Here is a 110,000-nt window from a genome sequence, read left to right as displayed (position 1 = left end):
TCATATATTAATTTCCTAAGTTACCACGATGGTATCCGTAAATATCATGGTCGGGTGCAACCTATTCCTCGGGGGGCTTAGAATGATTTCAAATGGGTACATAGATAAAGAATTCAACACGATCCGCCAACACCTAATGCAACTGCTTTACCTACCATACATTATCGAGAAGGCTATAAATAAAGCGAATACAATATACTATAGAGGTCCCACTCCAAATAGACAAACAGACTTTAGCAATAAATTGAAAATTCCATACGATGAAAGCATTAAAAAAACCACAGATCACCTCTGGTCTAATAATCCTTTTATTTTCCATTATCCCAAATCCATCAGGAGTTCGCTCATTAATGTATACCCCTTTAACGCTGATTGGACGTATTTTACGTCGAGATAAATTGTCTGTCGGGTGTCGATTGGACGTATTTTACGTCGACATAGAAAAGTTTTTTAAAAATTCGTGGAAAAATACTTATAGGCCTACAGCCAAAAACTTTTGAATCACGCGCCTTGGGGGATGCTGGGAGTTCACGGGTCAAGGTGTTGTTTTGTTTACAATCGTTACGCAGGCGCGCAAGCGTGAATTTCTTTCTTATCGCACTAAAAAGTATCAGTGACACATCTCAGAAATTATTTCGTCACTTTGACATAATTTTTGCACCATTTTAAATTAGCCGTTACATGGAGTATTATATATGAAAATGTGCGCAATTTCATGTAAAATACAACAAAAAAATACTCATGATTGTAGCTTTTATCATTTTTGAAATATTTTCATATAAATAACGATAAGTGCCAAATTTTCAACCTTCGGTCAACTTTGACTCTACGAAATGGTCGAAAAACGCAATTGTAAGCTAAAACTCTTATATTTTAGTAATATTCAATCATTTAACTTCATTTTGCAACAAATTAGAAGTCTCTAGCACAATAATTCGATTTATGGTGAATTTATGAAAAAAACCTTTTTCCTTTCGTCCGCGCGGTAACTCTTCCGAAAAAATCATACGTGCGATTGTCGTAATGTTTGCACCATTTTAAATTAGCCGTTACATAAAGTTTTATACATGAAAATGTGCGCAATTTCATGTAGAATACAACAAAGAGTAATTGAAGGTTAAAGCTTTTCTCATTTTCGAAATATTTGCATATAAATCACGATACATAAAAAAAACACGTTTGGTCAACTTTGACTCTACCGAAATGGTCGAAAAACGCAATTGTAAGCTAAAACTTTTACAGTCTAGTAATATTCAGTCATTTATCTTCATTTTGAAACAAATTCGAAGTCTTTAGCACAATATTTAGATTTATGGTGAATTTAGAAAAAAAAACTTTCCTTCCCTCCACGCGCGGATTCTCCGCCGCAAATCTCCGAAATGCATACGTCGCATTCTCGGAATATTTGCTCTGTTTCATATTAGGCGTTTCATAGAGTTTTATATATGAAAATGTGCGCAGTTTCCTTTAAAATACAAAAAAAAATAATTGAAGGTTGTAGCTTTTCACATTTTCGAAATATTTGCATATAAAAAAATATATATAAAAAAAATCGACATTTGGTCAACTTTAACTCGTCCGAAATGGTCAAAAACTGCAATTTTAAGCTAAAACTCTTACAGTATAGTAATATTCAATCCTTTATCTTCATTTTGAAACAAATTGGAAGTCTCTAGAACAATATTTAGATTTATAGTGAATTTAAAAAAAACCCATTTTTTTACATCCACGCGTTACGAATTCATGCATCATTTTGTGATAATATTTTCTCTGTGTTGCTTTAATCGTTTTACAATGTGTTGTATACCAAAATGATTGCAATTTAGTGTACAATACAACGAAAAAAATTAACTCGTTAGCTTTAACCGTTTTGCTCACAGCACGATTTGAATACAATTATATATCAAATTTTGTTTTTGCACTATCATATATCGCATCATTTATATATGATGATGATATTTTTTTAATTTCTGATGGTTGCATACTAAACTTCAGGCAATGACAAAAAAAGGAGCCAAAAATGAACTCTTAATCTTGAAAACTAAGTGCGCTGGGATTTTTAAAAAAATATATTTTTTCCGCTTCGGCGCTCACTCCGGGACCCCCTCGGCATACGGGAGACAATTTTTATTATACCCTTTCGGCGTTTAAGGGATAGCTAAATAAAAGAGAAGAAGAAGCCAGGGTTTACAAGACACGTGTAGCAATTGTAATGAGATTTACGTTGGGGAAACCGGTAGATCCATCTCGCAAAGTTTAGCAGAACACAAAAGATCAGTGCAATATGCAACAGAGAACTCGGGCATTTTCTTACATATTAGGGACAAAGGCCATGCTTTTCAAAAGTAGCTGTCCGTACAAAAGGAAAATGCTGGAATCTGCTATCATCAATCAAACCAACAATATGAACCTGTCAGGAGGACACTGGAAATCGGATGACATCGACAAAGTAATCCTTAGGCTGCTCCTATAGCAGGTGTCCAAGAACATCCGACCACTGGACGAGTCGCCAGGCGGGAGTTAATGAGGCCAGAAATCACCATGGAATAGTTTAATTGCCACCCTCCCTGGGTCACCAACAGAGATTTACTGCAGCACTACATATGTTTTTGATATATACTCCTGTAAGACATCCTATGTCCATATTTTGCCAGTGATCAGGAGCACAGAAGAAAGTGCTCAAAATATATGGTTACAACGTTGAAACAGTGTTTTACGGGCCGTTCATCTTCATATTATACTGTTGTATTACTGTAAAAAGACATTCATATATATATATATATATATATATATATATATATATATATATATATACATATATATATATATATATATATATATATATATATGTATATAATATATTATATATATATATAATATATATTATATATGAATATTTATATATATAATATACTTATATATATATATATATATATATATGCTTAAAAAATCACTGTAGATGCACGTGACTTCATAAATAAGTGAATCCCACAGGAAAATGATAGTCAGAAATCCAAGCGCTTTCGTCTTTACTCAGACATTGTCAAGGAGTTAATGAAGTACAATTGGAGAGAAAGGTCTCAGGTACAAAACAAGATCAAGAATACCAGATGGTTAATTGTCAAAAGGGTAAAAATTAAAAGAGATAATCCAGGATTATCGGATATCACACGGTCACAAACCTAACCGAAATTACAAAGTACCTTTACAGTCCAAAACATGTAAAAACTGAATATATTAATTTTGTTGCTTATATTTATCTACAACTTTTTTCATAATGAAAGCATCAAGTTTAAATAAACCAAGACTTAAATTTAGAGCATTTCTATTATTTGACTTGATGAAACAAGATTCAATGATATTCCTTTTAACTGTGTCATTACATGGGATTAAGGCTCTTGCTTGACTCCAGTTAATAGGATGGTCTAAATCTCTCATATGTACGAATAATGCATTCGATATTTGCCCAGTTCTCACAGAATATTGATGTTGTTTGAGACGTTGTGAAAGATTTACTGGTTTGTCCGTAATAGACTTTATCACACTTTTTGCAAGGAATTTCATATATGCAGCCTGGAAGATCTTTAGGAGAATTTTTTATTATTAAACTCTTGACATTAATATTACTGAAAACAACATTTATGTTAAAAAGCTTTAAAATTCTAGGAATATCTAAAAACCTTTCATCATAGGGTAATTTTAGAATGTTATGCTTACTAAATTCAAGTTTGTCATTAGTTGAATAAAATGTTTTTCTAGCTCTTTTCCATGCCACATCTATGAAAGTCCTTGGGTATTCAAGTTTCAATGCAATATCATAAATAGTTTTAATTTCAGCGTCAATAAACTGCGGGCTACAGACACGTAAAGCCCTTAGGAACATCCCAGAAAAAACAGAGAATTTAAATGATACTGATACTTATACGAAACTGAGGTCTGACCCTACACAGACAGTGAACTCCCATTTTAATAAACAAATTAAATCCATTTTGAAGGGCTTTGACCATTTAATTAAACAGTTTACACCGCAATGCGCCTCCCTACCTTATATGTATGGTTTAGTCAAGACACATAAAATCAATAACCCTATCAGACCAATCATTAGTTCAGTGGGCTCAGTTACGTATAATTTATCTAAATGGCTTGTAAAAATTCTTACTCCTTTGGTAGGAAACAATTCTAACACGAATGTTAAAAACAATGTTGATTTTATAAACAAATTGAATAGTTTAAATTTGAATTTTGATTTTAATATGGTTAGTTTTGATGTTGTCCCTTTTTTTACAAAAGTGCCTGTTGATGACTTACTTGAATATTTGGAGGAGGAATTAGAACGTCATGACATTCCCTTAAGTGTAGCAAACCCCATTAGCCTCATAAGGTTATGTATCAAAGATAGTAAATTTTGTTTTAATGGGGAAATTTTTGTACAAAAGTTTGGCATGGCTATGGGTAATCCCTTATCTCCTGTCCTTAGCAATATTTACATGGAATTTTTTGAGACAAAACTCTTACCAAGAATTTTGCCCCAAAAAGTTATTTGGTTTAGTTATGTGGATGATATCTTCTGTATTTGGCCAGCTCACGAAAATCTCCAGGAATTCCGGGACCCACCGGGAGGGCCTCGCCCGCCCGCCCGCCCTGGGACAACCAGGCCGGCCCTCCGGCCCGGCCCCTCCGTCCCTCCCGGGACACCAGGAGGGCCTCCCGCCCGCCCGGGACCCCAACCCAGGGAGGGGCCTTCCCGCCCCGCCTACCCGCCCCGGTTTTTCCCTGGGGGGGACCCCCACAGGAGGGGGGCCTCGCCCGCCCGCCCGCCCGGGACACCAGGCGGGCCTCCCGGCCCCGCCCGTCCCGGGGGACCACCTGGACGGGCCTCCGGGCCACCCGCCCCGTCCCGGGACCACCTGGCGGGCCTTCCCGGCCCACCGTTCCTTCAGGCCCGGGACCATCCTGGTGCGGGCCTCAGCCCCCCTACCGCCGTCCCGGGACACCTCCCGGCCGGGGGGTGCCATCGCCCGCCGTCCGGCGCCCGCCCGTCCCGGGACACCGGCCCGGGCCCTCCCGCCCGCCCGGTCCCGACACCCTGGCGGGCCCCGCCCGCCCGTCCCGGGGACACCTTGGCGGGCCTCCCGCCCGCCCGGGTCCAGGCCCGGGACACTTGGCGGGCGAGGCCCGCCAGGTGTCCCGGGACACTTGGGCGGGCCTCCCTTCGGCCCCGCTCCCGTCCCGGGACACCAGGCGGGGCCTAGCCCGCCCGTTCCCGGGACACCTGGCGGGCCCTCGCCCAGCACCGTTCCCGGGACACCAGGCGGGCCTCAGCCCGCCCAGTTCCCCGGACACCCAGGCGGGCCTCGCCCGGCCCGTCCCAGGACACCAGGCGGGCCTCGCCCGCCGCCCGGTCCCGGGACACCAGGGCGGGCCCTCGCCCGGCCCGTCCCGGGGGACCACCAGGCGGGCCTCGCCCGCCCGACCACCCGGGAAAAACCCAGGCGAGGGCCTTCGCCCGCCCGCTCCACGGGACACCAGGCAGGCCTCGCCCGCCCGTCCCGGGACACCAGGCGGGCCTCGCCCGCCCGTTCCCGGGACCCGTGGCGGGTCTCGCCCGCCCGTTCCCGGGACCCGTGGCGGGCGTCGCCCGCCATCCCTAAAGAGAGTAACACCTCTGCTTAACCTTAGAACCAGAATATGCCACTGAATCCTTTCTATTCTCTAGGGGCTTCTCTATATCCTCTGCTTCTTCTCCTTGCATGCCTGAATCTTCTCTGAATCCTCTTGCTCTTATCCTGGCACTCCACAAATCTTCTCTGAATTCTCTCCTTCTTCTTCTGACGCTCTCTGAATCTTCTCTGAATCCTCTGTTTCTCCTGGAACTCCACCAATCTTCTCTGAATCCGCTGCTTCTCCTGGAACTCCACCAATCTTCTCTGAATCCTTTGCTACTCCTTCCACCCCACGATTCTTCTCTGAATCCTCTGCTTCTCCTGGCACTCCACCAATCTTCTTTGAATCCTTTACTTCTCCTGGCACTCCACCTATCTTCTCTGAATCCTTTGCTTCTCCTGACACTCCACCAATCTTCTCTGAATCTGCTGCTTTTCCTGACACTCCACGAATCTTCTCTGCTTCGATTTCTGGCACTCCACCACTCCTCTCATTTTCCTTTCCCTTTCAGGAATCAATAAAACTCTTACAAAACATTTTAGATTTTTTTCCCTCTAACTTTCATTTCCTTCAACGATTAACAAAGCAAACTTATTACATATAAACATCAAACCTTCCATATAGTAGAGTTCAAAACTTTCATGAAATACAAACCTTTAGTTTTCTCAAAGATAAAATAAAGTATTGCAGTTCACTCCTAAAATCCATTGCAAACTAAATTTAATTCTAACAGATGGATTTATGAAAGAAGTCCTTTAAATTCCAGTTAAACTCGAATTATGTAAATAACAAAATTTGCCGCAAAAAATTATTGTGTAAATGAAATTCGCAGTTTGTAAATAACCTTTATTGATTTAAATAAAAAAAACTTTCCATACAACAAACATTCTCCTCAATTTTTTTATATCTGATCCCTCTTCGCAAAGCCAGCTTAGACTTGGTCGCGCCATTCCTTGAAGATGGACAGCTGCTCCTTCATTTTCCACTTGTCCTTCTCCAGGCATCTGTAATTCCCCTGGAGGTTCTTGAGCTGGCAAACCTGGACACCGGTCTTCCTATCCAGCGACTTGAAGCGATGATTTCCTTCCTCTAGAAGGCACTTCAGCTCGTTTCTCTTCAGTTTCGCAACCTGAACTTCACAATGGAGTCCACACGTTTCCTTCGTGAGGTCTTCCACTTCCTTCTGCAGGAGCTGGAACCTGACCTCGGCGTCTTTCCTGTCGGATTAGCGGTTTTCGGTCGCGTCTTTTCGTTCCTGGACGAACCTCGCCATCCGCGCCGCTTCTTCGGTCTATATCTGCAGGTTCTTCTCCTTCTGTCGTAGCAGTTTCTCTTGCCTCTCAACCTGGCAGTTTGCCACTGGCAATTGCACTGTCGGTTCCCTTATCCTCTCACATAGGGCATCGTTTATCTGCCCAATTTCCTTTGTGTAATCCATCAACTGCTGATTTTCTTGTGTGTCTTGAGAATCATGTCTTCCAGCTGCTGTTTTTCCATCTTCACTTGATCGTTCTCCTTCAGAAACAACGTCTCACCTTCGAATAAGTGGGCCCTTTCTTGCTAGGCCTGTTGTTGCAACACCTCCTGAGTTACAATTTCTTCATTGTAGTCAAGCCTCTATTGCAGCTGAAAAATTATCCTGTCCAAGTTCACCTGCTGCTCTCTCTGGTACAGGATGGTGTCTCGCAAGGCCGAAATTCTCTCGTTCAATTCCATTTCTTTGGTCTGTTCACCTCCATCACCAGTGAATAGGCAGCCTATAAACAACATGACTATCCTTGCGTGTCTTAGACTTCTCTCCGTATTTCAAACAACATATAGACAACGTCACATAGCAGCTGCTGCCAAGGCCACATTTTCTTCAAACTGGAATACCCAGTTCATATACTCATATACTCTCCTCTATAGCTCTCGCTTTTTCCTTGATTTTCAATATTTCACAAGATATTTCGATTTATCAAAATATAACAGGAAACATTCTGAAAGATTTTTAATCATGCCTTGTTTCTAGGTGTTATATCTTTTTTTTGGTCTCTTATCGTCTTATCTTTTAAAATATATTTAGGGATTTTCCTTTATTTACATTTTTGTCTACAAGAAAAACAATACTAACTACATGCGGGCAATTGGAACTGAGCAAAAAATTACCATTTTTCTAAGCTACGTTTTGTTTTTATTGAATTTAACAAAATAACTAAAAGATATAATTCTAAATGAATTAGCCGAGACATCAAGAGAAATAATATATATTACATATAATAATCAACTACTCAACCATAATGATTTTCAAAAACTATAGGTAAGTTTTAAGATTTTGAATTTATATCATATGCATACAAAGAAAAGATAAAACAAAATTTAATTATACTAAATTTTGTCCTATATAAAAGTGAAAATCAGATACAAAGGAGTACAATTTTATTTGAGCATAACTTGATTCGTAAATTGAAATCCAACATAGAAATAAAGTAGAAAATCCTAACAACCCCATTTCTATATAAGGCGACGCATTTGGTGTGAAAGCACCCTTTGACCAAAAATTTAAATAATACTGTTTAATATGGATGATAATGACAACAATTAAATACTGTGCCTCTCAAAGATGTGTAACGAAGAAACTGTTACAATTTAAAAACAATTACAGAGTCAATAATGCCGTCAAATAATAAATACAACAATGAAAACGACATGACATGTAAGGTTAAGAAAATGTATTGCAGAAGCGTGCTTGATAAAGAAAAAAAAATATCTGCGTAAAACACGTTCCAGGGAAATCAAATACATAACCCACACTTCTGTTACATAACATAAACTGTAGATTCCATACCTGATCGTCTGTGTGAGGTCACAGATGCAGATGGAGGTTGGACATCCTACTCATTGTATATTATCACACTAATAATAATGATAAAATATTAACACTAGCTCACGTGTTTTTAGTTATGTTCCTTTTACTTGATTACCAGTTAATGCTAATGTTTTGGAAGATCATGCATATTTCAAAGGTTTAAAGTGAAAAGTAATGTTTATAGTATCTCAAAATTAAATGAAAAAAAAGTGATATTGGTTCAAAGTTATCTGCCAGAATGTCGGAAAAATTTGAAGGTTTTTTAGTTTAACATTTAGTCAAACTGAAATAAGCCTTAAATTTTGAATATAGAGGGCTTTGTAAATATCACTACTTTTATTTTGTTATTTTGAAATAAAGGGAATTACAAAGCGCGCTTCATTCCGAGAAAAGAAGGACCACAGATTAAGGTAATAAAGTTGAGACAGAATATGAGCACAGCAGTTGAGAAACTAAGCCTGGAATATTAAAAGGGGGTCCAAAAGGTAGAAGAAATAAGCCCTGATAGATTAGTGGAGCTAAAAGCTACAGCCTACGAATGGCCATATACTAGGCAACTTAATTCGCCAATGCAAAGGTAGAAGCTAGTGGTTCCTAACCCTCCCTAGGACAGGAAATGGTCAGGGAACGGCAGGACCACGGCAGTTGACTTCACAGGAGAGAAAAGTTAAATTCCTACAATAACATATTAACTCTTTTACACATTAGAATTAGCTATAACTACATCGGCAGTAGAAAACTACTTTGCTTCTTGAAACACAGAAATTGAGTTAAGTTATTTGCTATTACAATGCATCTTGAAAACAAGGATGAAAATATCCTTACGAAAGAAATACAGTTGATAATAATTGATAATAACTGATATTTTGCAACTGACCTGGTGCTAGGAAGAAAATAAGAACACGAGGCTTCTTCACGCCATAATCTAGAAAAGAACTTAATAAGTTAACTCTCTCTCTCTCTACTTATCTTTGTCTTGTTATATACTGTGGTTCTGTCTTTCTCTTTTTCCACCAAATATGAACCTGTTATATTGGTGAAAGTATCCTAATAATCCATGTTGTTTTAGTTACTAACATTTAGTAAATAAAGAAAATTATATATAGCCATAATTTTTTTGGGTTATTGCCCACATCGCCCGCCTTCTCTATGGAGGTTGGCCCAATCATGAATTGTATAAGTATATAGACATGTATCTGTGTGTATATGGTTGCTACCTCAATAAAGTAAGTGAACTGAAAATTTTGCTAATTTGCTGATATAGATGTTCTATATATATATATATAATATATATATATATATATATATATATATATATATATATATATATATATATGTATATATATATATATATATATATATATATATATATATATATATATATATATATATATATATAATATATATATATATATATATATATTTGTATGTGTGTGTGTGTGGTAGTAGTTGCTTCTACACACAGGCTAAGGTAACGTGACCGTTGTTTTGGAGCTGTAATTTGGGGAATAGCATTATATAATCAATCTTAGTTTGCTGAATTGTCATCTAAGTGGATTGATTATCTTAAAGGTATATAGTTTGGGAAAAAATTAAATTGATGTGTCCTTACTGTGTTTATTCTTAGCTAGGGGTTCTTATAAATTTTCCACCTTACTGTTTCTGGGCTCTTGGACTAATACAACTTATTTTCTTTGAAGGCACCTTGTCGCAATTACGAGTCTATTGGCACGAGGGAATTTTACTGAGTAATGAATTGTCACTATTCACTGTCTATTTCACACACCACACTTCTGCACTTTCCCTCACTTCTCTTCCTTCTTCTTCTCGGTTCTGCTACTGCGCCCCTCTCCTGTTCTGCACTCGTTCTCCCCTTTCTCCACTCTGTCTTTTTCTCTTCTCCCTTTCTCTCTCTCTGTCTGGCCTTTTTATTAGGATGATATCTTCTTAGCACGGCCTTTGGATTTTTGGATTTTGACTGGGTGTGGCATCTTCTGAAAGACTTCTTGTGTCTGAGTGGCTACAGACTTTATACAAAACCGCCTTCCTGTCAATTCTTCTATAGTGATTCATAGACTCTTCATTGGGAAACGCCTCTTGCTTGATGCCTTGGCTTCTTGGGGTGTGTACCTTTGGTAACCTCATAGGTTATTCATTTGAGACCCCTTTTTGGGCTGTCCTACGATCTGGCACCGCTGGTTTGATTCGTCAAGACTCTAGGCCTAGTCTTGGAAAGGGTGGAGTCAAGATTTTCACACGATCCACCTTTGAAACAAGGAAGCCTTGAGTTTCCCTCGGTTATATTAAACAGAAGGCCCTTGAAAAGGTCCAACCTTACATTAAATCTCCGACACTCCAAGTGTCACAAAATGTTGGGCGCGCCAGAGAAGTACTTAATCTTCGGAAATGAGGCTTACAGAGTTTTGGGAGATGCAAGCCAGATGCCTGACGGCTAAAAGACCTGGTCGTTTTGGTCGAGTAATGCGATCCTTTTCTTAAAAATATTATTCGTTCCTGTTCCCATTTTCGTGCCATTCTCTCAGTTCTTTATAAGTTAATGCCTTTTTGGAATAATTTCCTTAATTCTGTAACGACACTAACATATATATATATATATATATATATATATATATATATATATATATATATATATATATATATTATATATATTAGTGTCGTTACAGAATTAAGGAAATTATTCCAAAAAGGCATTAACTTATAAAGAACTGAGAGAATGGCACGAAAATGGGAAAAGGAACGAATAATATTTTTTAAGAAAAGGATCGCATTACTATATATCTATATATAATATATATATCTTTATATATATATACATACATATATAAATTATATATTATATAATATATATATTATATTATATATATATATATATACATACCTACATATATATATATATATAAATATATATTATTATGATATATATATTATATAATATACATACATTTTATATATATATATATATATATATTTATATATATATTATATATAGGATATATATATATATATATATATCAAATCAGGCATTGACTGAAGGAAACAGGCCAATCTACATAGTTTTTTTATTCCAACGTTTCGTAATAAAACTTTATTACATCTTTTGGAATCTGTCAATTTAATTGAAAATAATAATATTATAAAACAATCTTAAATTTACTTAAAAATTAAAAAAAATCAAAAAGACTAAAATTTACTAAAACATACAATTACAGAAAATTATTATTTAAAAGCTGGAACCGCCAACCAACCTTAAGTTAAGAGAGAGAAAGACTGAATGATAGGAGACAACAAAAAAGGAGACACGTTAAATAAGGTACAGTTGGATGGATGAGGTTTGGGTATTCAACTGGGGAACCAGCTGTTTAATGAGTAATGACTCTAAAATGGGTATAAGTTTCCGAACAGGAAGTAGGCTCTCCAACCCTGAATATTCAAATATCAGGAAACCATGCAAAAAATCTGCAAAACACATATCGAAAGAGAACGATTTTGCATTATAGGGCAAACACCAAACCCCAAGAATTACCACCCTTTTAGAGTCATTACTCATTAAGCAGCTGGTTCCCCAGTTGAATACCCAAACCTCCTCCATCCAACTGTACCTTAGTTAACGTGTCTCCTTTTTTGTTGTCTCCTATCATTCAGTCTTTCTCTCTCTTAACTTAAGGTTGGTTGGCGGTTCCAGCTTTTAAATAATAATTTTCTGTAATTGTATATTTTAGTAAATTTTAGTCTTTTGATTTTTTTAATTTTTAGTAAATTTAAGATTGTTTTATATTATTATTATTTTAATTTTTAGTAAATTTAAGATTGTTTTATATATTATTTTAATTAATTGACAGATTCCCAGAAGATGTAATAAATGTTATTACGAAACGTTGGAATAAAAAATAAAAAACTATGTAGATTGGCCTGTTTCCTTCAGTCAACGCCTGATTTGATGTATTCCTTGGTCGTCACCTGCCTGCCCCTTGGTTGTAAATATATATAATATATATATATATATATATATATATATATATATATATATATATATATACATATATGTATATATATAAAGGGGTGGCTTACTGCTTACAGAACACCACCGTTAACACTGTTGGTGAAAGTTTTGTAACGATCTCGTGGACAGTCATGTCAGTATATAAGATTTAATAATCTATAGGAAATGCTATTTCATAAATACTGAGTTCCTAAGCATTTTTAGTCTCCTATTTATTTCGCATATTTCCTTAAATGCACATTTTACACTCAAACCCAGTATCGTCAACAACAAAATGTTTACGACCACTCTCTTAATTGACGTTAATAGATTTTGGATACTTTACTCTATGCTCAAGAAAAATACCCCCTGCCCACTCTTTCCTTGGCCTGACGGCGCAACATCTATTGGATGCTCCGTTAGTTACTTGTTCAACTGCTTCGGGGTTTCATAGTCGCAGATTCGTGTTCACTCTGGATGAGCGGAGGGAACGAACTATTTTGCGTGACAGTACTTCGTAGATCAATCTATCTATCTTCCGGTGGTCTCGGTACAACAGTACTTACTGTATGAGTCGCGGCACACGAAACTTTAACTAATGTCCAGTGGTGGCCTGCCTGGCATATATTGTTGCCAGACGCACGATTATGGTTAACCTTTACCTTAAATAAATATGTAATGCAGAAGCTACAGTGCTGCAATTTGGTATGTTTCATAACTGGAAGGTAGCTGATCGGCAAAACAAATTTGCAGCCCTCTAGCCTGAGAACTCAAAATCTGAGGCGGACAGAAAAAAGTGCGGACGGACAGACAAGGGATGTTGCATGGACTGAATACTTTCTGTGTCTATCGAGTAAATATTCAGAAGAATTGTTGAATGTAGAGATGTTTTAAGACAAATCTGATTGATACAAGAGTGAAAGGGATAGAAAAACATCGAGGATGCTTATGGAAATGACTTAAGAATGTGAAGAGGGTAATTATAGGGCTGTTAGACTGAAAATATTTTGGAGCGCATGAGACTTCAAAGAATGGAATGGAATATAAAGTTTAGTGGTCAACGGCCAAGCACTGGGGCCTATGAGGTTATTTAGCGCTGGGAAGGAAATTGAGAGTAGAAAGGTTTGAAAGGTGTAACAGAAGCGCGCAGTTGCACTAAGAAATAATTATTGGGAGAGGGTGGTTAGCAAGATGGAAGAAAGATTATATGAATGGAGGTACAGTAAAAGGAATGAAAAGGGTTGCAGCTAGCGGCTGAAGGGACCCTGCAAAGAACCTTTAATAAAACCTACAGTACAACCCAGGAGGTAGACTGACGGTATTACCAGCCTACGGGAATGAGTCTTCAAGAGAGAATACATATTCGTGGTGTTAACTGTTTAATTAATTGAAACTAAAATATTAACAACTGAATGGAGTGAAAATGTGAGTCTCTTGATTGAAAATTATGCAGTGACATAATATACGCTTAACTGTTGATCAAGTCGTGGATTTTCACCAAGTACTCATAGATCAACTGAGAGATAAATTGGACTTTCCCATTGAATGGTGCTTCACCCCGTGTTAACCAGTGCTTTTTTTAACAGCCACATAATCAGAACTAACTTAAACTTACCTATCAAAGTATACCTTAAATCCTCTTCCACTTTTAACAACTTTCTGATAACACCACCAATACCAAGAAACAAGTGGCAGGGTGGGGGAAGAAGTATTCGTTTCCTCTTCAGCGCTCATTTCTGGATATCCTCCTAACAGGCCTCGTTTGGTTGTCATACAGGTCATAACAAGCACATGAATCCTTTATGGTCAATCAGGCAAGTTCAATATGTACAAGAATTTCCCTATGATAGGTCACTCAAGATTAAAGGAGAAGCAGTGCACATGTAACTGTTCATTTCTTTTATTACATATAAAAGATCCTGTTTCCATACACTGAATATTAGTCATGCTGTGATACAAAGTACAAAAAATAATATGAAAATAATAAGAAAATCTTCAAAATCAACCTGCAATTATCTGATGGAGGCATCATGGTAACAAGGCTTGACCATAGATACATGAAGAGAAGGAAAAGACTCAAACATTTGATATTCTTACCAAATAACTTAAGACCTAAATGAGAATTACAATCAGAAGTAGAAAATAGTTACCTAAACCTTCACCATGTAATAAGCCATTTAAAAATCAAAATCCCTGTGTAAGTACTGTTGACCTTAGGGAATAAAACTTCATGTAATTTCTAAAGAAAGACAGCTTTTCACTCACCTCACAAGCATCTTTCTTCTGTCAATGAAATGCCAAAACATCTTTTTTATTTCCAATTTGGACTAAGCACAACAATAATAAACATTAGTGGAATGAATTACCATTAACTCCCATGTTACTTTTTTAGCAGTTTCTCCCTCCCATTACTGTGACTAATGCTTCATTCTAGGTTACAGTACAGTTTATAGAAATGGGAATAAATGTAAAATCCATATATTTTCTTATTCATTTGCCTCATGGTATTACCCAAATGATAATAATATTTTTCTGAAATGAAATTCATCTGGCTGTCTTAAAATGTTACTTTAATTACTGAGTTAATGTCAAGGAACTTTGAGGATGGAAAAATATGGTAATAAAATAAAGCATAATCTCTAATACAGAAAACACTGACCATTAAAAATATAACTGGTAAACTATATGCAATATACCTTATACAAAATAAAGAATTACAGTATGTTAACCTGACTCAAGATGAGTCAATACTGCATTCAGTTCATTTGTTTTGCTAATGAAGAAATGAAAAAAATGGTACTCAACCATTTTGTAAAAGTTCCTAGAAAGCAATTTACACAGACTGCCTATTATTAGTGGATTTTGACAATTGCACTCTGGTAAAATTAATTCGCTAATAATAAAAAACAACATAGTAAAATTAGTCTCCTTTTTATACATGAAAAAACTCAAAAGTTAAGTCACTAATGACAATATTCCCTTCTGTTACCTTGAAAAAGTTGATGCTGAATACTTCTGCCACAGTAGTATGAGAATTACTTTCAAGGATCAGACCAATGGGGAATTTAAGTAAAATTTCCAAACCAACGGACAATAAAAATGGTTTTTAAAATGTCCAGCTTCTGGAAAGTTACATTAATACTTATTAAATCTCATTGAGATTATCTTCACCAGAGGAATAACATTTTGTCTTTAAGGAAGATGTAAATTTAATCAGACTGAAATACATACACAAAAAAAAATTATAATATCCTTACATGGGGAATTACCTAAAAGATAAAAATTACATTGCTTAATAAAAGATACTTGTAACAACAACACAGAAACCTATTTTGTCTTTCAAAACAATCCACATCTGGGCTACGAATGAAGTTCTTCATTACATACCATAAATGCTTCCATCAATAAGGTGCAGGCTACTGAAGTGATGAGAATACAAGATATAAGCTGGAAATGTCTACCTACAGGTACAATCTGACAAGGGTCAAGAGAACTTGAAACCCTACAAGAATAACCACAAGTTTTTAAATTACTAACATTATTATCACAAACACATGATTACAAAACTTCTAGTTTTTGCTTTTATAGTCACAGAATCAAAATTGGACTAGAAAGTGTTCAAGATTACTTTTTGACCAGATTGCTGTGGCAAAGGTAAGTAGAATCACAACAACACCGGTTACTCACATTTCTATGAATCTCATGCACTGCCATAAGGGATGAATGAACTTACATGGTGTATTAAAATCAATATTGACTAAGGAGAGATGTATCATCATAAACATTCTTTTACAATGATTTAACATATACCAAATGAAACTTACTGCTAATGAACGCTTCTTCGTCCTAAAAATATACAAATCCTAAATTCTATCGATATTCAAACTCATTCAATAGAACATTATCCCTGAATAATAAAACCGGGTTCTACACAGTAGCTTTTGTACTGTTTGATAAAAAAATAGATTATCTACGGAAATCACTTTTCAAAAGTACTGTGATGCCTTTAAAAGAAACAGCTGACCTTCTGTTATGCTATTACATCTGCAATTCATACAAAAATGTTGTTACATACTTTGTACTGGGAACAATACTAAGATTATAACAATACCTAGTTAGGATATACATTAGTGCTATGATACAGAGAGGGAAAGAGTGCAAGTTTACACTGAGTCAACTAAATGATGTAAATCACATAAATAATAATAATTGTTGTTGAGAAGCTTGATTTTACATCACACCAGCATTAACAAAATTCGAAAACAAGTCAATAATAAAACCTGGAAAAACAGATTCAGTTGCCAATATGTTAAATAATGTAGAGGGAAACATATGCATTCCATATCTAACTTTGCTAACCTTACAACACCCTACATGAAAAAAAGGGTACAAAAATAGTTAACATATGAAAGCATGCATTCATAAAAAGATTACAATACGTTTGACTGTCCGGCTGGTCTTACTCACAGAATGGAGTAAGCATTGACAAACTTATCCCTTTTCACTCTCCTTTTCATGCAGTATATATTAGATTTTCCTTCAATTTGCCTTCATACCTGCAAAACTGTTCAATACCAAATGATAAAAATATAAAAGCAGTAAAAATGTACTACAAGCATGGATTTGAAATCATGAGAAAAAGTTTATTATTCTACAGCACTACAACAAAAAACAAGATATCTACAAGATTTTCTGGCAATTATCTTAAGAAGAAACAAAAATAATTCAAGATGTGCTTTTGTCAGTTCTTCACATTTATTTATGTATATTTTGTTACGTAACCAAATAATAAAATCCTTTTACATTGCCCTTGTAAATTTTGAAAATCCTTTCCCTTGGAACTAAGAACACAGAAAAAGGAAACACTATCAAACTATTTTGTTTGTTGCTAATACCTGCAAATATTAATGCATGCGGAAAATTTTCAATTTCAACCCTTCTTGAGCTGATACTTCAATGTTTGCAGATAAATTGCTGTATTAAATTCCAAAGTTCCGAAGTTTTAGATATTCAACATACCTAACTAAAATCATGACTCATTGAATTTGGCTCAAGTGAAATAATGAATGACAACCCAAGTCACTTCTCTAAGACAACATGGCACTTTGTTCACTTATTCTGTTTATAAATACTGTACTGTAAATGTCTAACATTTGTGGAGTTTCACTATCAAAAATTAATGTGTATGAATCTTGATAAAAATAAATACCAGGTTCTCAAGCAAAAATCTTACTTTTAATAATTCCTGATATTCACCATATTTGATTCTCACATAACATGAAAGCAGAATCTAAATGGAATGCTAATTCTCAGGCAGTATGAGGTTCAAATTTAGACCCATAATGAGATATTCTTAAACAAACAACTACAACAATTTCCCAAATAACTGATACCAAATTGAAGATTAAATGAGCTGCGTACTTGAAGTCTCCTGCTCATGTAATGTGCTTAGAAGGGGAACTGACATTGACAGAAATGCTCTTTGTACTGAACACATTAAGAACTCAAGACAATGTTGTAAAGGCTATATAGAAGATAATGACATTATGAATACTATGATTCCAGATTTTCCTGAACTATCTACTAGGTAAAAAGTTCTTTACTATCCGTATGGCAACTGCAAAAAAAATATATATGTATATATGTATATATAAATAGTGTATATCTAATTCTTGGTTTGATAACCTACAAATTTCATGTCAAATGATGCTTAACACTTAATTACTGTAATATGGAAAGTATTCTGAAAGAAAAATAATATTTTCCTCAACAAAAACGGTTTAAAAAACATAAACAAAACTGTACAGATACAGAATGAAGATAGCAGATTATCTATATGTACAGAATTAAAAACTTATTGTGACCAATTTATTCTTCTTTTTACTTACATTGTAAGATTTTGTATCAATGATTTCTTACAAAAATTCCTTAGCTTTTAATCACTATATGGTTTATCAACTTTACTATAAAAAGACTGTCTCATCACCACACACTCGAGTCATTTTCTGAATGCTTGCAATGCCATGTCATCACTAACTGCTCTTTCAAACCCAAGCAGGATTAGAGGATAAAATTTTCTGATACTGTAAGTAAAAATGAGTATGAAATGTACGTTGGCTATTACAAATATTGTAAAATTAATTTTGGTTTACATTTATAATTCTCGAGTCAATAATAATACATTACAAAGCAAAATTTATAGTTTTTAATAATTATTTGTTTACTATGCTTTTCTTGGTTGTACCCAAAATTATTTACTTTTTTCATCATATAAGCAGAAAATTAACTTGTGACAGGTGTGATTGCTATGAATGAGGTAAAGTAGCAGGAACATTAAATATTTAAGTTGTAGTACTTACAGAGTATTATATATCCTTAAAAATGGAGTAAATGATGGCCTGGAATAAATGCCATGCTTAATCACTCTAAAATATTAAAAGAAAGTCAAAACAGATTTTGATAGTTCTAATACAAGTGCACCTGCTTTAACTAATATACAATACTGTAACTTGACATCTAGTTCAGATCCATTACAGCAGTATGAAATTTAGCAGGCAATGTCATGATCACATAACACACAAACCTAACTTTGCAGTTCACATGGGAGTTCTCTGAACAGTTTCTCATCCATCACAGTATCTCTTTCACTCACAAAAAAAAATTCTTGCACTTTATATTAGCTGCCTCACACTGTTTTGTACTCATTTTTCTAAACTATACAGGCAGTTAAAGATGTGTGTAATCAAAACAAGTGACAAATTCTTGAAACACATTAATAAAAATTTAAAGCTACAACATATAAAAATATAAAAAAGAATATTGAAAAATTAATAAAAACCCAAACCCCATTCTGTTTTAAATCTTTCTATCTGAAGGATATCATACACGCATCACTTTATAAGTGGCAATGAATGCCACTAAAGTCATAAAAGTAATCCCGAGGTCACACGTAGTGCCCCGAGGAAGCATTATGTCACACATATCTGTCAAGGTGCTGTTGGAAGTTGGTGAGGTACATGATGAGCTCATCAACAGAGGGTCTTTCTCTAGGAGCTGCAGTCCAGCAAAACGTCATTGCCTGAAAACTGTAAAAAGACATTTTTATATTAAAATAAGATTCTATGTATACTTACCAAGTAGTTACATAGCTATAGTTTCTATCCATTGGCAGCTAGAATTTTTGAAATTCACAGTAGTGCTATATTTGTTTTGGCTAGGTGATACCCCTCACCCACTACTGGGGGAGGGAGGAACCAACTCAGCTCAAACTTCAGTTGTTTATGCCCTACCATCCAGGGGATGGGAGGAGGGAGGGCTCTGATCATGTAACTTAGTAAGTATGTATACATAAAATCTTATTTTATCATAAAAATGTCATTTTTATGTATGCAACTTAACAAGTAGTTACATAGTTGAATCCCACATTGTTGTAGGTGGGACCCATGGATAGAAACATACATTCCATAAAAATACAGGCAGTCCCTGGTTATCGGCGGACTCGGTTAATGGTGATCCAGTTTTATGGCGCTTGTCTAACACCATATAATCATCTATTTATGGTGCCATAAAGACCAGGTTTCAGTTATCAGCACCTTAATAGTTATGGCACCATAACATACCTAACAGAGGCGGCATTAACTGGTTATTGGTGCAATTAACTGAAACTTTGCGCCATAAACGCCATAAATCGCCAAGTTTTGGCTAATGGGGGTTTTTGCTTCCCAGCACCCAGCCGAGAATGGAACCCCCACTGATAACTGGGGACTGCCTGTAATGAAAAGATGTGCATAGTACTAGCATTCATGAAAAGGCTTGTTGGTTCTTTACCTTTTAAGAGAGATATACATACGATTACAGCCTCTGGATAACACTCATATTAACTTGTAAGACGTGGAGGTTTAGTCAAGAGTCGTCCTCTACTTTAGTGAGATCCATGCAGCTAAGGAATCGTTCATGGCTAGCATGGTCAACAGAAAAATGACCCTGCCTGGGTCCAGTACCATAATCAACATACTTAAACCAGAGAAAATACATCACCTCCAAAAAATCAAAACTATACCCAACTAATAACACGACTAAAGGGTACTCCTAGTACATCAAAAGTACCCCCAGGCTTCCCTTAAAACTCAACATATTTATTCAAGGCAAAGAGACTAGATTAGGAAGGAACAAATTCCTATACACCCTTACCCAACAACGTGCCAGCAGCTAAATACGGACCCAGGATATTGCAATTGTCATAAACCATTTTGATTTCATGCAACACTGATTTGCCCTTTCAATATGTCGCTTGGATGATGGAATCTAAAGAGAGGTTATGTTTAAAGGAAAGCAACGTAGCCTCTGCTCTCATTTCCATGAGCTTTCACCTTCATTACATTAAAATCCAATTCTTTAACTTGAGAATGAGACTCCAAATAATATTCCTCAAGAAGAACGCCAGGGTGTTCTGAGACATAGGGCGAGATGGGTTCTTCATGGAACACCACAGGTGATCGACACTCGTGGGTGCTGTGGCGGCGATGGGCGCTCAGGCGTTCGTGGGAGCTGTGGCATCAATGGGCACTTGGGCACCAACATGTTCTCTTGTATTACCTGGGGCTTCAGAACGATAGGGTACTCCAATAGACACTCCTGCACCAGTATGTGCTCTTCAAGCATAGATACATCCTGCGCCATTGGGCACTCTTGAATTACAGGTGAAATAGGGGGTAAGACAACCTGTCCTTCTGTATAAGAAGGACAGGCTCACAGGTGTCTTGCACTTCTTAGCACTCGTGGGATGAACTGGAGAGGAGAGCACAGGAGGATAAAGCTCAGGTGCCAATGGACACTCCAAACCTTTCCTGTGTGCGACTTCCTTGACGAGGAACGAGATTTGTAGAGGAGGGAATCCTCTTACTACAGTATCCCTGTAAACAGTCATAATCTTGAGAAAGTCACTCTGGGGAGTGTAAAAAGCTGCAAGGAGGATGTTGATCCTCTTGAAGCACAATAGTCTTCTTAATGGGGACAGAAGGCGACACCTTACGGGCCCTCCTATTCAGTGGATGGGACTTGTCTACAAAGCACCACTGGCAACTGGGAGATGACTCATTGGAGTTGGATGCACTTGAGGAAGGATGCACTTAAGGAAAGATTTAACTCCTTAGTTACACCTTTCCAATGGTATTCTGTTGTGACCTACGAATTATCAACAGGACCACTTGAGGGGACAACTGATCATGAACAGACCCCACTGACCTCCCTTGAGCTACCAGTATGCCTCCTCCCAGGAACTGGGGAGTTTGCCAGGGATCTTTGCTTAGGAGAATCAGCAGGATGAACAGTCACCTCCACAATACTAGCTCTGGCACTTACTTCACCACTTACCTAATCCATCAAAGTTTTCACAGACACTCCTAACTTCTCCATCGCACTTCAAGAATGGCAACAGCATCAGGTTCAGTTGAACAGATGAGGGGGAAGGTTCAGGAGGCAACTAACATACATTTCCAGTAAACAAATCCTGTCTAACTACATGGTCCTTAGAGCTAGCCCTAGAAGTAGCTTTCCTCCTCTTATCTCTCTCTAACTCATTAATGTGGCTAGTTAAAGTTCTCCAAGCTTTACTGTCCCAATTGACACATTCCCCACAAGCCAGATCCGGTGAGCAAGTTTGACCCTTACAAACTGTACAAATTGAATGTGGATCGTAACAAGCTTCAAAAAGTCTTGTACAGCAGCCTTTGCTGCAATACCTAGTACCTTGAGAGCTAGTATCAGGTATGCCTGCTAACTACCTCAATCCTAAGGTAAGGACTAATCCAAAAGCACTACAATAGCTAAATGTTGCTGAAATGGCTATCAAAATGTTAGAGTACTTCAACAAAACTTCCAAGACATTAAGTAAAAGCAAAGCAATCCCAAAAATTTGGCTGCTGCTGTACAGCTGTTAACAGTACCAGCCGGCAGTAACAACTGAAGTACGTGCTAAGTTGGTTCCTCTCTCTCTCCATAATGGGTAAGGGGTATCACCTAGTTAAAACGAATATAGTGCTACCGGGGAATTTCAAAAATTGTAGCTGCCGATGGATAGAAACTATAGCTATGTTACTACTTAGTAAGTTGCAGACTTACTAAGTAAGTCTGCAGACTTAAAATAGACTGTTTGTAGTAACAAAAAACTTAGCTTTCTACTTCTACTTTTCAAATTTTATTTTAAAGTAAAGCAAACTGGACTGTAAATGCCTTTACAAGGTGTCTTCGATGGACAATGGAAAGATGACACCAACTTAATAGTAGCTGTTCTACATCAAGTTTACAACAAATTTATCCTGAACGAACATTAAATTTTCTTAACCTTACTGGACGGGTAAATATATCGATATGCAGCTCCTCAGGCCGGGTAAACTTTGAGGTCAGCCAACTTATGAAAAAATATCAACGGAAAGAGGAAGATGCATGTACATGGTGGAAAAAAAATAATCCTAAAAAATTTTCCCTACCTTTCACGAGAAGTTGAAAATGACTATTTACAACCCCTTGTAATAGACAATCGTAAATTTAAAAACTTATATATGTTTTTTTCTAATAAATAATTTGATTTTATTTTTTAAAATTATAATTACTGCTTGCACAATATCAAAACAGATAAGAAATAAAATCAGTAACAAATTCTTAGCATATTTATTGACAAATATTTACGTAAATTTAACGAGAACGAAGATTCAGTAACTTCTTTTTACTTTTACATGTTTTTTCTAATATTTCTTTGCACTTTTCTTTGAAAAATTACATTTACCACCGACATACTATCATAAAATGCAAGAATAAAAACCAACAGCATCCCCTTGGTATATCTAAGAGCAAATTTACCAAAAGATGTCATGTGAGACAGACTTAATACATTCCCCCTTGAAGTTACAAGAAGAACTGAAGTCCTGAGACACCCAATTCGTCGTTTTAACCAGTGTAAAACTGCCATTAAGTGAATTTATGGGCTATAGAAGTATTAGCACCTCTTTCCCAACTAATTCTTTCCAAATCGACGGCGCTTAATATTGTTTATCTACAGGATCAGTCCACCACCCCAAACCTGTTATTACTACTCTTGAGGACCAATCCGTCCATTAAGGGTTAATTTGTCACAAACAAGACTTTCTCTAGAGGTTATGACACCTAGATGACAAGCTAAAAGCTACTACAATGTATTCTTTTTAAAAAATTCTTTAGCCAATTTACTAACTCATATAACCAATATTTGATAATGCATGGGCAACAAAAACAATAGAATGGAATAATACAGCCAATAAAAGTATAACTTCAATACTTACAGTTCATCTGGGCAATTAATAGGTTGAGCAAGCCGAACACCTTGGCGAAGGACGGCCGAAATTTCAAATGGATCAATTTCACCATAAGGCTGCTGCCCAAGAGTCATTACTTCCCATAAGAGTACACCCCATGACCACTAAAACATGAAAGCAAAGTTGATATTAGCTGAAACAGTGGCTTGAGAACATTCTTAAATGCTGCACAGCAAATACCATAATTCAGAAAATAACATAAAAAAAACACTTAATAAAGGTCTGCCACTAACCAAGAAATTTTCAGTTTTCATAAAAACAATACAACAGACTGTAAAAAATACCATTTGGTTTCATAGGTATAAACCTTTAAACCTGTAACTTTATTAAGGTCATGCTGAGATAGCAATGCAGATTTTTACTCTTACAATGTGGTCCTTACAATGTGGTTTATCAAGATTTACAAGTAACAGTTCAAGGTTCTCTCATAGCTGCCACCAAAATATTTCTTCTCTAAGTAATAAAATTTGAAACAGATGGACAAAACCTCCCTAGTTAAAGCTACACATTTCAGTGTCCTTCTCTTTAACATGACAAACAAACCAACTAGTGTGGTAAGAGGAGAATAATATCAATTTTATGGTTTGTGCCCATGAAACATAAAAACTACCTTTAATCTTTTCAAGTGTGGATTCTACAAGTCTCTATGACAGAAAAATAACCATCGTAGGAAATCATCTTTATGCTTTTATTTACGCTTACCATAATAGGCATTACTTTACCACCATAGTATGATTAGCAGTTGTGCTCATAACTAAATACCTTCTAGAATTACTAAAGCCTAGGTATTATCAGCTTTTCAACACAGCCTGCTGATGTTCATCTACCACTGACCTAGGTATTACAGCTGTATGTAAGCCTACTAGTTGAATTACAGATGTAGGTCAAAATGAAAACAAATGAAGAATGCTGATTTTTTCGTGTACCCATTACCATAAAAAAATAATGAAGAGCTATTTAGGCATCTATGATCACGTCCCTATGTAAAACATAACAAGAACAAATTGACTATTTACAGTTTGCAGCTTTGAACAACTTTACATGTGTAAACAAATTTGAGGTAATGCAATCATCTCATAAACATCAACCTATGTGAGAACAAAACCAATATCTGTGTTAGCTGTAGGCTCTGAAGACTAGTTCTTTCACTCAAACAAACTAGTTCTAGAAAATCCCTTTTTCCAAGACAATGATACAGAAACAATCTGAAACATGCTGAGTGACATGAGCTTGTCACCTTCACAGGGAAATAAAGAATTGTTACTGTAAAAATCAGTCCATTTTCCTCTTCAACAAAGACTTAAAAGATACAATGCCAACTGTTATTTCCTGTATGTATTACCTTACTCTGGCAATTCCTTACCACAGTAACCATCATCCATCACTTCAAATGGGAATGCAACAAATATAAATAAAAAATTTTCAGTACAAGGCCCTGGATGCAGTTGGAAATTAAACTCTCTCACTAAAGCTATTTTTGTCTCTGCTCACTGTAATGTACAAAGTCAAAAGTGAATACACTAGCATAAAGTTGCTATGAAGCAGGAAGCTTTTCCACAGTTTACAAATACAAACATAATAAAAATTCAGTGTGATACTTCAAAGTGACAAATGCAAGTACACTTCTAAATCATTTGGTCTTGAACATAATGGTCTATAAAGGTGGAATTTTTACTCATTTTCATTTTTCAAAACTTGAAAGATCACCCCTCTGACACATAAGAACTACTTCTATATGTGCTATGAATAATCCTTTACATCTGTGTGAAAACGAGTTTAACCATGGGTGGCTTTCATATGGTTCCCTAAACCGGCACAAAATAAAGGAGTCACTCATCAATTCTCAGGTCCTTCAGTAGCCTATGAACTCATGAAAAACTAGTAGTAACAGGGTACTCAAGTATTTCTGAGGACCACCAGTAAAGAGAAAAGTATTTCTTAATTACCTGTGAGAAAAGTATTTCTTTATTACCTGTGCACTCCATCTGTGATGAAATGGAGGCAAAGGAATGACTGTAAATGTAAAGGAAACTGTTGCAAGAAGATATCACTTGGAGCTGATGCAGAGTGGGGAGACAGGGTTAAGCACGAGAAATCCTAACCTTTCCTAGAATGCCATGTCCTCACCTAAACAAACCTTTGTTTCATTTCCCAAACTAACTTATGATGCCATGCCATAACCTGGCTGGGGAGGGGAGAGCCAAGTAACTGAATATCCCAGTCTCACCTACTCTGCACACTAACCTATCATTTTATTCATGTAATTTTATGGTTAAACAATATAGATAGGGTGTATATATACAGTATGTGAGGTAATGAGCAATTTGCTGTCTTGTTCATGTTTTTACATTACGTCAGGGGCTGGTACTAAACGTGGTGGAAACCCTTAGCACACCATGTTTAGTACCAGGCCTACATGGATAAAAGTAAATAGCTAAACAAGACAATAAATTTCTCATTATCTCAGTACATTTCTCAATTTATCTCATCTGTATCAAGTTATATACTACATCCTTTTCTTTATTCCAAAAAATTTCTTTATCAAATATCTTCATGTGGCTGTCTTCTTTTTATTGACAAGACTGACTCTGATATATCACATTCAATATATGAACATACCACATCTGCAGCTGGAGTGAAGACTTTGTGTGTGAGACTCTCTAACGCAAGCCATTTTATGGGTCTATTTTCGTTGTCTCCAAGGCAGTGGTAGTCTGCTGGATAAAGATCTCGAGCAAGTGCACAGTCTGTCAACTTTACCGCTAAGTTATCATCAACACTGAAACAAAGATAATGAGAAAATGAAGAGGTATAAAATTTGCTTAAAAAGCATTAAAACAGGGTTCCTTATTTAAGTACTTGAATAAACTATTACAGCATTTGATGCAATGTCCTAAGAACATAATATTATATAAAATACTAAAAGGGAGGAGGTAATTTCTATTTCTATTAAATACTCATGGATGAAATCTCTTTTCTAAATTATTTGTGCTGCCCTTCTAATAAAATAAACAAACTGTGTCATCATCAATTCTCCTCTTACAACTTGAACTTTATTATTCATTATGTTGTTATACCAGACCACAAGCCAAAATTATCAAAATCCTCATAGGGTTGACCTATACCCTATTCAACCAAGAAAGTTTAATTTTCTTTCTGTAAATCCCAGACAGCTTACTTACACACAATTACGAGTTGCTACGTCTTTATGTAGAAGGAGGCGGGAGTGAAGATACGACAAAGCCTGTAGTACTTGAAGACCAACGCTTACTACTTCCTTTGTTACTAATGTGTGACAACCTTGCAGGAATCTGCAGAAAGCATGCAAGAAAATTTTATCAGTAACATAAAAAATCTTAATTTTCTTATAAATATGATATTGTTATGTTACAATAAAGTTTCATACATACTTACCTGGCAGATATATACATAGCTAAGACTCCGTCGTCCCCGACAGAAATTCAAATTTCGCGCCACTCGCTTACAGGTAGGTCAGGTGATCTACCGGCCTGCCCTGGGTGGCAGGACTAGGAACCATCCCCGTTTTCTATCATATTTTCTCTCTTCCACCTGTCTCCTGCGGGGAGGCTGGGTGGGCCTTTAATTGTATATATCTGCCAGGTAAGTATGTAGAAACTTTATTGTAACATAAACAATATCAGTTTCATACAATCAACTTACCTGTCAGATATATACATAGCTGATTGGCACCTTCGGTGGAGGGTAAGAGACAGCTTCTATATGGAATAGACAGGTAAACAACATATGTTGTAGGTATAAATAAAACCTTGGTTCCTACCTGATAGGTGGTAGACTTCGTGGGTGTTTGCCCAGTAGTCTGCATCACCTCAAGAAACTTTAGCGAGATATATGATCTATGGCCAAGAGTTCTTGTGGGTCTGCCGATGGGGTCTTATCCGCTTACTCGGCAGAGCCTAAAAAGGACTTTGTCAATGGGTGCTGATCCACTTATATGACAATACACCTTATGAAGGAGCACACAACCAATCCCGACCACCATGATCCTAACCATATGTTAGAACTAAGGATTGTCCGAGTTATCCCCGCCCAACTCGTCACAAAAACAACCGTAAACTCAAAACCACTACGCACACATACATAATTTTCAAAAAAAATTATACTCAACCGAATTGGATATGAACAAGAATTCGATTACTGAACAATCACAGACGGCCCGCCTTTACCTGTGCTAGCCTAAGTCCTCCATTGTTCGAAGAGACTCTCGACCATATCCAAAAAGAAGAAAAGTATATACATTTAAGGATTGGTGTCGGCTCCCGTACCCAGAATCGTATCCCCGCCGATACGAAAGGACCTAGAGAAAAACACTTCTCATATGTCACACGACGCACGCACGTCTTTCAAGTAATGAGATGCAAATAACTGAGTTGCATCTCCAAATGTCGTATCTATGGATGTTTTTAAGCGACATATTCTTCTGAAACGAGAGAGACGTCGCTATAGCTCTCACTTCATGAGCTTTTACTCTCAACAGTTGTAACTGTTCGTCAGGACAGGCCTTATGAGCGTCTGTAATGACGTTTCTTACAAGAATGCCAGCGCATTCTTGGACATCAGTCTTGTGGGGTCTTTTACCGCGCACCAAAGACCTTGTCTAGAGCCTCCCATTTGATGCTTTCTCTGAAGGTAGAACTTCAGAGCTCTAACAGGGCATAGAGACCTCTCTGCTTCTCTGCCTACGAGACTCGACATGCCTTTGACTTCGAATGACTTAGGCCAGGGATTCGTAGGATTCTCGTTTTTCGCTAAAAAAAACAGGGTCTTAAACGAGCAAATCGCCGAGTCTCCCTTGAATCCTACTTTATCCTGCAGAGCATGCAATTCACTAATTCTCTTTGCCGTAGCCTAAAGATAATAGGAATAGGCATTTTCGGGTAATGTCTCTAAACGATGCCCGATGAGGAGGTTCGAATCTTTCCGATGACAGATAACTTTAGGACCACGTCTAGGTTCCAGTTCGGAGGAGGTACTGGTTCCTTAGACTTGAAGTCTCAAAAGACCTTATGAGATCGTGGAGATCTTTATTTTTATCTGCCAGATCTAAACCTCTGTTCCTGAATACAGCCGAGAGCATACTTCTGTATCCCTTTATTGTGGATACGGCTAGATGAGATTTTTCTCTCAGGAATAGCAGGAAATCAGCAATTTCCGCTATAGAGGTAGTGGAGGAGGACAACTTCTTGGATCTACACCACCTTCTAAATACCTCCCACTTTGATTGGTTATACTTTCGTAGTGGAGGTTCTGCGTGCTCTCGCACGGAATCGCGCTTGCCACTTCGCGAGAAAAAGCCTCTCGCTCTGACAAGTCTTTCGATAGTCGAAAGGCAGTCAGAGCGAGAGCGGGGAGGTTTTGGTGGTACCCCTCTTGAAGTGTGGTTGTCTGAGAAGATCCATCCTTCTTGGTAGGGATCTTGGAAAATCTACGATCCACTCTACCACCTCCGTGAACCATTCCTGGCCGGCCAAAAGGGGGCTATTAACGTCATCCTCGTCTCTTTTGACGCCACAAACTTTCTAATTACTAACCCCAGGATTTTGAATGGGGGAAAAAGCATATACGTCTACTCGAGACCAATTTAGCAGGAAGGCGTCTACCATAAGAGCTCTTGGATCTTCCACGACCGAGCAAAAAACTGGGAGCCTTTTTGAAATGAATGTTGCGAAGAGATCCACATGAGGAGTTCCCCACAGAGACCAGAGATCGAGACACACTTCCTCGTGTAGTGTCCATTCTGTATGAAGGACCTGGTTTTCTCCTGCTGAGCCTGTCCGCCCTCACATTCCTTACTCCCTGTACGAACTTGTCAGCAGGGAGATGTTCCTGTGAGACGTCCAAAGTAATAGGTCTCCTCGTGAGCTCGTAAGGAACGAGGAGTGCGTCCCTCCCTGTTTCCGAATGTAGGCAAGTGCGGTGGTGTTGTCCACGTTTACTTGCACTACCTTGTTTGACACCAGAGGTTCTAGGCTCTTCAAGGCCAGATGTACGGCGAAGAGCTCTTTGCAGTTTATGTGCCAAGACACCTGTGCTGGTTCCCAGGTGCCTGACACTTCCTCTGAGCCTAATGTCGCTCCCCAACCTCTCTCCGACGCGTCGGAGAACAACACTAGGTCTGGGTTCTGTGTTCTTGAGAGATCCCTTTGTTCTCTTCCAGAGGGAGCAAACCACCACTGTAGGTGTGACTTTATCTCCACTGGAATGGGAAAAAACGTCCGACAGTTGTCCGGTTTTTCCAGCTCCAAGACCTCTTGAGGAAGAATTGAAGCGGACGTATATGAAGTCTTCCTAGAGGGAAGAATTGTTCTAGCGAGGAAAGCGTCCCCCCCAGAAGGCTCAACCATTCCCTCGCCGACGTCTGTTGCTTCTCTAAGAAGAGAGAGACTATCCGCAAAACCTTTTGCGATTCTCTCTTGCGAAGGAAAAACTCGAAAACCCCGAGAATCCATCCGAATCCCCAGATAGACTAGGTCTTGTCTGGGGGTCAGCTGAGACTTCTCGAGGTTCACAAGCAATCCCAACGCTTTGATTAAATCCAGAGTTAACTTTAGGTCCTCCAAGCACTGTCTCTCCTGATCTGGCCCTGATGAGCCAGTCGTCCAGATACATAGAGACATTCACTCCTTTGAGGTGAAGAAACTCGCCACATTCTTCATCAGGCTTGTGAAGACCTGAGGAGCTGTGGACAGGCCGAAACACAAGGCTCTGAACTGAAAGATCCTTCCCCCCTTCCCCCCGTCATGAAACGGAGGTACTTCTTCGATGAAGGGTGGATCGGGACGTGAAAGTAGGCGTCCTGGAGATCTAAAGACACCATCCAATCTCCCTGTCGTAATGACGCCATGACTGAAGCAGAAGTCTCCATGGAGAACTTCTCCTTCTGAACAAAATTTGTTCAGAGAGCTGACGTCCAGTACTGGTCTCCAGCCTCCCGAGGCTTTCGCCACCAGAAAAAGGCGATTGTAAAAACCCCGGGGAGTGTTGATCCCGTACCAATTCTATCGCTCTCTTGTCCACATTTGTTCCACCATCGATCGAAGAGTATCCCTCAGCACAGGATCCTTGTATTTGGCTGATAGTTCCCTTGGTATTGACGTTAGGGGAGGAGTGTTCAGGAAAGGGATACGATATCCCCTCCTTAAGATCGCCAAAGATGACGCTGTCTGCATTTATCAGTGTCCAGGCTTCCACAAATCCCAGGAGCCTGGCACCTACTGGTGCTTGGATGGAGAGAATCTTCATTTTCCCTTCTTAAAGGGACGAAAAGCAGATCTACCTCTCTTCTCTGGAGCCTTCCTCCTTGTGGAAGGTCTGGAGGTCGGACCACCTCGAAAGGGCTGCACCGTTGTACTGGGTCCTTTCTTGTCCGATGCAGCAACAGGTTTCTTCTTTCTTGCTGACTGCGTCAGCAGATCCTGAGTTGCCTTCTCAGTTAAAGAATGCGCAATGTCCTTTACTAACTGAGAAGGGAACAAAAAAGTCAGATAGAGGCGCATATAGAAGTGCTGCTCTCTGAGCATGTGAGACTGCCTTTGTTAAGAAGGCGCCATATACAGTCCTTTTCTTTAAAAGACCTGCCCCAAACAAAACAAAGATGAGATTTCAAAAGATCCATCCTGTACCGCCTTGTCAATACAAGACAATATGCATAACAGGGCTTCAGGTTCGATTCCTTCCGAATCATGGGCTTTCTTGGACATCACCCCAAGGGACCAATCTAAGAAGTTAAAAACTTCCAATACGAAAGAGTCCCTTGAGGAGATGATCCAGTTCCGAAATTCCCCACGTAATCCGTGCAGAATTGAGACTTTGACGCGTGAAGCATCACCAAAGTCGAAAAATCTGTTTCGGTTGTAGAAGGGAGAGCAATACCCATATTCTCTCCCGTCTGATACCAAATGCCTTTTCCCTCTTTTCCCACTAATCTTGCTGGAGGCATGCAGAAGACTGTCCTCACTAAGTCTTTCTTAGACTTCATCCATGAGTCTAAGGAATGTAATGCTCTCTTCATCGATATGGTGGGTTTCATTTTGAGAAAAGACGAAGGCTTCTTCGTCTTCTTAGCACTGGAAAAGAGCGAGCGCGAGAAGGAGGAGCGGCTAGGCGTCAACTCGTCTCCGTACTCCTCAAGAAGTAGGGTAGTCAACACCTTATAGTTAGACAGACCTTCTCTTCCACTATATTCGTCATCCGAGTTTCCTCTAACTCGGGATCTACATGAGGTCTCCGCTCTCCTTTCCGAACGTTCTTCTTCTTGAGGAGACAAACTCCTAATAGGAGAGGGGCTAAGGGAATGATAATCCTTCCTCTTTCCCGCTCTAATAGTCTTGGAAGGCGTCATAAGCTTCGGCTTCTCTAGAATTTTAGTTAAGACGCTTTCACGCTTACATGACGCTTCCCGTCGCCAAGCGTCATGGATGACGTCTTTTGCTGACGTCTCGATGACGCTCTCGCGCTTGGAAGACGCTCCGATCTCCAAAGGCGTCCTCCACTCTTGCGTCATAATATTGGACGGAGCGTCATGTCTATGACTCCGTTTTCCAATGACGCTTCGCGTCTAAAAGACGTCTTACGTCTCTCTGGCGTTACGAAACTCTCGTAAGCACCTGTTCTCGCTCTCGAACTAGACGCTTCTGTAAGACGTTTAGCCGTTTCCCGTCTGTATGACGCTTCTCGTTGAACAGGTGAGAGAGGACGAGGACTTCTTAATTGGAAGCGTCACGTCCTTCCGACGTGGCGTCTAAAACTCCCACTAGAGATGACAGTTGCTCTTGAACTGCCATAATGATCTTTCTTGACGCTTCTTCTCCCACGTCCAGTGCATGACGTCTTTCGTCATCACTCGGGGGAAAGAAGGAAAGGGTAAATCTTCCACTTCCGCGTACACTTCAGGTGACGCTGACGCCCCCTTCGCTTTCTTGCTAGAAGACGGAGCGTCATCTGAGAAACGCTCTGGACTAGAATCTATGTCAGGCTTCATATGACGCTTCAGCGGTCTCGACAAGTTCGATTCCTCCACCCTCGTTTAGGGGGTCGAGGAGAGGGAGAGGACGAGAAACACTCGCGAAGGACGCTTTTTCTATAGCGCCCTTGAGCCGCCTGCCACGCAAGCGAGCTAGCTGAAGGGACGTCTGACCGTTGGGGATTTCCCCACAACCTCCTTAAGGCTTTCGACTTTCCTTCTCCTCTGGGCTTGTGAGCTTGGAAGAGGCCTAGGCCTGGGAGCGTCGCAGGGACGATCAAACGCCCCCATCCACAACACTGGGAGAACTCACTTCACTGTAATGCTCACTTTCACTAGCCTTACCTTTGAAGTCAGCCATCTTGGACTTCATGTCTCTAATTGTAGCTTTCAGATTGGCGATTTCCGATGCCGAATCCGAAAAAGCACTCTGAGAATGAGATACATAGGGAGAATCTACATCAGTAGGATTAGAATTATCAGTGAAAGGCTCAATAGGCCTTGAACTCACACCTTTCAATCGTCTAATTCTATCCCTCTCTAACTTCTTCAAATAAGAAGTCAAAGTCTTCCACTCTTCTGCATTCAATCCCTCGCATTCCTTACAAGTATTAATAGCAGAACACTGAAACCCCCTACATTTACGGCATACAGTGTGAGGATCAACCGAAGCTTTCGGTATCCTCACCCTGCAGCCTACATTCACACACATTCTCACACTCACATTAGAATCAGACATACTGAGAAAAATCCAAAAGAGTTATTCCACAAAAACAGTCCACTCTAGCGAATGCCAAAACACGATCCAAATACGTCACCAAAAACCAAAAAAAACCGAAAAAAAAAAAACGAAAACTGATGATCAAAGGATGAAAAATGAATCTAAAGTCAGGAGGTAATAACAACAATGTTTGATACCACCGGCGACAGAGAAAATATGATAGAAAACGGGGATGGTTCCTAGTCCTGCCACCCAGGGCAGGCCGGTAGATCACCTGACCTACCTGTAGCGAGTGGCGCGAAATTTGAATTTCTGTCGGGGACGACGGAGTCTTAGCTATGTATATATCTGACAGGTAAGTTGATTGTATGAAAATCTTAAATCTTGGATAATGATTATGGGTCTCTAAATGCAAACCTATTATCATACTTATCCTAATATCCTAAAAAATGGGCCACATAATCTATTGCTTCAATAAAGAAAAATCTTGAGCAAGTATCTCCCATACTTAGTAAAAACTCCTTTGTTCATTTCATGAAATGCTAGAATTATACATTGCCAACACAATAAAACCTACCCACACCAATGTGCATGCATCTATATCCCTATGCCTCATTGGTCATGCCCAGTCCCCTTATGGCACCTCAGTTACTATTCATTACTTTGCAAGACTCAAAGGAATATGCACAATGTTGATCTATTTCACCTCACACTTTTGATGCTTCTACAAGTACACTCTGAGTTTTGCACTTATGGACAACTAATAAAAAATTTCATACTACAATACTATTTAACCAGCCTGAGAAAAGCCTTTATTAGGCTCAGAGGCTCAATAATAATAACGGTACCATCTTGGATAATAGTAACGGTACTATTTCTATGTCCCAAAGCACACTTTTGATAAAACTACCTACCACACCAAGATAGATAGATAGATAGATAGATAGAGATAGATAGATAGATAGTAGAAGATAGAGATAGATATAGATAGATAGATATATAGATATAGATATAGATATAATATAGATATATATATATATAGATATATTATATATATAATATTATATATTATATATATATATATATATATATATATATATATATAATATCTATATATATATATATATATTTATTTTGCATACAGTGTATGAACAAGTAATTCTTAATTTTGTCTATATTATTATTATTATTATTATTATTATTATTATTATTATTATTATTATTATTATTATTCAGATGAACCCTATTCATATGGAACAAGCCCATTAGAAAGAAGAGATCTCACTTATTAAAAAAAAATAAATTAATAAATTAATAAATATATAACTGTGTAACTGAATTACGAAACTCCAAGGAGAATTGTATGAAGGTAGTTATGCATTGCATCTTTGCTTGAACTTTTTAAGTTTCACTTGCATGACATTCCCAGGGAGACTGTTCCACAGTCCAACAGCATGAGGAATAAAGGACCTCTGGAACTGAGAAGTCTAACAGGGAGGCATATTTACTGCATACTGTTCAGCAATTCTGGTTGCTCTACGATTGTGAAAGATTTCTATTAACATACAATATATGAACGTATTATGAAAAACGGACAAACAAGAGACTATCTGTGCTATACAAAGCCAAATGATAAACTAGGTCACAAGTAATGTAATGCAGTTCTTCCACAATATCAGTATAAATAAAAATTTATAAATTTGAAAAAGTTATTTCTGTGTACGTATTACCTTCCCGAGTAGCCACGTCTTTTTGTAATGTTTTCTGATTCTGATAGGTTATCATTGATAAATAGCCTAACCAAAAGTGAATAAATAGCCTAACCAAAAGTGAATTAACATGCCCAACTCTCAAAGGGGTGCCCTGATTGGTTTGCTCTTTGTAAAGACAGATCCCTTGGTACATTTAACAACTGTGTCATTCATCAAACATCTATGAATCAATTCGGTGCAAACTAATTAGAAGTGACATGATATTTCTTCACTCCAAATATGGATGTAAATGGTTGTTTTAAGATTCATTATTCAACTAACCCTACCATTCGGTTACGAGTGTCGAAGACTGAAGAAATCACTTATAAGAATAGGTACAATCGATCTCATCATAGCACTAGTTGGGGCTTTGGCTGCTTTATCACAATCTTCAACATCTACATGAGCAAGGATCCACCATATTTCAACATTTATACTGCATTCATAAACTTATTGACTGAAAAGTTTAAAAAATCAGCTATACAAAAGGGCAATAGTTTAGCAATGCTTTTAAAGCATTTCTAGTCACAGAAAATTACACTTCAGTGGTGGCATATCTTTAGTATGGAAAGTTTTAAAACAATTTGTATTTTTTCTAGGTAAACAAACTAACTTTTCATATATATATTGACAGAGTTATGTTGTGAAAATTGAAGTATAACTGAGAACAGTAGACGACCCCGTACTCGTGGGGGGGGAGCTGGATTCCAGATATCCCCGCAAATAGCTAGAATCCATGAATACTTAAGAACCCCTATAAAAATGCTAAAATTTCCTCTTTTGTTAGTTGAAACTCAAGAAAAACCCACTAAAAATGCTTGTACATGGTTTTTTTAATAGTTTTATCACAAAAAGTGCATTCAATCAAGAAACTGATATAAAAGTACAGTAATTTGTGGATATTTCTCACAGAAACATACCGCGAATACACGAATTTCCCATGAAAATCCACGAATATGTGAGTCCACAAATGTCAAGAATGCGAATAAGGGGGGGTCCACTGTAAATAGAACTGGCTTTTTTAATTACATGATATTCCAGCGAATCATACACCAGATGAAGAAGGTTTAATTCATAAGTAAAAGTTTTGTAATGTGAATCTTTAAGATGATCTCTGTGGGTAGCAGGGTTGACATAAGCTATGAGCCTGTCATTATGCAAGAGTTTAAAAGTGTTAGGGAACCTAACTGTATCCAAATACTTGGCATTCATTTCCAGGTACAACTGTCACCTCCATCAGTCATGTTTACTTCCTCTATAGATTGTTTCCACTGGCCAGGTTACCATAGTTATGCTTGCCTCCTCTTTCAGTGTTGCCGGCAGTCAGAAAACCTTAGCCATGTGTGTAAGTTCTATTAGCAGGGGGCCTGTCATGTTCCAAGGCTTAGTCATGTCAGGCACTTCTATGGGTTAAATTTACCTGACAAATGAGTTTGGTGAGCAAAGTACCATAACAAAGTTCCAACATCAACACAGTCTCTTATAACCAATCTCAGATTATTTGTGCTTTATCGGACTGAAGACATTCTCGATGAAGCAGAAGAGGATGTGGTACCCAGTGCTCATGACAGTGATCACTGGGCAAAACAATTAGACCTGGCAAATGTGAACTATCAATTGTACTTCAGGGTTCTACATAGGTCTGAAGAACCAATTTTGCCATACAATTACCGCACAACTTAAGTGATTCTCTTTCAAAAATTCATTAACATACAGCAGTACAAACTACATATCTAATAGGTCATCCCATACATATGCTTTAGAACTCTACCCTAAACTTAGCAAAGGAAGTACAACAAATACAAATATAAAATTTACAACTTTTCTAACTAGAAAGTATAATTTTTACTTTCACTACCAAAGTGATTAATTCAACAAATGAATGATGAAAGTAAATCTTGACCTGCTGTTTAACATGAAGAAAGATTCTTCCTTCTACTGAATTCTCTCATAAAAAAGCTGGGAAAAGGAGATAAAACTTGGCAACGAAAGCAAGCGAAGATGAAAATTTTGTAAAGAACTAAAACTAATACCCATTTAATGCATCTGCAAGGTTTGTTTATTCACGCTTGAAATGTGAAAGTGTCCAGTATTTGAGAAAATCTACATTCACGAGGAGGTTTGGGATAACCCTTGCGAGTGTCCAATGGCTACAGGTTACAGTATTCACTTTGCTGATTTTTAAAGACTTTATGTCTTATTTTTGGACTATTTAGTAGGCATACAAAGTGGACTGTTAATTCTTATGATCACAAAAACAATATTTCATAACAAACTGATAACATACTTAAAACGCACTTCAACATAGTCCATTCATAAGTAGTATAGAGGAACAATGACATTCTCATGGCAATGTCACTACCATTCCTTCTTTTGCTACAAGTTATGAAACAGCTGCACTGCATACTACTACATGGTCAAGTCTAAACTTTAGGATAATTCAAATATAACATTAAGTAGCTGTCCTTACTGATACTGTACAACATCAAGAATCACACACACACACACACCCTCATATAGTAAAGCCTTCCTGGTTAACAGCAGAAGCATTTTCATACCTCTTTTCTTAAGATGAACATTTCAAGAGCACGTAGACCATACTCTCTGCTCTATCTTTGCATAAAGCACTGATAATGAACTGTCACCAGTTATTGTAAAAAAAAAAAACCTCTAACTCAATATGAAATGAAATAAAATGAGAGAAAAACTCTTCTACCTTTTCAGATTGCCTTGGGAAGAACGTGGAAAGATTATGCGTGGAGGTGACTCAGGTGGTGTAACAACGGCACCTATGACAGTTAGTAGTTGGTCATGTGCAAGACCTGCTAACATGATGCCTTCACTTAGCAACACTGACCGTTGCACCTCACTTGAACTCTCTGGAATAAATTGGAAATACCATATTACTATAAAATATCCTGAATCAATTCATAAGACTAGACTGATTCAGATCAACTTTTTCCTATATCATGCATACATGCAAAGGCATACCCGGAACAGTTATACAATGATAAAAAAAATTAAATACTTCAATAAAAGACTAAATAGCATTTATCCTTGTTGAAAACAGTTTATGAACACTTTTGGAAATTTCTATGGAATGATCAAAATGGAAATCTTTCAATAATGGACTAAACAATATGTACCAGTGTTGAAATAAGTTTTTGAACACAGCAATTTTTTTCCCAACACAGGCTAAAAGTCCTACAACCTTAATTGCAATGCATAAAGCTACACAACTTGGGCCTTCTCTTCATATCCACTGGAGGAAGTCAATTATTTCTAAGCTAAACCCAGTTCACTTTCATTGCTGATTTGAAAGACTATACTAATTCTTAATCTCACATATTATTCAGGCATTCTAAGTTTCTAAGCTGTTTACCTGGACTAATTTCTGCAAGCTTAATAGCATAATAAATTCTACCAAAGTCAATGTTTTTCACAAACTAGTACTTTATTGTACAAGGTGAAAAGAGCAAGGCATTTCATGATTTAGATATGATGCAGTATATAGGTAAATACTTTATATTAGTGTAATAGTACTAAATTAACTATAAGTTTTTATTAAACCAAACAGTCACAGAGTGTCTATCATGCTTGATAATTTCACTTGAGAGAAAACCAGCTTTTGCTATGGAGCTTCAACAAATCTTTAAAATATTACTGAAAACTTTCTGATTAACCTATTCCAATCTTCAGATACTTACCAGTCACAGTCTTAACTGTTACACTTGTTGGGTGTGGCTTATCTGGAGGTTGATAGAGAGCATGATATACTCGACCAAAGGTTCCTTCTTGTTCAATTTCTAGTAACTGTAAGGTTTCATGCGGCACTCTTAGCCCAGTTAATTTTGCAGATACATCACCTAAGGAAATTAATGTTATATAATATTTGTAAAATAAAAACACAAACCTAACATCCAAGTGTTTCACAATTACAAACCCATACTCGAGCCTAATATCTGGTCTGGTAATGAAGATGAAGGCAAACCAAATGGCTCAGCATCAAAACAACCTTTAAATGATTATACTGTATACAATTCACAATGAAGGCTCAGAACGTCCTAGTTTTTAAAACTTTGCCTCATAATTCTAAGATTTGAAAGCATGAAGCCACACCTCTCTCTCTCTCTCTCTCTCTCTCTCTCTCTCTCTCTCTCTCTCTCTCTCTCTCTCTCTCTCTCTCTCTCTCTCTCTCTCTCTCTCTCTCTCTCACTCTCTCTCTACTAGTACAGTTCATTTTAGTTTGGTTGTCGCATATTCAGTAAAGTATTATGCTTCAATATGATAACAAAACATTATGACATTATGAAAATAATCATCAACAAATACCCAAAATAATCCCTTTAATCTTTAAGAATACATATTGGTAAAAAAATTTAACGAGCTGCAACCAAACAACTACTGTATATATTCAAAATAATGAAGCAAAAAACAGAGGCATGAGGACTTGACACTACTTATAAATTATGGCCATATAACAAATGTATCATATACGACATAAGAAAAATTACACCAAACAATGTAAGCTTCAGTATCTAGAATGTGATATTCTGTTCAGCAAAATAAACAAAAAAACACTTATTGTGGTGAACTCTTCAGTTGATCTAAATCAATACAAATTAGGGGGTGATGTACATTAATATCTAATCTGTAGCTATGACTATTATGGCAGGTGATAAATTTATATACTGTACACAAAATATGAGTCTTGAAAATCAAGTTAACACTTCTTAAAATTATTAGAAATATTGAATCATAGTTACCTTGTCTAGGATCAGTATACTGAGGTTCAGGGCTCCCTGTAGTAGTTGTGGTTGTGGCAGTTGTTGTATTGGTCGGCTGAGGAGACCGACGCAATTCACTCAATGAAGACTGTGAATTCTTGCCACCACTAGCAACTGCACCTCCCCGCTGGTTATTAGGCAAATTCTGTGTCCTTCCACTGACTGATGATCTATTATTTTCCAAAGCCCTTCTACAAAAAGTAATAAAAGATGTCAAACAAAATTCTCTATATTCAAGATATAATTGTATTCAAACACCTATTGTGCAATAAGATCATGAACATTATTGGACTTTATGAAAAATTTAAATCATTATATACAAAAGCAATTGTTAAATTCCAACATTATTTTAACTTACAGAAAATTTTTAAGATAGTCAAATGCCCAAAAAAATCACCTCTAGTCATCCACAGGTGACAATTATGGAGTTCTCCCATGAAGAAAACTATGAACTTTTGAAAAATATCACCTCAACTTAACAGATTGTACTTATCAGCTACATTATTAGAATTATATTTTGCGGTTCTATAATTTTAGATGTGACACATTTTTTAGATAAATCTCCTAAAGTGAATGTTAAGTGTAGCCTACAGGGTAGTTTAGGTTAGGGACTACTGCATGTAAAATTCTATTGGATGTAACATATCTAAAATTAGTCAAGTGCAAGCTATAATACAGGGTCTTTGTTACTTAACAGATTTTGTTATGAGAGCGATGAGCCAGATTCCCAAAATTTCTGTTAAGATGAGGTACTAATACTGAATCATAAAAAATAATTATAAAAATTCAAAGAATATACATATACTAACCTCCTTGTGTTGGGACGTGCTTTGTTATTTCGAATGTGGTTAAATGTAGCAAGAGCAGCCACAACAACAAGGAAGACTGCTAAACAACCAAGAGTTATATACACAACAGTTGTAGAGTGCCTCGCCTCTACCACCTCCACAGATATGCCATTTGCACCTATTTCACTATCTGCAAAACAACGACAAACTACAATGCTACTATATTAAAGAAAAGTAAATACCATATTGCGCACTGAGCAACAAGATATAAAAAACTTAAAATAACTTAAAATCAAAGAAATAAAATTTAAATTCCAAACACAAACCTCATTTTCCCTACACTGTAATGTCCAATACACACACAACATAATATGCTGAATGTGTCACCATCATCATCATGAACATTTTCACATCAGCACTTCCCTCTATGAGATTGGTCATGCAATGAGTTTTTTCTAATTTTCTTTTTCCATCAGGTCTGTCTTCATCAACCCTGTTTTCCATGATTTCCTGGACTTTCCTACAGGTCTTAGTCCTCCTACTTTCATGTCCACTACTCTCCCGGCTACCTGTTCCTTTCTCAATCTTTGAGATCTCAGTCCATTTTATAACTTCAGGACACCACATCTCTCTGATATTTCCTCATTTGTAGTACAATCTTCCTGCCACAAGCTGGCCATGAAACTTCATGGTCTATAGTCACTCTTTTTCAAAATTCCCTAGTTTCTCTGACACTCCATGTCCCTGCTGCACTTTACTTCAAGGTTATGTCTGTTTCATAACAAACTCAGTGTGTATCATCCCTAATATAAATGTACGGGATAAAGACTGAAACTTTAAAAGGCCATGTTGGCTATCAGACACTTACATGAAAGCTCCTTCAGAATGAAAATAAACATCACAACCAGTGTCTGTCAAGATAGTATAGGAAAACTTATGTTTGCACAACAGACCCTGGGAAGTAAAAGTAACTCTTGAGAGGTTCAGACTATTATACTGCTTTCAGTCAGGGAATGCTGTACTCCCAAGAATAAAGAGAGTAACAGAGGAGTCTATGATGAATAAAATGACATAAAGTTGGGAGCCAATTCTCAAATTTTGGAATCTGTCTAGCTGCTACCATAGGATATGAGAGGCTTACTATGTATTGCACTACTGAGCAACAGCATGATAAAATGTATGGCCACTATAAATATAAGCCATACTGATCTCATGGACAAGCACTAAAATTTGTGTCGCTTTACGATCAGTCACATTCATAATGACCTCCAAAATGACAAATTTTTTAATCAATTTGTATTTCTTATAGCTAACATACCTGAGGTCTTAACAATAGGATAATCTTCTAGCGCTAGCTGGAAAACCGGTAGAAACAATCAAAGATTGTAAAACAAGGAATCTGTGGCATCTGGCAACTCTTGACCCTTAATAGAACCTACAAAATCTATTGAACTCTTCAGGTCTCCGGTAACCCAATGAATTGTTCTGGTTGGGTAAAGAAAAAGGTCCTCTGCCTTCTAGATGAAAGATTAAAAATACCAGAAGGTGAAGGGTGCAGTGCCTTATTGCTAATTACCTAAGATATGTCTTCGAGACAAAGTCAGCTGTTCTAGGTATGGCACCTAATGACCTACAATACTTGGAAAGCAATAAGACAGGTTTATTGATTAAAAGTCCTTACAAGATAATGTTGGAATTCTGTATCAAAATGTATCACTGAGCAGTCAGATGACTGAGCACATACCAAAACCTAGAAAAATCCCATATCCTAACAAGCTACTTAATTCTGGTAGTGGCTTAGATGAAAAGCAACCATTAAAAAAATTATCAGCACAGGCAAGGCTAGAAACATTAACCCTTAAACGCCGAAGCGGTAAAATAAAAATTGTCTCCTGTGTGCCGGAGGTGTTTCAGAGTGAGCGCGGAAGCGGAAAAAATATTTTTTTCAAAAATTACAGCGTGCTTAGTTTTTAAGATTAAGAGTTCATTTTTAGCTCCTTTTTTTGTCATTGGCTGAAGTTTAGTATGCAACCATCAGAAATGAAAAAAATTATCATTATCATATATAAATTATGCGATATATGATAGCGCAATAACGAAATTTCATATATAATTGTATTCAAATCGCGCTGTGCGCAAAATGGTTAAAGGTAACAAGTTAATTTTTTTCGTTGTAATGTACACTAAATTGCGATCATTTTGGTATACAACACATTGTAAAATGATAAAAGCAACACAGAGAAAATATTATCACAAAATAATGCATGAATTCGTAACGTGCGGACATAAACAAATATTTTTTTCAAAAATTCACCATAAATCTAAATATTGTCCTAGAGACTTCCAATTTCTTTCAAAATGAAGACAAATGATTGAATATTACTATACTGTAAGAGTATTAGCTTACAATTGCAGTTTTCGACCATATCTGATGAGTTAAAGTTTTTTATATATTTTTTTATATGCAATTATTTCGGAAATTAGAAAAGCTACAACCTTCAAATATTTTTAGTTTTATTCTACATGAAATTGCGCACATTTTCATATATAAAACTCTATGAAATGCCTAATATGAAATGGAGCAAACATTCCGAGAATGGGACGTACGCATTTCGGAGATTTGGGGAGGAGAATCCGCGCGCGGAGGGAAGGAAATTTTTTTTTTTTTTAATTCACCATAAATCTAAATATTGTGCTAAAGACTTCGAATTTGTTTCAAGATGAAGATAAATGACTGAATATTACTAGACTGTAAGAGTTTTAGCTTACAATTGCGTTTTTCGACCATTTCGGTAGAGTCAAAGTTGACCGAACGTGGTTTTTTTTCTATATATCGTGATTTATATGCAAATATTTCTAAAATTAAAAAAGCTACAACCTTCAATTATTATTAGTCGTATTCTAAATGGAATTGCGCACATTTTCATATATAAAACTTTATGTAACGGCTAATTTAAAATGGTGCAAACATTACCACAATCGCACGTATGATTTTTTCGGAAGAGTTACTGCGCGGACGTAAAGAAAATTTTATTTTTTTCATAAATTCACCATAAATCGAAATATTGTGCTAGAGACTTCAAATTTGTTTCAAAATGAAGGTAATTGATTGAATATTACTAGAATATAAGCGTTTTAGCTTACAATTGCGTTTTTCGACCATTTTGGTAGAGTCAAAGTTGACCGAAGGTTGAAAATTTGTCACTTATCATTTTTTATATGAAAATATTTCAAAATTGATAAAAGCTACAACCATGGGTTGTTTTTAGTTGTATTATGCAAGAAATTGCGCACATTTCCATATATAAAACTTTATGTAACGGCTAATTTTAAAATGGTGCAAACATTACCACAATCGCATGTATGATTTTTTTCGGAAGAGTTACCGCGCGGACGTAAGGAAAAAGTTTTTTAATAAATTCACCATAAATCGAAAAATTGTGCTAGAGACTTCCAATTAATTGCAAAATTAAGGTAAATGATTGAATATTACTAAAATATAAGAGTATTAGCTTACAATTGCATTTTTCGACCATTTAAGTAGAGTCAAACTTGACCAAAGGTTGAAATTTTGGCACTTATCGTTATTTATATGAAAATATCTCAAAACTGATAAAAGCTACAATCATGATTATTTGTTTTTTGTATTTTACATAAAAAGTGCACATTTTCATATATAATACTCCATGTAACGGCTAATTTAAAATGGTACAAAAATTATGTCAAAGTGACGAAATAATTTCTGAGATGTGTCACAGATACTTTTTAGTGCAGCAAGAAAGAAATTCGCGCTTGCGCGCCTGCGTAACGATTGTAAACAAAACAACACCTTGATCCGTGAACTCCCAGCATCCCCCAAGGCGAGTGATTCAAGAGTTTTCGGCTGGTAGGCCTAAAAGTATTTTTCCACGAATTTTAAAAAAAACTTTTGTATGTCGACGTAAAATACGTCCAGTCGGCACCCGAGAGACAAAAAATGTCGACGTAAAATACGTCCAGTCGGCGTTTAAGGGTTAATGTTAGCCTGGAAAAGTGACCCTAGAAAAATTTGCCATTTTCAACCTAAAATTAAGACCATATGCTACTATAAAAAAAAAAAAAATTTACAGGTCATGTCTCCAAGCCCCCTTGGACATCCCCCCACCTCCCAAAAAAAGCAGTTTTTATACAAATGCATTGTAAGCTACCATCTCATTTTGGTTAACATCCAATGCTATACCACTATCTCTTTGAAGAACAGGAATCAGTCACTTTATTCAGCACCTCTTGCTCAATTCAAATCCATGAAATAAAAATCATAATAACAATCCAAATATATACAAAGAACATGACCATCAGGATTTATGCAGTTAACACACACTCACAGATGTATATAGAACAAACTTGGAATGGAATATAAGATTTAGGCCAAGCCAAGTCCTGGGACCTATGAGGTCATTCAGTACTGAAAGAAAAATTTAGTATAAAAGTTTTAAAAGAGTAGCACAAGGAAAACCTTGCAGTTGCACTATGAAACAATTGTTAGGAGAGTGTGGAAAGTAAAACAGAAGAAAGAGAATATGAACAGAGGGCAGCGCATATACAATACTAGCGACTCCCGTTTCTCTTTCTCTGAACAGTGACCCAAGTTCCAGGAATATGTGGCACCATTTTGTAACCCAGCACACAAGAGGGCTAACTGTCTGAAGTGCACAGGGCAGACCCTTCCACAAATGAAGATGCATATAAATGATTTGGTGTTCACAAATTGGAAAATACACTGAGATGTAGGGTCATATAAAGGAAATCAACTAATTACAGAAGTGGAGGATATGGATATGGTAGGATGATGACCTTGGACAAGACTCAGCTCATGGGGGTTGAGCACTGATGAAGACTTTTAACATGAGAATTTATGGAAAAAGTGAACGAACTAAAGCAGAGAATAGACATACTAGGGCCTTAAGCTGTAAACGGAAAACCTGACAACCTCACCGATGATAATGAAACTCCACGATGAAATGCTTTTCGTTAAGTATTAAAGATTACTGCAACTAATGTAAGAAATTTTAACGGCAAGAAAAGAAATAACATAAAACTTCTCAGAGGATACATTAATACAATAAAACCTCCTACTTCACATGTCACCTTTTGTATTAAGAAAAAATATCACACAAGAAAATAAAGAAAAAAAGGGATTTTGACGTAGGAAAAATCTATTTCTGGGCGAGGAAGCCGTGTCGCCTAGTGAAATACGTTCCTTTAGCGCTATTTCTAAGGTAAAATATTGCTAAAATACCAGAGAACTGCAAAATTGAACCCTTTCTAAAAGGGTGTCGGTATGAATCTGGGGCGAGTGAAAAACACTACCACAGCAGCCTCTCCAATTAGCCTTTTCCACATCAAAACCCGCGCTAAAGGAACATATTTCACGGAGCGACACGGCTGAGCCCAGAAAGGAACTTATCTATAAAGAACTAGCCATGCAAAGTAGCGATGACCTACAGCAGGTGGGAATGGCAGCCATCCTTGGCAGAAAGGACTTACCTGGCATCTAGTATACATACTGTTTTACCTGGGACTCAAAACTTGGCTATTATTATCATTATGTGGGTCACCAGTTAACTGAACTAAATTTTATACCTCTTATAAGGCTGACCTAAGGTTTTTTCTTAATATACTATAATAAAATTCTGACTTCATTCAATCTAAGAATTTCTACAGAATTTAATAATTGGATAAACTGAAAATGAATATGATCACAAAATCTCCTTAACTAACTTCTCCAAAGCTTGACATTCATTATTGATTGACGTGTGGACATCCAGCTGTTAGTGATGACCTACATTCTCTGCATACACATGGGAAATTCATCAAATACAGTGGTCCCCCGGTATTTGTGGGGGATGCGTACAAGACCCCCCTCCCATAATAGTTGGAACACCTATAAAAACACTTAAAACGGCCTATTGTGTTATTTAAAACTCAAGAAAAACCCACTAAAAATGTTTATACCTGGTTTTTAAAATATTTTTATCACAAAAAGTGCATTTTATGATGAAACTGATAAATTTTTTATATTTCTCATAGAAAAATATGGCGAATAGGCGAACTTCCCGTGAATTATGGGGGACATGTTCCTGAGGGAAATCCGCGAATGCGTGAGTCTGCAAATACTGGGGGTCCACTGTATGAAGACTGCCAAAATCCAGCGAAGAGTTGGATCTTTTATACTATTTTCTTGTTATGAGATTTATTATTTCTTACATTCCGTCATTTTATAAAAAGATGATGGTTTTTCGAGATATTGCGTATATGTACTAGCAATAAAGTTATATGCATCTGTTATGAAAATGTTTCATATGCAAAAAAAAAAATAATAATAAGGCTATAGAAGAGAATAATGGCAGTTTGTAAAAAAACAAAGTTATATATGTGGAGTGCTTATATCCAAGTCTAATGAAACCACACATTTAAATTAAATTTGTAATTTGTTTGTCGCTTCCTTTTCCAATAACATTACAGAGAGTGATAATTTACATGATTTCCTACATGACAATAATTAGCTTAATAGCAAGGATGTATGTCATAGAAATGAGGAATAAATAAAAAAGATGAGCTATGCCAACTGATGCATACTCTGAGTACTATATGCAAGGCATATATTATCAGCAATTACTTTACATAAAGCAAAGGCACTGAGATACTGTAAAAAATAAAAATTAAAAAATTAAACACAAAGAAATAAAAAATATAAAACTTCAAAATAAAATAACTATAAAACAAAAGAAACTCACCTCTAAGGCAGATCTTCTTTCGTAGTATTGTAAGAGTTGTGAGCTCTGATAAGGAAGTTGTCATAGGTACCTCTAATGTAATTGATACATCCACCTACAAGAGATAAACAATACAGATGAGGCAAGTTTTGAAGGTATCATTCCAAGGAAGAACTTTCTTCTAAAAACCAAAAAACAGTAAGTGTAACTATGAAAGTATTTTCATTATGAACTTTTCATAGCATTACATTTCTATTAAAAACTACTTAGGAACATTTCATGAATTCCGATACAGCATAAAAATATATTAGGGTCTTAACAGACAGCACAAGCTATTAGCCAAAAGAATATTAGCTATTTAAATATGCCAGCAGAACACAAGCACAAGTTATTTATTATCTTTATCACAAATCAGCTGTAACATATTTATCATTAACTATTAATAATTTGTAGAAGGACTAAGTCAAATTTCTACACTCTTGTGGCATTGGCCAGAAAGATTTATTCTAATATAATAGACTGAAAACTGAGACAAGACAAAGTAAAAAGCACTGGACAGCTTGATGAAAAAAAAAAAAGCAAATGAAAAGTAAGAGATGCAATTTTATTCAATTCAGGGTCATGGGACCTGCCATGGAAGGCACACTATGAGCATTAACCCCCTAAAGAGTTGCCGAGATAAGTATAAATAAACCATATCATATTAAAAGGGTCGAGTAAACCTGCCTATACTGTGGTCACACTGTTTGGATCAGCGATAATCATTTAATAGTTGCAACATCCCCATTTCCCTGTGCAAAATTGTAATTAAAGACCAACTGACACATGTAAAATCACTTAAGTATTAATTCCGTACTGCAAAGTTCTTTTTTAGTATACCTACAAACAGACTTAAGGTATACATATATCCACACAAAATACAGATGAGACAAAAAGACAAATGCTTCTAAAAATTACTGTGTTTATGTGGTATGAATTACACTTACTTTTTGCTAAATTAGTAGCCAATATTGATATGTTTTACAGAATATGATATAACTCTCTAAATGAAGATGATGTGCAATAAAAGAGTACAGTTCTCTGAACTAGTAATCAATAAAGATAACATTACCCTTGCGTTACGTTACGTATATCTTAGTTTTACCAGACCATTGAGCTGATTAACAGCTCTCCTAGGGCTGGCCCGAAGAAAGAAATATTTTTACGTAGCTAGGAACTAATTGGTTACCTAGCAACAGGACCTACAGCTTATTGTGGGATCCGAACCACATTATATCGAGAAATGAATTTCTATCACCAGAAATACATTCCTCTGATTCCGCGTTGGCCGAGCCGAGAATCGAACTTCGGACCACTGGAATGTTAGCCGAGCGCAAAATCCACTCGTCCAACGAGTGACTAACATTACCCATGCTATGAAACCTCTTTACTAATAAGGATAACATACACTCTTGCACCTCACCCTCTTGAAAGTTTTATTTCTTCTAGAGATTTACCAAACATTATCGGGAAACTTCACTTGACCTTCTTGTTTTGTATATACAAGAATAATATGGGAAAACAATACCATGCAAATATGTTAAGTATATGATTAACATTTCTAATGTTATCAAGTCATATATACACACTTCAGTGCTTTCAGCAAACATTCTACCTAATACAGTACACCAATTCAGAGTTCAAACTTGTCAGTTCAAAAAGTGAATACTTCACCTCCATACTGGCAATTAGCATGGTAGCTTGGGGAAAATGGAGTAGCCATACGTTTGGGAGCAATAAGAAGGTAAACACTTTTACATATTAAGAAGTAAACGTGCAAGAAAATATGTCAATAATGTAGTATTATTAGATGTCACCTCATGGCATAACACTTACGAATAAGGTACCACAAAGAGTACTATATCAAAGGGAAGCCAGAAAGTAATCTGGCAGGAAATAAAAATCAAACAACTCCTGTAAAAAGAAAGGAAGACCCACAGTCATCTATTTTCATTACTGCATCTGAGAGACTAGGAAATAAATGGAAAAAAATTAAAGAATGAATATATACTGTGAATACTAAAAGTAACTAGATGAGACATTAATTACTTTGCTACAAAGTAATACATGGAACAGACAGGGTAATTACAGCCCAACAGTGAAAAGAATGAAACATTTACAATACAAAAGTGATTTCATTATTGTGAGATGCAATGACATAAATTTACATAAATCAAAATCTATTACTTCCCTTTCACACAAAACCATATCAGACTCAAACTATCAAATCGAAGTATGAAGTCAGGTCATCCCTATTATCTTCAAGTGTAGTTTAATAACTTGTATGTATGAATTCCTTACAAAAATAAAAAAATTCCTTTGTACATTAATCGGACAGAAAGAATGTAGGAATCAATGAATATAATGGTATAGTGCGCATGCTATTATACATTAGAAATGTATAAAAAACTCACAAATTATCGTATGCTTATACTACCAATGTTTCACACACCATTAATTTTTGCATTGCTACCATTACAGACTTGTCTCTGTAATTAACTTACACACTATTTTTTACATACTGCAGATGCATGACAGTAAACAGAACTTGCATTTTAGTGGAAAATTGACAAAAAGTCCATGGCAGGTTAGCTAAGCTGTCTTTTTTGAGTTTTGTGCCTACCCACAACAAAAACAAAAATGATACTATTGCAAGACTTACCTACAACAATATCTACTCTACACTCCTTGGTTAGGGTACTAAATATGATTTGAATATTTCTTTTTGTGCATTAAGTAAAGGTCTTACAAACACCTCGAGCTATCATGGAAAAAGGTAGCATCATCCATAATATTTCTTTCAATAAATGGCATGTAAGTGGTTAACTAGCAGACAATGCACAGTTCAAGGCAATCTAGAGTACATACTAGTTTTAGTAGCAAGTCCCAGCTGGCTTATGTAAGGCAATGATGGGAGTACCTGTTGGCTTGTTTACAACACCATAACTCATATAAATATATAAATCTACATCTGTGATGATCTTTTCTTTTTCTTTTTTTGTACAAGGAAGTAATTGAATGCAATTATGTAGTACTCATTTCTATTTCCTGCAATAAAGACCAAGGTGTGTAGGGTCAAGCTGACTACCAATTTCAAAAGGCTTCCCATGCACATCCACAGATTTAAGGCAAACAGTTTACTGAATTAATTTCAAATTATTATTTTCATCGCTTGATACACACAATAATAGCCTTTTACTAACCATTTCAAGCCCGTTGTTATGTAGGTTTTCTCAAATATTTTTCTATATATCAGCTGTATCTTCCTGATATTTTGGCACAGCATATCTTGGCCAATATAATGAAGTACCAGAATTTATTGAGGCAATTTACTCATGAACTTTATCAATTTCTTCAACATTCGTTGTAGATATCCAAACACCTGTCCTTAGCTTAGATAAGAGTTAGGATATACGCCCCGCCCACTTGTTTCCCTCTCTGTCTCAAACTTATGAATGGAAGCGCGTACTATGATAAGTGTTTTTACATCTTGAGTTACCGACAATAACCATTTTTCTATTCAGTATCTTTCATATACGCATTTGTATGTTTTTATGTATCATGTATATTTTTATTTATTACCATGAGAATGGGGTGATAGTGGGCCAGTTTTGATTATAAGATATTGAAGATGTAAGGCAAAGAATACCATCTGTTATCATGGCATGGTAGGCGTGTTGTCTATTATCAAGACCAATGGCTCAGGAAACAATGGTAAAAGTAGTGATGTCAGCCATCGGAGGATCAATTGGCCCTTCATCTCCCCATTGTAGTTGCCTTTTTTTTGCGGCAAAACAAAGAAAAGATGTCTCAACAAATTCTTCTACAGAATGCTATATTTGTCAATTTGATAAAAGAATTTTAAAATCATTCAATCATATCCCGGTGCATGTATGTTAAAGGGAACTCTTAAAGAGATTATCACTTACCTTTTTGGAGAAATTCTTAGTCCATTGACTACATTCTATGCATTATATGCACCGAACAGCTGTAACGCAAATGTATTGTTGCATCCATAATAATGATACTTCAACATGTTTGCCATTGCTGATACAGTTGGATGGACATATACTTTCAGCTATGGGTGACTCCAGAAGTTTGTGCATATTGGACAACAAAATAAACATATCTGAAAACTAGTAAACTACTGCCCCTCTAATTTTCCGTCAGTCCTCTCATCAGTATCTATATAAGTATGTACTGTAAATGAACCATGAGGTTATACATAATAATCTCTCAAAACAATGAAATACAAATAAACTTTCATGTAATACAGCTAATATATAAAACAAAATCCTAGAAAACCTGTGCAACAACGGGCTTGAAAAGGTTAGTATTGTCGATTACTTCATGTTGTAATATTTACATAAATATTTTTCCAACTCTGTCTATCCCAAGTGTGCTTAAATGCATACCACAAGTAAGAAAAATTTTGATAAATAAGGTGTTATTGTATTAAAGTGATAAAAAATGCAACTAGACATGCTTTAGTCATCCTGATATACTACTAGGCTGTCCTTGTATTTCCCAGTTTTCACCTAACTTACCTAATTGTGAGGAATATCCAATATGATCTAACCCTACCCAAACCAAAGAAGGCAATTAAGAAAAACATTACTTACTTGAGTAGTAAGTTTGCCTGTACAAATCAGTCTCACAGTCCATGCAGAGAGTTGTGTAGGCACTAGTCCTTGCTCACTAATATTGAGCACTGGCACTGATAACGCTTCACGGTTTGCTATCTGAACAGACAGATTATATGGCATCTGAAAAATATGATGGAGTCATTAACACAGTACAGAATAACAAAAGATATGTATGGCTAATTTTTTAATTAATGAAAAGTAATTCCTTATGGTCAACCAATGACATAACTTAATTCACAGCCATCAATTTACATTAATGCCTGAAAAATACCTAATATTTACATTAATGCCCATAAAAAATCTAATCTCAACATGGAGAGTGAAAGGAAATACTACACTAAATCTTAAATTATTTTCTTTCTTTACTTATTCCAGGTTATCTTCCTGCTGATTTTCTGATCACAGATAAATGAAAGTCCTAAATCTACCCTTGATTATCATCTTCAGTAAATACTGGCAATGTATTCTGTACATTCAGTATGAACATTGATGGGCCTTAAAGGATTACACACTAAGCATAGTAAGACTTGTATGCATGTAACAAAATTATTCACAGGTTGTGAATATCTATACTATGCACAAACATCAAATTTTATTCGGGCTGAATCATATCAAGAGACACAATTCTAGGATTAATTTGGTTCACTTCACCCTACTGGCCACCTTACAAGCTTCATATCGATATTCTCAAGATCATCTCTCTCATTGCTTATCATCAATATCCTTCTATGTAAAACATCAGTACCTACAAAGATCTTGAACATTCAGGCTTGCACTGTTTTATCCACTTGACATTCTGTACTTCAAAAGTGCTCTCACTACAAAGAATATGGCATCATTTAAAATAATCATTATCAAGATGCAACACTTTTTATCAAACCTGGTACTTAGTTCTTTGCCAAGACGCTAAGTAGTAATGAATCCCAGCAATGATAAACAAAAGAATGAATTACTTCTGCCAGAAGTCCATAAAATTTACTAACATTTATTGATGATGTACAAGTATAAGTTCAAGGATCTTGAGGGATGTTGGACACAATGAACTACAAATTCTCTTAATATGACAATTTGTCCAAAATTGCATTTTTCCTAACTATACAAAACCTGAGGTCCTTTTACAATAGGAAGGTACTAGCGGCAGCTGGATAGGTCGTAAGCTTTCGAACAAGGGGTTCGGTAGTTAACTGCTTGTCCGACAGGCGCGCTGCGCGCGACTGGGAGGTAAACAAATCACTTTTGCTTTGGCCCAAGCAAAAACTGCAGAGTGAGGGGTGGCATGAGGTGGGGCTATGTGTAAAAGGACCTCAGGTTTGTATAGTTAGGAAAAATGCAATTTGGACAAATTGTCATTTGTTCCGACACGGCATACAAACCTTCGGTCCTTTTACAATAGGAAGACTCACTTCTTGGTGGGTGGAATCTGAGTCTTTTGTGAACAGACTGGTGTTCGCCCAACCATTGGAAGCCTCCCTGGTCGTAAGATTCGAGGGAGGATCCAAGCCTCTGTCCGATTGATCGGGGGTGTGCACCGCAGGATCAATGGTCAGACCTCTGACCGAGTACTAAGAGAGAGGCAAGCGTATCTCTTCGTACCAGCAATGTAAGAACTTGTTCCTGTACAGGAGCAAAGATAAAGTCATGGTTTTGACTCTTGTAGGATCCATTCCCTTCCCCCCCTTGTAGAAGGAAGTGGTGGATATTCTGCTCCTATCCCTAGTGAAAGGGATAGGATGGGGCTCTGTCATATAGCTCACCGGCATCTCGTCCTTATCCAGCAGGGTGATGACCGTATCCCTCTACCCACCGGTAGAGGGGTAGAAAAAAGATAGAAGAGAAGCCAGTCACTTTCATTTACTATCTATTCATACAGTCACACCAGGACTCGATGCTGTTCACTGCTAGGGTCTGGGTTAGCTAGACGACGTGTTGAGCAGCCACCACGGGTCCTAAGGAAACCGATCCAAGGACCTGTGGGCAATATCCAAAAGGTATAAGGAAGGTGCCGGTGGTCTGGTTGTACCAGACCCCTGCCTTCCATACCTGCGCCACGGAGAAGTTCTTACGAAACGCCAACGAGGGGCCAATACTTCTGACTTCGTGAGCTCTCGGACGGGACGTACGGATGTCGTCACTACCATCAGCCTCATACGCCCTCCTGATGACCTCACGCAGCCAGGACGAAAGAGTGTTCTTTGATACTTCTTTCTTTGGTGACCCCGGTGCTAACGAAGAGGCGTCGAACACTCAGGCCCGAGGTGTCGAGTTCTCTTCAGATAGCGCCGTAGCGTCCTCCCAGGACAAAGCAGCATCTCATCCGCATCATTATCGGCATGAAGTTCCCGTACTCTCTTCGCCGATGCCAGGTCCAGCAAGAAGAGGGGCTTGTGAGTTCCCTGGGTGGGCAAGACCTTTCGAAGCTCCTCCTGGAAGTAAGGAGATCTCGAACGAGTTCGAGATGTCCAATCCCGTCAGTTTCAGGACGAGCGTCAAGGCGGCTCTGTATCCTTTGACTGTGGGAACTGAGAGGAGCTTCTCTCGGCGGAAGAAAAAACGAGGAAATCCGCTACCTGCTGAAGAGTGGCTCTGAGAGGAGATAGGCCCCGTCTACGACACCAACCACAGAAGACGGCGACTTCCCCTGGTACACAGCTGCAGAGGACTGACGGACGTTTTCCAGCCATCTCTGTTGCTGCGCTACGAAAAAAGCCTCTCGTTCGCAAGAGATGTTGGATAACAGCCAGCCGTGAAGACGTAGGGGACTGGACTGCTCGGTGGTACCGCTCGACGTGGCTGGGCGAGAAGGTTGTGCCAAGGGGGAATCTCTCTCGGTTCTCTTGCGAGAAGAGCCAGCAGGTCCCGGATACCAAATGGCCTGTGGCCATTTGGGAGCCATCAGGATCATCCTGAGATTCGGGGTGACCAGTGCTCGACTGATCACCTTGCGAATCAGGGTGAACGGGGGAAAGGCATAGGCGAAAAGGTTGTCCCACGGGTGTTGAAGAGCCTCCTCTGCAGCTGCCCATGGGTCCGGCACGGCCGAGAAGAACACCTGGAGCTTCCTGTTGTGCCGGGTGGCGAACAGACCCTCGACTGGTCGCCCCCACAGGTCGAAGAGCCTTTCCGCCACGTCCTGGTGTAGAGACCATTCGGTCCCTATCCTTGATCCCGACGGCTGAGCGTGTCTGCTATACATTCCTTCCCTGGAATGTAGCGTGACCGAAACACTCAGCTCTATTGAGTGTGCCTCGGCCCACTCGTGCACCTGCCGAGTCAACTGGTACAACGGGAGAGGACAACTAGGCCCCCCTGTTTGTTGACGTAAGCCACCACCGTGGTGTTGTCGCACATCAACACCACTGAGTGTCCCATCAAACGGTCATGGAACTCTTGGAGAGCGAGGAACGCTGCCTTGAGTTTCAGTACATTGATGTGAAAGGTGCTTGTCGTTCTCGTACCACTCCTGAAGTCAGCAAACTCCTCCAGGTTTGGTGTGCGCCATCCCTCGGTCGATTGCGTCTGAGAGCAGCTGATGTCCGGGGGGAGAGTGCGCAGAGGCACTCCTCTTAAGAGGTTCCTGTCGTCCAGCCACCAGGCTAGGTCCTGCCTCACCTCCTGTGTCAGTGACAATGGAAAGCTTGGGGGGATCCGTCGCCTGTGACCACTCTCTTTAGTCTCCCTGAAGAGACCGCAGGTGAAGACGCCCGTTAGGGACTGCCTTCCCGAGTGACGACAGGTGTCCGATCACGACTTGCCATCGCTGAAGCTACCCGTTCCTGCCGAGACAGGAACTGGTTGGCTGCCTCCCTGAATTTGCTAATCCGCGAGTCTGCGGGGAAGATCGCCCTGCTACCGTGTCGATCAGCATACCCAGGTACTTCATCCTCTGCTTGGGCTCGAGATCGGACTTTTCGAAGTTCACAACGATCCCCAGATCGCGACAGAACTCGAGCAGTCGATCCCTGTCCTGTAGCAACTGCGAGCGGGAGCTCGCCAGGACTAACCAATCGTCGAGATACCCCATCAGACGTATCCCGTGCGAATGGGCCCAAGCAGACACCAGAGTGAACACTCGCGTGAACACCTGTGGGGCGGTTGAGGGACCGAAGTAAAGTGGCCTGAACTGGTACACCGTCCCGTCGAGGATGAAGCGGATACTTTCTGGAGGGACCGATGAATGGGTATTTGGAAATACGCATCCTTCAAGTCCACTGAAAGCATGAAATCGTTCTCCCTGATAGAGTCGAGCACTGAGCGTGCCGTCTCCATCGTGAACCGGGTCTGGCGAACAAACCGGTTCAGGGGAGAGAGATCTATCACGGGCGCAGCCTCCCGTAGACTTTCCACCAGGAAGAGTCGACTGTAAAAGCCCGGTGATTGATCCGTGACGATTTCTACAGCTCTCTGCTCAGCATGGTCTTGCTCTCCTGTCTCAATGCTACGTCCTTCGATGCCCCTGGAACGTACGCCTGCTGTTGGACCGGTTGGAGGAGTGAGGGGTGACCGACGATTCGAAGGGTAATAGATCTCCCTCCCGAAGGACATCTACAATCCAGGTCTCGGCGCCGTAGCGCTGCCAAGTTGCCCAATGGCTGGCCAGGCACCCCCCCACTTCCGGCAGCAGAGGTGAGGGGGAACGCCGTTCCCTAGCGTTTCCCCCCTTTCTTCGACTTCCTCCCAGGAGCCTCCACGGGAGGAGGAGGGCTGGTTAACGGCTCCCCTTGCTAGAAGTCGAAGAAGGACAGAGTCATTCCCCGGGGCTTCGACGCAGCTACCGTCTTAGCCACCGAGAGGAAGCGCTAGCCGAGCCGTTAGACTTGGCCGCAGTCCAAGGCTGCCCAGAGGCCTTCGAGACTGCCTGGTGAACCAGACGGTCACTGTCGTCAGTGCGCCGTCTGTCCACCGCAGCGTCCACCATCTCTCCTGGGAAGAGAGACGTGGAACTCCGTAAAGGTCCGTTGCGAAGTCCCAACGCCGCTTCACGCCCCGGCCGCCCTGGAAACCCGAGTAAGGACAGCGTCCCTTCGTCGGAGAACCAGGTTGGCCCACAGGTTCACCGTCTGGTGGGCAAGGAAGGAGATGGCTCCTCCCCCAGACTGGCAAAAGTCTCCTGAAGCGATCGATCTTCGGGAGAAATTCCCCCGAGTTGGCTGCGACCTTAGATACTGTGAGGGGACCACAGATCTAGCCAGGAGACGGCCTGGAAAGCTGCCATGGCGGTAGATTCCAGGCCGAATGTCTCTTGCTGCGAGAACCACAGGTTCTCGGACAGGAGCTGCTGCAGAGACACACCCGAAGTCAGCCTGGCTAAACTCCGGGTTCACCGCTGTTTGGGCGGCATCGGGTCCCCCCTTTCAGATGGCACGTAAAAAACGCCGCTGTCGCAGCAGAGGAGGTGGAAGCAGCTTGCTCGACCTGCCAGACTTGAGCGAGCCGTCTTGTCCGCGGGGAGACAAGCGATTCAACCTGGTCCCAGCACTGAGTCCGGCAGCTCAGAACGCGGCAAACCCACCGTCGGTCTGGGTTCCCTCTTCGGGCCCCCAGAACGACTCGAGCCAGGACGTGGGCTCGGATGGTGGGAGCAGCGATCCTTCCGTGAGGTCGTTGTGCTGACGAATCAGCGCAATAACCTCGCAAAGTTCCTCTGGATCTCAGGAGTGACTGCTTCCTGCGGAGTCGGGACCGTCCAGTCCCTCAACAGGGGCAACTCCCGAGCCCTCCTCCCTCAAGGAGAGGAACAGCGACAGAACCCCTCTCGGTCTGCTCCAACCACCTGTGCGTACGACCTGGCTGGTCGAGAACCGTGCCTGGTACGTACGACGCCGTGGTGGGATCCTGAGGGGCGCACCCCTCACGATCACTCCTCAATACCTCGCCCCTCCCGGTGTAATCCGAGGAGTTGAAGGTATGGAAGAGGCAGACCTGACGCTCCCTCCTGCTCGCTGGCAGAACCAGCGGGCTTGGAAGACTGCAGGCGATCGCCAACCCGCGCGGTGGCGATCGAGCTGCAGACCTAGTCGAAGCCGTCTCGCTGTGGAGAACGGCTGGACCGAGAACAGCGGCTCCGGTCTCGTGTGTCAGAGGAGCTGGTGCTGGTCGCCGTACCCGATCGCTCTCTGTGAGAGTGACGGTCAGGCGACCGGCGAGCTCCACTGTCACGGTGAGATCGGTGCGTATCCTCACGGTGCGTCAGTTCGCTGGTACCAGCCGTGGCTGGTGCCGGCGAACGGGGGGACCTCTTCCCCGCCTCAGCCCGTGGCCGGTCATGGACCGTCACGTCCGCCCGGGTAGCCAGCTGCTCGCGCGAGAGCGAGAGCTGGTCTGGTGAGAGTCGCGTGAGCGGCTGTCACCAGTCTTCCGCTCCGTGCCGTGAAACCTGACGCTGAGCGAACTCAGAGGTCTGGTTCCTGGCTGCACGGTCGCTGGTAAGCGACCGTACACTCGGTACCTCTCGCGAACGAGAGGCCGAGACGGACCCTGCTGCTGTGGCCGAACCACTGACAGCAGGTGAGGAAGTTCGGTGTTAGCGGCACTCCTCTGGTCCCCGTAGTCTTCTTCCTTGCGGAAGAAGAGACGGGTCCTGCCCCAGAAGGAGCTGGGTGACCAGCGGAAGAAACCCCCCGTCTCACCAGAGCGAGACGGGCCCTTAGAAGTTCCCGAAGGAGACTTCTTAGGGGGGTGGGGGGGGGAGGCGACCTTCTTCTTCTTCGGCAGGGGAGCCTTAGAAGACGAAGGGGAAGAGGCGCAGACGACGACGAAGACGAAGAAGACGATGAAGACGACGACGACACCTTCCTCCTCTTCTTCTTCTTCTTAGTCAACCTTCTCAGGGACCGACGTCAGAATCTGTCATCCAGAGCGGAGCCGGGGCTGCTGTTGCCGAAGCAACAGGGGCCCGGACGCACCTGTCGAACAGATCAGCATCGGGGAGCAGCGCGGCGCCAGGAAACAGGAACAACATCAGCAGGTGCAGGCATCACAGGAACGGCAGAAAACCGCAGGAGCAGGTACAGGAACGGCAGCAGTGGTCCACGTCACGTCCGTGGACAGCAGCTGGGCAGGTACGGCAGGTACGGCAGACTGTGTAGGCGGTCTAGATGGGCGGACCAGCGGCACAGACATCCTAGGTACCGGTGGGAGGTCCAGGGCGAGCTCTTCGGGACACGAAGTCCGGTCGCGGCAGCACGGCAAACACAGGCGGTGGCATCACACTCCCCGAGTTACGGCGACTGGCCCCTGCACCGATGTAGTGGATGTCACAGAGGACCGCGTGCTGGGTGTACACCAGGTGAGGAGGTGAAGCGTAGCCGGGTGTTGTAATGGTCGTGGTGTGGTCGTGACCGTTGCATGGGTAACCGCCACGGAGCCAGCGAGATGTAGAGCAGCCCCTGGACACTCGGCACGCCCTGCAGCCCCAACGATGCCCACACCATGTCCGAGGTCATCCTTCGCGGCAACCGCACCTGAGGAGGCAAAAGTCGGGTGATTAGGGGGATCCTCTACCCGTTCGCGCGAAGACGAACGGATAGAGGACCCAGAGTACAACTCGACGTCAGGGTATCTAGCGCCCTCCTCCACACTCGACAAGTCAGGAGAGGAGAAGACTAGAAACCCCCCCCCGAAGGGGAAGGCGCGAGACGTGGAAGTTGAGCGGGCGGCAGGAAAGAAGACGAAGTGTCCGTCACCAAAGGAGTCGCGGGAGAGCTTTCCGACGACTCCTTTGCAGGCCTCGCTTCCTCCTGCCCTCATACAAAATCCACTGCGCCTCCGACCAATTAATAAACACATTACAAGGCTCGGCTCGGGAACATTCGCGCCCCGACACCGAGCACACAATATGAGGGTTCTATCTCCGGGAAAGAGCGGAACTTCCCGCATTTACGCCCTTCGGTACCGGGGCATAGTCTCCGTGGGGTAGCGAGGCGAGGAGATTCCATCATTAATTAATTGCAGTTCAATTAATATGAAAAGAGAGAAATGATTGTACTTACAATGAATTCTTTCATACACAAACACAATATACTCAAGAAAGCAAACGACGAGACGCGGGCAGAGAGCGTCGAACACACACGTCCACTCGCTGTGAGGCCGAAAGCAAAAGTGATTTGTTTACCTCCCAGTCGCGCGCTGCGCGCCTGTCGGACAAGCAGTTAACTACCGAACCCCTTGTTCGAAAGCTTACGACCTATCCAGCTGCCGCTAGTACCTTCCTATTGTAAAAGGATCCGAAGGTTTGTATGCCGTGTCGGAACAAAATATAGTTCCTACTTAGGGTACATTGTTTCACTATCAAAGGCAGAATTTCTTTAGCTACCCTGAAAAAGACAGTCTCTATTTCTAAGAACTGAATATACAGGCAGTCCCCGGGTTACGACGGTGTCGGCTTACGACGTTCCGAGGTTACGACACTTGTCAATAAACGTTATTTCCAGGGTTACGACGCATGTTCCAGGGTTACGACGCCTACAACGCTCATCTGGGAGATGAAATATGACACCAAAAATGCAAAATAATCAACATTTGAAGGTTTTTTTTGATGAAAAATGCCATAAGAATGCAGTTTATATAGTTTACAATGCACCAAAGCATAAAAGTAATTGTTTTTCTTAGGATTTTTAACGATGTTTCCGGCTTACGACGCGTCTCAAGAACGGAACCCCCGTCATAACCCGGGAACCACCTGTAGTAGTAGCAAAGTGAGGAATACAGTACAGCATGCAGTGACAAAACGGATAGAATCCTTCAAACAAAGGCACAGAAAATCCCTTTTCCTCCGGCAGAATACAGCAAATGTATCCAATGTTCTTTTGGTCAATATGATATTGTTATGATACAATAAAGTTTGTTCATACTTACCTGGCAGATATATATATAGCTGTATTTTCTGAAGTCCGACAGAATTTCAAAAACTTCTGGCACACGCAGTGGTCGGCCAGGTGGTTAGTACCCCGCGTGGGAGGCGGGTATCAGGAACCATTCCCATTTTTTATTCATAATTTTTATTTCACTGTCCCTGAGGGGAGGTGGGTGGGGGGTACTTGATTATATATCTGCCAGGTAAGTATGAACAAAACTTTATTGTATCATAACAATATCATTTTGTTCATGAAACTTACCTGTCAGATATATATATATAGCTGAATCCCACCGTTGGAGGTGGGAAGGGACAGAATAGAAGGATTTTGGGAAATAAATGCATGCAGATGATTTACATCTTGGTTCCACCTGTTAGCATAGCTGACTTCGTGATTACTGTCACCCAAGTCTGCTTCTGCTTTACTAGAGTTGCCAGCGAGGTAGAGACCTATATAGCAGGTGCACTCAGATGATCTGTCAACGAGGGCGTGGACCACAATGTGACTAGACCATATTGACCATAACCATGAGGGCTAAGAAGTAAAATAAATATATATATATATATCACCACCTGACCAACCTAGCCAAAGTTAAGGTGTTTAACTAAGGCTTAAGAGGTTAAGAAGTCGCCATTGGCGGCGACTCAACAACTAAATTAAGAGCTCTTCCTAACCATTTTCTACAGGATAGGATGAGTGGTACTTCTTGCCCCCAAGATTGTGTCTGCAGACACGTATGGCCCTAGCGAGCAGCAGATCTCATATGCCATCTTCACATCTCGCAGGGAGTGTGAAGTGAACACAGAGTTGCTTCGCTAAAACATGGTACTCAGGATGTTGCTGAGTGCCATGCTCTGTTGAAATGCTTACCGAGCCGCGCCCTCACCTCGTGAGCATTCAGATCAAAGATTTCAAATCTTTGTGCAAAACACAATGAAGGAGCATTTTGAAAGAAACTCCTTAAACACTAAAGCCAGGTGTTCTTCGATATGGGCAAGTCTGGCTCTGAACACTGCAGATTGCCCGAAGGACTTCGGCTTTGAGTTTTATGTAGATAAAACTAGAGAGACCCGACAGGGCACAGGACTCTCTCTGGCTCCTGCCCAATAACTTGTGCCATCCTTGATTCCAAGCTCCTGGCCCAAGGACAAGACGGGTTTCCATTCTTAGGCCACAACGGAAGGCTTAGAGAACACACCGCATTGTGTTCTCTAAAGCCAAAACTTCTGACAATGGCTTAAAACCTCACTAACCCTCTTTGTCGTATCTAGGGTGGTTAGAAGATAGGCCTTTCCGATCACGTGCAAGAAGTTAACAGATAGGAGAGGTTCGAATGCTTTGACATCAAGAACTTCAGACTACGTCTAAGTTCCATATTGAAAGCTTCGATCTGGACATGCACAGTCAGTCTGTCTGTACTAAAGTCAGGTGACCAACCAGTTGACCAGTCAGACGAATCAAGGACAGCAAGGCTGTACCCTGAAGACCATAAGGCACTATTTCTTCGCTGAAGGATGAGTGTCTGGACTGCCTGGGCGATTCAAGCTAAGCAAACCTTGGGGGGTGTATCAACGCAACCCAACGTCGTCAGCGAATCAACTCATGAGCAACTCCTGACTCAAGCTTCTGGTGCCAGGAGAAAGGAGCGCGGAGCAAAAAGGCGATTCAGTCCCAAAGGAAGAATGCCTGACAGTCCAACCTGGTCTCACGTTACACGATCATCGGGGGTGTATAAATGCAACCGACTTCGTCAACAAGAAACTCAGGGCTGCTATATGTCGCCTGATCTCGCACGAGTGTCTGACTCCGAGAAAACAGGTGAGACAAAAAGTAGATGGTGAGCGAGTTTCGAGATTCCACCGAACTCAAAGATCGTGAAGGGCTTTGTTGTTTGACAGAAGCAAATCTCTGAGCCCAAAGGCCATCAACAACATATTTGCGTATTCTTTAATAGTTGTGACTGCCAGCTTATCCCATTCTTCAGACAGAAAGGGAAGACGGTAATCTTATTCCTGTCAACATCTCGATAGTCTGAACGTAGTCAGACTCAGAGCGGAGAGGTTATAGGTACCTTTCGTGTTAGAATAGACCGACTCTCGGAAAAGGTCCTTGGAGAGTGAACTAGGAAGGGCGTGACCTCTGTGAATCCAGGATCTTGAAGGCCAACAATGGGCGATCAGCGTCATTGTCGCTCCCTGTGACGTCATAAATCATCTTATCACATTTCCTAAGTGTTTGAAAAAAGGGGAAAAAGAAACTAAACATCCACCCCCGTTCAATACCATAGGATGGTGTGTAATGCTACCGATCCCGGATCGAGAATAAGGGAGCAGAGAAGAAGAAGCCTCTTCGTCCTCAACATAGCGAAGAGATGAATGAAAGGACGTCCCTAAAGTCTCCACAACTCTCAACATACTTCTAAACAAAGATTCCACTCGGAAGTCAGTAGTTGCTGCCGTCGATCGAGAAGATTCGTATGGACTTTTGCAATCCTGTAACGAACTCTAGAGGATCGTTACGTTCTATGCATGTTGTCATAATAGGCTCTTTCTCGTAAACTCGAACAGAGACCGAGAGAAGATACTTCTTAAGATATGAGAGAGCTGTGGAATATCCGAGTTGATCTGGACCACTGGTTCCAAAAACTCGTTTCGAGGACTGGAGGGACGACCGAATTGCTTCCACTTCTTTCAGATTATGTCCAGACATCTGAAACCCTCTCCAGATGTCCGGCACTTCTCTCTATCACCTCAGGTGATAGACGCACTGGGAGATGTTCAGAATCATTCCTAGATCTTGGATAAAATTTCAGTTTCCTGGTAGGAAAAAACTGTAGAGGTCTGAATTGCAGTCTATTCAGGGAAACAAACTTCTTCAGGAAGGAAATGGTCCCCAGCAAGCTCATCCATTCCCTCACCGAGTATGCTTACTTCCCTAATAAGGCTGCGCTTTGCCTAAGCAGGAGAGCACATAATAGTGCAATGTTGCGGTAGACTCGTAGTCCATATCCGTGCGGTAACGAGCACCGAAAGAAGTAAGAGATATCTCTGTTGAAAACTCAGGAAGGCCAAAACGAATGCAATGTTTATTAATCCATGTAAGTAATCCCCTCAATCTTAGGCTAAAGTCCATGATTGCAGAGAAAGTTAGTCAGTCAATCCCGCAGGAGAGAGAAACGTAACCGCCAGCACAGAGATACGGTTAGTCAGTCAATCCCGCAGGAGAGAGAGACGTAACCTATCGCGCATGACAGCGAACGAGCTGCTACTGGCTCGGTTGGACTGGAGGACAGTGACAGCAGCTTACATTCGTCGTCTCTTACCGTTATGCCTGGGTTGCAGCTACTCTATTCTGCGAAGAAATAGGTCGTTATTTTTTGAGCAGAAAAGAGACTCTCAAGCTGGTATATTTAAGCGAAACAGAAAATGATATTGTTATAATACAATAAAGTTTCATACATACTTACCTGGCATATATACATAGCTATCGACTCCGTCGTTCCCGACAGAAATTCGAATTTCGCGGCACACGCTACAGGTAGGTCAGGTGATCTACCTGCTGCCGCTGGGAGGCAGGACTAGGAAACTATTCCCGTTTTCTAATCAGATTCTCTCTTCCACCTGTCTCTGCGGGGAGGCTGGGTGGGTCATTAGTTGTATATCTGCCAGGTAAGTATGTATGAAACTTTATTGTATTATAACAATATCATTTTCATACATTCACCTTACTGTCAGATATATACATAGCTGATTGACACCTTTGGTGGAGGGCAAGAGACAGCTAGTTACTGACTAGACAGGTAAACAACATATGTTGTAGGTATTTATAGACCTTAGTTCCTCTGTGTTTCTAGACGAAGGATTGACTCCTAGCTATTGCATAGGAGTCTGCTTCATCTCAAGAGCCTTAGCGAGATAGTGATCTGTGGCCAAGAGTTCTTGTGGATCTGTCGATGGGGTCTCTTCCACTTTACTCGACAGAATCCTAACTGGCGTTGTCAATGGGAGCACATCCGCTTATATGACAACACGCACTTATTTAAGGAGCGCAACACCGATCCCGATCACCTGTTCCTAACATGAGGGTTCGCGCTAAATTGAAAGAGAGTTATCCCCCAAACTCCTTTCAAACCTCCAATAAAAGTCATTGAGTTAAAATAAATTCAACTCCTTACTAAAGGATCAGTGTCGGCTTATCCTTATCCAGCAACGTATCCGCTGATACGTATAAACCAAGAGAGAAGAATCTCTGTAGGTTTAACTTGACGTCCTTCGTGTAATGAGAAGCCAACCATAATTGCATCTCCTATATGTTACGCTAATATGTCTTCCTGACATATTGTTACGAAAGAACAAGAATTTGCAACAGCTCGCACTTTTAGAGCTTTTTTAGATTCTCAGCTGTTTGAAGGTATCATCAAGTCACTTATGAAATGCTCTAGAGATCACCATTGTTTCAAAGAAGACTAGGACTTTCTTTGAACTGGATCTCCTCGGATGAAGCCTAAAGCCTGGCTTGCGCCTGGCTGGCGCGAGGAGATATCCTGTTTAGAATACTCCTGGCGCCTGACAGTCGTAAAACTATTCGAATACTCCTGGCACCTGGCAGGAGTATCGCTCTTCGAATACTGCTGGCGCCTGTTAGGAGTATAAGCTTCGGAATACTCCTGGCGCCTGGGAGGAGTAACGTGCTTGGGATCCTCCTGGCGCCTGGCAGGCGCAAAGCGCCTCGAATACTCCTAGCTTTCAGCAGGCGCCTGGCGCCTGGCAGGCGCAAAGCGCCTCGAATACTCCTGGCTTTCAGCAGGCGCCTGGCGCCTGGTAGGCGGCCTTTTCATCAGGCGCCTGGCGCCTGGCAGGCGCATTTTCATCAGGCGCCTGGCGCCTGGCAGGCGCAAAGCGCCTCAAATACTCCTGGCTTTCAGCAGGCGCCTGGCGCCTGGCAGGCGCAAAGCGCCTCGAATGCTCCTGGCTTTTAGTAGGCGCATTATGTTCAGAATACTCCTGGCGCGTGGTAGGAGTATTAAGTTCCGAATACTCCTGGCGCCTGGGAGGAGTATAAGTTTCGTAATACTCCTGGCGCCTGGGAGGAGTAACGCGCCTGGAATCCTCCTGGCGCTTGTCAGGCGCAGAGCGCCTCGAATACTCCTGGCCTTTAGTAGGCGCATTTTGTTCAGAATACTCCTGGCGTGTGGTAGGAGTATTAAGTTCCGAATACTCTAGCGCTTGGGAGGAGTATAAGCTTCGGAATGCTCCTGGCGCCTGGTAGGAGTAAAAATTCTAGAATACTCCTGGCTCCTGGGAGGAGTATCGAGGTCCGGGTACTCTAGGCGCCTGGCAGGAGTATCTCTTCCCGAATACTCCTGACCTATGGGAGGCGCATCTAGTTCCGAATACTCCTGTGACTTGGTCGGAGTATCGCTCATGGAATGGCCTTTCGCATGGCCAGTATATTGCGCTTAGCGGGCGCTATACTCCTATCAGGAGTTTCTCTCTTCTCCAGTTGGCTCTTGTTGCTTGGATGAAGATCTTGGCCTAGAACGATCTATAGTAAAGTCAGGCTCTTTGCGCCTACTTGGCCGCCTGGCTCCTAGTTGGCGCCAGACGCTTGGCAGGAGTTACTTCCTTCCTCAGTCTCGCCTGCCTAACGCATCGCTCCCCCCCAGAGATGGCCGCTTGTGCGACAACTCCCCTGTAGGGTTCGTCGCGCTCGACAGGAGATCGGTATTTGGATCTCATCAGCAGAAGTTTATCATCCTTTTTACGAGTATGATCTTTAGAAGTACTCCTACCAAAGACGCTAATTGCTCCTGCACATTCATCACAATTTAGTCCGTTCCATCCCGTAGACAATAGGAAATCTCAAAATTCAAGAGACAAGTCTTCCTCCGCGGAGGATCATTATTGCATACTTCCGTTGCTAACGAGTTCTCCTCCTACATGTTGACGAGTTTTCTCGTTGCAGAAGCTTCCCTATCCTTGCCCGAAGGAAGGGAAGGAGCTTGGACTTTTAAAGAGATTCTGAGCTGAAATGGTTGATTTCTAGCTCTTGAATGCATCTCTCTGAACCTTTTGGAAGTAGTTTGAGCCCTTGTTCTCGCATTCCAAAGACTCTATCAGTAAACGTTTAAACCTTTTTCTTCTTCTGTAGATGACAATGTCACTACATTACCCGGACAACGAAACCTCTATCTAACAGCGTTGATCCAGGAATAAAAGGCTTTAGTCTCTTGCCAAACCTACTATGCTGGCCAGAACCCATTACCGAGTCGTCATAGAATTTGATTCCAGATTCTAAATCCCAAAATTTCACTTGTCCTCTTGATCGTTTAGGCCCAAGAGAACATTTGATTAGGCGCAGTTCCATTTTGTCGGACCACGGAATCTGAGGCCCAAATTAGGATCCCAATCTAAGTATAAGATCTTAATCTTATCGTATAGAGGTATTGTATAAGATCCCGAAGATCTTAATTCTTTACTATGTCTTAATATTCTTTGTCTAGACAGAATATATCTTTTCACGTGTTTCATGATAGCATAAATTACCAAGGTGATTCTTCCTCTGAAAGGGAAGAAAATCCTTATGTAGTTCACAGAGGTATCGGAAGAGGACAGTTCCCCTTTCTATCTAGCACGATCTGCAGCAACTCTATGTCTTTCACATAATTAAAGGAATTATCAAGCTTACCTTGAAAAATCCTCTCATTCATATTTACCTTCTGGTCAGTCTGCACGCAGACAGACTCAGAGTGAATAGGTTTTTCAGGTCTAATATTTATAATAGATTCGATCAAATCTCTTAGAAAAACCTTCCGACACATGCTGAAAGAAGAACGTGACTTCTGTGAATCCAACCTTTTATTTCCAAAATGATGCATTCATCTTCTTCCTTAGATGCCCATTTATTTTAATATGTGTTAAGAATATATACAACTAGGGGGAGGGGGAAAAAAAAAACTAAAGTTTATTCCCCTCTTAAAATTTTTAAAGATAGCGTATCTTGCTACCTCCCTTGTTCGAGGAAAAAGGAAGCAATCTATAATAAGGTCGTTCATCTTCTGCCTTGCGAAGTATCTGTGAGTATTTTCCGCAGGGTCTGACAACTCATTCCATTGAATGTTAAATCGTGCTCTGGCCTAATTAAAATTCTTTATTTATCCTATCACATGTGGTAACAGCATTCATCTATGAACTCTTGTAAGGATAGTAGGAGCGCTGTAATTAACCACGGTGTGTGCGTAAGGCTTAAGCGTATCGTTATCTTAAGGTGCATTTTCTACTACATTCTTTCCTCGCCGAGGCAGAGAGATATCCTTAGCAACACGAATACGATGTTATTTCATGTTTGCCTAAAAAAATCCCTCAATTCGTGGTTAAGTCCATGATTTTATGGGGAATATACGGTGAAGCATTCGATCCTTTAGGAGAGAAAGATGTAACCACCCATTCACGACCGAGAACGGATGGTACTGGATTGGCTCACAATTACAGCCGTTCGTTTCACTGCCTGTCTGCCTTCATTCTGAGTTGCAGTTACTCCTTTCAATGAATGGAAACATAATAAAATTATTCTCGAGTCTAAGTCAACTCTCAATAATGCAAAATTTTAGGCAAACAACCTTTGTTAAATACCGAGGCGAATAGTATTGTGTAATAAACCTTTTAAAGCGAAGTCTTTACTTGTAAAATGCTTTAAGGATATAGACAATCCCGTAGCGAACCAGACAGGCAAACTATGGTATGCGTATTATGACTTGTCCTTCAGTAATCATATACAGCAAGCCTTCTACGACACTCTTTCCTTTCTGACATGCAGAGAAAGAATAGAAATCTTACTCTCTTCGTTCATTTCGTCAATAATCCCGAATGAGTATTAGTCGAAAGATATTGCAAATGACAACCGAGGATCGAAGATAATCTCTCCAGCTTTTATTATCTTGGAGATAAGTCCGTATTTTACGCCTTTCTTATCTGGAAGAGCCTCTAATCCATGAATGAGAGCTCGTACGAATCTTGTTCAACTTCCAAACGATTGCACCTCTTCTGTAAATGGTTGGTTGCAATCTATTTTGGAAGGAGGATGATTTTAATATCCTCTACTAATCCTGAACTAATTCTCACAATTCTGCTTTATCTTCCATTCCTCAATTTTTGGGCAGATTGAGCAACCGAAGGAGAGCGCTTCCTTTCGAAAGGAGAAGGGCTATTCGCAGTATCGACTCTAACCTGACAAGGGCTACGGCAGCCTGTGCTACATCTTGAGTCCCTGCCTGGAAAAAAACCGAACTTGCTCTAGCCTTTATTGCAATAAGACGATCCTGACAAGGGCAACGGCCGCCTGTGCGACAACTCCCGTCCCTATCAGGAAAAGCCTTGAATGTCTTTCACCCTTCGTCTGGAGGACTCTCGGCGGTGTTAAGCTCTTCTTGTAGGAGAAAGTGTCTGGCGCTAAGCAGGAGTTATCTTGCCTAGAATACTCCTGGCGCCTGGTAGGAGTATCACGTTCCGAATACTCCTGGAGCCTGGGAGGAGTATCATGCTCGTCGGCATACTCCTGGTGCTTGGCAGGAGTATCGCGTTCCGAATACTCCTGGCGCCTGGGAGGAGTATCGTGAAACCGAATACTCCTGGATCCTAGAAGACGTATCGCCCTTGGAACGTTTTCTTGTTGGAAAATTCCGAGCATCTGACAGGGCGATCCTCGCCTGGAAAGTTCTGTACGTCTAGTAATATGCTTCCTGACATGGAAGGTTCCGCTTGTGCGGAGGTTTTGTGTGCGGAAGGTTCCGATCTCTGTATATTTGTTCTTGCTAAGAATTCGACAATACTTCCATTTCGACATAGCCCTCCCTTTCTTCTGAATGAGAAGGACTTCCATTTCGATGAAGACCTGGGTTCTCGTGCTTCAGGCGCTTTGCGCCTCGTTCAGACGCTTTGCGCCTCGTTTCAGGCGCTTTGTTTGCCTTGTTCAGGCGCTTTAGGCGCATGAGCCTCTTACTGGAGTTTCATGTCCAAGGCGTTAGAAGCTTAAAAATTATATATAGTGTGTAATCATTAAACGAGATCCATATAATTCATTCAATCAACAAATATCCTTTAATTTAAATCTAATTCGATCTCTCAGAATAGATATATTTCATCATACATGTACCGATGAGGAATTTATTGAATAACTACTTTAAACCCCCATGGGATAGAGCCCCCCCCCCCCCCCCCCCCGTCCAGCGTCAGCTGTACGGGGGGAACAACCCGGATAGAGCAATGCCTCTACCGCAATCTTTCTCCGTCTCTTCTGAGGTTCCGATAGCCAGACGAGAGTATCTTGCATTTTCATTTAACTACGCCGTGAATGTTTCTTCTCATTATTCGTTTAAGACGATAATAATAAGGGGAACACATTGAATTAGGATGCCTTTCCAATGGCTATCCCTGGCAGTCTGGGACGTTCTACAGAACCTGCCGAGGGGGACGCCTGATCGGTGGGGATTCTCCATAACCTCCGTACGGCTTCGACATTCCTTCTCCTCTGGGCCTGTGAGTCTGGAAGAGGTCTAGGCCTGGGAGCGAGACAGAGCCGATCAGACGCACCCTAATAAGCAATGGGGAACACTATAATCACTTCTTACCTTATAATAGCTCGTATCTTGAGCTACATTCCTTTATCTTCAAATTGCAAATGAATTTGTAGTTTCTGTGAAGTAAGAAGGTGATGAGGAAACAACACTACTAGTACTGTTAATATTCTAAACTGCTTGTCAGAACGAGGGCTATTAAAGCTCCTAAAGAAAGCATATCTAGTCTATGTTTTCTGACTTCCTCAAATCGGAAGTTACCTTATTTTCCTCAATCAAATTCAACATTTATTACACTTCATCATTGAATAAATATTTATATTTCCCTTTCTTGCAAACTATGTAATTGTCTACCGAACACTTCGGTAGTTACATATATTCTTTCTTCGAAAACTTCGAAGTTAATTCATTAAAAGTTATTAAAAAGTTATTAAAAAGTTATTAAAAACGTATGCCAAACCAGCGATCCAGTACTTCCCTGTAAAGTCGGCCCAGAAGATCGATGGCGATGAAACACGAAAATCCATCAGGAGGGAAAGCAAACATATGTTTACCTTGCCAGCGACAGAGAGAATCTGATTAGAAAACGGGAATAGTTCCTAGTCCTGCCTCCCAGCGGCAGGCAGGTAGATCACCTGACCTACCTGTAGCGTGTGCCGCGAAATTCGAATTTCTGTCGGGGACGACGGAGTCGATAGCTATGTATATATCTGACAGGTAAGTTGAATGTATGAAAACGCTAAATATATAGATGCGTTTGTGTCGTCAGAACACTACCATACAACGGTAAAAGATAAATCGGAAACTCCTGGAAGGCTGCAGGGAGTAACGATTAAATGCCCTTAAAATAATAAACAATAGACCTCTCAGTTGCCATCCGAAGAGGTAACTACAGCAAGCGTATATGACTTGAACCAACCAGTAGTAAAATAACGCAAGGCAAAATATGACATTGTTATGATACAATAAAGTTTGTTCATACTTACCTGGCAGACATATCTATAGCTGAATTCGGAAATACAGCTACATATATATCTGACAGGCAAGTTTCATGAACAAATCTTAGAGAATCGAAGCGGACATCTCAAGATTCTTATGTTATTGGACATAAGCATTACATTGACGTAGTTCTACAAGTCTATTACTTGTACGTTAGGTCTGCGATTGATGAATGAGAGCTCTTCCGAATCTTGTCAAAAAGAGCTTATCCACTTACGCAATATAAAGTTATTGAGATGTTTGTCAATGCGAACTAACCCATTTACGGGACAAAGAGATATTTTGTCAATGAGGGGATACCCACTTACTTGACAAAACGATAGTAAATTGTCAATGGGGGAAAGTCACTGAATTAACAAAACGTAATCCAGGAAGTCGAGCATATTATTTTCCCGATTCCCGTATCAATCGAGGAAGGGGCAAGAATCCTGTTAAGAGACTGGGCTTACGGCAGGTAGGACCCCGATGTTCAACTTCGGCAGCGTAGTCCCGAACTAGGAACTAACAAAATCTATCATCTGAAAAGCCCTTCAGATGGACTAAAAAGCTTGCAACCTAAATTTATTGGCAGTATGGCAAAGGAAGTCCTGTCTTGCGCTTTCCTGAAGAGCATCCTCTTGATGAGTGCCTTTGCAAGAATCCTACCGAACGTTGTCGAGCGTCATGACGTGCAGGACGTCGAGCTTTTACATAACCTGTAACTGCCTTATCGCAAAGTCTTGACTGCGTAAAGCAAACGAGATCTTCCCTTGAGCTTTCCTTAACTCCATCCACCTTTGCGAAAAGCAATATTAATTGACAGAGACCTCTTGAATTCACAAAACCCGAGGTCTTGCTGGGTTTCAAAGACTGAGTTGTCTGTTCACTTTAAGCTTCCTCCGAAGCACGGCTTACTTCACATTCTTTGCAGGTGAGGTAGAAGGTATCACCGAAGGTAGAGGTAAAAGTTCTTTAGGCCCAAATCGTAAACAAGAGCTTGAAGAGTTCAACAGAAACGTTCAGCCAGGCGACACACCTGGCGTGCGCTGGCGCGCGCTCGGCATCCACTGGCGCACGTGCTCGGCATCCACTGGCGCGCGGTCGGCGTCCACTGACGTGCGCTCGGCGTGCACCAGCGCGCGCCTGGCGTCCATCCAAGCGTTCCGTCCAAGCCAAGCGTCAAAAGAAGCGTGCAGAAAAGCGTCACGCTCCTGACAGGCGTCAAAACAAGCGAGAGAAACTGCCTTCAGGGAAGAGCGAGATACATCTCGGAGAGAAATCCGACTGCAAGAAGCAGTCTCAGGAGAAGGGTTGATCGTGTAACAGTAATAAAGCTCGGACGTCCGCTCTCAAAAGCGTCCTGCTACTATGACTTCTTTGTCGTATTTCTCGGTGGAAAGACGTACACGTGTTCAGGCGACGTTCGCCTTCTTACTTCTCACTGAAACGCATAACGAGAGAGAGAGAGAGAGAGAGAGAGGACGTGAAGCGTCCTCTTCTATAAAGCTTCTATTTGACGAAGGCGTGAGTCTTCTCCGAAACGCTCCAAACCCCATGCGGCCTGGAGGGTACGCTTCGGAGGACGAGGAAGCCACTCCTTCAGGATTCGTGCACGTGCACGCACTTTGGCAGCGTAGGGAGTTTCATCAGATACTGCCGAAGGCACGCCAGATCGGTGGGAGTTCCTCGTAACCCTCCTTCGGCTTTCGACATGCTCTCTCCCCGGGTCCTGAGAGTCAAGCAGAGGTCCCGGCCTAGAGGCGAAATAAGGCCGATCTGACGCACCCTCCACTACACAAGGGGCACTGTCACTGCACTTAGCCACTTCACTTTTGCTCTCTAAAGCAAGCGCTTTCGATTCTAAGTTACGAATCGATAGAGTTATCAGATAAAGGGGCAATACCCTCTACAGACACTGATTAGGGCCCGAGGCACCACTACAGGGTTAGAGTAACAATTACAGAAGTAGCACTCTTTCACAACAATGAAGGAGAGCGAGCACCTCTCGCAGACATATTCATAGCCTGTAGGCCATACTACAGGGTTAGGCAAAATAAAGTCTACAGGAAGGTTAGCAGATTCACTACCCTGACTTTGGTTTACTGATTAATTGCGTACATACGAATCATACGTCTTCCTTATGGAATTAGGCAAAGTCTCACACTCCTTACATGACAAATCTCAACAAAGAAGCAAGACCCATACCCCTCGTGCATACCAAGTGCGGATCTACCGAAGCTTTCAGTAGCCACACCCTATCTTTGCAGACAACACCCTCTGAAACTAGCCTAACTAGATTCAGATATCTTATGCAAAAATGAATCAAATTCAAATCAATTTAAGATAGCGTATGCCTAGCCACAAATCCAAGTACGTAAATAAATCAAAAGACAATTAGGATACTTACGGCAATGAAGTTTCCAAAATCCTAAGACGGAGGTACTGAAAATGATATTGTTAAGATACAATAAAGTTTTGTACATACTTACCTGGCAGATATATACTTAGCTATAGACTCGGTCGTCCCGACAGAATTTCAAAACTCGCGGCACACGCGACAGGTAGGTCAGGTGATCCACCATTCCCCGCCGCTGGGTGGCGGGGTCTGAACCATCCCATTTTCTAAGCCATAATTTCTCTTCCACCTGTCTCCTGAGGGGAGGATGGGTGGGCCATTAATCGTATATATCTGCAGGTAAGTATGTACAAAACTTTATTGTATCTAACAATATTTCATTTTTGTACATGAAAACTTACCCAGCAGATATATACTTAGCTGATTGGCACCCTTGGTGGCGGGCAAGAGACAGCTAAAAACAAAATAATACTTAACTAAATACATTAAAAAACAGGGAAAAAACAACCTATGTTCTTGGATAAAAATAATCCATGGTTCCTACCTGATTGGGCTGAAGACTTCATGACTACTGTCGATGAGTCTGCCTGCCTCAAGAGTTTCAACGAGGAATGAACCAATGGTGAATAATCTCTGGATCGTGTCAATGGGGGCTAGCCCGCTTACGCGACAGAGCCTATTCTGGATCGTACCAATGGGGGTTGACCCACTTACATGGTAGAGCCTTGACCTTTTGTCATATCAATGGAGACTCGCCCTCTTACATGACAGAGTTAAGGTTACTAAAAATAATCACAAGGAGCACTGAAGCCAATCCTGATCACCTGACCATGTTAGTACTGTTATAATCTATGAATTGCAAGAGGGTTCCCTATTCCCTCTGACAATTAACCAATAAAAAACAACCACCAATAAAAGATAATTTAAACACTAAAGTAAATTAGGAAGGATTAGCCTCAGCCCCTTCTCCCAGCACTGAATTCGCCGAAACATACGCTCCCAGAGCAAAGCACTTTTCGTACGAAATTTTAACGTCTCTTAGGTAATTCGAGGCAAACACAGAATTACATCTCCAAAACGTAGACTCTATAAGTGCCTGCAGAGACCATGTTTTGTGAAATGCCATTGACGTAGCTATGGCTCTCACTTCATGAGCTCTTACTCTGAGAACCTTGAGGTGCTCTTCATCGCACTTAAGGTGAGCTTCCCTTATTACATCCTTTATGAAGAATGTAAGGGCGTTCTTGGAAATCGATCTTTTCGGATCTCTTACAGAGCACCAAAGACTTTCTTCTGTACCTCCCAGCAACTTTTTCTTCTCCAGGTAGAACTTAAGTGCCCTGACTGGACACAAAGTCCTTTCTAGTTCTCTTCCTGTTAATGAAGATAGTCCTCTTATCTCAAAGCTTCTGGCCAAGGCTTTGAGGGATTTTCATTTTTTGCTATAAAAAAATGGTTTAAAGGAGCAAATTGCTGAATCCTTCTTAAAACCCACTTTACCTTCCAAAGTTTGCAACTCGCTAATTCTCTTAGCTGTTGCTAACGCAAAGAGGATAATGACTTTCTCGTTAAGTCCTCTAAAAGAAGCTGCGTGAGACGGAACGAATTTTTCCGACATTAGGAACTTGAGGACCACATCCAAGTTCCAGCTAGGTTTCTTGATTACATGGTCTTTCGTGGTTTCGAAAGACCTTATAAGGTCATGTAGATCTTTATTATTGGTCAGATCTATTCCTCTATGTCGAAAGACTGAGGCCAGCATACTTCTGTAACCCTTCACTGTTGATACTGCCAGGTTACAGTCTTTCTTCAAATATAGGAGAAAATCTGCGATTTCAGTTACAGAGGTACTGGAAGAGGATATTTTCTTCCCCTTACACCATCTCTAAACACTCCCACTTCGACTGATATACTTTAGAGGTGGTAGACTCTTCTGGCTCTTGCAATAGCCTTTGCCACTTCTCGTGAAAAGCCCCTTGCTCTGACAAGTCCTTCGACAGTCTGAAGGCGGTCAGACTTAGAGCGGGGAGGTTTTTGTGAAACCTGTCGAAGTGGGGTTGTTTGAGAAGATCGTTCCTCAGTGGAAGCGATCTTGGAAAATCTACTAACCACTCCAGCACCTCTGTGAACCAATCGAGAGCTGGCCAGAAGGGAGCAATGAGGGTCATTCTTGTTCCTTCCGAAGCAAGCGAAACTTCCTCATACTTCCCCTACTATCTTGAAAGGAGGGAATGCGTATGCGTCCAAGCCCGTCCAATCTAGCAGAAAGCTGTCTACTGCTACTGCTTGTGGATCCGAGATCGGGGAGCAATAGTTCTCTAATCTGTGATTCCTGTTGGTCGCGAACAGGTCTATATTGGGCCTTCCCCACAGGTGCCATAGTTGCTGGCAAATCTGAGGATTGAGGGTCATTCCGTGGTAGACTTGTTCTTTTCTGCTCAACAGATCTGCCCGGACATTTTTTCTCTCCCTGCACAAACCTTGTGAAGAAGAGATCTTCCTTTCCTGAGCCCAAATCAGCAGATCCTTTGCTAATTCGTACAGGGAAAAGGAATGCGTTCCCCCCTTGTTTCTTTATATAAGCGAGGGCTGTTGTGTTGTCCGAGTGAATCTGAATCCCATAGACCTGAGACCTGTTCGTCCCGAAATGAACTAAAGCTAGATGAATGGCTGTTAGTTCTTTTTTGTTTATGTGCCAGGACACTTGTTCTCCTTCCCAAGTGCCTGACACTTCTTCCGAACCTAGGGTCGCTCCCCACCCTGACTCTGAGGCGTCTGCAAATTACGCTAGGCGAGGGTTCTGTAAGCGAAGGGAGATTCCCTTGCTTAGTTTCTGTGGATCTAACCACCAGCGGATATTCTCCTTGATCCCTTTCGAGATTGGAAATGTTTCTCCCAGATTGTTGGACTTCCAATCCCATTTCTCCTTCAGATAAAATTGAAGGGGTCGTAGGTGTAGTCTTCCTAAGGAAACGAAACTGGCTTCCATTCGAGGAGGGAGGGTCCCCAGTACAAGCTCGATCTTACCATTCCCGCGCGGAACAACGTTCCTTCCTTAAGAAGACTGCCACCTTTTCTAAGCAGCGTTCTCTCCTTTCCTGCGAAGGATACGCTAGAAAATCCCGAGAATCCATCTGAATCCCCAGATAGACAATACTCTGCTGGGGATCAGCATGGATTTCTCGCGATTGACTAAAGTCCTAGGGACTTTGTCAAATTTAGAGTAAATAAAAGGTCCTCCAGACATTTTTTCTCCGATTGGGCTCTTATTAGCCAATCGTCCAGATATAAAGAGATCCTGATCCCTTCTAGATGTAGCCAATAAGCTACATTCTTCATGATGTCCGTGAAGACTTGAGGGGCAGTCGAAAGTCCGAAACACATCGCTCGGAACTGGAATACTTTCCCTTGGAACATGAATCTCAGATATTCCTGCTGCCGGATGAATTGGCACATGGAAATACGCATCCTGAAGGTCCAGGGACACCATCCAGTCCCCTGGACGAAGAGCAGACAGAACAGAGGAAGACGTCTCCATCGAAAATTTCTTCTTCAAGACAAAGAAATTCAGGGCACTGACGTCTAGAACCGTCTCCATCCCCCCGATGCTTTCGGAGTACCATGGATAGACGATTGTAAAACAATCCTGGAGACTGGAGATCTTGAACCAGTTCTACCGCTTCCTTGGAAATCATCTGTTCCACTGCTTGCAAAATAGCAAGCTTTCGGACCGGATCCGAGTATCTTGCAGTCAACTCCCTTGGAGTTGTCGTCAAGGGAGGATTTTCCCTGAAGGGGATCAAGTATCCTTTTTTCAGGATCGAGAGGGACTAAGAGTCCGCTCCCTTCTGCGCCCAGACTTTTGCAAAGTGGAGTAGTCTGGCGCCTACTTTCGTCTGGAGGACTCCCTGCTCATCTAGACTTCCCGAAGGACCTTCTAGATGGTCTACTCCTTATATCTGGTCTGCGACCTCTTAAGAGGGGTCCTAGAAGAGGAGGCACCTCGAAAGGGCTGTACAAAAGAGGGTCTCTCTTTTTTCTCGATAGGCACGGCCGGCCTAAACTTCTTGGCTGAGTGAGTGAGGAGATCCTGAGTCGCCTTCTCCGTAAGAGATTTAGCAACCTCTTTAACAGTCTCCTGTGGAAACAGATGCGGGGATAAAGGTGCAAAAAGAAGAGATGTTCTTTGTAAAGGTGATACGGCTCTTGCTAGAAAAGAGCTAAAGACCGATCTCTTCTTTAAGACTCTAGTTCCGAAAAGCGAGGCAACTTCTACGGAACCGTCCATAACCGCTCTGTCCAAGCAAGCCAGGACGCTTGAAAGTTCCTCCATGGAGACAAAGTCAGTGTCCTGAGCTCTCTTAGCTAACGCTCCCAAAGCCCAGTCCATGAAGTTGAAGACTTCCAGGGTCTTAAAGAGGCCCTTTAGAAGGTGGTCTAGCTCACACATGCCCCATGTTGCCTTAGCAGAAAGCAAAGACTTCCTCCTGGAAGAGTCCACTAAGGAAGCGAAATCCGCATCTGCGGATGAAGGGAGGCCTAACCCCATAGGTTCCTTAGTCTCGTACCACCTTCCTGGTTTACCTGTTAACTTGGAAGGAGGACAGGAAAAAACTGTTTTGCCCGCTTCCCTTCTGGAAGTCAACCACTCTGAAAAGGTCTTTAAGGCCTTTTTCATACAAAGAGCAGGGCACATCTTGACGAAGGAAGACGACTTGTGAGCTTTTGTGCTCGACATCAAGATCTGGTGAAGGAGGGTCAGCAGGATGAAGGGTGTCTCCGAACTCCTTTAGCAGCAAAAGGGAAAGCCTCTTGTAGTCAGAAACTGCTACATCTACGGGCTCCTCCTCTTCCGATACCTGTTCCAACGGATCCACCGAAGGAGACCGTTTGGGAGTGATCTGGCTCTTCCCGGGAGAAGAACTCCTTTCCCGAGAAGGGGAGCGCTGAACGTTCGAACTTCTATACGAAGAGTGAGGCTCCTGTCTGTCCGAAACACTCTTGTGCCTACTAGACTCTTGTTGTCTAGGCTCTTGCGGTTCGTCAGGCTCGTGGCGCTTGATAGGCTCCTGGCGCCCTGATTCAGGGCGCTTGAAAAGATCCCCGCGTCCTGATTCCTGACGCTTAACAGGCTCTTGGCGCCCTAACTCTTGACGCCTAACGTACTCCTGGCGTCCTGCCTCCTGGCGTCCTAACTCCTGGCGCCCTGACTCCTGGCGCCCTGACTCATGGCGTCCTGACTCCTGGCGCCCTGACTGCTGGCGTCCTGACTCATGGCGTCCTGAATCCTGAGGTCTGAGAGGCTCTTGACGCCCTTTCTTGCGTCTCGTTGCCTCTTTGCGCCTGCCTGGCTCCTGGTCCTGCAGACCCAAAGGATCCTGATACTTAAATCGGTTTTGTCTATCTTCCGGTTCCTTGAACCTAAACCGATCGAGACTTCTGCTCGATTCGCGGCGTCTCATAGGAGAGAGGCTACGATCTTCCTGTCTACCAGGATTCAAAGCCTTACCCGTCATAGGGCGCTTTGGAGAAGAAAGCCTATAGGGCGAAAGAACTCTCCTCTCAGGAGAACAACTCCTATCGGACGAGTCTCTCGACGAAGGCGATAAACGCCCTGGAGATTGTGAGGGTTCTCTCCTATACGAAGAGGGGCGCTTAGCGGAACTCTTAACAGGGAGCGAAACATCTTTCCTCCTTGTCGAGTCCTTAGCAAAGGAGCCTACTAAAGAAGCTAACTGCTCTTGCAGATTAATCAAAAACTTCTTTGTAGGATCCTGAAGAGAGGGCTCCTCTTGTCTCGTCTTCTTAGGTACCGAAGGCCAATTCTCGGGAAAACGCTCTGGGCTGGAATCAGCCGCGTCTCCTTTAGGCGCCTTCCAGGCTCTCTTCAAAGGGCGCGAAAGAGAGGCCGAACTCCATCCTCGTTTAGGAGAGGAAGAGTCTGAGGCCAAAAAACACTCCCTTAGGACGCCTTTTCTGCGGCAATCCGAGGCAGCCTGGGACTTTACAACAGGATCTGCCGAAGGGACGCCTGACCGTTGGGGATGTTCTGCATCCTCCCTGCGGCTTTCAACATTCCTCCCTCCCCTGGTCCTGGAGTTTGGAAGCGGTCTAGGCCTAGGAGCAATGAGAGGAACCGGTCAGACGCCCCCTCCACTGCACTGCTGGGGACACTGCACAAGTCACTATCACCACTCTTACCTTCATTTAGAGCTCGTAACTGAGCTTGAAGTTTCTTGATGGAAGCTTTTACATTTCCCTCTCTGAAGAAGAATCTTTGGATTCAGAACAGGGAGAAGCAGCTGAGGCTAAGGGAAAATCGTTAGTAGGAGAGTTAACTTCTTGTTCTAGAGAACAAGATCTACTAGATGACCTAGCTGAAGCCTTTCTTACTCTATCTCTCTCAAGCTTCCTAACATATGAAGATAACTCCTTCCATTCAAGCTCTGTAAGGTTCTCGCACTCAACACAGGTATTATTAAAAGAACATTCATTCTCTCTGCATTTAGCGCAAATACTATGAGGATCTACTGCCGATTTAGGCAGCCTAACCTTGCAACCTTCCCTACTACAAACTCTAAACATAGGTGAAGCCTTAGCGTCAGACATCGTGAAAGAGTAGTCAAAACCAAAGTCGAAAAACAGTCCACAATAAGAGTATGCCAAGCCAGAGAAAAAACAGAATACGTCACCAAAAAAACCAATAAACCAAATTCTCGGCAAACGAGTAGAAATCCAAGATGGAGGAACGAACAATAGGTGTTGTCCGTTCAACCGACAGAGAAATTATGGCTTAGAAAACGGGAATGGTTCCAGACCGCGCCACCCAGCGGCGGGAATGGTGGATCACCTGACCTACCTGTCGCGTGTGCCGCGAGTTTTGAAATTCTGTCGGGACGACCGAGTCTATAGCTAAGTATATATCTGCTGGGTAAGTTTTCATGTACAAAAACAGGTGTTTCCAGCACCGGCGACAGAAAAATTATGAATAGAAAATGGGAATGGTTCCTGATACCCGCCTCCCAGCGGCGGGAATGGGTACTAACCACCTGGCCGACCACTGCATGTGCCAGAAGTTTTTGAAATTCTGTCGGACTTCAGAAAATACAGCTATATATATATCTGACAGGTAAGTTTCATGAACAAATGAGGAATTAATACTGAATCTGGTCAGTAATATCAGTTACTGTAAGGCATTACGTAACAAGTTTAATACCCTCATGACAATCTGAAGATTTTGCCTTAGGCTGGAAACACCATCCCAAAAACAATGGTTAGAGATTTTCAACTTGACTAAATACACTAGTCTGATGCAATGACAACAAGTAACTGAAACCAGAGAAGCCAGTAAATGGGTAAAATTAAGAATGCAGAGACATTATTCTTCCAGTCTTCCAGGAACAAAGGCAAAAGATTGCTCATTTGAATAGGTACAGGTTGATAAAGGTCTTCTCAAAATCTAGGGATATCTCATGTTGCAACCTGTAACCTCCCAGTTTGTCAAGAAGTTTCTATAGTTAATATGAGCTCTAAGGGCATCAAAATTATATGGGGTCTCATTACGGCAAACAGATAAAAGACGTCACTGTCTCTTTTCTACACTCACACAGGTTTTCAAAGAGGATACTTGGTTCTCACCACAACTACGTACTATTTGCATATTCAGGGATAAAGGAAGGACACACTTGTCTCTATGGGGACATGTGTGATACTCTTCCTTACTGCCATAATCATTTAATATAATATATTCAATAGTTTCCTCTCTTTTGTCTTTTTATTTAGAAGTATGTACTGCACACTTCTAATGCTCCTCATGTTCCAATTTTTACCTCAAGACCAAAATCCTTTAAGTAAACCCTGTTAGTGTAGAAATGACTCTGAAGTCTCGTTAAATTACTCTAGAATAATTATGAATGCATTAACTCTTGGTGAACTAGCAATACAGTGAATAATGAGCTTATGGGAAATGTGATGAATGTTCTTTTACAAATGGGACCATAAATATAATCAATTATGTATGCAATCAAGTTAATGTCAAGGCTCTACCTAGCAGGGCCTTACTACACTGTAGGAACCAGTGAATACAATTCTCTAAATGAATGATTTCCAAGTCATTATATAGAAAAACATATGTATAATACATAAAATATAACCTGTGGTATTCACTTATATAATGAAATCACATGCATCTACTATGATTTTTTAAGCATAACAACACATGTATAATACCTAAATTACAAATATCAGTTATAAACCCGAATGTAACATAGTCTCAGGAAATACGAGTTTCTGAGTTTACAGAAGCATTTTTTTTTTAAGATAATCCTTCAGACAAGAAAATTATCATCTACATCTTATAAAGAAAATTAAACTAAAAAAATATATAAATTCAAGCAGGTTTGGTGTTTCCATAATAATAATGCATTCAATAAAATAAAAAAAGTGTAAATATGGGTATCTGACCATTCTTACATTGGTTCCATCCATAAACACAGAAAAAAAGAGCAAATATACTCACTGTCCAGCCTTCTAAAGCTTGCCATCGGAATGTTAAGGTGTCCACTTGAGGTGGCACAACAACTACATATCCAAGTGCATATTTGTTCACAGTCCCATTATGCACATACCACAGCTGAGAACTGACACCTGGATGAGGAAAAAAGACATTTAATTTTAAAAACCAATGTAAAAGTTAAGTATATCTTAGTTTAACCAGACCACTGAGCTGATTAACAGCTCTCCTAGGCTGGCCCAAAGGATCAGATATTTTTACGTGGCTAGGAATCAATTGGTTACCTAGTAACAGGACCTACAGCTTATTGTGGGATCCGAACCACATTATATCGAGAAATGAATTTCTATCACCAGAAATAAATTCCTCTCGTTCTGCATTGGCCGAGCCAAGAATCAAACTTCGGACCACCGGATTGGCAGACGAGCACGAATCCACTCGTCCAACAAGGAACTAAAAAAACCAATGTAAAAAATAACACATCATACAGAAGTAAATAGGAATACACACACTGCTGAATATCCTGTACTCTGTAATGTGCAAAAATACATTTCCTCTAAATATAAACAAACACTTAAAAGAATGATTTAACATCACATGTACAGATTGTGTTGCTTAAATGTTTGTTCCACAACTCTGTAATACATCCATTTCTAAAACGTTATATACACACATGCATAATGATATGTAAATTTACCTGTTAGTAGTAAGAAAATCATACAGATTAACACTTAAGACTGATAAGGCAAAACTCCACAGTGGTTAACTCTCTATAGTAGCATGGAGCTTAAATCCACACCTTTCCCACAGCATGCACATGGCAACCTTACTAGCAGTACTTTTTCTTTTGCTTCTCTTCCCGTCATCATATTAAAAGAAAGAGACAGAGTGCACAAATCAATGAACCCACACCCAACCCCAGAAGAAGCAAGCAGGCATAAGAACCCTGTAGAATGGTGGACAAATTAGTAAGAAATGCAAAGATAAATGAGGATATGAGAGTTGCATCAGTTTGTAAGGAAAACCAAAAAGAACTCCTTGTGCATGTTAATAGTAGCAAGCCAATAAAAAATAGCACAGGTCCCCTACGGGAAAATAGTGGAAACCTGGTGAACTCTGACTTGGAAAAAGCAGAATTATTGAGTAAGTTTTTACTAGTGTTTTCACAATTGAAGACACTACCTCAATACCGGAACCAGCTATTAACTATGAAGGGACAGAACCGTTGGATAAAATAATATTTACAGAAGAGGATATTAAAAACAAAATAGACAAACTCAACAAGTCCAAATCTCCTGGATCACATGGGATTCATCCAAGAGAAATTAAAGCGCTAAAAGAGGAGATAGTTCCTCACCTATATAAACTCTACAGAAAAAGCGCAGAACAAAGAAAAGCACCAAAAGGATGGAAACTAGGTATAATGTTCCCCCAGTTTACAAAAAAGATCCAAGAGAAGAGCCAGGAAATTATAGACCAATCTAACGTTGGTCATTTGTAAGATTTTTGAGTCCATAATTGCAAATAAAAATGTGGATCACACTGATAGAAACAACTTGCTGTTTAAACAGTCAACATGGCTTCAGACAAAACAGATCCTGCCTATCAAATCTATTGGAGTTTTTTCATAACATGCTTGGTATTTACAACAGTAGTAGAATTTCCAAACGGCCTTTGACAAAGTTCCACACAAGAAACTAATGACAAAAGTGAGAGCTTTAGGAATTGTAGGAGAAATAGGAGACTGAACCAAAGACTGGTTAACTTACAGAAATCAGAATGGGCAGATGTAACAAGTGGAGTTCCTCAGAGTTCTGTCCTTGGCCCTCTCTTGTTTCTGATTTACTATAATGACATTGATGTAGGCTTAACTAACAGGATAGTCAAAATTGCAGATGACACCAAACTATAGGTGTAAATGCAACAGACCCAGATACAGTGGAAAGTTTAAGAAATGCTTTAAAGAAAATAGGAGAGTGGTCAAAAAGATGGCAAATGCCTTTTAACTTAGACAAGTGTAAAGTGTTACAAATACGAACAAACAACCCTCATGCCAACTACATGCTGCTTGGGACAAGAGAAAATGTGTGCCTCCTAATGCTAAAGGGGAGATATCTAGATCAAGTTCAGATGTATTTTGGTACGTATTTAACTTTTAAGATTTAATGTACTTAAGTAGGAAACCAGCACTTAGGTTAGATCTGGTCTGGGAGGGTCTTTAGCTCAGTCATATTTATGGCATTCTAAGTTCACATAGGTGTGGGTAGTACAAAGAGAGGAAAAGCCAGGGTCTGATTAGGACCCAGCACCCTGGGTGGGTCTGGTTAGAATGCATCTGAGTATTTGGTCTTGTGACACCTTTGCCCTTTAATATTGTTTTGAGCCTGATACTGATTGAGGACATGAATCTTGTATGTTCCATAGTTTAATTTGAGGTACGTTTATGCATTTCAGATGTTGCCACTTGTACACTTAGCTCACTTTCGCTTCCCCTACTAAAAACCTCGGTTCCCACTAGTTCCTCCCATAACTGTTTTAGCCTAGTCTGTACACCACTAGAGGAAACAACCGACTGGACTAGCTGATCCAGTTTTCACCGCATGTGGATCCACCCTCCGAAAAAGTATACTTCAACACGTCCTGACACCGGAGATGGGCACCAGTCACGATTCATCGGTGGTGAGGGCAACAGCTTGAGACCTCTACTATCCTTTTGAAGTAAGTATTTTCTCCAAAGTTAGAAATTAAGGTCATATTTGAAGATTAAACAGAGGCTAATGAAAGTCTAGCCATGCACAATGCAAACACCTCCATGACGCTTTCGAAATTTTTAATTATAACACCGACAATTTAGAAGGTTGACGCCATCTCAAAGTTTGCGGAACCACTTGTGTCAATAAGCTTTTCATTGCATGTGCTAAATCCCCACACCACTTGTACCCATAGAAGCTGGGACACTTTCTTTACAACAATCGTCAACGGCCGTGAGGGGTCCAAGGAAACTGACGCTTTTTCGGTAGAAAGAAGAAGAAGCGTGCACTAGATAATTATTTAAATAAATAGTTAAAAGGCAGTATAAGGTCATGAATTGCATAAATATTTTACATATTCATGTTTATAATTTGAAAATATTCGTTGTTCATAAAGTAAATAGATTCCTGACTCAAATATCAACAGCTTTGCTGTGAACAGTACCTACAGTATTGTTCGCGCTCTTCTATTGTTTATCAGTGTTGCCAATTGGTATGTGTTTACCCTCCAAACTGGGTATAAGACTTACACAAAACTGGCGAAATAAGTGAAATTAGCGTATCTATTTGTAGTAGTAGTTTATATATATATTCTAATATATATACATATAATATATATATATATTTAAGTACATATATAAGATATATATATATATAATAGTATATTATATATATATATATATATTAGTATAATATATTATATATATATATATAATATACATTGACATATATATATATATATATATTAATATATATATATAGATATATATATATAGAGATATCTATATATATATATATATTCTATAGATATATATATATATACAGATATATATATATTAATTATATATATATATATATATATATATATATATCTATAATATATAAAATAATATAATATACTATATATATATATATATTATATTAATTTTATCATAAACTGCATTACTATGACAGCTTGAATTCATGGAAACAGTTTGTAAATGCATTGGTGTATGTGTGAAGCTCCACTAAATTGGCAAAGATGACATTTTGCCATAGTCTGCTCCTATCTACTTTAGAAATATCTGTAATTCTTCAGGTTAATTGGGTTGCAAAAAAGGGATAATAGACATGATTAATTAAACTTTTTGAAGTAACAAAGTAAAGTTTAAACTAAATAATGATAACGGTAAAAAATTAAGGGAATAAAGCTTTGCACCTCATAAACAGTGATGTCGTGTGCTGCCCGTAACTGTGTTTGATCGGAGCGAGCACTTAGGAACCAGGAACAGCAATGTAGCAAGTGCAATCTGGAGTGAATTAAGACTAATAATGTGTATAATTACAATCAAATAAGCACTGTGGAGTTTCAGTTGTGATGGCAGTAAGGATAAAACCCCCGATTACAAGGTAAAATGACAATTTGTCTAAAATTGCATTTTTCCTAACTATACAAACCTGAGGTCCTTTTACAATAGGAAGATACTAGCGGCAGCTGGATAGGTCGTAAGCTTTCGAACAAGGGGTTCGGTAGTTAACTGCTTGTCCGACAGGCGCGCAGCGCGCGACTGGGAGGTAAACAAATCACTTTTGCTTTGGCCCAAGCAAAAACTGCAGAGTGAGGGTGGCATGAGGTGGGGCTATGTGTAAAAAAAGGACCTCAGGTTTGTATAGTTAGGAAAAATGCAATTTAGACAAATTGTCATTTGTTCCGACACGGCATACAAACCTTCGGTCCTTTTACAATAGGAAGACTCACTTCTTGGTGGGTGGAATCTGAGTCTTTTGTGAACAGACTGGTGTTCGCCCTACCTTGGAAGCTTCCCTGGTCGTAAGAGCGAGGGAGGATCCAAGCCTCTGTCCGATTGATCGGGTGTGCACCGCAGGATCAATGGTCAGACCTCTGGACCGAGTACTAAGAGAGGGGCATGCGCATCTCTTAGTACCAGCAATGCAAGAACTTGTTCCTGTACAGGAGCAAATATAAAGTCATGGGTTTGACTCTTGTAGGCATCCACTTCCCCCCCCCCTTGCAGAAGGAAGTGGTGGATATTCTGCTCCTATCCCTAGTGAAAGGGATAGGATGGGGCTCTGTCATATAGCTCACCTGCATCTCGTCCTCATCCAGCGTAGTGACGACCATGGCCCTCTGCCCACAGGTAGAGGGGAAGGAAAAGATGGGAAGAGAGAGCCAGTCACTCCCTCACTCACACATCCATCCACACAGTCACACCAGGACTCGATGCTGTTCAGCCTGCGAGGGTCTGGGTTAGCTACACCACTTGTTGAGCAGCCACCACGGGTCCCAAGGAAAAGTATCCAAGGACCTGTGGGCAATATCCCGAAGGTAGAAGACGTAAAGGTCGTCTGGTTAGACCAGACCCCTGCCTTCAGGACCTGCGCCACGGAGAAGTTCTGCGAAACGCCAACGAGGGGCCAATACTTCTGACTTCGTGAGCTCTCGGACGGGACGTACGGATGTCGTCACTACCATCAGCCTCATACGCCCTCTGATGACCTCACGCAGCCAGAATGAAAGAGTGTTCTTGGATACTTCTTTCTTGGTGACCCCGTGCTAACGAAGAGGCGTCGACACTCAGGCCTGAGGTGACGAGTTCTCTTCAGATAGCGCCGTAGCGCCCTCACAGGACAAAGCAGCATCTCATCCGCATCATTATCGGTGAAGTCCAATAGGGAGGGAATCGTGAATGACTCGAACCTGTCATCAGGGACTGACGGTTTCTGAGTCTTCGCAACGAAGTTCGGGACGAAATCGAGCGTCACGGATCCCCATCCCGGGAGTGTCGTACATCATAGGAAAGACCATGAAGTTCCCCTACTCTCTTCGCCGATGCCAGGGCCAGCAAGAAGAGGGTCTTGAGGGTCAGATCCCTGTCTGACGACTCTCGGAGTGGCTCGAACGGTGTTCGAGTCAGACTCCTAAGGACGAGAGTCACGTCCCACGCAGGGGGCCTGAGTTCCCTGGGTGGGCAAGACCTCTCGAAGCTCCTCATCAGCAAGGAGATCTCGAACGAGTTCGAGATGTCCAACCCCCTCAGTTTCAGGACGAGCGCCAAGGCGGCTCTGTATCCTTTCACTGTGGGGACTGATAGGAGCTTCTCTCAGGTCGAAGAAAAAACGAGGAAATCCGCTACCTGCTGAAGAGTGGCTCTGAGAGGAGATAGACCCCGTCTACGACACCAACCACAGAAGACGGCCCACTTCCCCTGGTACACAGCTGCAGAGGACTGACGGACGTTTCCAGCCATCTCTGTTGCTGCGCTACGAGAAAAGCCTCTCGTTCGCAAGAGATGGTGGATAACAGCCAGCCGTGAAGACGTAGGGACTGGACTGCTCGGTGGTACCGCTCGACGTGTGTGGCTGGGCGAGAAGGTTGGTGCCAAGGGGGAATCTCTCTCGGTTCTCCTGCGAGAAGAGCCAGCAGGTCCGGATACCAAATGGCCTGTGGCCATTTGGGAGCCACCAGGATCATCCTGAGATTCGGGGTGACCAGCGCTCGACTGATCACCTTGCGAATCAGGCTGAACGGGGGAAAGGCATAGACGAAGAGGTTGTCCCACGGGTGTTGAAGAGCGTCCTCTGCAGCTGCCCATGGGTCCGGCACGGCCGAGAAGAACACCTGGAGCTTCCTGTTGTGCCGGGTGGCGAACAGATCCACGACTGGTCGCCCCCCACAGTCGAAGAGCCTTTCCGCCACGTCCTGGTGTAGAGACCATTCGGTCCCTATCACCTGATCCCGACGGCCTGAGCGTGTCTGCTACTACATTCCTCTTCCCTGGAATGTAGCGTGCCGACAGCTCTATTGAGTGTGCCTGAGCCCACTCGTGCACCTGCCGTGTCAACTGGTACAACGGGAGAGACACTAGGCCCCCCTGTTTGTTGACGTAAGCCACCCACCGTGGTGTTGTCGCACATCAACACCACTGAGTGTCCCATCAAGCGGTCCTGAAACTCTTGGAGAGCGGAGGAACGCTGCCTTGAGTTCCAGTACATTGATGTGAAGGTGCTTGTCGTTCTCGTCCCACACTCCTGAAGTCAGCAACTCCTCCAGGTGTGCGCCCCATCCCTCGGTCGATGCGTCTGAGAACAGCTGCACATCCGGGGGGGGAGTGCGCAGAGGCACTCCTCTTAAGCAGGTTCCTGTCGTCGAGCCACCAGGCTAGGTCCTGCCTCACCTCCCTGTGTCAGTGACACTGGAAAGCTTGGGGGATCCGTCGCCTGTGACCAACTCTCCTTTAGTCTCCATTGAAGAGACCGCAGGTGAAGACGCCCGTGAGGGACTAACTTCTCGAGTGACGACAGGTGTCCCGATCACGACTTGCCATCGCTGAGCTACCTGTTCCTGCCGAGACAGAACTGGTTGGCTGCCTCTCTGAATCTGCTGATCCGCGAGTCCGCGGGGAAGACTCGCCCTGCTACCGTGTCGATCAGCATACCCAGGTACTTCATCCTCTGCTTGGGCTCGAGATCGGACTTCTCGAAGTTCACAACGATCCCCAGATCGCGACAGAACTCGAGCAGCGAGCCCTGTCCTGTAGCAACTGCGAGCGGGAGCTCGCCAGGACTAACCAATCGTCGAGATACCTCATCAGACGTATCCCGTGCGAATGGGCCCAAGCAGACACCAGAGTGAACACTCGCGTGAACACCTGTGGGGCGGTTGAGAGACCGAAGCACAGTGCCCTGACTGGTACACCGTCCCGTCGAGGATGAAGCGGAGGTACTTTCTGGAGGACTGATGAATGGGTATTTGGAAATACGCATCCTTCAAGTCCACTGAAAGCATGAAATCGTTCTCCCTGATGGAGTCGAGCACTGAGCGTGCCGTCTCCATCGTGAACCGGGTCTGGCGAACAAACCGGTTCAGGGGAGAGAGATCTATCACCGGGCGCCAGCCTCCCGTAGACTTTTCCACCAGGAAGAGTCGACTGTAAAAGCCCGGTGACTGATCCGTGACGATCTCTACAGCTCTCTTGCTCAGCATGGTCTTGATCTCCTGTCTGAGTGCTACGTCCTTCGGTGACCCGGGGACGTACGACTGCTGTTGGACCGGGTTGGAGGTGAGGGGTGGCCGAGATTCGAAGGGTAATAGATATCCCTCCCGAAGGACATCTACAATCCAGGTCTCGGCGCCGTAGCGCTGCCAAGTTGCCCAATGGCTGGCCAGGCACCCCCCCACCACTTCCGGCAGCAGGTGAGGGGGAACGCCGTCCCTAGCGTTTCCCCCCTTTCTTCGACTTCTTCCCAGAGCCTCCACGGGATGAGGAGGGCTGGGAGGAGGGGGGGCTGGTTACGGCCCCCCCTTGCCAGAAGTTGAAGAAGACAAGAGTCATTCCTCGGGGCTTCGACGCAGCAACCGTCTTAGCAGCCGAGGAAGCGCTAGCCGAGCTCTTAGACTTGGACGCAGTCCGAGGCTGCCCAGAAGCCTTCGAGACTGCCTGGTGAACCAGACGGTCACTGTCTTCAGTGCGCCGTCTGTCCACCGCAGCGTCCACCATCTCTCCTGGGAAGAGAGACGTGGAACTCCGTAGAGGTCCGTTTCGAAGCCCCAACGCCGCCTCACGCCCGGCCGCCCTGGAAACCCGAGTAAGGACAGCGTCCCTTCGTCGGAGAACCAGGTTGGCCCACAGGTTCACCGTCTGGTGGGCAAGGAAGGAGATGGCTCTTCCCCCAGACTGGCAAAGCTCACCTGAAGGCCGAGTCCTCTTCGGGAGAAATTCCCCCGGAGGTTGCTGCGACCTTAGATACTGTGAGGGACCACAGATCTAGCCAGGAGACGGCCTGGAAAGCTGCCATGGCGGTAGATTCCAGGCCGAGTGCCTCTTGTGCGAGAACCACAGGTTCTCGGACAGGAGCTGTTGCAGAGACACACCCGGAGTCAGCCTAGCTAACTCCGGGTTCACCTGTTTGGGCGGCATCGGGTCTTCGGATGGCACGTAAACCGCGCTGTCGTAGCAGAGGAGGTGGAAGCAGCTTGCTCGACCTGCCAGACTTGAGCGAACCGTCTTGTCCGGAGACAAGCGATTCAACCTGGTCCAGCACTGAGTCCGCAAGCTCGGAACGCGGCAAACCCACCGTCGGTCTGGGTTCCCTCTTCGGGCCCCAGAACGACTCGAGCCGGGACGTGGGCTCGGATGGTGGGAGCGGCGATCCTTCCCCGAGGTCGTTGTGCTGACGAATCAGCGCAATAACCTCGGCAAAGTTCCTCTGGATCTCGGGTGTGATAGCATCCTGTGGAGTCGGACCGTCCAGTCCCTCGAACAGGAGTACCTCCCGAGACCCTCCTCCCTCAAGGAGAGGAGCAGCGACAGCCCCCTCTGGGTCTCCTCCAACAGCTGTGCGTACGACCTGGATGTCGAGGAACCGAGCCTGGGTACGTACGACGACGTGGCGGGATCCTGAGGGGCGCACCCCTCACGCCATCACATCCTCAATACCTCGCCCCTCCCGGTGTAAACCGAGGAGGTTGAAGGGTATGGGGAGTTGAGGCCACAGACCTGACGCTCTCTCCTCGCTCACTGGCAGAACCAGCGGGCTTGGAGGACTGCAGCGATCGCCAACAACCCGCGGTGGCGATCGAGCTTGCAGACCTAGTCGAGCCATCTTCGCTGTGGAGAACGGCTGGACCGAGAACATCGGCCCCGGTCTCGTGTGTCAGAGGAGCTGCTGGTCGCCGTACCCGATCGCTCTCTGTGAGAGCGACGGTCAGGCGACCGGCGAGCTCCACTGTCACGGTGAAGACCGGTGCATATCCTCACGTGGTTGCGTCAGTTCGCTGGTACCAGCCGTGGATGGTGCCGGGGCGAACGAACGGGGGGACCTCTTCCCAGCCTCAGCCCGTGGCCGGTCGTGGACCGTCACGTCCGCCCGGGTAGCCAGCCGCTCGCCGTGAGAGCGAGAGCTGGTCTGGTGAGAGTCGCGTGAGCGGCTGTCACCAGTCTTCCGCTCCGTGCCGTGAACCTGACGCTGAGCGGACTCAGAGGTCTGGTTCCTGGCTGCACGGTCGCTGGTAGGCGACCGTACACTCGGTACCTCTCGCGAACGAGCGGCCGAGACGGATCCTGCTGCCAAAGTGGCCGAACCACTAACAGCAGGTGAGGAAGGAGTGCCGGTGTTAGCCGGCACCCCTCTGGCCCCCGTAGTCTTCTTCCTTGCGGGAGAAGAGACGGGTCCTGCTCCCGAAGGAGCAGGGCGACCAGCGGAAGAACCCCCCCGTCTCACCAGAGCGAGACGGGCCCTTAGAAGCTCCCGAAGGAGACTTCTTAGGGGGGGGGGAGGCGACCTTCTTCTGCTGCGGCGGGGGAGCCTTAGAAGAAGAAGAAGGGGAAGAGGCGGCAGACGACGACGACGACGAAGAAGACGATGAAGACGACGACGACACCTTCCTCCTCTTCTTCTTCTTCTTCGTCAACCTCCTCAGGACCGACGTCAGATCTGTCATCCAGGACGGAGCCGGGGCTGCTGTTGCCGAAGCAAACAGGGCCCGGACGTACCTGTCCGAACAGACCAGCATCGGGAGCAGCGGCGCCAGGAACAGGGACAACATCAGCAGGTGCGAGCATCACAGGAACGGCAGTCGAGACGGCAGGAGCAGGAACAGGAACAGCAGCGGTGGTCACGGCAGGTACGGCAGGCTGCTCGTGGAACGGTACAGATGGTCTAACCAGCGGCACAGACATCATCGGCACCGGTGGGGAGGTCCAGGGGCGAGCTCTTCGGGCACATGAAGTCCGGTCGTGGCAACACGGCAAACCCAGGTGGCGGCATCACACTCCCCCGAGTTACGGCGACTGGCCCCTGCACCGATGTTGTGGGTGTCACAGAGACCGCGTGCTGGGTGTACACCAGGTGGAGGAGGTGACGCGTAGCCAGGTGTCAGGGTCGTGGTGGTGGTTGTGACCGTAGCGTGCGTAACCGCCACGGAGCCAGCGAGATGATAGAGCAGCCCCTGGACACTCGGCACGCCCTGCAGTCCAACGACGCCCACACCTGTCCGAGGTCATCCTTCACGGCAACCGCACCTGAGGAGGCAAAAGTCGGGTGATTAGGAGGATACTCTACCCGCTCGAGCGAAGACGAGCGGATAGAGGACCCAGAGTACAACTCTACGTCGGCGGGGTATCTAGCGCCCTCCTCCACACTCGACACATCGGGAGAGGAGAAGGACCTAGACACCGCCCCCGAAGGGGAAGGCGCGAGACGTGGAAGTTGAGCGGGCGGCAGGAAAGAAGACGAAGTGTCCGTCACCAAAGGAGTCGCGGGAGAGCTTTCCGACGACTCCTTTGCAGGCCTTCGCTTCTTCCTGCCCTCATACAATGTCCACTGCGCCTCCGACCAGTTCATACCAAAACATCACAGGGCTCGGCCCGGGTGCATTCGCGCCCCCGGCACCGAGCACACAAAACATGAGGGTCTATCTCGGGGAAAGATCGAATTTCCACATTTGCGCCCTTCGGTACCTGTGGGGCAAAGTCTCCTTGGGGTAGCGAGGCGGCGGAGAATTCCATCATTAATGAATTCAGCGTAATTAATATGAAAAGAGAGAATACTGTACTTACAATCTTTCATACACAATTACAAACAAACAAGAAAGCAAACGACGAGCAGCGGGCAGAGAGCGGAACCACCACACGTCCATCCACTGTGAGGCCGAAAGCAAAAGTGATTTGTTTACCTCCCAGTCGCGCGCGCGCGCCTGTCGGACAAGCAGTTAACTACCGAACCCCTTGTTCGAAAGCTTACGAACCTATCCAGCTGCCGCTAGTATCTTCCTATTGTAAAAGGACCGAAGGTTTGTATGCCGTGTCGGAACAAAATGAATTTCAGCCCAAACCATGACCCTGGGAATAAGAAGTTTCATACTTTCACTAATATAGACAACAAAATGTTGTTTTATTGTGCTGATTACAGCTGCAATCTTGAGTAAGATCAATAAACGTTACATATATACGCTAACATTGTTCAAATGAGTGCTGGGAAGGCTGGGAAAGATGTTGGATCCTTTGCGGTTACGAACGGCACCTCAGTCGATGGACGCCATATTGGATTTAAAAAATGCCTTGAAAACATATTTTACGAAGACCTCACATGCCTATTTTAGTTCGTATGGCGCTTTCATATATCACATTATGTTGATGAAACTTCAATCTTTTGAATGGTATGCTTAAAGATGCAATTGTATTCTTGTTTCACCGATTAAATATCGAGTGAATAAGGCTGATCCACCCGATGATGATGGACCCACTGCGTGTTTCCCCCAGCCTATAGAATGGAGAAACACAAAATCACCTTGGTTACACCAAATAATGGTCAAAAATGCGTAAAATATCAGATGAGTAGTTGAAAAAAACATAGGGTAAACAATCACGGACGATCCATCGTCATCACGCTGGCCGGGTCTTATTCACTCGATATTTAATTGGTGAAAAAAGAATACAATTACAACTTAAAGCATACCATTCAAAAGATTGAAGTTTCGTCAACATAATGTGATATATGAAAGCCCCATACGAACTAAAATAAGCGCATGTGACGCTCTTCGTAAAATATGTTTTCAAGGCAGTTTTGAAATCCAATATGGCGGCTATTGTCAGGCTGGCCGGTCTAATCACGGACAATCCACCATCTTTCCCAGCCTTCCCAGCATTCATTTGAACAATGTTAGCATATATATGTAACGTTTATTGATCTTACTCACGATTGCAGCTGTAATCAGCACAAGAAAACAACATTTTGTTGCCTATATTAGTGAAAGTATGAAACTTGTTATTCCCGGGGTCATGGTTTGAACTGAATTCATTTTTACCTTGTAATTGGTGGTTTTATCCTTACTGCCATCACAACTGAAACTCCACAGTGCTTATTTGATTGTAATTATACACATTATTGGTCTTAATCCACTCCAAATTGCACTTGAACCACGTTGCTGTTCCTGGTTCCTAAGGGCTTACTCCACAAACACAGTTACGAGCAGCAGACAACGACATTGTTTATGAGATACAAAGCTTTATTCCCTTAATTGTTTACTTTATTCATTATTTGGTTTAATCTTACTTTGTTACTTCAAAATGTTTATTTAATTGCATGGTTTAAAAATGTTTATTTAATTCATGGTATATTATCCCATTTTTGCAACCAAATTACCCCGAAAAATTACAGATATTTCTAAAGTAGATACAATCCAATGTTTCTAACCTTGTCGTACATCTGGCTGCCGAAAACCATTGCGGAGCGGACGACGATTAGTGGATTATATTTTTTTGTTTGCTAGCACTTTTCATTGATTTAAGTCTATATTAGTATTTTGATTTTTTTTAATAACTGTATGCCAGAAATAAATGTAATCTTTAATGTTTGCATGCGAAGAATGACAAAATCATCGTTGCCACATTAGTGGAGCTTCACACATATGCCGATCCATTATCATAAACTGTTTCCATGAATTCTAGTTGTCATAGTAATGCAATAATGATAAAATTACTTCAATATTTATGTATATATACTTTCAATACATAGGATAATTTCACCAATTTCCACGTTTTGTGTAAGTCTTATAGCCAGTTTGGAGGGTGAACACATACCAATTGGCAACAGAGAGAGAGGGAAGGGAAGGTGAAGGAAGGAAGAAGGACAGGGGTGGCGGTGGAGGTGGGGGGAGAGGGTAGGTGGAGCTTTTTACTGCTGTGTTCGTATCCATTTCTGGATAATGGAGTTTTTGTCTCTTGGTACAAGGACAAGTGTCGTTATTCTTTACGATTAGTGATTCACGATATCCTTATAAATCACGGTACTGGGTGTAATATACACTATATCAAAATCTCATTCTGATACGAGTGTTCGTTACAGAAATATGCACATGCTTGCACTGTCTCTGAAACCCATAGTAGGTATGCTGCCTTAGTTGTCATCAAGTTTTTTGTAATCAAGTATTTTTTACAAGCTAGCTATTGTATAAATTTGTATTTTTCTCAATCAAAACATATGCCTCTCAATGCTAACTTTCCTCTTTTAACGACTTTCTGGTCATTGCAAATTCGGCCTCATAATTTCTTATGGTGCGAAAACAGACAGAGGCCCAGGGACCAAAAGCGATTGCGTCACACTACGGCAGTAATCCGGCAGTAAAACATCTTCATATATCCAAAAAGTAAATAATAAAGATATATAGTATGCGCATTACGATTACAACAATTACATGAATAGCTGATAACAATCTGCATGAATAACTAGTAAAAAAAAAACTGTTCTGCAAGAAAAAAAAGGGTTTTATTGAGGTTTAATTAGCAATTCATTTACAATAGGTACGAAAGTCAAGATCGTGAACGTCATAATACAGGACTTATACAAAAGTTTTAATTCCGAAAAATAATTACTTAAATTTGAGTCAGGAATCAAGTAACTTTTTCAGTAACGAATATTTTCAAATTAATCATCATAAATATGTAAAATACTGACGTTTTACTATTTATTTATATAATTATCTAGTACACGCTTCGTTGTCTTCTTCTACCAAAAAAGTAGTTTCCTTAAAAACGTCGTGGCCAGGGATCGTCTTCCGATTATTGTGATGAAAGTGCCCCAGCGTCTATGGGTACAAGTGGTGTGCGGATTTATCACAGGAAATGGGAAGTTTATTGACACGAGCGACTCCGCAAACATCGAGATGGCGTCAATTTTTCTAAATTACTTAATCGTAGGTAAAAATTGCGAAAGCGTTTTGGTGAAGTTTGCACTGCATTGGACACCCTTTTCATTACCCTCTGTTTAAAGCTTTAAATTTGGCCTTAATTTCTAACTTTGGAGAAAATACTTACTTCGAAAGGAGAATAGAGGTCTTTAGCTGCATCTCTCACCAACAACAACTCCCGACTGATGACCATCTCCGGTGTCAGGATGCGTTATAAGTACTTTCTCGGAGGGTGTCCAGCCATGACTGTCGGTGTGTTGGGGCAGTCCATGCGGTTGTTTACCCTAATCATAGCACTAGGTAACACTAGGTATAGCTAGGTAGGTACTTGCTGATCCTTTGTAAATGTGAACTCTAGACTACTACCTAGGCTAAAGGTTGCACATAAAAAACAACTTATTAGGTGTCTGAATATTATCTTACCTTCTCCAGACTTAGGTAAGCTTGGAGTAAGCCATCTACCTAGGTAGGTATACAAGTTTAGCATATACTAGGCTAAAGGTGCAATAAAAACCAACTTATTGGTCTGAATATCTCTTACCTTCTCCAGACTTAGTAAGCTTGAGTAAGCCATCTAGGATACAAGTTATGCACATAATAGGCCTACACTAGAGGATACTAAAGCATAGGTATCGTAAGCTGGTAGGCTAGGAGAGGCTTGGGATAAGTCTAATCTACAAGGCAAAATTCCTCTTTCAGGAGTACATGCTACCTACTTTCATCAAGATTACCACAAAAAACGAAAAACATCGTGACCTACCTAATAACTGCTTGACATCGTCTGAGTCGACATAAAGGTCAAGTTTAGAAAGACACCGTTCAACCATTGCTATTACTATAAAAATACCATATAACCACATGGTTTCATAGTATAGGCCAAAACCTCACTATAAACAACATCACCAAGTCTGTAAATGAAGGCAACTACCACTATCAACATAAAGTTCTCGAGAAAACAGATACGCCTTGTCTAATTCTTCCAGACGCCATCATTATTTACATCAACTTATTCGATATTGTCTGAAGCATATAATAGATATAGTGCATATGAATGGGACAAAAACCCATATATTGATGATTATAGTTTGCTTTTTGTTTATATTTATAACATTACGTAATATTCATGGTGGAATTTTTATCACCTATACAGCATTGTAAAATAAAGTAAAGAATCAAAGTTACAGTCATGACTTAATTCGGACACAGCGTAGTAAACAATCATGAATTCTTCGTTTTCTTTGGATGTGTTGCGCTTATTTTCTATATACTTAGGGAAGACTCGTTGAAATTAAACTTGTCCCTTTCTGCCTGATGATTTCACCCAGTCCGTCATTGTCCCTCTGTTCCAAAACTCTTTTTAATTCCATGAAAAACTGCACATGCTGTTTATGAAACAACAGAGGCTTTATGTATTAATTTATTTTAATTTATATTCTAAAAATTTCTTTCATGTTTTCAAAACAGTGAGGAAACAGCCTATAACAGATGCAAGAAGGAAATTAACTACCTTCATACGAAAAATGTAAGGAAAGAAAAGGAATAAGGGAAGAATGGGTTTTTATAGGAATGACGGATTGGAACAAAAATAAACTATAGTAATGAAAATTGACGAAGGCAGGGAAGGAACGTAAATAAAGGAATCGATAAATGTAATTATATATATATAATTATATATATATATATATATATAGATATATATATATATATATATATATATATATATATATATATATTAATATTAATTTAGTTAGGCAGCTGAAAAATCCAAAAGTCCTTAACACATTAAAAACCTGATTACTGTTCAATTGGACAGCAAAAATTTGTTTACATTTTGATATCACAAAGGCGATTGGTCGGCGAATAGCATAAAGATCAACCTAAATGCAGTTTGCGTCATAACAGCAGCAGGACTTTGGATGCAGGACAATGTATTTGTTCAAAAAAAGTTGGAAAAGGTAGCAATTCGTGGAAAAGAATAAAAAAGTCAATGATAGCATAGAAGATTACATTCTAAATGGCCCCTCGAGACCGATTCACCCCGCTTGGGTACCCATGAGAATCCCAAACCCCGGATGTGGTGTTACACACTTGTTGCTCGGTTTCCAAGAGAACTGTGGTGGAACTGAAGGATGTAATATGACAAGAAGGGAGAAGAGAGATATGAATAAGTATTTCACCGGAAAGATTAATCATTGAGATTATGAAAGACGTATTGAAATGAATATACTCAATAGAGAATAGAAATGTAAGTGAACCAAAAGTAAGAGTTTCATTCAAAACATTTCCTTTTGTTCACATGCAGCAAATGCAGATGGCAGAGAAATAAAATAAAAACTAAACAGGGGAACAAAAAGGGGAAAAAAAGGGTAATGGTCAAATAAGAGTGGAATATTTACATGCATAGTGAACAACATAATCTTCATCACACAACCTCATATTGGATGATCGTGCATCACCCTTATTGTAATTTATATAAATATATATAGATATATATAATATATATATATATATAGTATATATATATGACATTGATAACTGGGAAAACTATGTGATTCAAATTTAATATTCATGCTCTTTCAGCAAAATGCATAAAGTGAAAACTAAGTACAACTAAAACTATGACATGTATTTCAAAACTACCAACATCTGATTTGGACCCATCTCTGTGAGAAGATTTCACACTTCTCCAGAAGCTACGCATGATGTAGTCGGTATTTTGCTGACTCATAATATTACTTTTTATTGATCAGCTTTCAAAACTATTCTTTCAATTTTAGAACACTGTGATAGAGGCCAATGCCATTTAGTAGCATAAGACTGACTGACTTGGAATATAATTTTAAAATGCAAATAAAAAAAAATTGGCGATTCTGTACTTCGGTTGCAGTAAATAATCTTTGTAATGTTTAGTTATGACCGTAAATACATGTTTAAGATAGAAATATTTCAATAAAAAGATGAATAGATGGAGGGGCATCAATTACAACGACTGTCAAAAATCGCACGAAAAACAAGAAACCCTCCCACAGTATCATAATCAACCTCATCATCATCGCGTTCATTGCCCCGTGAGACAAAGGGCCTCAGGGAAATTCCACCACTCATGTCTTTCCTGTGCTTTATCTTTCACAATTCTCCACGTATATCAAACCTCTTTGCTCACAGTATTCCTCCAAAGTATATGTGGTCTTCCAGCTCTCTTTGATGGCGAGGGGCGAGCGGTTTAAAGTACGCCTAATTACAATTTTTTTTTTTTATCTAGAAGAAGGGAATAAAAATCCACTGGGAATCCTAAACCAATATGATTTTCCAAAGCCCAGACCAAAAAAGACTTGAACGATATCCTTCAGAGTACTTTGACCCTTTTCAGAAGTTGATCACATCCTCATTTTTCAAAACCCCCTTCATCACAGATTGCTAAAAGGAACATACAGTGCTTCTTCGAAAACCTGTCACCGGCCTTTTCTCTCTCTCTCTCTCTCTCTCTCTCTCTCTCTCTCTCTCTCTCTCTCTCTCTGTTTTATGAATTTCTCTGCAAAAGGCTTAGAAAAAGGGTTTCACTCTTCCTGAACGGCGTCTTCAGTATGCTAATCCCATAAGATGTGAATGAGTGTCTACTGGGAAGTCAAGGTACTAGTGTGTTCATGAGACTGAAGGAGAATTTTTATTGGCCATCAGCAGAGTAAGCTAATATGAGCAGACGGCAGAGTTTGTCGGACAGTGATGTGAATGTTGATTGGGCGTTATCTGTTAGGGAGGAATGCAAAATGCTTATGTAATTGCTAATTGGTGGGCGTTTCTTTTTACCGTATCTTTCACAGGGTGTTGAAACTGAAGGTCGTAGTGGGGGTTCATGAAGCGATTTGTTTTAGTTTTGTTTTGCCAATGACATGAGTTTTATCCAAATCATTCCGTTATTTAAAAGAGGTTCTTACTTCTCATTAGAGCAGGTGAACAGGAATGCAATTCAGACGGGGGTCGGGGGGATAATGGTGTTTATGGCTTTACCTTCATCGTCGTAGTTGGTGGACATAGTACAATCTCAGCAGCGTCATTTTCATTCTTCACTCTAGCTGGATACTTGGTGTCGTATTATTTCATTAAGGATTCATTTGGTCCCTTGTTTTGATTCACCTGTTGAAGTGGTCGTTCTCGAGGATTTAAATTAGAATTTTTTCTACAACAAAATGAATTTTCCATGAGTAGTACAATATGTGACGATATGTCGAGCTTTAGTAGCAATAGCAGATTCGTAGTAAAGTTCGAGCAATCATTAGTTCAGCCAGCATGCTGTCTAAGAAAGGGAGGCTGATTTCGATGGAGATCGCTTATGTAAACTCCAAACTAGAGCATTTTATTTTCTTGTTTAAGGTGACTGGAGACTGTAGGTTTTCGTTCGTATTTTGTGTTGTAAGTCTTCTCTCTCTTCATTAGGCAATTTAGACATTTTCTTTGCCATATTTTCTGTTTTCATAAGGACATCACACATTTCCTTTGTCAGATTTTCTTCCTTCGTAAGGACTTTCAGACTTTTTTTTCCAGACCTTTTCTCTTCACACGGGGCAGGAACATCCATGGCAGTATGAAGGTTCTTGTCCGTGATTTTTTTTTTACATGTTACTTATTTGTACGCATAATATTTTTTCCACGACTTACGAAGCGGAATTTAAACCCTCAATGATCGATGGGTGAGTGTTTTTATAGTCACGCTTAAAACTTTCCATTTGAATCTGAATGAACGCCTGATAATTTTCCGGACTGGAATTTTGTCTTCACCGTCATTATCTGTTGGTTAAGAATTCCAGGAATTCCTGCCTTGTTTAACTTTGAGGATTTTAGAGGAATGTTGTCAGATACCATCCACGATCCCTATTCGTTGTTTGAGCGTGTGCGCCTATTTTCGAGCAGAATATAGAAAGAAATATGGAAAATAACGAAAACGGATATCTATACAAGATATACAATACAAAATACTTGATGGACATGAACAAGCACAAAATAAAAGCTGGTTATCTTACTGCCTTATACCGGTAAAGAAAAAAAAGAATGGTGCAATATATCTGAAAATTACTGACCGATACTTTTCACGCTGGCGAATGCTTCGAAAATGTATAGATTATTACGGAGAGTATAATTTAAGATTCCTCAACTGCATCCTAAAATTGAAGTCAAATGGCTCCTTTGTTCAGAAACTGGATCCGAGTCATTTACGTTGTCGCCGTGTCACGATGAGTCTCTCTCTCTCTCTCTCTCTCTCTCTCTCTCTCTCTCTCTCTCTCTCTCTCTCTCTCTCTCTCTCTTCAAAATATGGAGACACGATCTCTTACAAGCTTACATCAATATTCCCCCCTAAAAAGCAAAAATCACTGTGCAAATAGAAATTGGATTAGATGCTATTAAGTTTATAAAAACTATTTATGCGACTTTTACAGTCACCTGTGTTGATATTCCACTAATTATTTGTTGCTTGAAACCCCAGCTAGTGACATAATTAGTCTCCTGTCGTATGAGTGATCACGGCTTTCTCTACACTTTAATTCTGCATTGCCAGGTGTCTGTTTGTTGGTCAAAACAAAGGCATAACGAGAATTGTATTTGGAAGTATAACGTTCTTATTTCAGAAGATGGTTGTACCATCACAGGGAAAAGATTGGAAGGGGAAGGAGGGAAAGAGTAAAATAACCCGCTGTAAGAACTATCAGAAAGGGACGAAGAGTTATACTTATTCATCTGAACATCCGGGGCGTTCAACAACGGAATAGAAACGTAGTGAGAAGCTTGAAATATGAGAGAAACCGATTCTGAGCATTCTGTTGTGGACAGTGACTTTTCCAGTTTTACATTCCATTTATTTCTACTCTACAGATATCCCATTAACCTTCTAATTCCAAGACAGAGCCAGGTTAGAATGTGCTATTCGCAGGAACCTGAAATGAGAGGTCAAGAAAAAAGGCACTTGAGAAGTCTGATTCTCTCTCTCTCTCTCTCTCTCTCTCTCTCTCTCTCTCTCTCTCTCTCTCTCTCTCTCTCTCTCTCTCTCATCTGGGTGGCCCCCAAAACCAAGACCATCGGTATCAAGGATCTCAGAACTTGAAGTCCGTATTTCATCCTCTTCTGAAGAATGCAAACTTTCATTTTTATCGTTATTGAGTAACCAAGAATAGCACAGAGTAACCAACGTTATTGGTTACTCTGTGCTATTCTTAATTTCTTCTGCGTTTCCCCTGTGACATTTCATGCCTTTAGATAATTAAAGACACGAGTTCCTGTTAGCCTCTCTTCATATCGTAGTATAGTTTCTTCCTTGAAAAACTTGTTGCTGTTGTAGTCTGGTGTTTTACTTGTGTTTATTTTCCTGAATCTTAGATGTGCAAAACAAGCATCTATGGCCAATCCTCCTTCATCTAATGAATTTAAACATCTTTTTTGAAGTTTTACCATAACGTGTTTTCAAACTGATTCAAAGGTCCTGAGACCTCGGCCGGTAAAAAGAGTAGTATGCGCATACGAAACTATCATTAGGACCCATATAATTAATCCTTATTGACAAAGTGGTATACATCGTTTGCAATCTAATGTAACCGTGATCATTATCAATTTACAGCTCAATCACGATTAAAGTATAAATGACAAGGGTCCACTAAGCAATCCTTTTCAATCAACTTTCTTCGTTTTCTCTATCATCAAATATATTGTCGGTGGTGGTTAGTGAAAATTGTCATTACAACCAGTTATTTTCTTTGTGGTTATCACGCACAACATCTCTCCAATTTTCTCTTTATTTTTCACTAAGCTTTTCCGCCCAATAACGGAGATGAATAGCAGGAACTGAAAAGGATCCGTGAGTGAGACACTCCCGTTTCCGCAGCCTCTGTTCACGTCAGAAATCATAACATTAGGACTTCTTTTTTTTTTCATTATTAGCCTGAATCATACAGCCACTGACGTCATTTGAAGTGTTAGCAGACCACAATATTCTTTTGAGAGTCTAGAGGAGTGGTTTTCAACCTTTTTTTGTGCCCATGGAACAAAAGTAATTATGAACTATTATAAACGAAGAGATAATTCTCTCTCTCTCTCTCTCTCTCTCTCTCTCTCTCTCTCTCTCTCTCTCTCTCTCTCTCTAAGCTGCATCCCAGACCATCCAAGATTGGAAGATGTAAAATATACCGGAAGATTGCATTAGCAATTCTCTGGTAGACATTAAAGGTACCTCTCACTGAGGGACCTGGGGAAACCCGAACGAGCTGTAAGATCTGTAAGGTAAGTAAGGTCTGTCTGATGATAACTACAAAATTGCTCTCTGTATTTTTCTTTTCTCTCCTTTTGCGTTACATAACATTGAAACGCCATCTGTCCGACGTTCTTCAAGGTCGGCGCAAAATGAGCTTCTCATTAGCGACAACTGTTCGCAGACGTAACAGCATTCCTTGCCATTTCATGGCTACCGAATCCTTTTGTTTATCTTTTAATGTTCTATAGGAAAGGCGCACGAATTGGTCTTTATGTCTTTATGAAAACTCATTCTGTCATTCCTCGTTGGAGTTGGTCTTTATGGAAACTCATTCTGTCATTCCTCGTTGCTTCATGCTTATAGACACTACTTCTTAACAATGTACAATTAAGGCTATCTACCGGAATCTACCGTCGATATTTCACTAAATCAAAGTACTTTAAATATAAGATCACTCTAAATGTATATATTCTAAATAAAAATTAAAAAAAAACTCGTATCAGCATGCACCAAGAGCTGCGAGAACACAGCATTTTAGACAAATGAATCCCAAATCGGTTCACAGAAATGACGTCTTATACCTTCTGCTGCGCAATTGTTCGTCAGAAAAGTTGTCTAAGCCACTGCAAGCGTATTTCTTACTGGAAAACCAAACAAGGAACTTAAGACCGCTGCTGCTCTTCAAAATTGTCAGCTCATGTTCTGTGAAAACACAGTTAGAAGTAACGGGTACAATTTGATCGCTAAACGCTGAATTTTGAAGTTAGCGCGAATTAATTCGTGGAATTTGTAGCCGACAGTGACGATGGCTCCCAGAAGACAAGTTATCTAGACAGCAAGCCAATTTCGCCAATTCATGATAAGCGAAGAGGTAAAGAGAGTAATGTATTAACAGGCAAGCAAAACGAGTAAAGACGGGGAAGGAAAAAATGAATATAAAGATAAAAAAAAGTATTTCTGTCAAGGCACGATTTTTAGTTTTCTGTTAAAGAAATTGAGATGACTAATTGTCTGTCGGTCTGTACTTTTTCTGTCCGCCCTCAGATCTTAAAAACTACTGAGGCTATAGGGCTGCAAATTAATATGTTAAACATCCACCCTCCAATCATCAAACATGTCAAATTGCAGCCCTCTAACCCCAGTAGTTTTTATTTTATTTAAGGTTAAAGTTAGCCATGATCGTACGTCTGGCATTGCAACAACACAGGCCACTACGGCCGACTGAGAGTTTCATACGGCATTACACGCTATACAGAAAACTCAACTGCCCCGAAGAAACTTCGGCGCATTATTTACTTGTTAAAAACTGCCTAAGATATAGTCCACTCACTGAGTTTACGATTCAGCTTGAATATCACCAACTAAAGCGATCAAGAGATTCAACACGTGTGTCTGTAAATTTGAACAGTCATGAAATAAGATGCACAGAAAAGGGATAGGGGGTAATTTGTAGTTTACTAAACTGGAAAGAAACAGGAGATAAAAGCCACTGGAAGATGCCCTATGAAGTAATGTGAGCCGTGCCCAGAAATATTAGGATTTCAGTGTTAATTCTACGGATGTTTGCTATGAAGTTATATTTTTAGTTATGTGGTCTTGACTAAGATTTCAACGGAGCATGGGACAGCGAACACTTGTTTTTCTGTGAATCCACACGTTTATGTGGCGATGCACTCTTGCATACACGAACACACGCACAACCACAAACACTCATGTTTATATAATATATATATTATATATAATATAACTTATATTATAATATATATAATATATATATATTATATATATAATATATATATATAGATATATGTATTATTTATATATATCTAATATATAATGATACAGATTTATGATATTATATATATATACCGTGACGTGGCGTGCCAGGTTCCGCTGCGAAGAATGTTCCATGTCACCCGAAAGTCCTAACCCTCAAGGTGCAGCCTTTGAGAAGGCGAAGAGAAGAGTCTTGGGAGTAACTACTACGAGTAGCTCTTCCACAGGTTCAATACAATCACGAGAAACCGCGCAAGGTAGTAAAGCCTCTGTTGTGTGGTGTAATAGATAGTTGCCAGCATGTTATCTTTGGTGTAGTGTAAATTCTCCACAATCCTCTGTTAATTTTCGAATAAATGTGGAATTACGGTGTTGATGTACAAGCCTTATTTAGTTAAGCAGACTTTCGCTGCCTCCGATAGTCTCCTGTATTTACCATAATATGCTCTAGTACTTTCTTGATAACTTTCTGTATCTGCCAGACCCACCTATACTAGACTTTCAGTGCGTCTCCGAGAGTCTTCAGTACTTCCAATAATTTTCAATATCTTTTTTTCAGCTCTCAGAATTCATGTATTTAGCATTATAGACGAAATGTGACATAATATAAGTAGTTGAATAAGTAAAAAGATATAAAAAAGGTTTATCCTCTTTTTCAGCACTGTTTCTTACCAGCTGAGCAGTTTATATTATGTTTTTATATTAACTTTAGTATACTCTGTAAAATTCTTAACATCTTCGACATACTTCTTCGTCAGGGAATTCGTATCCTGACAGGTTCTCCAATGATAAATAATAATACAAATGCAAAAATATAATATTAGCATAAAAACTTGAACACCACCAGAAGATAAATAAAGCAAAGGTCACATAGTGAGATTGTAAAAAAATCAGTGTCATAAAGTACAATTTTTCATTTCTACTTCTTTGGGATCATTATTCTTTTTTTTTTTTCGTGGAGAAAACGAATGTTTCAACTTCCTTTTTGAAAAGTGTTGCCTCACCATTGATAATGTAGCATGTCTCGTTAAAGCATTGCCTTGAATTGGGTCAAGTTTCCCCATGAAGAGGTAACGGTATTTTGTTGTTTATACCGCACTCGTTCTTGATCAGAGTAATGTTTTCTCTCTATCGACATGCGGAAGTGAAAATACTTTCTCCGGAATATGCATCGCTTATGGAGGAGCCCCTTTCGTATTATAAGCGTCCCATACTCAATTGCCTCTGCACGACGGAGCATATATATGCCATTTAGAATAACTCTCTCTCTCTCTCTCTCTCTCTCTCTCTCTCTCTCTTTTTTTTCTCTCTCACCTTCTCTCGTCGACTCTCTCTCTCTCTTAGTCGATAACCTCTGCTGCTGTGACGCCAGTTTACTGTACTTAATGTCCAACTGGCACTTTCTGCACCTGTGACGTCGATAACCATTGTCCTAGTACCATCAATTTCTCCTGCTTGATCAATCAATCAATCAATCAGACTCTCACTCCCTCCCTTCATCTATCTCTTATCTTTCAGCGAGAGTGCAAATGTCTCCTGTGAACTTTTATTTTCTCATAAATGTGACGGTAAAATTCGAATTAGGCACGAGTTAGATTCCATCTCAATGAATGGCATAATTCTATTAAGGCAAACCATCCATTCGGAGTCTTGAGGCTACGGAGTTCTGGGAACTAAGAAGAATGTTAATGGTTTCAGGGTTCAGATAATTCAAAAGAGAAAAGTCTCCATTAACAGACGCTAAAGGTAATCATAATTTTGACAGAATTTATTCGAAAAAACTGCTAAGTTATATTGTTAAGAAAAAGGAAAATGCGCTTATTCAACCTTGGCTCGGAAACATTGCCGTAATACCCATGTGTGAGTTTGTTCCCTTCTTCGCCAAATAATAATAATAATAATAATAATAATAATAATAATAATAATAATAATAATAATAATAATAATAATAATAATAATAATAATAATAATAATAATAATAGTAAAACAAGTGGGGAGGCCCCTAGGACTAAATAACAAGCAAAAAACAATTTCCGAAGTTTTTGCAATGCACCCCTGTGAGCTGGCACCAAGTATTCCAGGAAAATTGCGATGAATCAGAACAGCTGAGGTTGTTTCTCCAAAGCTCTCAACTATGTCGGTCGTCGAGGAGAGAGAGAGAGAGAGAGAGAGAGAGAGAGAGAGAGAGAGAGAGAGAGTTAGTTTCATGACTCATCTGAATGCTTCCCCATTCCCCATATTCCCCCGTCCAAGATCCAAGACAAACCCCCTTTCACCCTGTCCAGCGTCGGAACCTAGGCTATACCGACAGCCGCTTTCACGTCCCACTACATTTCCAAGAGTGTCTCCACCGAAGCGTTTGAGGCCAAGTAGCCAGTCATGGAAAATTCTTCAATGAATGACTCATTCTTTAGAAATTCAACCGGAACCAAGACCTGAGAATGTAATGGGTTTACTGTATGTTTCGCTGTGTTGTCATTCAGACATCCTGTTGCTGAGCAATTAATTTTTAGAATTATCGTCATTATGGGAGAGTTTCAGGAATATTAGTCACTATCATTTGAAGTGGACAAGGACAAATCTTCATTGTTTATAACCACAACAAAACATTTATCTTTATATCCATAATAACCTATAAATACTAATTGAAGAGAGTTTGCATTTTGCGCATTGTTTGTGCTGTTTATGTAACTTCCTCTTGTGACTGAAGCTTACTCTACCATTTATTACGTTTGACCTTCACGTTTGTCTCCATTACTCGTCACAACACCTGTCTATAGTTACGTAAGTAATTAGCTATGAGTTTTTTATGCATAACTCAGCATAAACTTAATCCAGTTGCCACGACTATGGCAACACACATTCCAGTCAGCAATGCAAATAACACTTATTCTACGAATCTTTTCTCTTTCTTCTTGTGGCTTCTCTTCAAAAGCGTAATTATCATTCATCATTGATCGGGATAATAATTTTTATTTTACTGAAAAATGCAACAAATACTGCTTCTGTGTAAGACCCAATTTATACTCTTAACTAAGATTAACTCAGTCCATTCGGAAGATGCTTTTGGTTTTCTGTAAAAGAAAGCTAACGAAATGGCTATTGTCTGTCTGTCCGCACTTTTTCTGTCCGCCCTCAGATCTTGAAAACTACTGAAGCAAGAGGGCTGCAAATTGGTATATTGATCATCCACCTTCCAATCGTCAAACATACCAAATTGCAGCCCTCTAGCCTCGGTAGTTTGTTTTTATTATTATTTAAGCTTAAAGTTAACCATATTCGTGCTCGTCTGTCAACGATATAGGACAGGCCACCATCGGGATGTGGTTAAAGTTTCACGAGCCGCGGCTCATACAGCATTATACCGAGACCAGCAAAAGATAGATTTTCGGTGGCCTTGATTTTACGCTGCACAGAAAACTCGATTGCGTCGAAGAAACATCGGCACATCTTTTGCTTGTTTGTTTGTTTGTTTGCTTGTTTTTTTTATTTTTTTTCTTTTTTTTTACATTGATCAATTTGGTCCTAGTAAGCTGCCTCCGCTGCACTTACTGCAGTCTTTCAGATGATGCAAAATGATGAACTCAAGGATCAACGCGTTTGGGCTGTCGTGCCCGTCGCAGTCTCTTCATGTTTTATGATATATGTAATAAGTAAAGAGTGTTTTAGTAATTACTTCAGTTGGTTGGTTTTTACTGAATAAGGAATATATAATTTTTTTTGGGGGGGACCACGTTAGGCAAGGGGAGGTGAGAGATGCAGTGACAAGCTACACTTTGGATTGTAGTTCACCCATCAAGGTATATTACGTACGGGCTACTCGGCGAGCAAGAGCCCGTACTGACACAAGGTCAGCTTAATCAAAAACAACATCAAGGTGCTATTGTGTTGCCAATTTTAAAGTTCTTTCTTCAAAACTATCGTAGTGGCTGAACAT

At 41.1% G+C, this 110,000-nt stretch overlaps 1 protein-coding gene across 2 annotated transcripts; it reads right to left on the bottom strand.

Moving 5' to 3' along the window:
• Positions 1–14,396: 14,396 nt before the first annotated feature.
• LOC135226360 (tyrosine-protein kinase Drl-like) lies at positions 14,397–98,077 on the bottom strand. 2 transcript variants are annotated; one of them, XM_064265828.1, is made up of 12 exons: positions 97,814–98,077; positions 82,624–82,751; positions 52,325–52,468; positions 47,685–47,778; positions 40,930–41,116; positions 40,100–40,311; positions 39,041–39,199; positions 38,050–38,212; positions 27,043–27,171; positions 26,480–26,639; positions 23,828–23,964; positions 14,397–19,597 (listed from the first exon to the last, which is right to left on the bottom strand). In XM_064265828.1, exons 1-12 carry the CDS (start codon positions 97,911–97,913, stop codon positions 19,486–19,488), a joined length of 1,725 nt encoding a protein of 574 aa, XP_064121898.1. In that variant the 5' UTR covers positions 97,914–98,077; the 3' UTR covers positions 14,397–19,485. The 2 variants fall into 2 exon arrangements, with proteins under 2 accessions (XP_064121898.1, XP_064121907.1); XM_064265837.1 differs by having other exon boundaries at positions 40,930–41,098; positions 97,814–98,075.
• Between the last annotated feature and the right edge of the window lie 11,923 nt (positions 98,078–110,000).

The sequence above is a fragment of the Macrobrachium nipponense genome, chromosome 20, assembly GCF_015104395.2.
Source record: "Macrobrachium nipponense isolate FS-2020 chromosome 20, ASM1510439v2, whole genome shotgun sequence".
Classification (NCBI taxonomy): domain Eukaryota; kingdom Metazoa; phylum Arthropoda; class Malacostraca; order Decapoda; family Palaemonidae; genus Macrobrachium; species Macrobrachium nipponense.
Note: the sequence above shows the minus strand (reverse complement) of the source record. Positions and strands in the feature narration are given on the sequence as shown.

Excerpts from the sequence above, each read along its gene's own strand:
- LOC135226360 (XM_064265828.1), bottom strand. The coding sequence starts at position 97,913 with ATGTGGTTATATGGTATTTTTATAGTAATAGCAATGGTTGAACGGTGT. Across the intron at positions 40,312-40,929 it reads GCACGTCCCAACACAAGGAG|AAGGGCTTTGGAAAATAATA; the intron begins GTTAGTATATGT and ends TACTTTTTGTAG. Across the intron at positions 38,213-39,040 it reads AACAGTTAAGACTGTGACTG|AGAGTTCAAGTGAGGTGCAA; the intron begins GTAAGTATCTGA and ends AATTTATTCCAG.